The sequence below is a fragment of the Paramormyrops kingsleyae genome, chromosome 24 (assembly GCF_048594095.1).
Source record: "Paramormyrops kingsleyae isolate MSU_618 chromosome 24, PKINGS_0.4, whole genome shotgun sequence".
NCBI classification, from domain to species: domain Eukaryota; kingdom Metazoa; phylum Chordata; class Actinopteri; order Osteoglossiformes; family Mormyridae; genus Paramormyrops; species Paramormyrops kingsleyae.
Window position 1 is genome coordinate 19843738 of NC_132820.1, and position 144179 is coordinate 19987916.

Below are 144179 nucleotides of genomic sequence, written 5' to 3' on the forward strand. Positions count from 1 at the left end.
CAAGGCAGATAATCACTGACAAATCACAGGGAAGGCAGACAGGCACAGGGGCACCAAGAAAGGAAACACAGGGGAAACACCAATGGAAGGAACGAAGGGACCAGGAGTGAACAAAGGAGAAATAAAGGGATGAGGGGCAGACACAGGGGGCGCAAAAGCAGGAGGCAGAAAGTCAAAGGGTGGGAGAAAACGGGGAGCCAGTGGGAACCCCAGCGGGTGAGAGGCGAAAGCCACAGGGGCAGCCAGCAATCATGAGGGAGGAGTCGAAGGGACCCTTGGCGAGCGTGAGGGAGGCACTGGAGGGACCGTCGGAGGGGGAGAGAAGGACGGCGGAGGGAGGGGAGGAGGGAGCAGAAGCTGTGGTCTGTGGTCAGCCACAGTTGGCCAAGGCATAGGCGACCGATGAGTCAAAGCCGGGGGACCCACAGGCGGCCAACGAGGTGTTGGAGGCGGGACCACAGCAGGCCGACGAGGCACCGCAGGCAGAACCGAAGATAACCCACAAGCCGAAACCAGGGGGACCAAAGGCGACTGTCGAACTGAAGCCGGAGGACCCGCAGGCGCCCGGCAAGCCGGAGCCAGGGGAACCGAAGACGAGCCAGGGGGCAGGGCGGGTGGGACCCAACCCTGGCGCAGGTGTCCCCTCCCTTTCCGGGAGACCGAGAGGTGGGGACCCAGCCAGGGTCTGCCCTGCTGTGGTGATGGCGGAGGAGTCACTCCTCCAGAGGGGTCTATTGGGGCCATTAGGGAGATCCCAGAGGGATCCCATTCGAGCTCCTCCTCCCCCAAGGGGAAAGGAGCGGTGGTCAGGCAGTCCGGTACCTACTCGGGGATAGGGACTGGAGGGTCAGGATCAGGAGTTGGGGGAACTGGAGCCGGAGGATCAGGAGCAGGGAGAACTGGAGCCGGAGGGACAGGAGCTGGGGGGTCTGGAGTCGGAGGGTCTGGAGCCACGGGGGGGTGGAGCAGCAGGGACCTTGGAGGGCAGTGCAGCAGGAACCGGGGGGGCGGCAGAGCAGGAACCACTGGCACAGGAACCACGGGGGACGGCGGAGCAGGAACCACTGGGACAGGAACCTCAGGGGGCAGAGCAGGAACTTGTGCCTTGGCAATGGGCGCTGCCATTTTAAGGAGCTTGGGGACCCTCTGAATGCTGTCCTTAATCGACCTTGCCCCTTTAACCCTCTGGAGTCGACTGCATTGTTGGCGATGCTGCGTATCTTTCCCATGTATTTTAGTTCATAACTCGCTGAAGTCTTATTATAGAAACATGAAATGCTGATTAAATCCGTAATCTTCTTTTCAAAACGTCCATTATCAGAAGTATTAAAGTTTTTAAAATTAGGTTAAATCAGCAAAAATGTAAACTATGTCATCCTACTTTGTTTTACCTGCATCGGGGGCGTGTAATGGCGCTGTCACCCAAAGATCGCAATTCACATTCTAAATAGCCGCATTAGCACGTATTCAAATCGCATTCGCATGGTAATTTGATGAACAACGCAACGGTGAAATACGATCCAGATACATCCCCATCAGAACCATAAATGGGGGGTAGGGACGTGGCCAGGTGACAATGGCTCATGTATACCCATGAATGTTGCTACATATTCAATGAAAGGAGCCAGAAATAGTGACATGAGTTAGGTTTTTCTTATTTATTTATCCAACTGAATGTTGCACCATTTAGTCATCTTCATGTAGCCAAGACTTTGGTGATCAGATATCTCAGATCAAAACAAACTTCCACCGTTGCTTACTATGTACTTTTATAATGTTTATAATTTTGCAATCTCTATACTTTGATGTCAAATTACAAACTTCACATAAATCTGACATATTTACAAAGTACACTAAGATTAAGATGAGTTTTATGCCAAAACAAATATATAAGAAATATTTTATTTGCCATGAAATGTTTATGATAGTGAATGAAATGTGTGACCATGCCCCAGTCAGTGAAAGTGTGTTCCCTACCCCTAGACTCCTGAGGGTTAACCCCCTGGGCCCTGAGGCCTTTTTTCCACTTTCGAGGTAGTCTGACATGCCTTGACATTTTAAAATATTTCACCTATCTAAAAAACATTTATCCCAAAGTGATACATTTGCTTTTATTCAGCACAAACTCAGCACCAATAATCTGAGACCTCTTAGAATGTTATTATTCTATTTTTTGTTAAAATCAACTTTAAACATATACTTTTCAAAAACCTATTTTCAGACATGCTGAGAAATTGTAAAAAATCACATTATAGACATTTCTAGGTAAGACTTTTGAGCTCTGAAGCTTATAGACACAGGGGTTGGCTACACACAGGTAAAAGTGACATTCAGAAATTTTATATGGTTTGATTACTAAAGTGTTAGAACTTTGGAGTGACACTCTTTTTCTCAAAGTCAGTGGTCTTCACAATGAATATTGATGAGATAGGTGTCCTCACACCTGTAGTAGTTTGCATACTGTCAATGGCCCATCAGTCTGGAATGTCACTGCACCCCACACCCATCACTTTGGAAAGGCAGTTTGAAACGCAAGAAAAGTAGCAACAATAAAATCCCTTTCACAGTTTATTGATAGATGGAATGAAAAATGAAAAACTGTGACTATATAAATATAGAAAGCGATAAATATGATGCAGTGACTATTATTGACGCTCTGGGGACGAGGGCATCATCGACCGCGTATCTTTCTCGTGTATTTCAGTTTATATCTCGCTGAAATCATTATGTAGAATCATGAAAAAAACACTGACTAAATCCGTTATCTGTCTTCTTTTCAAAACTTCCACTGTCAGAAGTATTAAAGTTTTTAAAATTAGGTTAAATAGGCAAAAAAGCAAATCGTGTCACCTTTCTTGGTTTTACTTGCGTCGGGAGCGTTTAGGACCGCTCTCAGCGGAAGATCGCTATTCACGTTCTAAATACGCTGCGTTTGAATCGGCGACCACGTGATTGCAGGAACACAGGCTTAGCCCACTGAGCTATGAACACAGGTATGAGCTTCGCTGCTGAAAGTGGCAACACTGGCGCAAAGCTTCAGCGGCAGAGACGTATCCGTGTGCTATATTGTAGCCGATCAGTGTAAACACTACCCAGACATGTGCTCTTGTTTATTTCGGTCACAATGGGCGTATTTACATATTTCTTTACCCAATACTAACTGTCGGATTATCATGTTATTATCATGCGAATAGCGCGATTTGCAAGTGGGTGGGCGATCAGAGCCGCTTCGAGACGCAGACGCTTAAGTCAGTCACTCTTGTTCTTTCAATTCGTATCACGAAGCTGTAAAAATATATTTAGTTTCTACCTATATATATTTGAAAAGTAGACCGTCCAAGGTTTCTGAGAGTATTTTTAAAATGTGTATATGACAAAAACTCGCGGAGTTATTTAAACGGTTTTGCGAAATTTCTGTCAGATCCCGCCGGCGGGATCGCCGGTCCCAAGGGGTTAAGGGCCAGGCGTAATCCCAGAAAAGGGTGAGCTGCTAACGTTGGCAGCAAAGCGGCGGGCGGAGGATCATCGAGTGTCCACTCGGGCAAAGCAGCAATGGTGACATCAGACATGAACACCTCTGGGTTTAGAATCAGGAGGGGTTCATCCCGACTCGCCTCAGGGGAGGCAGCGGAAACAGAGACGGTTCCCAGGAGGACCTCCGACGTGTCCTCCCGTCTATGGCTTTTCCACTTCTTCTTCCACCTTCCTGCAGCTTGTGGTGGAGTCTGAGGCATCTCCGACAGCTCAGACAGCGGACCAAAGAGTAGTCCGCTGTCCAGGGCTACCTGCTTCATCATGGACTCCAAAGCTCCTCTTCTCAGCTGCCACACATTCACGCACACCTCTTCCACCAGGTGCGCGTCCTCAGGCAAGGACATCTCTTCAAGGATGTGCTCCGGAGACTGGGCAATACTGCTTCATTCAGCACATGAAGAATGATGATTGGTGAGCGCCGAAGAAGAGGTCATCTGTGTTGACCCTGACAGTGGCGGTTTGCAACAGGGTGCAAGCTTGCTGGTCTAGCTTTGATCGGGTTAGCGCTTTCTCACAATATGGCAATGTGTTAATTATAATATGCAGACATTGTTGCTCATCACGTGAGTTCTGACTCATTTGGCCTAGAAGTGACCAAACAAGTCGGATGCATATTGCGATGGCTTCTCCTAGTGGGCCTTGTCAAATGGGCTGAATAGGAGTGAGTAGGAGACCCAATGAGCAGTAGCGGCTTCACGTGGTCCACTGGAAACAGTGGTAGGCCCTTCAGGTGGTTGTAGCTACAGGGTAATTATGCTCTGCAAGGCTTTATCCATCAGCAAAGAAGGCATTGGAAATCAAGTGTTTTTCAGAAGGCCTTGATAGCGATGACACCTCAAATGAGACAGTTTTATGTCGTGGGAGGACAATAGTTCTTTCCGATCCATCATCTAAGACTGCTTTAACCTCCATGCTACAGCTGCCATTGTAGAGGAGGACCTTTATCACCTTCAATATGACTCTCTGGGGTCGGTTTGGATGATCAAGATAGACCTTTGTGGTTGGAAAGCTGACCATCAGGACTGCATTGGATGTGTCACTGACTGAGTCATGCAGCAGAGTGAGGTGTAGTTCCTTGCAGACCTTGCATGGTCGCTTGAAGTTGCAGCTCTCTGAGGCATGGCTAGGGCCACACCTCCAGCATCATTTACCTTCCTTTATTCATATCCTTAGCAGATCTTGTCGGCTGTACACCGAAGAGCACCGAGCCGCTGCGTCTCTGCGCGCCGCCATATTGGAATCCTGCATATCAAGACTGTACACAGCAAAATTTAAAATTTGCTTTACTGGATGGACAGTTGGATGCATTTTTTGTTTAAATTTTTGATTTATTAAGTAACCTGTCAAATAATCTCAATTCTGTAACCTGACGTTATTAACAACTATAAAATATTCGGAAGCCATTTCTTCTTCTTATGGTTCTTGTTGACACTCCAAACAGGTCAACTATTTTGGCAGCAGGTAATCCCAGAAGTATGTAGGGCTCCATTATATCCGCTGTCTAGGTCCCAATAGCTTAGCTTCACTTAGCTGCACGTGTACCTACTAAGCCCCAGATATGACATCTGGAAAATAAACAATAAATTGTGGCCAAACTATACTAACTATACTAATTTATGACAAGAATAAATAAAATGTGGCCACAGTAAATTCATTGCTATACCATGCAGCATGTGGCTCAGTGGCAGGGGCGTAGCAAGCTTTTCAAAAGTGTGGGGGATGAATGTGGTTTGTTTGTTAACAATAAAAATGATGAATACAATGACAGAAGGGTACAAAAGGTATTAACATATAAGATATAAAAAGCTTTCAATTTAAATGAGTGATAGTGATACTAGAGTGATACTAAAAACACACTCAGAACACACGTGCTAGACTTGCTAAAGATTTAGAATCAGAAATGCTTTAATAATCTCAGGGAGAAATTATTTTGTTGCTCCAAATATACAGACAACATTTCATACAAACAACATACTGTATATTCAGAACAAAAATATAAACAACTATGTACATATATAAATGCAACCAACAACAACAACAACTGACCAAATAATATATGACCAACTATATCTCTCATTTAAAAGAACCAAAAGTGCTCTTTCTGCTCTCCTTACAAGAGACAAACTGCTCAGCAACCTTTTTTCTGTTTACCCTGTCCAGCTTGTCTTTATGTACATGGCACACAGCAACACTGTTGAGGCGAGTTTGGGTCATCGTGCTGCGAAGCCATGTTTTCAGCCTCCGGAGGCTGCTGAAACTCCTTTCTGACTCTGCTGATGACACAGGCACAACTAGGAGGAGTCGGGCAACTGTTTCGACTTGGTCAAAGAGACCACGGACCTCTGGGGTCATTCCTTGAAGAACTGCAACAACTTCAGTACTAGACTGGAAGCTGTACTTCATTCTGAACAATGCAAGCTGAACTTTGAGGATGTCTGGGTTGATTTCTGGGTACTGTTGGACAACAACATGTATTTTTCCAGTTAATAGAACTTGTTCCAGGTGCCTTAACATTTGCATTCATTCCTGCTCAAATCTTTCTCTAAACTGCATGTCAGCAACATCCAGAACTTTGTAGAATTCAGTCCTGTAGTAGTCAGAAGGGGACACATGTACATGTGCAGGAGCATTACCTGTGAAGCGCTGAGGTGGGATACGGACATGAGGAGCGGCAATAGGAGTGAGTTGGAGTGTTTCACACATACACTGTAAAATTTTGTCATGTAAAATTACAGTAAATTACTGCCAGCAGTTTTGCCAGTAAAATGCTGTTTTATTACAGTATTTGTACTGTAGAAATAGACTACAGTACATTGCTGTATTTTGATATACAGTTTATTACTGTGATTTTGTACTGTTTACTGTATTTTTTTTTTAACCAAACGCAATAAAGTGCGACAGAACGGTTTTAAAATGCGTGAGTAATTGTTTTCAAAAGTGTGTTGATTATCTAATTTACATCTGAAAAAGGCGAATGCTGCATAAATAGAATGTTTACAATACCTGATGATTGTGGATTCCACAAAAAATAGATGATGAACAAAACAGCATAGCATTCCATATCCTAAGTACACTGAAAAAAATGAAACATTGGATCAACTTAAAATATTACTTCATTTTTTCACACTTAATTTTTTCAAGTCAGTTCAACTTAAAGTAATCAATCTAATACACAGGTGTCAAACTCCAGTCCTGGAGGGCCGGAGCCCTGCACATTTTTGGGTTTCCCCTCATTTAACACACCTGATTCAACTCCTTGTACTAATTACCACACAGCTCTTGAACTGAATCATTTATGGTGGAACAGGGAAGGGACTAAGCTACACAGGGCTCTGACCCTCCAGGACTGCAGTTTGACACCCTTGCCATATAGTGTTAAGACAATGTGTCTCAACCTCTTCCCAAATTGCAAGCCCAAAATGGGTGGCCCATATCTGCCCCATTTTAATGTGCACTCATTTGAACTTATTTGGGCATTCAGCTGCTGTGTTTTACTAATCCACCATAATAAGAAAGACTCAGACCAACATAGCCTTTTCTCATTTAAGCATAATAGAAAATGTGTTTTCAATCAGGTTAAGAACCAGTCATGTTCACCTGAGAACTGCATGTGGTGTAAAAGTGAGTTAAATGTATGGTACCAAGCATGGATTATAAAGCTAGACTGTGTTAGACTGCATATCATAATTATTTAGCAGTGCTGCGAAAAGGTGACAGCTTAATGGTGGAAGGAGTGTGTTTCTGCTAAAGCAGATATAATGGTTGGTGGCCTTATTGCTTTTAGACCACAACTTGGGATAGAAGAACAAATCAAATCACTTTGCTCATTTAATATTCAGAGTTTCATTTAGAAACCCACCACGATTGAGGATGGTATGGCACTGATATTAATATTTACCACCTGTTGCTCTCACTTTTTCCGGGTTGCCTGTGTTGGTGTATGTTAATTGGTCTGAGTAGTGCATTTTAGTCCTATATATGTGTATCCACAAAGAAATCTTCTCAATTGTACAGGCCTGGATGCTTTTCCTAGAGAGTCCAAGCTTGGAGAAGGAACAAAAAAACTGATTTTCCTCTCAACCAAATTCTATCCTACTTAAACCATAGAAGATAACACACAAGAACCATTTCTGTGGTGTTTGTTTTCTTGCCCTATTCATCACAATCGCGGTAGATAAAAAAAAATTAAAAATCTGTTAAGTCAAAAACAGTACTGTGTCATGCTATGCAAATATACATCAAGCACCATTGGTCTACAGGGGAGTGGGTGGTACCAGGAGCTACACAGAAAAGGGTATCACAACTGTCCTAACACCTTTCCGCATATATTAATCATCCAAGGGCAGGACTGGCAATCAAACACCACCCCCAAACAATTAAAATATATAACAATCAGGAGAGTCATCCAATATGTTTCCAAGAGTTCCTCTGCCAATTTTTTGATACCAACATGCTATAAAATCACATGGCAGCAGAAAAACCACCAAGACTACAGCTCTCTAACTACCAAGATCAGTCAGAACAGCAAAACTTCAAAATAAAATAATAAAAAGTTGTAAGGTCCTTTTTGGTCAGAGTCTTTCTCATGATGGTGAGTAAATCTGGGATGGCTCTTCTGATCCTCATAACTTCTTGTGTGCATATTACAATGGGGCAGATATGTGGAAGTGGAGACTCATTGTCTTAACACTCTATGGCAAGGGTGTCAAACTCCAGCCCTGGAGGGTCAGAGCGCTGTGTAGCTTAGTCCCTTCCCTGTTCCACCATAAATGATTCAGCTCAAGAACTGTGTGGTAATTAGCACAAGGAGTTGAATCAGGTGTGTTAAATGAGGGGAAACCCAAAAATGTGCAGGGCTCCGGTCCTCCAGGACTGGAGTTTGACACCTGTGTATTAGATTGACTACTTTAAGTTGAACTGACTTGAAAAAATTAAGTGTGAAAAAATGAAGTAATATTTTAAGTTGATCCAATGTTTCATTTTTTTCAGTGTAGAGAAAATACCAAAAGCCTTTGCGATTTACAGTTAAATACTGTATACTGTGGTGTATTAAACTGTAAATACAATATTTACAGTTACATATTGTAAATCACAGTGATGCTGTTTCTTTTACAGTAATGTGCAGTATTTCAAAAAAACAGTAGGAAACTGTAAAAAAAAATCCTGTAAATTTACATCAATTTGTTACAGTGTACTTGTTGCTTTCATGTAAAGAGCCTGAAAACTCTCTGAGTTTCTCTTTTTGCTGAAACTTTCCTTAACACAGGCAACAGCTGAAAGCATCCCATCCATGGTCTGAATTGTGCTCTGGAGGGACATATTCAAAACCTCCAACTCCTCTGTGATCTCCAAAGCACACAGAAGACCAAAGACAACATTTCCCTGCTGAAATGTGTCATAAAGCCCCTGTGCCTTACTAGCCGCATCAGACTGACTCACTGCCATTTCAGCCAAAGCCTTGATTATGCACTCGTACTGGTTTAGCACAGTGCGGATGGCACTAGTGCGAACGGTCCACCTTGTTGGACACAGAGGTCTTATAGTGTGACATGGACCCTCACCCCCCTCAGACCTTGCAATTCCCTTAAATATGTCCTTCAGTTTCCCTGACTGCCTAAACAACACACCCAACTCATTGACCCAATCCAGAGAATTACGGATAAATATTGAGGCAGTACAGGACCTCTGTGTAATTAGGTAGAACATAGGGAGCCAGAGGTTGTATTTTTCTTATTATGGCCTGTGCTCCATATTTGCGGCCCCATCGTATGCTTGGCCACGCAACCCAGTGACAGGCAAGTTTAGGCGCTGCAAAACATCCATGACTACTTTTGCTAGATTTTCTCCAGATGTCGAAGAAACTTCATAAAGACCAATAAATTCTTCATGAGGGACTAAATCCTTGTCAACATATCTCAAACACACTGCCTCTTGCTCTTTTCCAGACACATCTCGTGTCCCATCCATCATCACAGAGTACTGCAGGTCTGGAAGTGATCTGATGTTTTCAACTATTTCACGTATGATCATGCTGCTGAACAAAGATAGGATTTCATTTTGAACAATAGCTGAAGTATATACATCCTTTCTACCACATGTCAACCGCTTGGTTAGAGAGGGGTCATCCTCTGATTTGTACTTCAGAACCTGTTCAAAATTTCCTTCACCACATTCATGGCCTCTAAAAGGTAAGCCCTGCCTAGCCAACATCTGCACAGCACCAATGATTTTGAGAAGACATCCCCTTGCTTCCTCTTGCTGTTTCACACTCACACTAGATAGCTGAACCTGTACTGATCGATTTTCATAGATGTGCGTTGTCATGGCTGTCTTATGACTATCAGATCGCTCATGCACAGTAAATCGTTCAAGGGCTTTTTTCCAATTTTTAAACCCAGATGAAATGAATGCTGAATCAGCATTCTTGGCAAGAGATGATGTCCCCGAGTCAAAGGCTTTGGAGCAGTAAAAGCACAATACACCCTCAACATCAGGACTCACATGGAGCCATGGAAATTTCTGGTACCACTGAGTTTGAAAACTCAGAGAATATTTGGGCAAGGACTGTTTAGAAATTAATTTTGGATCTGGTTGATTGGGTTTACTGAACTGATGGCGAGTAACATCACGTCTGTGTTCTCTGCTCCTCTCTCTACCATTTCATCTTCATCCTTATCCTCTCTGACTTTCCCCTCACTCTGTTTTTCTTGTCTGTCTGCTTCTTGCCTGTCTGCTTCTCGCCTGTCTGCTTCTTGTCTGCCTTTTACTCCCTCTTCATCTCTGTCTTCCTCACTCCTGGCCACATCCTCACATACACCATAATCAAAACATTTAAAATGAATTTGTGAATTTGATATAAACACACCATACACACGTGTGCACCTGAGATGGAAATAAGCACCACCCATGACACAAACACACACACAGCCCCTCTTCCTTCATAAACCTCTTTTACAAACTGTAACATTCATTTAATTGCTCACCTGTGAACCTTCCTGTGCTGCCTCTGAAACCAATGCCTCCAGCAACGTCCTCTCCTAAACAAGGTTGCAGTGGTAATAGGTTCAAACAGTTACAGCTGTGGCACTAGAAAACCTCAGTGAATATTGAAAAGTAATACAATGAAATAAATGCAAACAGCATCTAATGGTAATAGGCTACTGTTGTTTAATGTCAACATTTTTCAACTTTCATCTCTCAACTTCACTTACAGGATTTCTCTTGAAAAAGGTGTCAATCTTCTCCTGCCTCTTTCTTTTCTGCATCTTAATGATACTGCGTGACAAAAGGACAGTGGTAAGCTTGATAGTGGCATGGGTCTGACAGGACTTTTATTCAACCATTATCTAAAGCCAGTCTTCAGCTGTTTTAATTTATTTAATATTGAAACTGTTTGTGATCAATATTCATTCAAACATCAGTAGTTTTACTAATGAGGTTTCTGCTGAAATACATCTGAACATACTGTACCTTATCTGAAACTAAGAAAAGTAACATTCCTACTATACTGTACTACATGAAAGACACACTGCAGACTTCAAGTATTTCTCACATCCCTATCCAGCGAATTAAATAATTTAATTTATTATCTGTAAAAACAAAAAACATCGAAAAGGCATGTGATGTTTTAAAATATACGGCTTGTTTACCTCAAGAGCTTCGTAAAAAGACATGAAAACAACAGCAAAACCGTGTACAAATCAGCGCGCGACAGGGGAAACCTACACTGTAAAAAATGTCCGTGAAATTAACTGAGAAATTCTGTAAAATAGCGACATAAAAAAACTGTAAAAGGAAAAACAATAGAGCAGCGTATATTTGACATTAAGATTTTGTAAAATACTTAACAAAAAACAACTGTTAATTTTTCAGTAAAAATATGTTTTAAAAAAAAAAATTTTTGGTAGAGTTAGCAAATTACTGTAGTTTAAACGCAAACAAACTGTAATATAAAAACCAGTACAATACAGTTAAAATTACACCATAACGGTGTGAAAATAATATTTTTTTTAATCAGGTCAACTTTGTTTATACTGAAAGAAACCGTGTTACATTTTACAAATTAATATTCTGTGCTTTACAGATGAGAAACAGTAAAACTTTAAATGATATATCAACACTTGCTTTTTGCTACGTGCGTTACGAACCAACAAGAAATAGTCCACACAACTCAGGATTTCTGGTTTGTCAGACAGCTTTTGACGGTACATTTGGGGCTACCGTCAGAACTTCGCCTCATGGCAACACCTCTGGTCCGTTGATAAGAAGGTATTTTTCCACTGAGGTGATAAAAAATACTGCAGCACTGGCGGGCCTCATGTCCCAGCATGCCCCGCGCGCATTTGTAAATAGCCCTTGTATTGTTGTTGTTATTGCTAATGGTTATATTTCCTTATTGTCGCGTGTGTTTACCTGTGTCTTATGTGTACCCTGTCCGATCCTCGTGTGTAATTGGCGTCCGTAAATCTCCCACCGTGTATGCGTCTTACAGTTGAGCGTCTGACAACCTCGTGTTTTCTGTATATAAGTGGTTCGGTGCTCTTTGGGTGCCTCGTGTAGTTCTTTTCTGGACTACTAATAAAGAGCGTGTTACCTCGGCAAGAGAGTGTTGGCAGCTGGGGTTACCAGAACAATTCCGTAAAATATACAGCAAAACAATAATTGCTTTTACCGAGTAACATGTATTTTCTACGGAAAAAAACTGGCAGCTGTGGTTACCAGAATAATTCGGTAAAATATACAACAAAACAGTAATTGCTTTTACTGAATAACATGCACATTTTACAGTTTAAACCAGCATATAACACACTGGACTTCTGCTATATTTACTGGTTTATACTGTAAAATTGACGTTATTCGGTAAAAGCAATTACTGTTTTGTTGTATATTTTACGGAATTATTCTGGTAACCCCAGCTGCCAGATTTTTTCCGTAAAAACTACGGGATTTTTTTTACAGTGTAGGGAAACTGAACGGGTGAGGGTAAAATGCGGATTCCGCCGGACGTAAACAAAAGAGAAATTCGAGGAGCTCAGCATTGCGGTGCAACTGCGCAGTCAGTACAATACGGTTGTCCGAAATCGTATTGTTCTTAATGTTAACATTAATTTCATTGTTAATTTGTTAAACATGTGAAAATGTTCTATATATTATCTGTTGAGCGTTCTCTGGTCAAGGATAATCTGCATTTTTCCCCTCTCTTGTCCCGTCAGACAGATGTGGATGTCCATGGCTACCAACGTCACTGTTCATGGATGCCTGTTCCTGACGAATAAAATAAATCATAATAAATCAATAAATAAATATGTCTTTCACCAAACATGTCAGTATTTTATTGTAATTCTGTATTTCTGTAGATCTCACATCCAAGCACTATTGAACTGTTTTGGTGTTATCTGATTAAATTTTCTCATATAAGTACAGCTATACTGTACAGCTTGAAAGCACTCCTGTGAAATATCTAACTAGAAACGTGGTTGCCACTCTACAAGCCATTTTATCAGAATTAATACACGAAATAAATAAAAGAAAAGGGATATTGCAAAGCATCTGTTATATTGAAACATGGAAGTGGCACGTAGAAATCCTGCCCTGGGACATGTGATATACTGCCGGAAAGCTGGCAATTTGTACTATACGGAAATGCATGGAAGTTCCCAGCGCAGGATTTCTAAATGTGCATTTCGCCCTGTACACTGTAACCATGTGAAAGCTGCTATCTATAATCTTAAACTAAAAGTCCACGGAAGTGGCACATAGAAGTGAGGCCCCAGCACATGTGATATACTGCCAGGAAGGTCGGAATTTGTACTTTACGAAAATTCAAGATTCAAAAGGTTTATTCGTCATGTACACAGTTGTACACATACAACATGTAGTGGAATGTAACCCTGGTCACTCTGAGCAGCTGTGCATGATAACATATATGAAGTATACTCATTTATATATGAAGTATACTCATTTATTTTGCACCTTTGGCCAGAGAAATGCATTACGCATATTACTCAATAAGACAATTGACATGGGAGCTTTAACAAACAAACTCAGAAAAGTAAATCCAAGCTAGAATAAAAACTTGATTTTTATTACTGTGTCCCCTGTAACACTGTTTTCAAATAAATATATTGGCTCAATGAAGGAGTTAAAAGTAAAAGGTCAAAAGTTGGAAAAAATGCTAAATTAACAAGCGGTTGCAGACTTTTGCATACTACTGTAGTGTGGCTGCGTTTTTATAAAGAAGACTCCTCTTCACAAGCTGTGCAATACCATTTAACATCTGTTATGTGTTTGAATTGGCTCTTGGTCATGCCAGTACAGACACGGTGTTGCCACCTCTGGCATCCATCACAGAGTATCTACAGTGGGATTAACAACATACAGTATAGGACAAGTAGCCATATTTTCCCATCTATCAAATGACTACATTAATTTCCTCTCCCAGTCACCATCTTTATTTTGAAACTGTCCACACCATTGGCAGGCCTCCTCAAGAGATACTGTAAGGAAATAAGCATGAACTTACTGGTGAGCAGGCATTCATCATTATACTTATCACCCAGTTTGCCAAGCATGTTCACACACCCTTCTGACTGACTTTGCCTGAGTCACTTGCCCTTTATTGTGCTGTTGTGGGTTTTTTTCACTGTAACACAATTCAGTCTTCAAATGACTTTTACACATACCGTGTGATGTTATCTGTCATTGCAACCACACATCCATTCCTCTCACATTGTTTTTTGCATTATCTCAAATTAGTTCTACCCCTGATTTTTCAGGCTCAGAGTCTGTGAAAACATACTGTAGCTAAAAGGCCCTTCTGTCAAAAGGGGCTGACAGACATTCGCTATAGTCATGTTAATGTAATATAATATAATAAAATATAATGTAATATGGTACAGAGTCCTGACCTGCTGAATCACAGACCTCACGCAGACCAGCTACACCAGAGGTCTCAAAGTCCAGTCCCAGAGAGCTACTATCCAGTAGGTTCTCTGTCCTACACTGTAAAACCTGACTAGTTAGTTCAACTCAAACTGTTTGAGAAAACCGATTGCCTTAAATCATTTAAGTTTATGAACTCAAACAAGTAAAGTAAAAATATTTTTTGTATTGAGTAAAAGTAACTTAATTATTCATAATTTAAGCAACTTAGTTAAATCAAGATGAGCATCAGCTACATTCATTAGTTTGATTTAAATGACTTGAGTAACAATAACTTAAATGCATCCTCCTTATGTAAATGCTACTATTTAAGTTTTATTTACTCAGTTTTCTTCCTTTAAGATTTATTATTACATTCTAGTTAACCTAGTTGTGGCTACTCAGTTCATTTAAAGAAACTCATTGCCTTGAACCTTACACAGCAAATGTGCCAGTGTTAAATTAACACTGCATGGTGTTTAAATGGGTCCACATTGAGTGTGAAATTCAACACTTTACAGTGTGCAGTGAGTTTTGTTTTTACAGTGTTAATCTTTATTAACTCCAATAGTGTTCAATTTACACCATAGGGTGTTGTCAATGAGTCTCCATCTCTACATATCTGCCCCATTTTAATATGCGCAAAAGAAGTCATGAGGATCAGAAGACCCATCCCAGATTTACCCACCGTCATGAGAAAGACTCTGACCAAAAAGGACCTTACAGCTTTTTATTATTTTATTTTGAAGCTTTGTTGATTAAGTTCTAAGTGATGTTGAAGATTTGAGCGCAGTGTACTTGGTGTTGTTTTTCCTGGTATGTGAATTTATAGGATGCTGACGTCAAGTTAGAAGAAAACCTCTTGGAGATTTATGGGACTCATCCCCTGAGTGGTTTATGTGTTAATGGTGTTGGGCTGTGTTTGATTGCCAGTCCTGTCCTGGGATGATTAACATAAGTCTGTAAAAGTGTTATAGTTGTCATACCCTTTTCTGTGCAGCTCCAGGTACTGCCGACTCCCCTGTTGACCAATGGTGCTGGATGTATATTTGCATAGCATGACACAGTACAGTTTTTGACTTAATAGTTTTTGTTTTTTAATCCACCGCATTTGTGATGATTGGCTTTTGCATGCTAGCCAGTGACTATGCATAATGGTTTATTCTCTAAGGCTTAACTAGAGAAGGTGTTAGCTTTTTCTCAGTGTGCCCTCTCTAGCAAAAACATCCAGACCATATGTACTTCTACAACTGCGATTTCTTCGGGAATGCACATATACAAGAACTACACTACTCAGACCAAACACCATACATAAACCTAGAAAGACTAAAACGTGGTACAGACTAATATCAGTGTCATAACAGCCTCACTCGTGGTGGGTTTCAAAAATTAAGCTTAATAAAAATCTGAATATTAAATAAGCAAGGTGATTTGATTTGTTCTTCTATCCCAAGTTGTGGTCTAAAAGCAATAAGGCCACCACCCATTATATCTGCTTTAGCGGAAGTACACTCCTTCAACCAGTAAGATAGCTCTCATTTGGTGACAAGTGCCATATTCTTCACTCACTTCAATACCACGGGCGGTTCTCAGGAGAGCTTTACTGGTTCTTTCTTACTCCGCTTGAAGATAACTATCGCTTTCACGCTTAAATAAATACATTCATAACAGCAGCATTTCAATACGCTCTAAGTTACATACTGTAAGCACAGTTCTGTGGTTATCAAGACCAAAACTAAAAACTTGCATAAAAAGAGAAAAGGCTATATTGGTCTGAAACTTTCTTATTATGGTGGGTTAGTAAAACACAGCAGCTGAATGCCCAAATGAGATCAACTGAGAGTACATTAAAATAGGGAAGATATGGGCCACCCTTTTTGTACTTGTGTGCCACCCATATCGGCTTGCAACACTATATGTTGTAAATTGAACACTATAAGAGTTAATAAATACTGTAAATATATACTGTAAAAACAACACTCACTGCACACTGTAAAGTGTTAAAGGTATCACTGAATGGTGTGGACCATATAGACACCATGCAGTGTTAACTTAACACTGGCACATTTGCTGTGTAGAACGTGCACCTTATATTTTGAATGTGCCCCAGTAAAATGGGTCTGGCCACGCCGATGATCCAGCATGAATTCACATCAGACGAAATACGTGTGTCTGATTTTTTGCACAATTTTTCACAACATTGCAGTTTGTTTTCCACACGCAGACTCCGCCCACATCATGCAACGTCCACGCTGACTGTATGTTGATTAATTATGTGTGGGTTGAGTAATCAGTAAAATGATTACAGACAAGACTATTAGATTCATATAATTTTAAAGAAACATAATTATTTGGACTGATTCATTGTTTTAGTAGTGATCATAAAGTTAACTCAGAGGAAATGAATTACTGCAACAAACTGGAATTATATCACCCCAACTTAAAAATCTAAGTACACTCAAAAGAACAGAGTCACTACTCCAACAATTAATTTTTTGGTAAAATCAAATTGAGTGAATCAAACTTTTAGGCAAAATTGAGTTGTATTAACTTACTTCTATCATTAAGAAGTACTATTAGGTTTTACAGTGTACCTGGCTTCTGATGAGCCACAACTGTTCTCAGGTAAATTCCTCCAAACCTGTTATACCTGAAATACCTGTTCGTGGTATTTACCTGAGAACAGGTGTGGCTCATCAGAAGCCAGGCAGGATAGAGAACCTACTGGATAGTAGCTCTCCAGCACAGGAGCTGGAACCCTTAGGGTAGAGGCTGGAACCCGGGTTCTTCGGCATGCTAGCTGTTATCGCCAACTTTTATTATTATTATTATTATTATTAATTATATTTAAAATTTTGGTCTTGTGTGCACAAAAGATAATTTACTATAAATTCATATGCATCTCTTACGACTTCAGATACATATACAGAGACCATATAATAGGTAGAATACATTTTGTGCACAGCATGGATATCAGCACCTTGCATTTCGTGTACAGAAGAAAGTCATTTCATTCACAAAATGCACTTTATCATCTAACTAAATTCATTTTGTGTACAAAATGCATTTCCTGAGTGAAAGTAAGTCATTTTGTGGACGAAATACACTTTGTGAACTACGTAAATTAATTTTGCTTACAAAATGCATTTCCTGAGTGAACGGAAATCATTTTGGTGACATGGATGTCATGAATGTTCGTGGACGAAATTGATTCTGTGGAATCACGCAATGTTTTTGACATCAGATTGACATATAGCTGATATGTTTTTTAATCGCATGGATGGAACTAACTAATGCGAAAGTAGGCTTAAAGTAAGAATTGGCAATTGTGGTGAAAGCCTGTTATCAAAATTGGTGAATATCTCCGTTCGCGTGGATGTTATGTGCAATGAGATGCGGGCAATATTTTTGTACGTCTGCGTAAAATTCTAATTTTGGGTTCAGTGTCACCAACTTGGCAGTAAATATTATCTAAGCTCATTTCCAGCCTGTTTGTGTCTTCCAGTTCATTTATCTGGTTAGCATGCAAACGTTACTTAAAGTTGCTCAAACTTAGTAGGCCCAGTTGATGGGACCCTGTTTTTGGATAAATCAGCAAACATCGTTTAGTTAAATGTTTGCATAACGTTTATTGCTAGTGTTAGCATAAAATCTTTTTCAGATTTAATTTTGATAGTGTTTGAACAAATGTTTATTTAGATTTGAAGTGTATTTTATCTATTAGATGAAACATTAAGTGTATTTTTCCTCCTTTTTTCAGTTTCTTACTTGTTCATTTCAAATTCAGATTCTCATTTTTGCAGCAGTGTTAGAGTTTTTTTTGAGTAGCTAAATATCTCCTATTTCTTTGAACTGTGCTCCATAGGTTTTGTTCCATTCCATCTGCTGATGCTAGTCAAGTTGAGGTCAAGCTGCCCATCATCTCTTGCAGGTAACCAGCTATATCACATACATACAGTCACATTTTGAGACACATAATGTCATGACACGGAGAACACGGACCAGGGAAACAGGTGGACGAAATCAGGAATGGGGATAAATAAAAGGGTTTAATGGGAAAACGTAAGGGCATAGGGAGAAAACAACAAAACGGAGCTACAAGACGGTACAACCAAGCATAACATTACAATGACAGAACTAGGGAAACAAACACTGACGTGGACTTAAATACATCGAACTAATACAGACAATTGAAAACAGCCGTGAAACACTGGGAATCGACATGAGGTTAACGAGGGGGGCGTGGCACAGAAGGATCAGCACGATCGGGGCGTGACAGAACCCCCCCCCAAAGGCGTGCACACCGGGCGCGCCCCAGGGAGGCGGACAAACGGGACCGGGGACACAGGACCTGGAAAACAAAAGCAAAAAAATCAACCAGACACAGGGCACAAGACAGACACACAGAACAGACACAAAGACAGGAGCTCAGACAACAAACGACAAACCACAGGAAACGCCAACAAGCACAGGGGCAACAACACAGGAGACACAGGGGGAACACCCACGGGAGGAACAAAGGGGCCAGGGGCAAACAAAGGAGAAACAGGAGGACAAGAAGCAGACACAGGGGACATAAAAGGACCAAAAGGCACAGAGGGACCCGGGACAAACACAGGAGGCACAAAGGCAGGGGGCACAGAGGAGAAGGGCAGGGGGAAACGGGGAGCCGCAGGGAACCCAGGCAGGCGACGGGCGGAAGCCGCAGGGGCAGCAGGCGACCGCGAGGCCGAAGTCGAAGGGACCCTAGGCGAGCGCGAGGGGGGAGCCGGAGGAAACCACACAGGGACCGAGGGAACGGGACGAGGGAGAGACGGAGGGGACATGGAAGGAGCAGGAGGGAACGCCAGCGAAGGCGGGCAGGAGGGGGAAGCCGCGGCAGGCGACGGCGCAGCCGGGGCCGGCGAAGGCGCCATCCGACGCCCTGTCGAAGCAGGGGGGCCCGGAGGCGACCGACACGGAGCCGGAGGCGACGCCGAGGACCGGCACCGAGGCACCGGGGGGGGGCCCGGAGGGGACCGCCGACCCGGAGATGGGGGACCCGCAGGCGACCGACGAAGCGCCGGAGGCGACCGCCGAGCAGAAGCCAGGGGGGCCACAGGCGACAGTCGAGCGGGAGCAGGAGGACCCGCAGGCGACCGCCGAGCCACAACCAGGGGGACCAAAGGTGAGCCAGGGGGCAGGGCGGGCGGGACCCGACCACGGCGCCGGTGTCCCCTCCCTTTTCGGGAGACGGAAAGGCGGGGACCCGGCCGGAATTTACTGTTCTGGGGCAAGGGTGGAGGGGTCACCAGGGAGGGTAAGGGGGAAGTCACTGGGGAAAGCACGGCAGGAGTCACAGGGAAAATCAAGGGGGGAGTCAAGAAAATCCCAGAGGGATCCCACTCTAGGTCCTCCTCTATCTCCACTATGGAGAGAGGAGCAGTAGTCTGGCAGGCCAGGGCCTCGGGCGGCACCGCAGCAGGGGCCTTGGACGGCGCAGCAGCAGGGGGTGCCGCAGCAGAGGCCGCCAACTCTGGGCCAGCAGGGGGCGCCGCAGCAGGGACCGCGGGGGGCTGAGCTGGGATCTCAGGCACTGGAGTCACGGGGAGATCCGGAGTCACGGGGAGATCCGGAGTCACGGGGAGATCCGGAGTCTGGCCGGGCGGCGCAGCAGCAGCCGACTCCGGGCCAGCAGGGGATGACACGGGGATCTCGTGCGCACGGCCAGCAGGGGGCACCTCGGCTGGCACCTCGGGCGCGCGGCCAGCAGGGGGCACCTCGGCTGGCACCTCGGGCGCGCGGCCAGCAGGGGGCGCCACGGCAGGCGGAGCTGCAGGTACAGGAGTCACTGGGGAAGCAGCTGTAGGCACAGGAACCATGGGAGGCGTTGCCCGCTTCCGAAATCGCGGAACCCGCGGTATAGCGTCCCAAATGGACCTGGCCCCTTTAAGGGCCAGGCGAGTCCCGGAGAAGGGGCGCGCTGCTGGTGAGGGCAGCGAAGCGGCGGGCGGTTGCTGTGAGGCTAGGGTGACGGTGATCTCCGCCGGGTTGAGAGTCGGGAGCGGGTCCTCCGGACACGCAGCAGAGCAGGACGTAGAAAGCGAAATAGCCCCCAGGAAAACCTCTGTAGCATCTTCCTTTTTCCGGCTCCTCCGTTTTTTCTTCCTGCTTGCTGCCGCGGGTTGCGGAGTCGGGGGCACCTCAGGAAGCGGGGACAGGAGACCGAAAGGCATGCCGCAGTCGGTGGCCACTTGCCTCATGTTCGCTTCTGCAACCCCACGTCTCAGCTGGCGTCTGCGAGGTGCGTGTCTCCGGGCAGGGAGAGCTCCTCGAGGGTATCCCTCGCCCGGATAGCAAGGGCTTGTAGCACGGGGTCCTCCCTTACCTCCGGCCGCTCAAGCCAATGCAAAGTCTCATTGACCAGACCGAGGTATTCCTCCTCGGTTAAGGTCGTCGTTTTCTTCGGGAGTTCTGTCATTCTGTCATGACACGGAGAACACGGACCAGGGAAACAGGTGGACGAAATCAGGAACGGGGATAAATAAAAGGGTTTAATGGGAAAACATAAGGGCATAGGGAGAAAACAACAAAACGGAGCTACAAGACGGTACAACCAAGCATAACATTACAATGACAGAACTAGGGAAACAAACACTGACGTGGACTTAAATACATCGAACTAATACAGACAATTGAAAACAGCCGTGAAACACTGGGAATCGACATGAGGTTAACGAGGGGGGCGTGGCACAGAAGGATCAGCACGATCGGGGCGTGACACATAATGCACCTGTACCCTGATTTTGAAACTTGTTGCTTGATCTTTATTTCCACCTAATGCCCTGTCGAATAACACATTAAGATTTAGAAATGACACTCTATAGGCACCACCAAAATCATCCAGCACAAATGTTGAATTCCTTTCCTCCTGAATAAAGTCTGAAAACTGTATTCCCAGTTTACTTTCAGACGTGCTACTTCCTACTCTTCAGTGACAGACCAAGTAAGATACCACCACACACACACAAACACAGATCAATGTATATTCAGAGATTAGTAAAATAAATGTACTTTTTTTATGTTCAGACCTGTACCCGGTTCCACTGGCTCCAACTTTTGCTGATCACCTGTTTTCCTTTAACCATCCAATCTATCATGTAAGTTGACTGTTATTTTCAATGTCTTGCTACAGTATTTGACACTTGGTCTCCGCACACACGTAAATTCGTTGTTATTTTTTTTAAATTATTGCATGATGCATTATTTTTTTTATAAATACAATTGATATTGAATTGAACAATTTATTCCACGCAAGCTTGTCACAATGTTTTTGAATATATTTTTTACATTTTTCATATGACTGGAGTTTTTGAAATGACAAAAAATGTTATGTGTTCTCTGGATGAGATTGAGATTCAGAAATGTAAAATAAATAAAAATAAACTGTTTTGAAGATGAGAAATGCGTGGGGATTTATTTGGGCCAAGTTTGGCCCAGGTGTAGCTGAAAAAATTAATCACCAATCACAGACCAGGGCCAAATGAGCCCCAGATGTAAAGTTTGAGTCACGGATCTGAGCCAGATCCACACCAAATATCATAGCATTAATAACTGTATCGGGCCAGTACTGGCCAAGGTCTGTTCCTGATCCCCAATCTAAATCCGTGCCGGTATTGGGCCGTTGGAAAGAAAGACCCCGGCGCAAACCCGTTTTGCGGATCTGCACCAAATCCTATCCAATGTCTGGCCCAGATCTGCCACAGTTACCTTTTGCTGTCTGGGCCGGCAGCCAGTGAAAAGGGGGGGCGCTGTGTTAAACACTCGGGCTTCCTATTCCGTACTGCCCTCCCCCCCCCCGCATCTGTCTCTGTGTCCTTTAAGCGACATTCCTGCGACATTACTCCGCCCCTCCAGGTGCAGCCAGTCAGTTACCGGAGGGCAGGTTCTCCCCCCCCCCAACAGGACGAACATTAATCTGTAAATGAAAGTGAAAGATTTAAAGCCAGAGTCGCCACGTCAGTAAGGAACACGAATAAGACGCTGTAAAAGTATATTTTGTATTGCAAGGTAAGATTATAGTCAGCAGATACAATTAATAATAAAATAAGCGTGTTTAACTTGCGGCGTCGGCAGAAAATTTAGATTGGGGGGGTTGTTGCGGGGGGCAGTTATATTTATGGGGGAGGGTACACCGCACCGTGTCTGTTCTGTGAATCTGCTTAGAAAATAAAATAATCCAAATTTTGTTTTTTATTATTTTTATGTGTGGTGGCCGCCCCTTAAATCTGCCCCTGTTTAACACACATGCTGGGATTTAATAATTAGACGTTTAATGTAATTCGATACACTGTAAATAATCGCCTGGAGTAAACATTATGGAATAATTCGCTTAACATTCCACAAAGTAACACGTTTATATAGAATGTTTTAATGACTTGAGTTCACCTGAAATGCAGCGCTGCCGAACATGGAGCGTGTGACACTACGGGAATAAAGTAGATAAAGTTCTGCGGCTGTATGGCGTTTTCTTAAGAAAAAAAACTGGCGATAACTGTTAGCGTGACATTGTTGTTCCAGTAACGTCCAGTTCAACGTAAAAGTGTTGATTGTTAGATATTGTATTTGTATGTGTCTGTTTACCCTTCATGTTCACAGAGACCCCTTTAGGAATCATCTGCTGTGGATCAGCACCGAAATGGAGGAACCTGCTTCTGAAATGACCCCCCCTGTGGAGTATAAGGAGAGAGGAGCTGCGTCTGAAATGACCCCCCCTGTGGGGTATAAGGAGAGAGGAGCTGTGTCTGCAATGACCCCCCCTGTGGGGTGTAAATCAAAGGGGCCTGAGAGGTAACAGTGTTACAGCCCACTAGCATGCATGTCTCTGTGGGTCTATAGTTAGGCCATAAGGTAAAAGTAAACAGGGTTCCTAGCTAAGGCTGGGGGGCACATTAATATTTGTAGTTTAATAATAAAATGCCTCAGCATTTCCTTTCCTCTGTCCTCCAAAATCAGCCAGTTCTTCTATTTTAGATGGAACCATCATATCATCCATCCTACCCTAAATGACCACATACCGTAACGCTGTATAGAACAAATAAATATACAAACAAACTGGGAAAGAGGAACAGCAGCCAAGTCTAGTGACATAGGCTGTATCAGTGATAACTAAACCTTTCAAACAGGAATATTAACTTTATATGAGACAGTTTATTTCACATTAAAGCTAAAAGTCTGTTTGCATGAAGAGCTTCACGGCTGGTTAAGCAGAACTGAAGGTTTAATGTGATGCTGCTCACATTGTATGAATTATATTTATATAATGAGGGTTTGTTTCCTCTCGCTGTCCACAGTGTCCTGATGGAGAGAGCAGACTCACCTGTACCCAGCTGTGTTTCCATGAAGAGTGACATGTCAATGCACCACCCAATCCACTTCAGAGATCAACCTTTTCATACAGACCAGAGGTAAATGTGTAAAAAAATCACAGTCAGTCAAAAGGCATACAGGCACACAGGCAATGAAGAAAATAGCTTTTTAAAGAATGCACCTTTTTTAACTTTCAGAAATCCCATCTTTTGAAAATTTAAACAGAAGTTTTGTCTTTATTTGATATAAACTTCATCTGAGGTAAAAGGATGAGGATTACTGCTAATAATGGAATTGGAAGTTAGTTAATTGAAAATTGCATTTCATATATCAATTCTCAGCATACAGCTGGAAAAGCAGGCTGACCTGTACACAGCTGGTGTCCATTAAAAATGACTGAACAATAAATTGTCTTCTGGGACAGATGTTTCTGTTTCAATAAGAAATTAAATGCATTCTCATGGACTCAGATCACGCTCACAATACAGCCTCAGTTTTAACATGTTTAATGGACCAGTACCTGTTTACATTTACAGCATTTTGCAGACACTTGTCTCCAGAGCTATTTCCATTTATTCTAAATTCAGGGACAGTCTCCTTGGAGCAAGTTGGGGTTAAGGGTCTTGCTCAGGGACCCAAGTCCAGTGGTGGCAGTGCCAGAAGTGGGCCTCAAACCCATGATCTCTTGATCAAGAAACAAGCATCCTAACCACTAGACCAACAACACTAATAACAGCCAGATAATAGCCAGCTGGGTTGTCCTGTTACTTTATCAGAAACAAAAAAATCAAACAATTGCTTCCTTACAAAATCCACACAGTATGATCGAGGTAAATCTTGTCATGCACATGTGTGTGCAGCCTGGATTTTGGGTCTATTGTACTTTTTGTGAGTCTGGACATGTCGACTGTGCATGTACAATTGTTCCTCAATTCTGGTGGAATATCATTGCTGTATTCATGCACCAACCATGACTGCCTGTGTAGACTGAGAAATACAGTATACAGTATTTGCAGACTTCTTAGCACACCATCAGTGAAAGTGCTCTAAGATAGCGCCCCCTGCCTCCAGTGGGTCCAGGGTCAATCCTGTGATGGAGATGGCCCTCCTGATGGGTTTGTTCAGGGTCAGTCCTGTGATGGAGCTGGTCTTCCTGATAATTTTGTTCAGGGTCAGTCCTGTGATGGAGCTGGCCTTCCTGATGGGTTTGTTCAGGGTCAGTCCTGTGATGGAGCTGGTCTGCCTGATGATTTTGTTCAGGGTCAGTCCTGTGATGGAGCTGTCCTTCCTGATTTGTTCAGGGTCAGTCCTGTGATGGAGCGGGCCTTCCTGATGGGTTTGTTAAGGGTCAGTCCTGTGTTGGAGCTGGCCTTCCTGATGAGTTTGTTCAGGGTCAGTCCTGTGACGGAGCTGGCCTTCCTGGTGAGTTTGTTCAGGGTCAGTCCTGTGACAGAGCTCCCCCTCCTGATGGGTTTGTTCAGGGTCAGTCCTGTGACGGAGCTCACCTTCCTGATGAATTTGTTCAGGGTCAGTCCTGTGATGGAGCTGGCCTTCCTGATGGGTTTGTTCAGGGTCAGTCCTGTGATGCAGCTGGCCTTCCTGGTGAGTTTGTTCAGGGTCAGTCCTGTGTTGGAGCTGGCCTTCCTGATGGGTTTGTTCAGGGTCAGTCCTGTGATGGAGCTGGCCTTCCTGGTGAGTTTGTTCAGGGTCAGTCCTGTGATGGAGCTGGCCTTCCTGGTGAGTTTGTTCAGGGTCAGTCCTGTGATGGATCTGGCCTTCCTGATGGTTTTGTTCAGGGTCAGTCCTGTGATGGAGCTGGCCTTCCTGGTGGACCCCCAGGTACTTCAGGTAACACTGCCCCACCCCCACGCCCTCCCTCTGAATGGTGACTGGCCTCACGGGCTTCTTAACCTGCTAGAAATCCACCATCAGCTCCTCTATATGGCTCCCTGTGCTTCGACTCTTCTCCATTCCTTATCTATCCTACAATGGAGGAGGCATCTGACAGCTTCTGTAGATGCCAAGAGCTGGTGCTGTTCTGGGAGTCCGATGGGTAGATGGTAAACAGGAAGGGGGGAGACAGGACGGTTCCCTCAGGTGCCCAGTGTTGCCTCTTAAACTGTCAGCTGTTGGTCAGATAGTCCATGATCCAAATGACTTTGGGGGCATCAAGCTGCTTTGTCTCGAGCTTGTGCCTCCATCTGAGAGGCTGGATGGTGTTAAGGGCACTGGAGTCCAAGAACCTGATGCTGACTGTGGTGCTGGCTTTGTGTAGGCTGGAGTAGCTCTGTGGAGCATGTGGGTCAGAGCATCATCCACACCTGTGTGTCCCTGGTAGGCAAAACTGCAAGAGATCCAGCTGGTCTGTTACCAGGGGTCAGAGCTGTTTCAGAACCAGTCTCTTAAAGTTCATCATGACAACAAAAGTGAGAGTGACCAGTCTGTAGTCCTTAAGGGAGCTGGAGCGCCTTTTCTTTGGAGCAGGGACCACACACACTGTAAAAAAAAAAAACATAAAAAAACGGTAATTTTCTGGCAGCAGGGGCGCCAGATTATGTCTGTTAAAAAACGGAAAAATACTGTCAGGAAAAAAACCCAGCAAAAAACAGTTAAAAAATGGTAATTTCTTATCCTATAATTACGGTTTATTACTGTTATTCTACTGTTATATCCTTATAAAATCATGAAATCTTTTAATTTTAACATAAATTAATTGTTAAAATACAGTCATACACCTCTAAAACACAGAAAATCGTCTTTAAAAAAAAGTTTTAAGTACAGATAACATATATTATAATAATAACATTATATTACATATATTACATAATATATAACATATATTATTCATTATTTATTACTGTTATTCTACACAAAAATATCCTTATAATACCATGAAATCTTTTAATTTTAACATACATTGTTAAAATAACATTGTTAAAATGTATGTTAACATACATTAAAATATTCAAACACAAAAAAATTATTTAAAGAATGATAAAAAAAGTAAGTACAGATAATATATATAGATATACACACACACAGTTTTTATAACAATTCTTAAACTTTTTTTTGCAGTTTAAACTGCAAAAATAACTAAGATTTGCTTTAATAATAAAACACACAACAGTAATCTTAATTCTGTTTTATTTGTTATCTGCAAATACAGGCTGTGATCAACATTTAACAAAGCATTTTTTTATGAAACTTGTTCTCCCCACTGGTTAAAACTACTGGTCTTTACTAGGGCTGGGCGATATCAAATCGCAATTAAATCGCGCATGCGCAATAATCACTAGGGCTTCAGATGACAGGCGCAACATTTGGTGGTGCGCCAGCTTTTCTGTGCTATACGGACATTTATTTACGCCCACAATATAAGCAGCTTAGTATGGCTAAATTATTAATGAGGCTTTGTATCAGAGCATGTGAGCGGAGTGGAGCTCACGAGGCTGTTGGCTCCGCCCGCTTCTCCGTTCTAATTCCCACTAAGCCGCTCCGCTCAACACCGCTCCTCACTCCACTAAAACTTCCTCCCGCTCCAGTCATATCGCTTCACGCTCGCTCCAATTTAAAAGAGGGACAAATATTCTGCATGCCTAACAAATGTCACCTTAAACCGAAGCCTTATATCATAAAGAAATATGAGCAATGGTAACATTGCCACTCAGAAAATATTTATTTTTAAGCAACATATAGGCAACAACGGACAGGTTTGGCAATGGCATTCCACACAAAAATAGGCTTAACAATAAAGGAATCAGTGGGCTTAATAGCCTAAAGAATATACAGGCTAAGCATCCACGTTTTAAATTCCTCATTTTTTTTCTGTTGATGCTGCTGCTGCGTCTCTACAAAATAAAATTTCACTGACAGCGTTACGTGAAATTAAAAAAATTCTATTAGACCTACTTTGAATGACAAAACGAATTTATTTGATTAGCAATATTTACTTTATTGGCTTTTATACTTTAATTTACTTTATAGACTTGATATGCTACAACCATATAAAACTTGCTCAGGTTTTGCTTGCTTCCGCCTGTTCGCGTACACTGTAAAAAAATCTATTGTTAAATGTCAGTCAAAAGTCTGGCAGGCCCTGAAGACCAATAGTGCTGATGTATATTTTGTATGATGTATATTGGTCTTTAGGACCTGCCAGACTTTTGACTGACATTATAAAAAAACAGGGAAAACACTGTCAAATTCATTGGCAAAAACTGTAAAAAAATATATTTTTTTTACAGTGCACGGCAAAATCAGCGATAGATACCAAAGCGCTTATCCATGAAATTACTCAGACCATCAGTGAGATGATGGAAGACAAAACAAGGGAGGGACAAAAAAAAGGGACAAAAATATATATCATTGACATCTATGTTTTAAAACTGTTTTTGTGCTTTTAACTCATGACTATGCCATAAATAAGCTGTTTAAAATATTTCAGAAACGTAAGGCCTGGCCACTGGCAGTGGATGTTATGACCAGTGATGTTGCTGCGATGGGCACCATCTCCTTTACTGTCCTCAGTGCTCATTCACCCCAGCGGAGGTGGGGGGGGGGGGGGGGGCTGCTGAGCATCTATTTAGTAGTAGACAGAGTGGTAGTAGCCTGTCGCTCATTGACGTGGTGGGACATCTATTTGCGGCAGGATGGAGAGAGCAAATAAGTTATCAGTTGCTCAAGGCAGAAAGAGAATAAAGAAAAGGAGAAGGTGTGTGAGGGGATGCGGCAAAAAATGCTGATGTGGGTGAAAGACAGCAACAGGTATGAACTATGATGGAAACAAATGTCACTTATGTGGAAGCTTGTGCCCAGCATCAGGGATCAGGCTCTGAACTTCACAGAAACCTGGGCTAGATAGTGTTGCTGCTGGCTGGCGTACTTGGGTTAGGCAAGCTGACGCAAAGCGATTTCTTGCTGATGCACACAGGCTATAGGCAAGGATTTAGAAGCCGTTTGTCAAACTGATTGAAATGTGGTGCGTGCATCGTGAATGAGAAGTTAACGTCGGTCGGACTAGCACCTGATCATGTAATTACCGTTCATGGACAGCTAGCTAAAGTCGGATGAAAGTAATACGACGACACCGTGAAGTAATGTACATTGCAACTAGGCCTATATGTATATATGTATAAAGCAACCATATTTAATGCTCTATTAATTTCATTCAGGTGTGAGGATGGAGACAATGAGACAGGATCAGGAAATGAAAGGGAAAGCAGCAGGTAGGTCGCTATTCTGTTCTTACCGTAACACAAACTCAGATAACTGATGTATTATGATTACTTGTAAGACTGCATCAGATAGATGTGTAATTCATGTGCAATATGTCTGCAAAGTCACTAAATGGGGGGGGGGGGCGCACCAAAATTGTTGTTGCATACCCCCCAAAAAGTGAGTAGTTGCACCCCTGGGAGTAGCTATATTAATCCATAAACACTGGTTTTTACAGTCGATAAAGTCCTGTCAGATGAAGAGGGGAGATGTTTTTGTATCCGGCTACCCATGCATGGGGAGTCCGTTCTGTTGGCATCAGTGTATGCTCCTAATACCTACGAACCCTCTTTCTATTCTAAACTCTTAGCAGATATTTCCTCCTTTTCCACATCCCTTACAATTATAGGAGGGGACTTCAACTGTGCTTTGGATCCCGTAATAGATTTCAACCCCCCCTAAACACCACTACCCATCCAAAATGTCTAGATCGACAAAGGAGCTTTGCTCCGAGCTTGGGCTGTTTGATGCCTGGAGGATTGCAAACCCAAGAGTTAAAGACTTCACATTCTGTTCAAATCCTCACAATAGCCATCCCAGGATTGATTACATTTTTATCTCCAGAAAGACCCTTGACCGGGCCAGGGTTAGCACTATTAATCCTTGCGTGCTATCTGACCATATCTGGATCCGCTGTCTAGATATTGGCGCTTTAATCCCACCTTTCTCAGCGATCCATTTTTTGTGAAATATTTAGAACAGTGGAACTTTTACATCTCGGAGAATTCCACTGCTTATATTTCAGCATCGACACTTTGAGAAGCAGGAAACGCATACATATGGGGAGCTATTATCTCATACACTTCTGCTAAGAGAAAAAAAAATATTAACAACTCAACTCGAATTGGCAAAAGAAATTTAAATTTTGGAAACAGAGTTTAAATCTTCACGCAATTGTAACACAAGACATAAACTAGAGGCCGCTCGCTCCTCTCTTGATCAACTTCTCACGCAAAAAGCTCTATTTTCAACGCAACACACAGGTTATTCGAACATGGAAATAAGCTGGGCAGATTATTAGCTCACCTAGTGAGGGAAAAAAAGAATCTGGAATAATAGCTACACTCTTAGATGAAAAAGGGATGGAACACTGTAAAAAATGTCCGTAGATTTAACAGTAAAATACCGTATAAATGCTACCGGATAAAACCATATTCCACAAAACATGCGATAACCTTAGAATTTACAGTGAAAAACCGTAATTAGTTTTACAGAGTAAGACCTTACATTTCACAGTTAAAAACATATGAAAATATGGTTTATTGCAGTAAAATTAACAATATACTGCACTGTAATCCCGAATAAGTTGGCAAAACTCAAAAAATTTGAGGTAATCAGTTACATCAAATTTTTTAAGTTATGAAATTTCCAGTTTTAAGTAAACAGAAAAATCTAGTTTTGAGTTTGTTGTACTCATGCAAAATAATTTGTTCTTGCTTAAAATACCCAAGTTACCCTGTTTATACATTTTGAGATCAATTAACATTTTTTTTAATATCTCCCAACATTCACTTGTTCACTTTTTTTAAGTGTACTTATATATTTAAGTTAACTCAACATGAAAATGTAACTTAAAGCTGTTTAACAATGTTCTTATATTTGACTGCAAGTCCCCATGGGGAAACTGCCTTTTATGTCTCCCTCAACTTGCTCTTTGTAAGTAAGTTGTCCATGAAGGGCAGCCACTCATGGCTGTGCCCAGGAAGCTGGGGGTTAAGGGCCTTGCTCAAGGACCCACAGACATGCTGAAACTGGATTTGAACCGGTGACCTTGTGATTATTGGCACACAGGCTTAGCCCACTGAGCCATACAGAACACATGGACCCTGTTGCTTGAGTACAAGAACTTTTATAAATAAATTACAAATATCAACTCTAAACACAGAAAGCATACAATAGGTATTTTAGACATCCAGAAATTGTGCAAATGTTGCAAAAGTAGTCAAGTAGAAAACAATTTGAATAGTGGAATATAATCGTGTGCATTATATGTGTGTATGATCAGCAGGGTTTAAATATGAGTACAGTCAGTCAATTTCAATACATCTATATTGTACAGCACGATACTATATACAGTACTATATGCTATATACAATATCTATACAGTATCTAAGTAGTATTGCATTTGTAAAATGCAACTAGAAAACCGCTTGTCTCATGCTGTCTTGCCATGCTTCCCCAAAGATAATACTTGTTACAGTTCGCATCAGTTAGCATAGCACTGCGCTAGCAGACCATAGCTGCTCTGGGTAAAATTGTTCTAAAATACGTTACATTAACACTGCATACTGTTTATATTGGCCCACAGCATTCAGTGTTACCTATAATACTTTACAGTGTGCAGTAAGTTTTGTTTTTACAGTGTTAATATTTATTAATTCATATAGTGTTCAATTGACAACCTAGACTGTTAAGTCATCAGCTCCACATATTAGCCCCATTTCAATATGCACACAAGAAGTCATAAGGATCAGAAGAGCCACCCCAGATTCACCCACCATAATGAGAAAGACTCTGACCAAAAAAGACCAGCTTTTTCTTGTCTTATGTTAAAGTGTTGTTGGCTATGTAGGAATTAATAGCTCAAATAAATTTTAATATTCTCCACCAATATGTTTGAATTAATTAAAGTTTAATTAATTATTATTTAATGCTGATTATTAATCAATTGTTATGCCGAATGGTCGGCTCCTCCAAACTCAATTGCGGTATCCCTGTGAGTCTGTTAATGTGAGACTTAAATGGGATTCACTAATTACCAGTATCGCTTAGTAACCTGGGTTAGAAGGCTCGTCCAGCGAGCTGCATCACCAGGTAATGTACACGATTGGTAGCGAAGCTCCCCTCACGGCCAATGAGAGAGAGTCTCGCAATGTTTCAGGCGAGTTTGAGGTTCAGAGCATGTAGCAAGATCGCACAGAGGCAGGAACTTAGTGTGAGTACTCAATAACGGAGGCTGAAGTTGTGTAAAAGACATGCATTTATTCCTAACTAACACTACAACTAACATAAGACAGACATTACACCTAACACAAACAACAAACACGAAATAACGGAATAAAACAAACAATGTAATTATGAAAATGCAATGACCGGATTTAAATGAGTAACCTGAAATGGGAAATACTGTTCTGCAAAGCAAGCATAGTTTGTGGAAACACGACCCTAAAGTCTTATAGCAGGTTAAACAGAACAGCTTAAGTGGTTAGAATGAAAGGAAGTTGGTTTACTTGGTTGAAGGGGGGGGGGGGTCTTGGCAGTTGATGGCAGAGTTGCTGAGCTGATGGCACTCAGGAAGGCGTGGCGTTTGGAGCAGTGGAGTGGAGTCCCTTTTGATTCTCTTTCCTGGTGAAGCTTTGTCTTGGGTGCTGTTCTCTGTTCAGCTGGGCCTTCACCGGAGGGCTTCTTGTGGGCTTCTCTCCTCCCGGGCTGATGTTCTCCTTCGGGCTGGCGGTTATTCTCTGCGCTGCTGCTGGTTGTTCTCTGCGCTGGTTGGCGGTTGTTCTGCTCGCCTTTGTTCTGAGGTGCCAGATTTTTATGGTCTAAAGTTCATGAATAGGGATGACCAGGAATTCGACTCCTGGCCCAATGGCTGGCCATCCATTTGGCGGGCTTTCGGAAGGGGGTCTGTATCAGTCCTTTTGAGATTTATGGCCCGCCTGATTCTACCTTTACTGATGATTTTCATTAAGCTGTTATAACTTTTGATACATCCACTTTTATGGTAATCACTGACCAGATTTGGAATCAGGGGTGATTAACAATCAGTTTGATACCAAACATGCCATACCAGCTTCACAGGTACATACCTCATACCATCTGCATTAATTGATTAAACAATTAATTATTGTATCTATGTGACTGATTCACATCAGTATAGGATACAGGGGTTTTGGGTTGCACCTCAACAGATGTTACACTTTGTGCGGATATTACATCGAATATTCCTATTACAAACAGCACATCTTATCCATAGATAGGCGTGGCCGTTAGTTTGTGGTAATATCAATATAAGTTGCACATCTGGAAACAACATATTTTGTTTTGTGTGGCTTGTGCCAATTCATCTTCTCCAGAATGGATAAGATACACCTTAATTCAGTTCTTTTAACATAGCATGGTAGAAACAAAGAAACTTGGTGACTGTCCACCAAGATCAGATAAGGACCACAAAGGAATGTTGGAAGAGAAGGGGGGGTTTTTAACACAGAAGACTCTCTAAAAGTTAGGACACATACAAACATAACGTATCTGTATATTGAGACTAGTAGTCGTGAGTAAATCAATATACAGGGTATACAAAAGCCAAACTTAAATGAAACTTCCTTTAGGGTGTTTGTCTGTTGGGTGAGTGAAATGTAAGGCAGAGTGTATGTGGAGGGGGTTGGGTGCCAAGTCGAGGGACCCCTGTCCGTGAAGTCCACTCTGCTTGTCTGTAGGTCCCTAAATCTTTGGGCAATAAAAGTTGGAGTGCTAGCCTCCCTGGTTATCTGTGTGTGTGTGTTTGTGTGTGTAACCCCCCTTTGGTGCCTCTCGTACCAGGCTCGGCCTTGTCTCAGGCCACCTGGAATTTAGGCCCTGTGATATGTGCATGTGTGATCCTACATATCCCCCCTTTCGGCTGATGATGGCATTGCCATCATTCAGGCGACGGAAGTTGAAACAGGATCACCACCATGCAACGAGGCATTGTTGACATCCCATTGTTTGGCACTCTGGGTGGCACAGTGACAGGATGGGCAGGGAGGAGGCGCAGGGGCTGGCGCCTGGCTTCTGGGACCGCGAGGAGTGGTGAATCCTATGTCGAACAGGTTGCCAACGGCTGCTGCAGCTCCCAGCAGGGTGCTCAGGAGCCTCTTGGGCCATCGATTGGACTCAGCTTGGGTCACGGTCGTTGGGTTACTGCTCCAACCTGTGGGTAGTGTCAGCGGCAGCATGATGCAGGGCCTCCTGAGTCCATCTGACACCTGTCCCACTAGTTTGGGGTCTCTCGGGCAGGTAATGGCTCAGTTGACATCGTCCGACGAATACTCTTTCTGTGTGGGTACAACAGTTAGTAATCAAGAGACCGGGCTGTCCCCGGACGATGGTGCTAGGCGGAGGCCCAGGGAACGCCGTGTCAGACTGGAGCCTCAGCCTCCTAGCCAGAGTAACGCTAGTAGCGGGGGCAGCATCATCCTAGTAATAGGGGGTAGAAAATAAAGACCAGATTAGGATTGAGGGGGTGAGTCGAGACTCTGAATGTTGTGCACACCGGTGCAAAAGGAACAGGAGAAAGAAATAGTGGGCAACAATTCTCGGCCAGAGAACAATTGCAAAGAAACAAACAGGACAAAGAAAATTGCAAAACCGGATCCTCTTCAGTAATTTCCCGGGCACGCGTGAGCCACCCCAGGTCCTTACCAAAAACAACAACCAAAATAAAATGAAAAGCTATCAAAAGAAAGAAACAGATAAGTACGGCAAAACTGAAAAGGTCACCCAGATATCAGTAGTCAGGCCCACCACCTTAATCTACCCTATCTGTGACCATCCTTCCTCCCCTTTCTCTTTGGTCTTTCTTGTTGAGGTTTTGGAGGAGATTTCGGCTGGAAAAGTTGTCTTTCTTTTGGTTGGAATGTGGTTTATTCCAAGCTGCTGGCTTCGTCTTGAGAAGGCTGGTTGGTGGGTGTTTCAGGCTTTCTTTGGGCTTGGTATTTCTTGATTTGATTCTGATGAACCCACTTGAGGCATGTTTCGTGGGTGCCTTTGTTGGTTCGGATTCGGTAAGCCACAGGTGACCGTTTGTCCACGATCTCATGTGGTCCTGACCAGCGTGGTAGAAGCTTCCTGGAAAGTCTTTGTGCTGAGTTTGGTTGCACAAACCTATAGTACCAGATTTTGTCTCCCACTTGGAGTTCATCTTGTGAGGTTTTCTGGTCATAGTAGGCTTTCTTGCCCTCTGCGGTTCTTTGCAGGTTTTGTTGGGCGAATGCAAAGGAAGCTCTCAAATGCTGGTGCAGGCTGTCCAGATATTGTTGTGTGGTGTAGGCTGTGATGAGATTGTTGTCACCAGGTTGGTAGAGCAGGTGGAGAGGGAGTGTCATTTGTCGTCCTGTCATCAGTTCGAAGGGGGACACTCCTGTGGACTTGTGGGGTGTGGCTCTGATTGCCATGAGCACCAGAGGCAATTTCACATCCCAATCTTTCTGATTGGATGCCACATATTTCTTGAGCATACCGACGACGGTTCGGTTGGTCCGTTCTACTTGGCCGGATGCCATAGGATGGTGGCTGATGTGGAACTGGGCTTTGATCCCCAACAGTTTCCAAATGTCCTGCATCACTTCGGCTGTGAAGTGGGTGCCTCGGTCTGAGTTGACTTTCAGTGGGAGGCCAAACCTGGAAAACACATGGTTCGTGAGCAGATATGCCGTTGTTCGGGCTGTGTCGTTGGGTGCCGGGAGGCATTCTACCCACTTAGTGAACTGACAGGTGACTGTGAGGAAGTATTTGTTTCCGCGAGCTGATCTCGTCAGGGGTCCTACCCAGTCAATCTGTAGATCTGACCATGGGAAATTGATACCCCGTCGCTGCAGAGGTGCCTTGTAGGTTGTTTTGGCATTGCGGTGTCCTGCACAGGGTGCGTCGTGGGCGTACAGTAGCATGACCCCCCTTTGTGCCTGAGGGACCACGAGCTGTGGTGAAGTGTGGGCATCAGGGACACCAAGAGGTACGCCCTCGGCAAAATGAAGAAAAGGTAAAGCCATGATCAGGTGATGGATGTCAGGAAGGGATGCCTGATCAGTTGTGGAGATCGAGTTAGCAGAGAGGTCGCGGAGGTGATCACAGACCTTGCCGAGCACAGCATCAGTGGGCTGGAGGGAGACGATGTCAGAGTTGGAGACCTGAGGGGAAAGTTCCAGCAGTGAGGCCTCTGGCATCGAGGTAGGTGCTCGGCTGTGGCTGCAGGTGACGACCTGGACGACATGGGTGGGTGGGAGGGAGCAAAACTCCCACGAGTCACCGTGCAGTGGTCCTGCTTTGGTGAGTGCATCCGTGTGGTCATCGTATGTATTGTCCAGTCCTGGGAGTCTGGAATGACAGCTGACCTTCTTCCAATAGATCTGCGTGTTTCGTGCGGTAATCAGAGCATCGCACGTGTGCAGGAGGTCTTGGTGTTTGACTGGCTTGTTCCCTGATGTCTTGAAGCCATTCTGTGTCCAGTGAGGGAGATGGCACATGAAGTTGAGACGTGCATAGCTGAAGTCTTTGCAGATCAGCAGGTCCTTTACTTCACGTTCGGAGGCCATGTCCAGGGTGATTAAGATTGCTGCCAGCTCTGCGTACTGTGACGTGTGAGGACCAAGCTTGAGCTGTTGTGGTGGGACAGGGTCGTCATTGAGCCACAGAATGCCAGCTCCAGCTTTCAGGGTCCCCTGATGTTTGAATGAGCACCCATCTACATAAACGGTGATCATGTCTTGACAGACATTTTCATCAAAGTAGTGGTATTGCAACGGTTCCATTGGTGTGGGCGTGTCCACAATGTTGGGTGCTGCTGGTCCCTCCTGAGAACAGCTATGGCAGCTGGGTGACTGTACTGCGTCAGGCTGGGCAGTTATGGCATGGATTGTCAGGTGTTGGTCGTCAGCAAGCTCCATGTGACATACAGTTCCTTTTGTCAATGGTGACTCTTCTACCTCCATGGTCATGACCACATCTGTGACTTCCATGCCTTGGAGCCACATGCATTTCCCGATCTTGGGGCAGACGAATCTCAGGGTAGGGTCCTGCCTGCACAGGAAGGAGTCATGATGCTGGTATGGGTCTCTTGTGTCAAGACACTGATCTCCAGCTGCGTTCTCTCCATGGTGTGGAGTGAGGTCTGAGGAGACAGCCAGGGTTTGACATTCCCATGTGGCTGTGTTAGGTGTCCACAGTGGCAGCGGTTCTCTAACTTGAGCCCAAATTTTCTGACGTTGGAAATCTAACAATGGCTCGAACCGGTTCAGCAAGTCCTTCCCAATGAGGAATGGAATGGACTCAAGTTGGGAAATGTATACAGGGTGCATTACATTCATGGGGCCGATGGACAAATTGAGGGGGATCATGTGATCCATCATGGTGCCCACTGGTGAATATGCCTGCACGTCCAAAGAGCACTTCCTCGGCTGGAGGGTTTTGTTCTTCTGGGCGGCTAGGTGCTGCACCTGGTAGAAGAGACTGGCTGACATGAGGGTGATGTCTGCTGCAGTGTCTATGAGGGTCTCGAGGGTGAGAACATCTTCCAGGGTGATGGAGAGGTAGAATTTCTTGGCTACCCCCCTTTCCATCAGGTCACCCAGAAGCTGTGGCACAGGGGCCTGGCCAGGAATTGGTGAGGCGTCGCCACAGTCGGATTGGTGCTCTGAGTCAAGGCACACAACCAGGACAGTGCTGCCGGGCACCGGCTCATCCCCTTCATCAAGCTCTGTGTTGATGACGGCAACATCAGGTGCTCTTACTGGGCATGAGTCAGTAGCACTTTGTAATTGAGGTGGGACTTCTTCAGTTGTTCCAATATCTCTGGTAGGGAAGGCCGATGACTGTTGAGTGTCATTTGGGGCTGACCTCTGGGGGAGTTTGTAGGCATTGTCTGGTGTGGGTTCAGGTGAGGGTTGTGGGGTCCTGCGTGATTTGTGCTTCCGTCCTAGTCATTTTGGATCTTTCTTCCGAAAGTCCTCTTGACTCTTGAGGGGATGCTGAGTAAAGAAATCACGCAGCAACTGTAGTAGATTAGCCTCTTCTTCTTCTTTGGTTCGTCCAGGCCTCGAGTCTGGATCATAACCTCTTCTTCTGTCTTGCCAGTTCTGTGGTGGATTCCGTCGGGAACTTGGGGGAGAGCTTGGCTTAGGAAACTGGTTTCCCTGTCGGTCTCTCCACTTGTTCCATGGCTCCATTGGTCTTAGCTTACCCTTGTTAAGATAGCGCCGTGTCTCCCACCAGTCTGGCTGAGTCTTTGACTGCTGTGGGGGTGCACCAGGGTAACGCTCACTGTGGCTTGCTGCTCTCCAACCTCGGTCATGGATTGGTGTTTGATGAGGAGGGTGGCCACCTTCCAACGCTAGGTTGGGATCTGTAGTGCTAAGGTTCAGCACTGCCGGAGCCTTGGTTGCCTTCTCAGCTGCTGCTCTTTGTTTGTGGTACGCCTTGATCGCCAGGTCTCGCAGTTGTTGACTTGTCATGGTGCGGGGACAAGCCATGAGCCCCAGGTAGTGGTTAATGGTTGGGTGGAGGTTCCGAAGGAAGAGAGCCTTGAAGTTCGCATCTTCTTCCATGTCTGGCTCATTTCTGGACCCAAAATATGCCCGACGAAGGCGATTGTAGTAGGCTTGGGGAGCTTCTTGTCTGCTCTGTTTAACATCGAAGGCGACGGCGATACCTTGTTCTGACTCAGGATCAGCAAACTCCCGAGCCAGTGCTTCGTGTAGCAGCATGGCGTTGGCTTTGATTCGACTAGGTTGTCGATCCAAGAAGCTGCGGACCTCCAGGCTAGATGTGATCCTGATGAGGTAGACTCTGTCCTCATTGGTCACATTGTCCAGTCTTTGGAGGTGGAAGTCGATGTCCTGGAGGTAGGCGTGAATGTCGTGGCCTCCTCCGGGATTCGGGGTAAACGTGTTGATATTCCGAGCTACTTTATCAAGCTCCTTTGTGGTAACCTGGTGCTGGTGTAACGTTTGCTTTGGTAGGCCTGTTCCATCTGGGGTGTCTTCTCTGAGAGAGACCTTCCAGGCGATTGGTTCCTCAAGGTCCGGTGTTGGGCAAGGCGGTATCTTGTCCCAATGAGAGGTCCCTTGAGCGCGGTCTGAGTGCCTTGGGGGAGACAGCATTGTTGGAGAGGAAGTCGGTGCCATCACTGAATCGTAGGATGTTCCAAATTCTGACTTCACCTCATATGCTTGCTTCAGTCCCCGTCTCAGCTGGTCAATCTCTTCTGCATCAGCCCGATGTTTCGTTCTGGCCTCGGTGAGCTGTTCTTGGGAGCTGATCAGTTGGTGATTCAGCTTGTGCAGGCGTCTCTGTGCCTTGGCCAGATGGTTTTCCAGGGCCTGGATCCGACCATCCTTTTTCTTGAGCTCCGCGTGGGCTCTGTCCAGCAGGGTGTCGGCCTGGTCCAGTCTGGCTTCAAGGTTTTTTCTGGTGGCTCTGGCTTGCTGTTTTTGCTGGTCAGCTTCAGCTCTGAGCTCTTCCAGGGCGTGTTGAAGCTTTTTGCTGGTGTGAGGCATTTCACCTTCTTCTGTCTCCTCCTCGTCATGGGGTGGAGAGCTTCTCTTTTGGAGTTCTTGCTCCAGATTCCCAATGTGATGCTGGGCCTGGGCGGCATCTCTCTGTGTCTCTGCCAGTAGTCGTTGGGTGTTTTCCTCCTGCTGTTGGAGTGCTTGCACCCTTTGCTGGAGACGGGACGTTCCCTCTTCATTCATCTTCAGCCTGGCTAGTAGTTTGTGTGCGAGGGAGCCGAGTATTTTGGTTAGCTCTTTACTCCCGCATTTCTGAGTGGGTGGCATGTCCATAAGTTCGGCAATGTCGTCCTCAATTTGGTCAGCTTCTTTGGACCATGTGAGATTGACATGACCAGGCGGCAAGTTGGGAGTCACATCTTCAGGCCAGATACCAAAATCTTTCCACTGGTCCAGTGGGCCTTCCATGTGGATCATTGTGACTCGGTCAACAGGAGGGTGGCCGCAGAAATCTGTTACTCAGGCTGGGTGTTGCCTAGGTGGGAGGCCTAACACCTAAATCTGGGCGAACAAATTAAACCAACAAAATAAAATAAAGTAGAACTGGGGCCTGTCAATGGGTAACTGGAAGGGTGTAGTGAACCACGGGAATAGTTACCCACGACAAAATAAACAAACCAAAATTGTTCCCTGGGAGAAGTTGTTGCAAGTTAGAACAGTGTGAGTTACTCTAGGGCCTGAGAGATGCCCTAGTGAGGGGGAAAGGATAAAGCCTTATTCTGGAAATTGCAGATCTGTGGCTATTGACAGTGTCAGAAGACCACAGGAGAAGTTGGGAACAGGAAATGAGAAATAACAGCTTCAAACCAATGGGACTGCATTCAAACGTAGCTTGCTGTTGCAGATCAGATTACCCCTGGGTTGGGCTCTGTTGTACAACTCCGCTTTGACCAGAAGGGGGACCACTAGCAGGTTCTGCTTTATTTGTCCCTATATGAGGTGTTGCGGTGTTAAGCTAGTCATGCAGTTAGAGAGGCTTGAACGCTGTCAGGTGTCCCTCCTGAGTAGGGCACGTCCCACAAGCTCAATCCCAGCCAAGCAGGCCCAAGTCCAGCTCCCACTCCCCCAATCCCCAGCACTGTCAACTTGGAAGGGGGTGTTCTGTACGCACAACTGAAACAACCCAGGTGGGGCTCAGCTTATCGGGCGCACTTTTGGCCCTGACTCGAACAAGAGACGGCGCAACGGCACTCGGGTGTCACCCAACCGATTGAGAGTCCAAGCTAGGGCTGTTCTCCTGAACTTCGCCCTAGACGAGGTCCTGCTCAAACTTGTAATGACCTCCCGAGATACCTGCCAACCTTGCCCTTAATGAGTCAGCGGGTGCAGCCCAGCTGGCGCGCTTTTGGGCGTCCAATTGCTGAGAACTTCCCTTCGGTTCTGACAAACTGTACGATCGTAAGCAGTGACAGCAGAGCTACAGGTAAGCTCAACCAACAGAGAGCGAATGGTAAGCACTCAGCACAGGAAAAGCTCAACCGATCATGTCCAAAACCTCAATGCCTCCCTGATGTGTAACTGGTTTACTGTTATTAATAATGGTTGAACTTCTATGCAAGTCTCCTTGTTGGGGGAGAGAGAGTGAATGAAAGCATAAATTGAAATAAAACCTAAAATAAATCAAAAAGGTAAAACAGAAATCAAACCAAATTAATTGTTTCTTATTGTTTAATTGTAAACATCAATTAGTTATGCAGCAATAACCTAATTAGATGTTAATGTGTTGTGATCTAATCGATTTGGTCTGTGAAGTTGATTCCTGCTTTCAGGCAAGAACCTGTGTGTCCAATTATGTGTGTTGGTATTACCGGTGTTGACCACTAGAGACCCAACTCAGATGTTGTTACACTATTATGGCTGACCACTAGAGGCGCAATTTCGAAATGGAGTGGTAGTTCTATGCCTGACCACTAGAGGCGCACTTTTGAAATGGAGTGGTAGTTCTATGCCTGACCACTAGAGGCGCAATTTCGAAATGGAGTGGTAGTCCAATGCCTGACCACTAGAGGCGCAATTTCGAAATGGAGTGGTAGTTCTATGCCTGACCACTAGAGGCTCAATTTCGAAATGGAGTGGTAGTCCAATGCCTGACCACTAGAGGCGCAATTTCGAAATGGAGTGGTAGTTCTATGACTGACCACTAGAGGCTCAATGGGACGTTGCTCCCTTTGTGGGGGGGGTCCCAGGTACGTGGGTGGGGTCACTGGTGACCCAGGAGAAAAAAACAAATGGCGTCAGGCAGGCCTTCAGGGCTCTGACCTTTAAGTGGTTAGAGTGGCGTTCGCTGACTGCACTCGTAACCAAGACGGTTGCTAGGCGATTGCCGACGCTAGATGAGTGACATACACTTTTAACGTATGCACACGCCGCTTGCGGCTAACTTCTGTGTCTTGCGCAGTTTAAAACCCCTTAAAACAATTGCTGAAGCGAGACAGCGCTCGCGTTACGGTGACAGATCTAAATAGCGAGTGCACTATATCTCGTCGCAAATGGTGCTTAACCACGGCGGGTCTCAAGCACTGGAGACTCCCAAATTCTAAATAACACACACACTTGGCTCACAGCGCAAAGCGGTGTTAAACTTGCTTTGTCTAAAGCAGGCACACACATACGAGAAAGATCCTGATAGGTAGCTAAGCTATCGGTCTTATCTCAGGGAGTACAAACGCAACAGAATTCAGGTTAGATCCTCTTAACAAGAATTCCTGTTCGCTAATAGAAAGAGAGATCTCTGCCAGGATTTATAGAAACGGAGAAACTCGTCCGAATCGTCCTGGAAACAACGCGCTATACCTGAGAATCTCGTCAGATATAGGGTTTAAATTTACTGCAGTTTAAAATGAATGAAACCTAAAATAAAATAACCGAAAATAAAACAAAAGAAAATAACTACTAATAATAGAAATAAAAATAATAAGCCCGTATAATCCCGCTTAAATGCCTTCGGACTGCCGTGAGTGCAATTAATCCTCAACTTTGCAACCTGTTCACAGTAGCGCTTATTCAACTGCACGTTCGGTCATAAAAAGTTTAAATTGTGTGCTCACAAAAAGTTTGAACCTTGTGCCCGCGTTCTTCCACCATTAATGTAGGAATTAATAGCTCAAATAAATTTTAATATTCTCCACCAATATGTTTGAATTAATTAAAGTTTAATTAATTATTATTTAATGCTGATTATTAATCAATTGTTATGCCGAATGGTCGGCTCCTCCAAACTCAATTGCGGTATCCCTGTGAGTCTGTTAATGTGAGACTTAAATGGGATTCACTAATTACCAGTATCGCTTAGTAACCTGGGTTAGAAGGCTCGTCCAGCGAGCTGCATCACCAGGTAATGTACACGATTGGTAGCGAAGCTCCCCTCACGGCCAATGAGAGAGAGTCTCGCAATGTTTCAGGTGAGTTTGAGGTTCAGAGCATGTAGCAAGATCGCACAGAGGCAGGAACTTAGTGTGAGTACTCAATAACGGAGGCTGAAGTTGTGTAAAAGACATGCATTTATTCCTAACTAACACTACAACTAACATAAGACAGACATTACACCTAACACAAACAACAAACACGAAATAACGGAATAAAACAAACAATGTAATTATGAAAATGCAATGACCGGATTTAAATGAGTAACCTGAAATGGGAAATACTGTTCTGCAAAGCAAGCATAGTTTGTGGAAACACGACCCTAAAGTCTTATAGCAGGTTAAACAGAACAGCTTAAGTGGTTAGAATGAAAGGAAGTTGGTTTACTTGCCCCTCAGCTGGGCCTTCACCGGAGGGCTTCTTGTGGGCTTCTCTCCTCCCGGGCTGATGTTCTCCTTCGGGCTGGCGGTTATTCTCTGCGCTGCTGCTGGTTGTTCTCTGCGCTGGTTGGCGGTTGTTCCGCTCGCCTTTGTTCTGAGGTGCCAGATTTTTATGGTCTAAAGTTCATGAATAGGGATGACCAGGAATTCGACTCCTGGCCCAATGGCTGGCCATCCATTTGGCGGGCTTTCGGAAGGGGGTCTGTATCAGTCCTTTTGAGATTTATGGCCCGCCTGATTCTACCTTTACTGATGATTTTCATTAAGCTGTTATAACTTTTGATACATCCACTTTTATGGTAATCACTGACCAGATTTGGAATCAGGGGTGATTAACAATCAGTTTGATACCAAACATGCCATACCAGCTTCACAGGTACATACCTCATACCATCTGCATTAATTGATTAAACAATTAATTATTGTATCTATGTGACTGATTCACATCAGTATAGGATACAGGGGTTTTGGGTTGCACCTCAACAGATGTTACACTTTGTGCGGATATTACATCGAATATTCCTATTACAAACAGCACATCTTATCCATAGATAGGCGTGGCCGTTAGTTTGTGGTAATATCAATATAAGTTGCACATCTGGAAACAACATATTTTGTTTTGTGTGGCTTGTGCCAATTCATCTTCTCCAGAATGGATAAGATACACCTTAATTCAGTTCTTTTAACATAGCATGGTAGAAACAAAGAAACTTGGTGACTGTCCACCAAGATCAGATAAGGACCACAAAGGAATGTTGGAAGAGAAGGGGGGGGTTTTAACACAGAAGACTCTCTAAAAGTTAGGACACATACAAACATAACGTATCTGTATATTGAGACTAGTAGTCGTGAGTAAATCAATATACAGGGTATACAAAAGCCAAACTTAAATGAAACTTCCTTTAGGGTGTTTGTCTGTTGGGTGAGTGAAATGTAAGGCAGAGTGTATGTGGAGGGGGTTGGGTGCCAAGTCGAGGGACCCCTGTCCGTGAAGTCCACTCTGCTTGTCTGTAGGTCCCTAAATCTTTGGGCAATAAAAGTTGGAGTGCTAGCCTCCCTGGTTATCTGTGTGTGTGTGTTTGTGTGTGTAACCCCCCTTTGGTGCCTCTCGTACCAGGCTCGGCCTTGTCTCAGGCCACCTGGAATTTAGGCCCTGTGATATGTGCATGTGTGATCCTACAGCTAAGTTCTGTCTGATCTTGAAGATTAAAGAGCTGTGGTTCTGGTGGTTTTCTACTGATTTGTGGTTTTATATATGTTGGTGTCTGGTCAAAGAAAGTTTTGTGGAGACGTACAGGACATGTCTCTAGAGTGATATGTATTTTAATGGGGTGGGGGTGCATTTGATTGCTAGTCTGGCCCTTGGATGATTAATATATGCGGAAAGGTGTTAGGACAGTTGTGATACCCTTTTCTTTGCAGCTCCTGGTACCGCCCACTCCACTGTAGACCAATGGTACTGGATGTATATTTGCATAGCATGACACGGTACTGTTTTTGACTTAATAGATTTTTTTTTTCAATCCACCGCGATTGTGATGAATAGGGCAAGAGAATAAAAACCACAGAAATGCCACTTGCGTGCTTGCCAATGACTAAATGAGATTAATTAGCCTATATGGTTTGACTAAAGGCAGCACTAGGTGGGAAAGAAAAGGCTATGGAAAATCAATATATTTTTTTTTTCTCCTTTTCTAAGCCTGGGCTCTCTAGGTAAAGTATCCAGATCACATGCACCACTACATTTAAGATTGCAGCACCAATACACCGCTCAGACCAACTAGCATACACAAGTAGCAAAATGTGGTGAAGACTAATATCAGTGCCATACCATCCTCAGTCGTGGTGGGTTTCAAAAATTAAGCTTAATTAAAATCTGAATATTAAATGAGCAAAATGATTTTATTTGTTCTTCCATCACAAGTTGTGGTCTAAAAGCAATAAGGCCACCACCCATTCTGGCTGCTTTAGCTGAAACACACTCCAACCATTACCAGAGCTCTCACCTTTTCACAGCCCTGTTAAATAATTGTTATGCAGTTGAACACAGGCAAGTTTTGTAATCTGTGTTTGGTGGCTGGTGTTATACATTTCACACACATTAATACCACAAGCAGTTCATAGATGAACTTAACTGGTTCTTTCTTATACAAATACAAAAAACCTATTAGTCATGCTTTAATGAGAAAAGGCAATGTTGGTCTAAGTCTTTCTTATTATGGGGGGTTAGTAAAACACAGCAGCTGAATGCCCAAATGAGTTCAAATGAGTGCATATTAAAATGGGGCAGACATGGGCCACCCATTTTGTACTTGTGTGCCACCCATATTGGCTTGCAATCCAGGAAGAGGTGGCGACTTACTGACTTAACAGTCTATGTTGTCAACTGAACACTATAAGAGTTTTAAGAAATATTAACACTGTAAAAACAACACTCACTGCACACTGTAAAGTATTATAGGTAACACTGAATGCTGTGGGCCAATATAAACAGTATGCAGTGTTAATTTAACACTGGCACATTTGCTGTGTAACGTATTTTAGAACAATTTTACCCAGAGCAGCTATGGTCTGCTAGCGCAGTGCTATGCTAACTGATGCGAACTGTAACAAGTATTATCTTTGGGGAAGCATGGCAAGACAGCATGAGACAAGCGGTTTTCTAGTTGCATTTTACAAATGGAATACTACTTAGATACTGTATAGATATTGTATATAGCATATAGTACTGTACTGTATATAGTATTGTGCTGTACAATATAGATGTATTGAAATAGATTGACTGTACTCATATTTAAACCCTGCTGATCATACACACATATAATGCACACGATTATATTCCACTATTCAAATTGTTTTCTACTTGACTACTTTTGCAACATTTGCACAATTTCTGGATGTCTAAAATACCTATTGTATGCTTTCTGTGTTTAGAGTTGATATTTGTAATTTATTTATAAAAGTTCTTGTACTCAAGCAACAGGGTCCATGTGTTCTGTGTGGCTCAGTGGGTTAAGCCTGTGTGCCAATAATCACAAGGTCACTGGTTCAAATCCAGTCTCAGCATGTCTGTGGGTCCTTGAGCAAGGCCCTTAACCCCCAGCTTCCTGGGCACAGCCATGAGTGGCTGCCCTTCATGGACAACTTACTTACAAAGAGCAAGTTGAGGGAGACATAAAAGGCAGAATATTACAATGTAAACCCTGGAATTTGACAGGTATAAACTGTTTTTATAGCAACATAAATATGTTAATTAGACAGTTATAAACCGTAAAAAAAACAATTAAAATCCGTAAAATATACAGTACAGTGGGTGCAGTCCTGTAAAACCAATAACGTTGCTACCGTATTTTTGACGGTAAAGTTCTGGCAACCACAGCTGCCAGTTTTTTACCGTAAAATTTACGGTTTATTTTTTACAGTTGTAGGAATCGAACAGCTCAAATGGGGATGGTTTTCCACCAATGTTCAGGGGAATTGATTATGAATTAATTAATGATTAATTCATCCACAATTAAATAGGGAATATTAGGTTTGAGTTGTTGTTCCGATATCACAGTCTTTATATTAGTCCCACTTGGTAAAGAGCTGGATGATTTAAGTCCAGAATGTGAATGGAATTCATTCGTTGGTATCACTACTCAGTCTAAGATAGCTGCCCGTCCACCGGGTTAGCTTCTCTCTGTAACCTAGCGACTCTGCTCTTGGCCAAAGAGAGAGTCTCGCGATACTTGAGGACGCGAGTGGGACTTCAAAGCTCAGTAACGGGATTCAGACCAATAAAGTGACTTATTGTAAGCACAGAGAGGGAGATTTAAAATGTGAACAGCATGCGTTTATTCTAATACTACACTAAACAGGACAAACATTAAACATAACATAATACATACAAACACAATAACGAAATTACGGAAAATGGATTTACAGTAGGAAACAGTGATCAGCTTTGATTAAATACTGTTCTGCAAAGGCAAGCCTAGGATCTAAACAGGCAACCCAGATTTCAGTGTAAATCAGCCGGTACTAGCTGCCTATGAGAGAGTTGACGGTGAGTTTACGTGATTGCAGCGGGGATCAGCTTTATCTTTTGTTGAAACTCGCGGCGGAGAGGCTTCGTAGTTTCGATGGTAGATTTAATCTTCTCCGCGCGTAGTTTCTCCCGCAGTCTTGGATTGGAGGCTTTACGTTTTCTTCTCCTTTTTCGATGACTCTTTTTCGATGACTTTTTTTCTCTCCTCCGGGTGTGAGGTTTTTATGCCCCGTGGGCTCCATGAATATTCATGACCCAGGGTCCAACTCATACCCAATGGGAATTGGTACCTGGATCCGAAGGGCCGGTTGCAGGCTCCCCGAATGGCACCATAGATTTATGGTGGTCTTTAGCCAAATTTTGTGCTGATTTTAATTAAGTAATTTAGCTTTGGATAGGTTCAATTGTGTAATAATCCGTCCCCGGATTCACATTCGGACATAATTTAGGATGACATTGATACCAAACATGATATTCCACCTTTGATCCAAACCTTTGCTAATTTTCATTGATTAATTTATAATTCCTCTTATGAGGTGCATGCTTATTATTGCCATCAATGTACAGAATACATGGCTAGGTGGCATACCTCACAGCTGTGACAAGTTCAGGTATATTTTACTGAAGCTGTACCCCATTGCATACAGTGTGTCCTAATTAAGGATGGCTTGGGTAACTTTCTTTACTTCAGTAAAAGAACAGTGTTGATTATACATTGCAAAATTATAAAATGTAGCAAATTGGGCTACTAAAAGGGGTTCAGTACACAAGTTTTACACACATTGCATAGTCTCTTTCAGACAAAGGGAGGCAGGAAAAGAGCGCGAATCTCTGATTTACGACTGTAAGGCATAGATAAGCAACCGCATTTCTACCCCTTCCCCCCCCCCCTTTTTGGTGAGGGGTGGGGGCCTTCCTTAGTTCGATTAACTAAATAACTATGTGCTCAAACATTTCTACCTACTTGGTTACACCACTTAAACTCATTTCCCCTATTCTCTGAGAGAGGTGTGAGCACGTGGTTGGATAACCCCAGTGTTTACCTATCTGTGCATATTAATATATATATATATGTATATATATATATATATATATGTATATAATTGTCCAAGTGGTGAAGATACAACGGGACATTCATAAGAGGAATAGAAGACAATGGTGACTGACACATACACATCCACCAAGTTTACAGTAATGATGCCAAATAATAGTGAGGATAACACACAATCAAATACACAATAGATGGCATATGATTTTAGCTTTGTCCCACTCCAGAGAGATGCAGGATCTCCCCCCCTTTCCACTATCTGGGTCCTCCGTTTGAGGGCCATAAACATTGGAATGCGGGCTTCGGCTTCCTGGAGAGGGGCCCTGGGTCAAAGAGGTACGGAGGGAGATCTTGGCATGGCCGACTCACTCCCTCAGCGGCCATAAAATGTTGTCTGTGGGGCCTGCGTGATCCTACACAGTGTACGAAACTAGGAATATTACTCAACTAATGAAAAGGTTTTATGAGAAATCATATTCGTCTGGAAACCAGGATACACTGTCACAGAGGGAAAGATTTTTCAAACAGATTCAACTGCCTACTACACTGTAAAAAAAAAAAATGTTCAGCCAACTCAAAAATTCAAGGCAAAATGCTGCGATAACATTTTTGAGTTAAGTCAACTCAGTTACAAAAGTTCAACAAATTACCTATAGACAGAGGTTCAGCTAACTTTGACTTAAGAGTTAAGGCAACACTAATACAAGTTAGATTAACCTACACTGTAAAAAAAATGTTCAGTCAACTCAAAAATTCAAGGCAACATGTTGCGATAACATTTTTGAGTTAAGCTAGCCAACTCAATTACAAAAGTTCAACAAACCTATAGACAGAGGTTCAGCTAACTTTGACTTAAGACTTAAGGCAACACTAATACAAGTTAGATTAACCTAGGTACAAAGTTTCAATAACCTTAGATTGTTAAATTGTCAACACTATTTTGCAAGTTCTATTAACATAGGTTCAGAGGTTTATTCAACTTTGTTTGAGGAGTCAAGTTAAATTTAAATAAACCTGCCTTGTTTAGGTGACATTTTAAGAGTTACTGTTTTCATTAACTTTTTTAAATAGCAAGATTCAACTGTAATATTTCTAGTTGCCTTGTTTAGAGTACTAAAAAACATATTACTATTAGAACCTACAGGCTAAAAAGGAAACATTGGATCAACTTAAAATATTACTTAATTTTTTCAAACTTTTTTCAAGTTTGGTTAATATAATTTTTTCAAGTCAGTTCAACAAAGTAGTCAAGCTAATACATTATATTTTTGCACTTAAAACCAATAAAACTGCTCATTCTCAACTAATAAATATAATTTGAAAGAACTAAATAACCCAAAAGCCAGTTTACTGCAACAGTCCACTTTATTACAACACATTGTTGCATCCTTGCATAAATAGCTATAAACAAGATACAGTGGCCAGAAACAGTACCTTTTGTCTTTAGACCACAACTTGGATTGAAAACCAATGAAATCATTCTGCTCATTTAATATTCAGATTTTCATTAAGCTTAATTTTTAGAAACCCACCACAATTGAGGATGGTATGGCACTGATATTAGTCTTTGCCACATTTAATAGCTTCTGCTTTTGGTTTGATGTATATTAATTGGTCTAAGTGCTGTTATTCTTATGTGTATGCATCCCCCAGGAAATCTTGTTGCACTGTAAAAAAAAAATGTTCAGCCAACTCAAAAATTCAAGGCAACATGCTGCGATACATTTTTGAGTTAAGCTAGTCAACTCAATTGCAAAAGTTTAACAAACCTATAGACAGAGGTTCAGCTAACGTTGACTTCAGAGTTAAGGCAACACTGTAATACGAGTTAGATTAACTTAGGTACAAAGTTTCAATAAACTTGGATTGTTAAATTGTCAACACTATTTTGCAAGTTCAATTAACATAGAGGGGCGGCATGGTGGTGCAGTGGTTAGTACTGTTACCTCACACCTCTGGGACCCAGGTTCAAGTCTCCACCTGGGTCATGTGTGTGGAGTTTGCATGTTCTCCCCGTGTCGTCGTGGGGTTTCCTCCAGGTACTCCGGTTTCCCCCCCACAGTCCAAAGACATGCCTAGGCTGATTGGAGTTCCTAAATTGCCCATATGTGTGAATGTGTGAGTGTGCCCTGCAATGGGCTGGTGCCCTGCAATGGGCTGGCCCCCTGTCCTGGGTTGTTCCCTGCCTCATGCCCATTGCTTCCAGGATAGGCTCCAGACCCCCCACAACCCAGTAGGATAAGCAGGTTGGAAAATGGATGGATGGATTAAAATAGGTACAGAGGTTTAGTCAACTTTGTTTGAGCAGTCAAATTAAATTTAAATAAACCTGCCTTATTTAAGTGACATTTTAAGAGTTAATGTTTTTATTAACTTTTTTAAATAGCAAGATTCAACTGTAATATTTCAAGTTGCCTTGTTTAGAGTAATAAAAAACTTATATTACCATTAGAACCCACTGAAAAAAGTGTCACAAGGGTGTAGCTGGTCTGACCTAAAAATTTCACATAGGATTGATGTATAATTTTCTGTAATGTGTTCAACTTCAGTTTTTTTGTTGCCCCATTTTAATATGCGCACAAGAAGTCATGAAGATCAGAAGAGCCATCCCAGATTTACCCACCGTCATGAGAAAGACTCTGACCAAAAAGGACCTTACAGCTTTTTCTTTTCTTATATTGAAGTTTTATTGGCTCAGTTCTGACTGATCTTGGAGATTAGAGAGCTGTGGTCTTGGTGATTTTATACTGTAGCATGTTGACATCAAGACAGATGAAAAGCTCTAGGAAATGTACTGGGTGTGTCTCCAGAGTGATATGTGTTTTAATGTTGTAGTGGTGTATTTGATTGCAGGTCCTGCCCTTGGATGATTAACATATGCGGAAAGGTTTCAGGACAGTTGTAATACCCTTTTCCGTGCAGCTCCAGGTACCACCCACTCCCCTTTAGACCAATGGTGCTGGATGTATATTTGCATAGCATGATACAGTACTGTCTTTGACTTAAGATTTTATTTAATCCACCATAATTGTGATGAATAGGGCAAGAGAACAAAAACCACATAAATGGCTTTTGTTTGCTTTCCAGTGACTAGTTGAGATGGAGTAGCCTCTATGGTTTAGAGAAAACATGGAAAATGAACTGAAAAATGAACTATTCTCAGCCAAGAGTCTCTAGGAAATACATCCAGACCATACATACCTCCATAACTGATAGACCTCAACAGAATGTGCTGTAACACATAATAAGATTTCTTGGGGGATGCATATACATAAGAACAACACTACTTAGACCAACTAGCAGACATCAACCCAACATATATAGCTGTTAAATGTGGCAAAGACTAATATCAGTGCCATACCATCCTCAACCGTGGTGGGTTTCTAAAAATTAAGCTTAATGAAAATCTGAGTATTAAATGAGCAAAATGATTTCATAGGTTTTCCAATCCAAGTTGTGGTTTAAAGACCAAAGGTACTGTTTCTGGCCACTGTATCTTGTTTATAGCTATTTATGCAAGGATGCAACAAATGATGTAATAAAGTGGACTTTTGCAGTAAACTGGCTTTTGGGTTATTTAGTTGTTTCAAATTATATTCATTAATTGAGCATGACCAGTTTTGTTGGTTTTAAGTGCAAAAATCTAATGTATTAGATTGACTACTTTAAGTTGAACTGACTTGAAAAAATTATATTAACCAAACTTGAAAAGAATTTGAAAAAATTATGTTGATCCAATGTTTCCTTTTTAGCCTGTAGGTTCTAATGGTAATATGTTTTTTAGTACTCTAAACAAGGCAACTTGAAATATTACAGTTGAATCTTGCTATTTAAAAAAGTTAATGAAAACATTAACTCTTAAAATGTCACCTAAACAAGGCAGGTTTATTTAAATATAATTTGACTACTCAAACAAAGTTGACTAAACCTCTGTACCTATGTTAATCGAACTTGCAAAATAGTGTTGACAATTTAACAATCTAAGTTTATTGAAACTTTGTACCTAGGTTAATCTAACTTGTATTAGTGTTGCCTTAACTCTTAAGTCAAAGTTAGCTGAACCTCTGTCTATAGGTAATTTGTTGAACTTTTGCAACTGAGTTGACCTAACTCAAAAATGTATTGCATCATGTTGCCTTGAATTTTTGAGTTGGCTGAACCTTTATTTTTTTACAGTGCAGTGGTTTCAGGCTCTTTCTCTGATGCCGCTCTGCCCGACGGAGGACCCTGATCTCCTTGTGTAGGATGTACATCAGCTGAGCCAAACCACTGCTCTCCTCTTCTTTTGCCAGTTTGTATTAGGATCTGAAGGTTTCCATCTCCTGCCTGATACTATGGATCTTTGGTTCTTTACATATGGTCCTTTGGAAGCTCTCAGCTGCTCCTCTCCAAACCACTCTGACACAATGCTGACAATGATCTCTGTCACGGTAAAACTAACTACACTGCCCGGCCAAAAAAAAAGTCGCCATTTGAATTTATATCAGCAAATACTCAAGAGCCAATGACTGGATCATTATTATAGCTCAGCAACGTTATGCAGCAATAAAGTAAAGTCAGCTGGGTACCTGAAACTACTGAATGGCCAGGTTACACCTCCATCCATCATCAATGAATTTTTTTCTTCCCTGTTGCCCTGGGAATATTCCAGGACAAGAATGCCAAGATTCATTGGGTTTGAATTGTCAAAGAGTGGTTCAGGAAGCATGAGGAATCATCTTCACGCGTGACTTGGTCACCACAGAGTTGTGACCTTAACCCCATTGAAGGTCTTTGGGATGTGCTGAAGGAGGCTTTATGGAGTGGTTCAACTCACTTGTCAATACAGGATCTCAGTGAGAAATGAATGCAAATCTGGATGGAAATAAAGGCTGAGATGTTGCATAGGCTTGTGGAAACAATGCCATGACAAATGTGTGCCATAATCAAAGCTAAAGGCGGTCCAACGAAAAATTCAAATGGCGACTTTTTTTTTTGGCCGGGCAGTGTATAAACACCTGTCTTTATTTTACAGTTTTTTTACCAAACAGTGACAACCTCCTTTAATATGAAGTGTAGGAAACAGGATAGGAAACATGGAAATATGTAAACATACCTGTAATTAATTCCCAATATGGAGCTATATTAATCAACACCAGGATACACAGCAGACTGATGACAGTACAGGTAACAGCCTCTTCTGTGGATCCTGGAAAACAGTTAACAGTAAGTTTTATTTATTTAGCAGAGTCAAGCAGGGTCATAAAATCCTGGGAGCAGTTGGGGGATAAACCCCTCTGTCATGTGTTCAAATCCTGTCTCCTCTGTTTTTGTAGATTATGTTCCCTAGTTTTTCATTTGTATCAGTTTTGTAGTTCCCGTGTTCCATGACCTATATTCTGTTTTTGTTTTTTTGCTTTGGTTCTGTTTTACCTGCCTTCAACAAAATCAATAAAATCTGTCTCTTCGTAAAGCTTCTTTAAACCATATTTAATGGGCTCACCTTCAATTACACCCCACAGGATGAATGCTGCAGAAACCATGGTTGGTGGAACTACGACATGTGAACAGTGACCCAACAGAGCCTGTCTGCTTGTATCTATAGACAGAAAGTAGAACCAAATTTAACCACATGCTATTTAACATCAGCTAACAATTCATGCAAAGTTTAATGATCTACAGCCATCCTCAGAAGGTCATTCTGCTGCATGCTCACCTACAGACACCCAGTACAGACTGTCAGTCTCACCAGATGCAGCTCCTGCATTATTTTAGTATCATTTCAATGAGGACATCAGCTTTGCTTCATTGTTTTGGTGATAAAACTTTCTGAAGTAATATATATTCACACATATGTGTTTGTTACCAGAGGCACAGGATCAAAGTATGTTAATGGAATCACAGTTAAGCCCTGCAATGGACAGACACCCTGTGTAGATACAGTCCTGCCTGATGCCCGATGTCTGCTGAGATGCCCTCTACAGGATAAGTGGCTGCAAACATGGATCCACTGATGTCATCAAAATGACTAGAAATGACAGAGCAGATGCTACACTTACCTCCCCTTATTAAATGTCTGACAGATAAAGCACCAGTAAGTAGGACTACAGGTGTAACAGCGATGCACAGCCCCAGAATCAGCCAATGCAGGGAGGAATAACCTAAAATATTCAGAATTACATCCATTAGTCATTTTCTAAAATAGGCTGTTTGTCATTCTGCAGCATAATCAACACGTCCACACCATTTAGTCTCACAAAGTGGAGCAGAAATTTATGATTGAATCTTTGTCCATAAATGTGTACATATTAACTGTTCTTATGTCTGAAAACATAAAGATTTAATATATAAGATTTTTCATATTCCCATATATGATTTGGATATATTTACACAACATGTCACAAAGGGCTGTTTAACTGTGTTACCCAGTCATACAACGTAATGTGCAGTTAAGAATAATACTGTGTTATTACTGCATTTTTCCCAGTCACAGTCTCATGGTCTCTGTAGTTCCTAAATTAATATAATTAATAAAACCATAATTACACATTACACTGCATCACTCTAAAAAATGTTATGACAGAGTTGAAAACTGCACTAAGGCTGAAGCCTAAAACAAATTTAATTCATTCATTTAATGCATTTTGTCAATTTAAAATTGAACTAAATTTGACAATTTCTACTGTTACACTGAGCAGATTACACTCTATGGCATGTGCATAAAGATCAGTCTGCAGCAGTACGACTGAGGCTTAGTGGAATGAAAATGTGATTTAATGACACAGAACTATGCTGAGCTGCATGTTAAAACCAGTCCTTCCAGTGACTCACCCAGTGCTGCTATCCTGGCAGTTGTACTGGCAGAATCAGTATCTGAGTGAACTTCACACCTGAACTCTCCTTTGTCTTCAGTCCTGACTTTCCTCAGTTTCACCGAGAAGTTTCCTTTGGGAATTTCCTCAGTGTAGAATTCAGCTCTTCCAGAGTATCTCCCATCCTGAGAATCTGGTTTGTTCTCTCCATCAGCATACAGAAGCACCATGATGTCACCATCATCATCTGTCTTTTTCCATTCCACCTGAAGCTCTGTCACATTAACATGGGTGTCCACAGAGCAGCTGAGAGTCACATCCTCTCCAGCATGTGCATAGACAGGCTCATCTGCACCCGTCACCACCAGCCCCTCTGGAACAAGAACAGGAAGATTTATACAATCTGGCAACCTGACATCTGTGTGTTTTCCCCTCGTATTTAAAGGGGAAATGTATATATCCTCCTGAGACCCCACCCATTAATTTATGTCCATTGTAGTGGACAATTTGTTTTTGCATCTATTTTTTCACTGATGTAAGGAAACATATTTATTCCTGCACTGTAAAAAAAAAATGTTCAGCCAACTCAAAAATTCAAGGCAACATGTTGCGATAACATTTTTGAGTTAAGCTAGCCAACTCAATTACAGAAGTTTAACAAACCTATAGATAGAGGTTCAGCTAACTTTGACTTCAGAGTTAAGGCAACACTGTAATACAAGTTAGATTAACCTAGGTACAAAGTTTCAATAAACTTGGATTGTTAAATTGTCAACACTATTTTGCAAGTTCGATTAACATAGGTACAGAGGTTTAGTCAACTTTGTTTGAGGAGTCAAATTAAATACCTCCTGAGACCCAAGGAAAAAAGTGTCCTTCAATTGTAGGTTATTTGTCTTTGGAGGAAATAAGACATCTTACAATTTAGATTTTTTCAAATTTATTCTTATTTTAATTTCACAGCATGTCCTCTTTAGTGCACAACAAGAATAAATACGTTTCCCAACATCAGTGAAAAAATAAATGCAAAAATACAATGTCCACTACAATGGACATAAATGGATAGGTCGGGTCTCAGGAGGTCAAATACTGTAAACCTGCCTTGTTTAGGTGACATTTTAAGAGTTAATGTTTTCATTAACTTTTTTAAATAGCAAGATTCAACTGTAATATTTCAACTTGCCTTGATTAGCGTAATAAAAAACTTATATTACCATTAGAACTCACTGAAAAAAGTGTCACAAGTTTCACGTAGGATTGATGTATAATTTTCTTTAATGTGTTCAACTTTAATTTTTTAGCTGCCCCATTTTAATATGCGCACAAGAAGTCATGAGGATCAGAAGAGCCATCCCAGATTTACCCACCATCATGAGAAAGACTCTGACCAAAAAGGACCTTGCAGCTTTTTTTTTTTTTGTCTTATATTGAAGTTTTGCTGGCCTCAGTTCTGACTGATCTTAGAGGTTAGAGAGCTGTGGTCTTGGTGCTTTTATAGCATGTTGATATCAAGACAGATGAAAAACTCTAGGAAACATACTGAGTGTGTCTCCCGAGTGATATGTATTTGATTGCAGGTCCCGCCCTTCGATGATTAACTTATTTGGAAAGGTTTCAGGACAGTTTCTGTGCAGCTCCTGGAACCACCCACTCCCCTTTAGACCAATGGTGCTGGATGTATATTTGCATAGTATGATACAGTACTGTCTTTGATTTAAGATTTTTTTAATCCACCATGATTGTGATGAATAGGGCAAGAGAACAAAAACCACATAAATGGCTTTAGTCTGCTTGCCAGTGAGTAGTTCAGATGGAGTATCCTCTATGGCTCAGAGAAAATGATATGGAAAATGATTTGCTTCGCTTTGATTCACAGCCAAGACCCTCTAGGAAATGCATCCAGACCATACAGTATGTACCTCTATAATTGATATACTTTGAAAGAATGTGTTGCAAAGCACATCAAGATTTCTTGGGGGATGCATATACATAAGAATAACAGCACTTAGACCAATTAATATACATCAAACCAAAAGCAGAAGCTATTAAATGTGGCAAAGACTAATATCAGTGCCATACCATCCTCAATTGTGGTGGGTTTCTAAAAATTAAGCTTAATGAAAATCTGAATATTAAATGAGCAGAATGATTTCATTGGTTTTCAATCCAAGTTGTGGTCTAAAGACAAAAGGTACTGTTTCTGGCCACTGTATCTTGTTTATAGCTATTTATGCAAGGATGCAACAATGTGTTGTAATAAAGTGGACTGTTGCAGTAAACTGGCTTTTGGGTTATTTAGTTCTTTCAAATTATATTTATTAGTTGAGAATGAGCAGTTTTATTGGTTTTAAGTGCAAAAATATAATGTATTAGCTTGACTACTTTGTTGAACTGACTTGAAAAAATTATATTAACCAAACTTGAAAAAAGTTTGAAAAAATTAAGTAATATTTTAAGTTGATCCAATGTTTCCTTTTTAGCCTGTAGGTTCTAATAGTAATATGTTTTTTAGTACTCTAAACAAGGCAACTAGAGATATTACAGTTGAATCTTGCTATTTAAAAAAGTTAATGAAAACAGTAACTCTTAAAATGTCACCTAAACAAGGCAGGTTTATTTAAATTTAACTTGACTCCTCAAACAAAGTTGAATAAACCTCTGAACCTATGTTAATAGAACTTGCAAAATAGTGTTGACAATTTAACAATCTAAGTTTATTGAAACTTTGTACCTAGGTTAATCTAACTTGTATTAGTGTTGCCTTAAGTCTTAAGTCAAAGTTAGCTGAACCTCTGTCTATAGGTAATTTGTTGAACTTTTGTAACTGAGTTGACTTAACTCAAAAATGTTATCGCAGCATTTTGCCTTGAATTTTTGAGTTGGCTGAACATTTTTTTTTTTTACAGTGTGTGTCGAGCTTACGCAGAGCTTACGGTGTAGCCCACGCTGTAGTGAGCATTTATTCTTGTGCGCTGGTGTGTCGAGCTTACGCAGAGCTTACGGTGTAGCCCACGCTGTAGTGAGCATTTATTCTTGTGCGCTGGTGTGTCGAGCTTATGCAGAGCTTACGGTGTAGCCCACGCTGTAGTGAGCATTTATTCTTGTGCGCTGGTGTGTCGAGCTTACGCAGAGCTTACGGTGTAGCCCACGCTGTAGTGAGCATTTATTATTGTGCGCTGGTGTGTCGAGCTTACGCAGAGCTTACGGTGTAGCCCACGCTGTAGTGAGCATTTATTCTTGTGCGCTGGTGTGTCGAGCTTACGCAGAGCTTACGGTGTACCCCACGCTGTAGTGAGAATTTATTCTTGTGCGCTGGTGTGTCGAGCTTACGCAGAGCTTACGGTGTAGCCTACGCTGTAGTGAGCATTTATACTCCATTTTTATTGAAAAATAGTCTTAAATTGACCATGTTTAGTCAGACGTAACATGATGAATTATTCATACAGAAAAATGAACTTAACTTCTCCCAAGACATCTTCGAATTCACATCAAACCAAGCTTATAGATTAAACAAACAAATGCGATCACATTAAAACAAAAACCACAGTGCATTCATGTTTAGAATATGGTGAGCATATGGTGTAGCCCTGTCTCACTGTCCTCTGCGGGCCTTGAGTACTGACTATATTATTTCTTTTGGGTTCACACAAAACAGGCTAATTTGCCAATTGTGAAGTTGGACAGTATAGTTAATTTTGTATTAACTGTGCAGTTAATTTTACATCCATTAACTGTTGTTGGCTGTATTAGTTGATTTTACTTGTAGCCATTTGATTCTGTCAATCCAAACGTACAGCATTTCTTTCTAATTTAGATGTGATTACTACAATTAGTCATTAAAATGTTGGTCAAACCCAAAAATGGTGTTGTAATCAGGTCGTTTTTAATTGAATGTAGGAAGTATTTTTTTTTACAGTATTTCGACAATTTAAGCATGGACAGAAAATAAACACTATTTTATATCATTTTAAGGTATATTATTGCTGCTCTTATACTCCAGGCTAGTGTATACCTCACTGTCAAAATGTGTTTGTGTTTGTGAAAATGCTGATATTGAGCTTCCTGTCAAAGACCATCCTAAATTCTCAGGCTATTTACTCAGTTTGCTGCCTGAGGCTGGTGAATGAAATGTTGTTAGTTAGCTCTGCTAATTAAGCTGAAATCTGTTTGAAATCAAGTTAAGCTCTCTAAAAGCCATTGGGTACAAAGGGCTACATATCAAACTGTCTGTCCTGCCTGCTGTGTCTCTGTGTGGTGGAGCAGGATGTCACTGGTTCCCTTCTGCTGTTATGAGAAGATTGATGTTATGAAGCCGCCCTAATGAATAAAGCTTAAAATGGCATCTTACACCTTTACACATTAAAATACACCACTAGATTATTCTGTGTCAGCAGCAAGAGAACTTTTAATGGGACCATTATATACTTTCTGTTACACTTGTTTAGATGATTTGAGGTCTTCATATATCTGCCTTATTCACAGAGACCAAATGGAAGAATGCAATTCAGATCTACAGGAGAAACCGGGTTTATCTTCCATATTGAAGGTTTGTATTTATTGCTGATATATATTTTCTGAAGTGTTGTGGGAATTAGCTGTATTTTATACAGCTGTACAATAAGAAACTAATCATGATAAAGTAAAGATATTCAACCCTATGAGTCAATAAATAAAACTATGAAATTGTTTAGTTCAAATAGCAATAATGAACTGTGACGGTGTATTTTAGTCATTAGAGGAAAATGCTGTAAGGTTCCTGAAGGACGAGCTGAAGAAGATCACGAGGTACCTAGACCAGAATTACCCAGAATGCTCTGAGCCTCAGCCGGAGGAGGACAATGACCTGGACAGTGATGGTCAGATGCAGAAGACCTGTGGTAGAGAAGGAGCTCTGAAGATCACACTGTACATCCTGAGGACCATGGAGCAAAATGATCTCGCTGACATGCTGGAGAAGAGTAAGAGCTGAATATCATTATCTGTGTGTTTGTTTGGTCTCAGAAAAACAGTGTAGGGGAACCGTCCACTGGCCCAATGGCGGAATCCAATTGGACAGCCGAAGGCTTGAAATGCGTGTGGATCCTTCCGAGCGCTTCTGTAAAGTTACTTACCCGTTGTAGGTAAAGACCGAATTATATCTGACTCCAATTTAATTAAAGATCTTTATTGGCAATTTTAGTCATGACATTTCTGTTATTTAGATTACTTCTGGGCTGTGGCTTCTATTGCTGAACTCCCACTAATCCCGGACGATGGGGCACATCGGATTCGCCTCGGCCGATAGGGCGATCCAGGGATCTGCTATGTAGGTTTAGAAGTTGGGCAACCACTACAATGTAATTCAGTGCCAGCCTAGATACCCGCCATGACCCGGTGGCCCATAACGCCCCAGAGGCTCAGCTGACCATTGTCGAATCTGAGCTAGTGAGGGCCACAGAGGTTAAGCCGATGTCTGCCGTAACTCAGCGTGTGCACGCCTCAGAGGCTGGGCCGGATTTGGTGCCGTAACTCAGCGTGTGCACGCCTCCGAGGCTGGGCCGGTCTATTACCGTAACCCAGCGTGTGCGCACCTCAGAGGCTGAGCCGGACTTTGTGTCGTAACTCAGCGTGTGCACGCCTCAGAGGCTGGGCCGGTCTATTACCGTAACCCAGCGTGTGCGCACCTCAGAGGCTGAGCCGGACTTTGTGCCATAACTCAGCATGTGCACGCCTCAGAGGCTGGGCTGGATATTACCGTAACCCAGCATGTGCGTACCTCAGAGGCTGAGCCGGACTTTGTGCCGTAACTCAGCTTGTGCGTACCTCAGAGGCTGAGCCGGACTTTGTGCCGTAACTCAGCGTGTGCGCGCCTCAGAGACTGGGCCGGACCTGCCGTAACCCAGCGTGTGCGTGCCTCAGAGGCTGAGCCGGTCTTTTACCGTAACCCAGCGTGTGCGCACCTCAGAGGCTGAGCCGGCATTCACCGTAACTCAACTTGGGCAGCCGCATCGGGTCTCGGAGAAATGGGGTCGAGTCAGAGGCTGCAAGAGAGTGTTAGAATAACCCCAGTCTCTGAGGAACATGCAGAGGTTCAGCAAAGTCAGACAGCCAAGAAGTAATCAGAACAGAGGTTACTCACAATTAATATTACATTACAATTTAACCAAATATAGCATTCCAATAATTTTAACATGTGGCCACAATTCCTAAACTATATAATCCAATTAAAAGTATACAACAATTCCATACCTCAGCTGAGTGGACACATAGTAACTGCAGAAAATATCTGATTACAGATGAAGATTCATACAGCACTATGTGGGAGCTCTGATTACAGAGTGACTCCCCATGCTACTCTGGAGCTCTTCCTTAAGTATTCCAAACCAGGTGACAGGCTGTATCAAAGGTTGTGATTGATTATTTTAGGGTCTGCTCTGATCTTGTGTGTGTGTCCTGGAGAACTGTTGATCTTATCGATTCTTAGACCCTCAGCCAATCAAATTGCTTTAGGAGGAATGTGCCAATTCCTTTGTTCTACCAGGTGATAAGATCCTCCACTTTGGTGGGTTTAGTCTTACTTTCTATATTTCTCTTATGTGAAAACGTGCCGCTTTAAGGTTGAGAGTATTGTGCCCGTCGTACTGTGACCATTCAAACGAGACCCAACATGGGTGTATGTGTCCCTAATGTATACCTCCTGTGTTAGTGTGAGTTAGTGAATGTAGGATGCATCTGTGTCTTGACGCAGCCAGGCCTTATCACTGGAATTTGACTGCGGGGTTCTGGCCGCCCAGTGGGGGTGAGGTGTCCCTTTTGATGTGGTGATCAGGTGATTTGGGTCCAGTCTTGTCGGAGCCGGTGGACCTTTGCTTCAGGACACTGGGTGGAGCATTGCAGGCTTGCCAGAGCTCAGACCGACGGGGTCTGCAAGGCCTCCAGCCTTACAACAGTACATAAAAAAAAAAAAAACGTATTACGGTTCAGTTTATCATTTAATTTAATTGGATTTAGGTTTGCTTGTTTGAGTTAAAAAATGTGTTTTTTGAAATGTCTGTGCATTTACCTCTCTTTTCATTTCAGGGCATCTTCTGTCACAATGTCAGCGCAGAATCAAATGTACCCTGAAACAGAAATTTGAGTGTGTATTTGAAGGCAAAGCTAAGGAAGGACAGCCAACACTTCTCAATGAGATTTACACAGAACTCTACATAACTGAAGGTGGGACTGGAGCAGTCAATGATGAACATGAAGTGAGACAGATTGAAACAGCATCCAAGAAAAGGAGAACAGAAGATACTACAGTCAAGTGCAATGATATATTTAAACCCTTATATGAGACACCTATCAGAACTGTACTGACTAAAGGGGTGGCAGGTATCGGGAAAACAGTCTCTGTGCAGAAGTTTATTCTCGACTGGGCAGAAGGAAAAGCAAACCAGGATGTTCACTTCATATTTGCTCTTTCTTTCCGGGATCTGAATTTCATTAAGGATGAATACAGTCTGATTGAACTGCTTCACCGCTTTGTCGCTGATCTCAAATCAGTTGAATCCACTGAGCTTTTTAGGTTCAAAGTCTTGTTCATCTTTGATGGTCTGGATGAGTGTCGCCTTCCTCTAGATTTTCAGAACAATCACAGCTGGTTTGATGTAACAAAGAAAACATCACTGGATGTGCTGTTGACTAACCTCATTAAGGGGAATCTGCTTCCATCCGCTCTCCTCTGGATAACCTCCCGACCAGCAGCAGCCAATCAGATACCTCCTGAGTGTGTCCACCGGGTGACAGAAATACGAGGGTTCAGTGATGCCCAGAAGGAGGAATATTTCAGGAGGAGATTCAGTGATCAGAGCCTGGCCAGCAGGATTATCACACATGTGAAATCATCAAGGAGCCTCTTCATCATGTGCCACATACCTGTGTTCTGCTGGATTTCAGCCACTGTTCTTGTGAGGCTTTTTAGTGAAACTGACAGTGGAAAAATTCCAAGGACTCTGACTGAAATGTACACACACTTCCTGATCTTTCAGACAAGTTTAAAAAATGACAAGTATATGAAAAACTGTGAAACCAAGCTTAAGAAATACAGCAAGAAATTCCTTTTAAAACTGGGGAAACTGGCTTTTGACAACCTTGAGAAAGGCAATCTCATATTTTATGAGCAAGATCTGACAGAGAATGACATTAATGTCAGTGAAGCTTCAATTTACTCTGGAGTGTGTACAGAAGTCTTTAAAGAGGAATATGGGTATCAGGAGAAGGTGTACTGCTTTGTGCATCTGAGCATCCAGGAGTATCTCGCTGCTTTATATGTGTTTCTGTCAAACTCATCAGCTGACCTGCTGAAGATTGCAGTGAATCAGGCATTAGAGAGCAAGAATGGACACTTGGACCTCTACCTCCGCTTCCTCCTGGGCCTCTCAACAGACTCCAGTAAGACTCTGTTACAAAGGCTACTGGGCCTCTCAACAGACTCCAGTAAGACTCTGTTACAAAGGCTACTGGGAAAGACAAGAACCAGCTCACATAACATTAAAGAAACAGCCCAATACATCAAGGAGAAAATACAGGAGAATTTATCTCCAGAAAGGACCATCAACCTGTTCCACTGTCTGAATGAGCTGGGTGACAATTCTCTAGTAGAGGAAGTACAAGGATACCTGAATTCAGGACGTCTTTCAGCAGAAGACCTCTCACCTGCACAGTACTCAGCTCTGGCCTTTGTGTTACTGATGTCAGATGAGGAGCTGGATGTGTTTGATCTGAAGAAATTCATCAGATCAGATAAGGAGAATTGGAGGCTGCTGCCTGTGGTCAAGACATCTAGGACAGCTCTGTAAGTGTGGATGTGAAAACATATCTTGTCTGGCAGTAACATATTAACATTGTTTAAAATATGTAAAATATACATTTTTATTTCTCCTTGTGGATTAATACCTGGGCTAGATTTTTTTTTTTTTGACAATCTGGGACCCAGATTTTATAATGACTGAGGGTAGTGATGTAGTTAAAAAAACAAAAAGTTACATTTCCATTACCATCCAGTGTGCATCCTAAGCTGCTATAGAAATAAAGGGGGCTCTTTATCTGTAGGGATTATAAATGAAATGATCCTTCATTTTCACAAGTACAGATACAATGGAATGGTTTCTCTTCTCACTCTCCATGAGAGACACAGACACATTTACAGGTGACACCAGGCTTAGGGTCACAGCACAGGGTCAGCTGACATCCAGCAGCCCTGGAGCTGGGGGTTAAGGGCCTCGATCAAGGGCCCACAGACATGTGACTGTTCTGCTGAGTGTCTGACCAGCGATCCTCCAACCACAGGCACAGAGGCTGAGCCTGCTGAGCCACACACCAGCCCCACAGACATGGTATGTGAGTGTTACTGTCAGCAGGTGTGTCCATGTGATGGAGCCCAGAGCTGGGAGCTTCCAGAAGACTGCTGTCTCTGACTGCTCACTGGCGCCCTCTGCTGGCCTCAGCTGCTCCTGGCATGTGTCAGCACATCTAGTCAGGCCATAACAGATACATTTTTTTAAAAAAATATATAATTAATCTGTATAAATATATAATTTACTTCTGGAAGAAGTATTTCTGTAAACTCCCAAACTTCCTCTCATTCGTTTATATTTCTGTGTGTCTCACGGAGAGCCAGATGGGATTAGCAAAAAGACAGTTTCCCCCACAGGCATGGATGAAGTATCACTATTTATAATTTTTTTTAAAACAAATACGTCTTTTAAAGCCATATCTGTAAGAACTGGTAGTTCTGGGATTAGTGTGCAGGTGATTTGACAAGTTCCCCAATATAACAATAGAGAAAAAAGGATTTCATTCATGGGATCAGGAATTCAAGTGTCATTAAAAAAAATCATGCTCCACTGAACATCGTTCAAATCCCACATAAACACACACATACACACACATACACTCACCTAAAGGATTATTAGGAACACCATACTAATACGGTGTTTGACCCCCTTTCGCCTTCAGAACTGCCTTAATTCTACGTGGCATTGATTTAACAAGGTGCTGAAAGCATTCTTTAGAAATGTTGGCCCATATTGATAGGATAGCATCTTGCAGTTGATGGAGATTTGTGGGGTGCACATCCAGGGCACGAAGCTCCCGTTCCACCACATCCCAAAGATGCTCTATTGGGTTGAGATCTGGTGACTGTGGGGGGCATTTTAGTACAGTGAACTCATTGTCATGTTCAAGAAACCAATTTGAAATGATTCAAGCTTTGTGACATGGTGCATTATCCTGCTGGAAGTAGCCATCAGAGGATGGGTACATGGTGGTCATAAAGGGATGGACATGGTCAGAAACAATGCTCAGGTAGGCCGTGGCATTTAAACGATGCCCAATTGGCACTAAGGGGCCTAAAGTGTGCCAAGAAAACATCGCCCACACCATTACACCACCACCACCAGCCTGCACAGTGGTAACAAGGCATGATGGATCCATGTTCTCATTCTGTTTACGCCAAATTCTGACTCTACCATTTGAATGTCTCAACAGAAATCGAGACTCATCAGACCAGGCAACATTTTTCCAGTCTTCAACTGTCCAATTTTGCTGAGCTCGTGCAAATTGTAGCCTCTTTTTCCTATTTGTAGTGGAGATGAGTGGTACCCAGTGGGGTCTTCTGCTGTTGTAGCCCATCCGCCTCAAGGTTGTGCGTGTTGTGGCTTCACAAATGCTTTGCTGCATACCTCGGTTGTAACGAGTGGTTATTTCAGTCAAAGTTGCTCTTCTATCAGCTTGAATCAGTCGGCCCATTCTCCTCTGACCTCTAGCATCAACAAAGCATTTTCGCCCACAGGACTGCCGCATACTGGATGTTTTTCCCTTTGCACACCATTCTTTGTAAACCCTAGAAATGGTTGTGCGTGAAAATCCCAGTAACTGAGCAGATTGTGAAATACTCAGACCGGCCCGTCTGGCACCAACAACCATGCCACGCTCAAAATTGCTTAAATCACCTTTCTTTCCCATTCTGACATTCAGTTTGGAGTTCAGGAGATTGTCTTGACCAGGACCACACCCCTAAATGCATTGAAGCAACTGCCATGTGATTGGTTGATTAGATAATTGCATTAATGAGAAATTGAACAGGTGTTCCTAATAATCCTTTAGGTGAGTGTATATATCCCAGGCAGGAATCGAACCTGAAACCCTAGATCAGGGGTGCCCATATCCAGTCCTGGGGGGGCGGAGCGCAGTGTAGCTTAGTTCTTTCCCTGTTCCACCATAAATGATTCAGCTCAAGAGCTGTGTGGTAATTAGCACAAGGAGTTGAATCAGGTGTGTTAAATGAGGGGAAACCCAAAAATGTGCAGGGCTCTGTCCCTCCAGGACTGGAGTTGGGCACCCCTGGTCTAGATGGTCAGCTGTAGTGCTGATCACTGAGCCACAGCACTGCCCAGAGCTTTATGAAAATACTTATGCAGATATTAATGACCCTCAGGGTAACTGGCCCTTTAAGATGATTAAAAAGCAGTTTGGAGTTGGCTACAGTGTTTCAGAAATAATGATCTGTCTTGGACATTGAAACAACAAAATTGCTGTTATTTTTTAAATAATCTGTCATTGAATAAATTGTAGAGCATATTCACTCTCATGGCCTCATCTAACAGAGCTATATTTAACAATAACACGTACAGAACATTATTAGTGAATATGGTCTATTTGATATGTAACTTTAATAGCCATAAACCACATTATATTCTAATATCTCAGATACATATCAGATGTTCTGATGGCTATATCTGGGTTATCAGAATATGCTACCTATGGTTTATACATACATGCACACACACACACACACACGCACACACACACACAATATTATGCAAAAATGTAACATTAGTCTTCATTTGTTTGTTCTATCACAGTAATAACTAACAGTAATTTCTTCTGTTCTCCAAAAAGTTGCTGAGATGTTGCTGGATGGCTAGATGACCATCGCTTCAGTTCCCAAACCTCTCCTCAGGGGCACCTTACCCATTCCATGTATTTGTAAAGTTTCACCACCAGCTCACTTAATTCACTAATTTAACTGGTTAAGAAAAGTCAATGAGGTATTCAGTAGCTATAGATGTGTTACTGGTCAATTAAAAAAAATACATGGGTGTATTGGATGGCTACTGCAAATACTGTGGTGACTATAGGAGAGGTTCTGAAATGACTAAGCTTGCAAGCTTTGATGGACATAATATACTTCTACATCAACATGATCATTTGAACATCATTTTCCTTGACGGCCCAAGACTTTTGCACAGTACTGTGTGTATATTATACAAGTCTGTGTGGATTTCAGGAGAGTAAAACAAACTGCAGCAGAAACATTTACACAGTTGTTCACTGAAAAATGAACGAGTGATTTAAAGGGCCGTGCATTGTGTTAGAACTGACCCATGTGGATAATGACCTCACTGTCTTGAGAAACAATATTTAAATATCTAAATTAAATACTAAGTTAATACAAGTCTGCTCTAATCTGTATTTTTCCTTAATATGCAATGAAATGTGAGAAATGTCTGCATACTCAGATATTGAAATGCTGGCAAATCAATATTCACTTTCCAGCTCACTGGAGTCTGCCCTTACCTTGACATTCCAGTAGTTCACGTGCCACTTCAAGTGGTGCAGACCTCACAGCTTCCTCAGTCGTTTGCACCTCAGAAACGTTCCCTCTCAGTAGGTACTCCACAGCAAACTGCAAATATTAATATAAGTTCAATTCATGTTCATGCATTTCATTTAACACACAAAACATGATTACCTGCAATATCAGAACTGCACAGCTGCTGGTATCAAGCTGCTTTTGGTGTCGCAAGGTCTGTACATGCCTCTCTCCTCTGTGGTCATAAAATCCTCCCATCTTCAAAAAGTTCCTAACAAGTAGTAAAACATCCAAGAATGACAGTCCAAGATTGTTTTTAACAAAGATCGCATAATTAAGAATTTAGAATTAACATTGTACTTCCAGTTCTGCAGAACTTTCCTTTCATAACAGCCTTCATTGCCATAAGGGTCAATCAGCAGAATGTTTTTTTGGGATATTCTTACAACCTACAAAAGAGAAATTTTTAGCAGCTTGATTGAACAACACTTTGTATTTGAATAAATAATATGCATGACTATATTTTAACAATCATACAAACTTCCTCATATTAGTTTAGCAATTAAGGACACACACCACAAGAATCAAATGCGCTGCAAAATTCACAGGGCATAAGCAGATGTCCTGATCAGGCCATTTCATCTGCATAACAAGTGAAATAGTGAGTTATGGTTCTAAATCACAATAATCCATAAATCTTGGTTAAAAATAGAAGCCTTCAACTACATTACCTTTTTGAGACTAAGGTACTGGCCAGCAAACAATGACGATGCAATCACTGCACAAAGCTGATGTACAGGCGTCTAGGGGAAAAATGTTCTTGATAGTATAAAATATTTCATTACAAAACAAAGTTTGAAATATGCAATTACCTGTACTTTTTTCCAAGAAGTGGCATAGATATGCATCAATAACCTGTTTGAATGTTCACATCAAACACCAGATTAGGGATTTTCATGCACAGCAGTCTCTAGTGTTTTCTCAGAACGGCTGTGGAAAACAAAATATTGAGTGAGTGACAGTTCTGCAGACAAAAAAAGACCTTGCTGGTGAGAGGGCAGAGAAAAATTGCTGCAAGGGGAAAAAAAATTTGCCTGGTCTAACAAATCTCAATTTCAGTTGAGACACTCTAGGATCAGCATCAATCCATCGTTTTCCGCGCACTTAGTGTCTCTTAATGCCAATCACTACTTGAGTGCCACAGCCTATTTGAATATTAACCATGAGCATCCCTTCATAGCATCATACTGTCATAATGAAATTGACTGCTTGTGATATGTATAACACACTTACTTCATCAGCCAGCCACTCAGTGCCTTGCAGGGTTCGAAATGAGGTATGAAGTAGCTTAAATGGACCAACATCTGCTTCAACTCGCCCATCATCCACTGCAGCCCAAAGCTTCTTTACTGTAAAAAAGTAAAGTCAGTTTTTAAACAATTTGTTCCTGATGTGACAGAATTTACCAAGCTGTTTGCTATCCAACAAGCCTACATTGAACAGACAGTATGAAATTAACGGAATGTCAGTGATGCCACTACAGTGACGAAAGCAGGGTTTGTCCTGGCTCAGGATAACTAAACATGACAGTAAGCATGGCTGGTCCACATACGTCTGTGTCACCTAATTGGACAGGTAGAAGATTATGTTCTGCTTGTTCAACAGTTGTTTGATAAATATCTAATAAATTCTAGAAGATTTGAATTGTCAAAGTATTATTCTTCTCAGTTATAAATTTGGCACTAGTGATTTTCCTTTGGCTGATTAAGTTAAAACTTTGGAGGTGGGGGATGGGGGCAGCAGGAGGACAACCCCTGAAAATGGCATCAATGAATAGGTAGGCCAGGTTAAACATGCAAAAAAGAGCAACTAACTGGTCAACCAAAAAGCATCAACCAGAAAATACAGGAAGGTATCGATGAACAAACAGGGCAGGTCAAACCTGCAACAAATGGGTAAATGGCCAAGAACACTGATAGCTTAACAGGAAAAGTGGCGCTTGTGCCACAGCAACCGCCAACTTCTGAGGGAACACTGCTATTTAGTTTAATTCATTTAGCTGATTAGCTCCATTGTTTGCCATCTATTCTGTCAAATAGAGTAGTATAAAATTTCATAGCAGGAAAAAAATCAGTAATTCATGCATTTTCATTAAGACAAGGTACATGTACAATTAACAGTGTGAATCCTTGGGCAAAAACTCATACAAACCTCAACTGATGGCCTCAACCAATATGGCATGATGTCAACTCCTCTTTCCCTATTGTAATGCCACCACTGGATGAACAGGTGGGGCAGGCTGAACTTGGAACAAATGACCAACCGGTCAAAAAAACAACAGTTTCTAGGGCACCTTTAGCTACTAAGCTTCTGTTTTGAACAGATGGACACTCCAATGCAGGACTTTCTGGTGAACTGACTGTTTCTACCTCCTCCACGACCTCAACTGCTTTTGGAGCAAAAAAAATTACTGATGGTCTCTGCACTGCTCCTTTCTGCTGGGTGATAAGGGACGGGGTTGAAGTGTGAAGTGGGATCATGACGGGATCATCTGGCTGATTGGGGACTATGTTAGTTTTCTGAACATCTGTGTGGCATCTCCTGTAAGGCTTGATATGGCTGATACTGTATTTATTTTTTAAAGTAGACCCCTCGAGATTTCCTAATGTAACAAGCTTGCCAGAAATTTCATAAATGATGTAGGGTCCAGAGAAGTCAGGTTCTATCCTTCCTCCTTCCCTTGTCTGCTTTCTCATGTTCAGCAAAAGAACCTGGTCTCCTTTCTTATAATCGACATTTCTATGTTCTTCCTGCACCCTTTGGCATATGCCGCCTCCTGCTTCGCCTGAGACTCTGCAATGGATTCTGCAGCTGTTTTTTAAGAGCCTCCATCACTTTTTCTTTTGAACCCAGAAACTGTATATAACTAGATTCCTCAGGGAGAATGATGTTGGACAGCTGCAGTTAGAGAAACAAATAAGACATTGCAATTTGAAGCAAATGAATATGAAAAATAGAATATCCTGTCATAGAACTGTAGGAATTAATAGCTCAAATAAATTTTAATATTCTCCACCAATATGTTTGAATTAATTAAAGTTTAATTAATTATTATTTAATGCCGATTATTAATCAATTGTTATGCCGAATGGTCGGCTCCTCCAAACTCGATTGCGGTATCCCCGTGAGTCTGTTAATGTGAGACTTAAATGGGATTCACTAATTACCAGTATCACTTAGTAACCTGGGTTAGAAGGCTCGTCCACCGAGCTGCGTCACCAGGTAATGTACACGATTGGTAGCGAAGCTCCCCTCATGGCCGATGAGAGAGAGTCTCGTGATGTTTCAGGCGAGTTTGAGGTTCAGAGCGTGTAGCAAGATCGCACAGAGGCAGGGACTTTATTGTGAGACACTCAATGATGGAGGCTGAAGTTGTGTAAAAGACATGCATTTATTCCTAGCTAACACTACAACTAACATAAGACAGACATTACACCTAACACAAACAACAAACACGAAATAACGGAATAAAACAAACGATGTAATTATGAAAATGCAATGACCGGATTTAAATGAGTAACCTTAAATGGGAAATACTGTTCTGCAAAGCAAGCACAGTTTGTGGAAACACGACCCTAAAGTCTTATAGCAGGTTAACAGAACAGCTTAAGTTGTTAGAATGAAAGGAAGTTGGTTTACTTGGTTGAAGAGTGGGGGGGGGGTCTTGGCAGTTGATGGCAGAGCTGCTGAGCCGATGGCACTCAGGAAGGTGCGGCGTTTGAAGCAGTGGAGTGGAGCCCCTTTGGATTCTCTCTCCTGGTGAAGCTTTGTCTTGGGTGCTGTTCTCTGTTCAGCTGGGCCTTCACCGGAGGGTTTCTGGTGGGCTTCTCGTCTCCCGGGATGATGGTCTTTTCTGTACGGCTGCTGGGTGTTCTCTGCTCTGCTGCTGGTTGTTCTCTGCGCACCTTTGTTCTGAGGTGCTAGATTTTTATGGTCTAAAGTTCATGAATAGGGATGACCAGGAATTCGACTCCTGGCCCAATGGCTGGCCATCCATTTGGCGGGCTTTCGGAAGGGGGTCTGTATCAGTCCTTTTGGGATTTATGGCCCGCCTGATTCTACCTTTACTGATGATTTTCATTAAGCTGTTATAACTTTTGATACATCCACTTTTATGGTAATCACTGACCAGATTCGGAATCAGGGGTGATTAACAATCAGTTTGATACCAAACATGCCATACCAGCTTCACAGGTACATACCTCATACCATCTGCATTAATTGATTAAACAATTAATTATTTTATCTATGTGACTCATTCACATCAGTATGGGATACAGGTGTTTTGGGTTGCACCTCAACAGATGTTACACTTTGTGCAGATATTACATCAAATATTCATATTACAAACAGCACATCTTATCCATAGATAGGCGTGGCCGTTAGTTTGTGGTAATAACAATATAAGTTGCACATCTGGAAACAACATATTTTGTTTGGTGTGGCTTATGCCAATTCGTCTTCTCCAGAATGGATAAAATACACCTTAATTCAGTTCTTTTAACATAGCATGGTAGAAACAAAGAAACTTGGTGACTGTCCACCAAGATCAGATAAGGACCACAAAGGAATGTTGGAAGAGAAGGGGGGGTTTTAACAAAGAAGACTCTAGTTAGGACACATTAGTTACATTCACTTTCCAGATTCTTCTGGTATACCATGAGAACATATATACAATGGTAGCTATACCAATCTATTTATTTAAATTTATATGTGTTCAAGTGCAAAGGGGTAAAATAGGTGATACTCCGTGAACATGGTTATAAGGGTGGCACACAAAACACTAAGATTGTCTAAGGACACATACAAACATAACCTATCTGTATATTGAGACTAGTAGTCGTGAGTAAATCAATATACAGGGCATACAAAAGCCAAACTTAAATGAAATTTCCTTTAGGGTGTTTGTCTGTTGGGTGAGTGAAATGTAAGGCAGAATGTATGGGGAGGGGGTTGTGTGCCAAGCCGAGGGACCCCTGTCCGTGAAGTCCACTCTGCTTGTCTGTAGGTCCCTAAATCTTTGGGCAATAAAAGTTGGAGTGCTAGCCTCCCTGGTTATCTGTGTGTGTGTGTTTGTGTGTGTAACCCCCCTTTGGTGCCTCTCGTACCAGGCTCGGCCTTGTCTCAGGCCACCTGGAATTTAGGCCCTGTGATATGCGCATGTGTGATCCTACAGAACATAATTTAATGAAACAAATAACTAAAGTGATTAACAGCACACAAAATCAGGGCATAAAAATTCTACTATACTATACCAAAGGCCCATTGTATTACTAAGTACAAGGCATTTTATTACCAAATATAATTTGACAGGTCACAAATAGCTAAGTTCACTTCTGCCAAACCAGTACAATAGATCATCGCATTAACCTGTGTTTAATGAACTTAATGTACTGTAACCCCCCACAATAATAATAATAATAATAATATTGACATTTATACATTTTTCCATCATAGTTGCAAATAATATGTTCAAAAATGAAATGTTATGAAGCAATTTATAAGCATGTATTAAAATGCAAAATTAACTAATTTCGAGAAATTATAGAAATTACTCACTGGCAATTCAGGCGGGACTTCTGAAGGGAACACAGCTTCCCTTCCATACATCAGGCGGCATGGTGAGAGCTTTGTGGTGGTGTGGATCTTGGACCTCAGTGAAAATAGAGTAGCCTTCAGATAGATGTCCCAGTCATTCTGCTGCTCATTTACAATTTTCTTGAGAGCTCTAAAATGTAAAATATATATACATTTTCGGTGCTTTTGTGTAATACTGTTTTTTTTAAGGAATTACAAACAAGGAACTTTGTGAAACTGATATTGCAGATAGCTTACGCACCAACAAGAACTGTGCTACAAGACGTCACTTTCACATCTCATATCAGACGCAGGGTTAGTTTCTCTGATCAATTTATCAGCTGGAGTTCCTGAAGGGACTAAAAAGGTTCAGTTCTTCTGGTGCGCCCACAACATTTGACATGTAATATATTTGAAAAGCCCACTTTGAAAAGTAGTCTGTTGCTGTTAATATGTACTGGAATCCATCTGTTGTTTTTGGAAGCGGTCCAGTTATATCGATCCCAGTAAGTTCCCAGACCTCAGACACCTGTCAAAGCAATAGCATGCATCAATGGATATAGTTCATACATTACCTGACTGCTATTGATCTGATGTTCTGGAAGTGTTTAACTCAATACTCTGCAGTGGTTGCACATCAGCCAGAGGTTTTCCAACTTTTTGGCAACTATCACATTCCAAAACCTTCAAACAAAATATGCATTTAAACATGATTATGATACATTGCTCATGTAATTATTTTCAGGGACAAATACATACACAGTTTTCTACTGACATGCCTTGCCAGTAAAACCAGGAACATATGGCCATTCTTGTCTTTATTATCCCAGTATGTCCCCCAACTGGGGACGAATGAAACTCCTCAAACAGCCTTTCTTGCTTCCTGTTTCTCCTAAACCACCTGTCTCTTACCAAAGAGGAGTTCTCCATCTACATAAAAAGATATACAAAACCATTAAATGTCAGTATTAATAGAAAAAAAACATAACACTAACTTTGATGTGGCCATAGAATATTCGGGCATAAATGAGGCCGCAGGTACAGGGGCGCCTATAGTCATAAAATGTAGTCATACTGTCTACAAAAACGTCACAAAATGCGGCTAAATGGTCGCAGTCTGGAAACATGTGAAGCCACACTTTTGATTCTTAGGCTTTTTACACTATTTGAAAAACAACAACAACAACAACACACAAACACACACACACACGTGAACCGGTTCCCAGGTTTGTCTCTGGACGTACTTTTCTCTATAACGTGTTTATGTGACATCACATTAGACAGCCAATCGGTATCAGAATTTCGCACCGAAAAAGAATACATTTTTTGATCCTCGATAGGATCGGCGCATTTTGGTCGGTACCACCAAATTAGCTAAGTTTGATACCCAGCCCTACTTTGGGGAAACCTGGCAGAAAGATAGCTGACGACTGCAGTGGAATCTGTTCCATTGGTCTGAATATGTTACAGGAGGATTCACATGTAATTTTCACATAGTAGTTTCTCATGCTTTGAACCCTCACCTGGACTCCTTGGGGATGATTATCTGGAACCAACTGGGACTTTTAAATTATATGGACTTGAACTCAAATCCAATTTAATACTGAACCAACTTTAGCTTCATGTTACTAGGTGTATCTAAGCAGGCGGTCGAAGCAACGACACCTGACGACTATTTTTAAATCGTAACTTCTTTAAAATGATAAATTAATCATTAATCTTATGCTAATGTTAATGTGAATACATTTTCATGCACCCCATTCGCCCAGAGGAGGATGGGGTCCCCTTCCGAGTCTTGGTTCCTCTCATGGTTTCTTCCTGCTAGAGGGAGTTTTTCCTTGCCACTGTCGCCTCAGGCTTGCTTGGTGGGGGTTCGGGCCGGTTATATGTAAAGTGCTTTGTGACAATGACTGTTGTTAGAAGTGCTATATAAATAAAATTGAATTGAAATCTAATATTACACAATACCATTAGCAATGTATAGGTTGTGTATATGGTTGTGTCTTAAAATGTTTTCTTTTCCAGGTTGGACAGCTGTAATCTCACAGAGAAATGCTGTGAGACGCTGGCTTCAGCTCTCAGATCAAACTCCTCTCCCCTGAGAGAGCTGGACCTGAGTGACAATGACCTGCAGGATTCAGGGGTGATGCTGCTCTCTGCTGGACTGGGGGATTCCCAGTGTAAGCTGGGGATACTGAGGTCAGTATTACTGGGTATACCACACTGTAAACTGGAGATGCTGAGGTCAGTATTACTGGGTATACCACACTGTAAACTGGGGATACTGTGGTCAGTATTACTGGGTATTCCACACTGTAAATTGGGTATACTGAGGTCAGTATTACTGGGTATTTCACACTGTAAACTGGGGATACTGAGGTCAGTATTACTGGGTTTCCACACTGTAAACTGGATATACTGAGGTTAGTATTACTGGGTATTCTACATTGTAAACTAGAGATACTGACGTCAGTCCTATTTGACAGTTCAAGTACTAAACTGGTATTGACAGCTGCAAGGCAAGTCAGACAAGCGAACTGCTGCACTCACACCATTTCATTCCCACTAGGCATGTATAGATTTCAGCATTTATTTGGTGTCACGCTATGGCAAGCAGGCGAATGGGGAAGCAGCAGAGTAAGCTGGGAATACTCGAAAGGGGTTTAATTCGGGGCTGACAACAGGTAAAAAAGACACAGCATGACACCACAATGACAGATCTGGGGGATAATGATTGAGACACGGACTAAATACACAAGACTAGGCAAAAGGAACAGGCAACAGGTGAGTACAATCAGGGATTAACACAAGGAAACGAGGTGGGCGTGGCACACACGAGGATCGGACGAAGCTGGGCGTGACATTTGGTTTTTATGTTTTTTATTTTTCAGAAAAGTGAATATTATGCTCTGGTGCCAGTTTTATTTTTAAATTGTTATACTTCGTTAATTTTGTTCTGCTGTGTACTAGAGTCAATACATGAGCTGGAATTTTCACAGCAGAGGAACCTAAGTGACGTTTCCTCAGGTGGAATTACACCCAATAAAATACACTTTTATCTTGGGTACCTGCTGCATGGGCCCCTTCCTGTGTCACATCAGCCGCCTGTCAGCTATGAGAGAGGAATCACTCCTGTAATCAGCTCTCACTGTACTGTACAGATCTGTGTGGACCACAGCGTTTAAAATGTTCATGTGCTAAGGTCTCAAACAGAATTACTATAAGTTGTGTTGCATCCATATATTTTGTTCCAGCTGACATTTAACTTAAGAATTTCTTCAGTTTTAATACAAAACAAGCCAGGCATCAGCAGGGTGGAATGAGAACTATCACAGCCTGACAGGCCTGCATTAGCTGCTGGGGATGTTCACATCTCCTCCTTCCAGAGTTACTAGTCAGTTTGGGGAAACCAGTCAGTAATATGGCTAACGACTGCAGTGGAAACTGTTTCATTGGTCTGAATATGTTACAGGAGATTTCACATGTAATAATCACATTGCTTAAAATGATAAATCTGCGTTTATTGAAATGTAACTTTCTATTTATGTCAAGGCTGAAATGAAAACATACAAGGTCAGCTATATTTGTCTGGAGAAGAAGGGGAACTTTTTCTAGAAAATTACTTGAAAAGCTTTAGCTCAGCCACAGTTGCAGTGGGGGTGTCTAAGCTTTTGACAGCAACTGTGCACATACTGTATTCACCTGCTGCCAGTGATTTCACAGCTAGACCATGGCAGACCCTGTACCGCCCCTCTCCTTGGGGGGATCGTCAGTGACTCTCCTAGACAGTCAGATGGGGGTGATTCCCAGCTCTGTTCTGATCATGGTTCAGGATGTGAAGGTTAATCTTCCCAACGTTAGTCCCTACTGGTGGGTAAGGAGGCAGGAGACACAGGGTTGCAGTGGACACCCGCAAAGGGGCAGTGTTTATTTTAGGGGTGAAGGGGGTACATTTAGAAGAGGCAGCTTAAGGCCAGCCAGAGTGTGGAGGCTATAGCTCCTTTCTCACACGGCTGGGCCCGGCTCCTTGGCTGCTGGCTGAGCTGGTGGGAGGCGGCAGTCCCTTCCGGGTGGTCATCCTGCAGGCAGTCTGTGTTCAGAGAGAGACGACAAGCAAGCTGCTCACCTGAAATTTTGTGATTTCCTGTCTATAGGCTGTCAGGCTGTAGAGTCACAGAAGAAGGCTGTTCTTCCCTGGCTTCAGCTCTGAGGTCAAACCCCTCACACCTGAGAGAGCTGGACCTGAGCTACAATCACCCAGGAGACTCAGGAGTGAAGCTGCTCTCTGCTGTACTGGAGGATCCCCAATGTAAAGTGGGGATACTGAGGTCAGTATTACTGGGTATTCCACACTGTAAACTGGGGATACTGAGGTCAGTATTACTGGGTATACCACACTGTAAACTGGAGTATTGCTGGGTATTCCACACTATAAACTGGAGATACTCAGGTCAGTATTACTGGGTATTCCACACTGTAAACTGGAGATACTGAGGTCAGTATTACTGGGTATTCCACATTGTAAACGAGAGATACTGAGGTCAGTCCTATTTAACAGTTCAAATACTAAACTGGTACTTTAATACAAAGTATGACAGGTGCAAGGCAAGTCAGACAAGCGAACTGCTGCATTCACACCATTTCATTCCCACTAGGCCTGTATAGATTTCAGCTTTTATTTGGTTTTTATGTTTTTTATTTTTCAGAAAAGTGGATATTATGCTCTGGTGCCAGTTTTATTTTTAAATTGTTATACTCCGTTAATTTTGTTCTGCTGTGTACTAGAGTCAATACATGGGCTGGAATTTTCACAGCAGAGGAACCTAAGTGACATTTCCTCAGGTGGAATTACACCCAATAAAATACACTTTTATCTTGGGTACCTGCTGCATGGGCCCCTTCCTGTGTCACATCAGCCGCCTCTCAGCTATGAGAGAGGAATCACTCCTGTAATCAGCTCTCACTGTACTGTACAGATCTGTGTGGACCACAGCGTTTAAAATGTTCATGTGCTGACGTCTCAAACAGAATTACTCTAAGTTGTGTTGCATCCATATATTTTGTTCCAATTGACATTTAACTTAATAATTTCTTAAGTTTTAATACAAATCAACCCAGACTTCAGCAGGGTGGAATGACAACTATCACAGCCTGACAGGCCTGCATTAGCTGCTGGGGATGTTCACATCTCCTCCTTTCAGAGTTACTAGTCAGTTTGGGGAAACCTGGCAGAAAGATGGCTGACGACTGCAGTGGAAACTGTTTCATTGGTCTGAATATGTTACAGGAGGATTCACATGTAATAATCACATTGCTTAAAATCATAAATTTATTGAAATGTAACCTTCTATTTATGTAAAGGCTGAAATGAAAACATACAATGTCAGTTATATTTGACTGGAGAAGAAGGGGAACTTTTTCTAGAAAAATACTTGAAAAGCTTTAGGTCAGCTACAGCTGCAGTGGGAGTGTCTAAGCTTTTGACAGCCACTGTGCACATACTGTATTCACCTGCTGCCAGTGATTTCACAGCTAGAACATGGCAGACCCTGTACCGCCCCTCTCCTTGGGGGGATCGTCAGTGACTCTCCTAGACAGTCAGATGGGGGTGATTCCCAGCTCTGGTCTGATCATGGTTCAGGATGTGAAGGTTAATCTTCTCAAGGTTAGTCCCCTCTGGTGGGTAAGGAGGCAGGAGACACAGGGTTGCAGTGGACACCCCCAGAGGGGCAGTGTTTATTTTAGGGGTGAAGGGGGTACATTTAGAAGAGGCAGCTTAAGGCCAGCCAGAGTGTGGAGGCTAGAGCTCCTTGCTCATGCGGCAGGGCCCGGCTCCTTGGCCACTGGCTGAGCAGGTGGGAGGCGGCAGTCCCTTCCGGGTGGTCATCCTGCAGGCAGTCTGTGTTCAGAGAGAGACGACAAGCAGGCTGCTCACCTGAAATTTTGTGATTTCCTGTCTATAGGCTGTCAGGCTGTAGAGTCACAGAAGATGGCTGTTCTTCCCTGGCTTCAGCTCTGAGGTCAAACCCCTCTCACCTGAGAGAGCTGAACCTGAGCTACAATCACCCAGGAGACTCAGGAGTGAAGCTGCTCTCTGCTCTACTGGAGGATCCCAGCTGTAAACTGAAGAAAGTGAAGTGAGCACAGAATATGCTTTTTATATCCATCCATATATCCATCTTCCAGCTGCTTATTCTGGACAGGGAGCCTGGATCCTATCCCATACAGTGTAGGGTGGAAGGGAGGGTGACACCCCGGGTGGGATGCTGGTCTGTCACAGAACACACACTGACACACAGCACAGGTAATTTAGAGACACCAGTTAGCCAAACTACATGTCTGTGTGAGGAAACTGTTGCACACAGAGAAAACACATGAATCATGGAGAAAACTCCCCTCACAGCAGAGAAGCAGGAGGATTCGAACCCCAAACCCAGGAGGTGCTGCCCACTGACTCACTGTGCTGTGTTTGCAGGGACCATATTATTTTAAATATCTGTTACTTTAGGCCAGTTAGGCTTAATCCCTGCCAGTAATGGGGTGTTAAAGCTTTTTTCCTGGTAATCACTTGTTTGATTTCATAATTAGTACAATTTTTACATAAAACAAGCCATGCATTAGATACGCTGGACCGAGAAGCAACACAGCCTAACCAGCCTGCATTAGCTGAGTTACTAGTCAGTTTGGGGAAACCTGCCAGTAAGATGGCTGACGACTGCAGTGGAAACTGTTTCATTGGTCTGAATATTGTCAAGGGAAGATGTACATATAACGTTTACATACTATTTTCACAAACATTGTTAATAATCCAGAGTACCACTAACGATGTACAGGCTGTGTATTTGGTTGTGTCTTAAAATGTTTTCTTTTCCAGGCTGGACAGCTGTAATCTCACAGATAAATGCTGTGAGTTGCTGGCTTCAGCTCTTAGAACAAACTCCTCACATCTGAGAGAGCTGGACCTGAGTGACAATGACCTACAGGATTCAGGAGTGAAGCTGCTCTCTGCTGGACTGGGGGATTCCCAGTGTAAACTGGGGATACTGAGGTCAGTATTACTGGGTTTTCCACACTGTAAACTGGAGATACTGAGGTCAGTATTACTGGGTATTCCACACTGTAAACTGGAGATACCGATGTCAGTACTACTGGGTATTTTATGTTGTAAACTGTAATTTAGGGCTGTCAAGATATCAGATTTTCACCACACAATTATAGTGGCCAAAAGAAGTGATGACATTATTGTGTTATCTGTAGAAACTTTGAACAAAACAATTATAATGATGCAAAAACCAGTCAGATTCATCTTTAAATTTGTTTATTTTGTGTCTTCTCTCTTTTTTTGGCAAATGAGATACATTCGAAATACGAGTGTAGTGAGCTGGAGAGTCTGTAACCATGACTGTATAAAAGCACATGTAAAGAACAATTATACCCCCTAGTGGATGGTGGAGGGATAACCAGGGATAAAACCCCCTTTTGCTCTTACTATTGATTGGCACATCCTGCAAACTGGGGTTTATAAGACCTCGTCTTTTTCACAAAATCCTGTAGTGACACCATTCATTTTTATTTTAACGACATCAGGTTCATTTTAAATGTTATTTACTTTTTCCATTTTATATCTGACCCCACTGATCTGGAGTGAAATTAATATGGCTACAACAAATGCAAAATACGCCAAACTTCATGTATCTGTTCAGAGTGAACCAAAGCTATAAGTGACTAAAATACCACGTCGCTGGATTGCAGCAGTTTATGCTAATAGAAATATAAGCTAATATTTAAGATACAGGATATTTAGGTAATAATGTTGATCAAAAAACTGGAAATAGACGACCAGAGCGAACACTTAAAATAACAAGCAGTGGAGATCATGTGATTTCCGGTCCCACAGAGGATGTTTTGGAAACATCGTAACACTTAATGGCAGAATCAGAATGGCATGTAGTGGAAACCTTTTAATATAATGACCAAAATAGACACCATTATAACTGAAGATTTACTTACATTTATTTGCTAGTTGTAAGGGCAAGGAGAGAAAACTGCTAAAGCGGACCTTTCTTCTGATGGCATATATATACGTAAAGCATGCGGGAGCAGCAGAGAGACAGAAAATGAAACACCCCCTTTTTAACGGGCTCCTACATCAAATAAAGTCAATGTAAGCAATAATAATAATTGATAATTAATTAATAGAAATTGTCTTTTACACCTCCCTCAACTTGCTCTTTGTGGAGTAAGTTGTCCATGAAGGGCAGCCTCCTGTAGCGGCACCCAGGGAGCTGGGGGTTAAGGGCCCGCAGACGTGCTGAGGCCTTTATCTCTTTATAAAATATGTCATGTTGATTCAACTTTTCACAACATGGCAGAGACTGTTACAGTGAAATATGGTTACAAAATCACATCATCCAGTTAATTTATTGTCTCTGCACCACTTGTGACCTTCATCTTTATTTATTTGTTTGTTTGTGTTTAAGGTGAGGAAACACACAACAAGTTAACACTAAGTCACTAATCTGATTCATCTTTAAAGTAACAGAAAAACAGCAGGAAGGAAGAAGGAGAGAGAAAGAAAAAATCAACAGGAAAAACTGCAGTGACAGAAGCACTAGGTGTTATTATGCAGTATACTGTATATGTGAGGACTGTGAGGGTGTGTACTGTACTTTACCCTTAACGAGGGGCGTATGTGTCTGTGTCTGTGTCTGTGTGTGTCACTGTGTGTTGGGGAAAGTGAAAGCGATACTTTGGGTGGCAGAGATGAAAGTGATGAGAAGGATCAAAGGGAAGACTGATGGGGGGGGGGGGTATTTGGCCAGAATACCTCTGTATCCAGCCAAGGCCTGATGAATCGCCCCGTGTTCCCCATGGGCCCTGACATGAAGGTGGTTCTGGTTTGTTGCATTAAAAGAAGCGGAAACTGCAGGGTGGCCCAGCCCAAGGCGGGAGAGACCAGTGGGCGGGAGGGCAGCCCCTGGAGAGTGGCCCCTGGAGGGCGGCCCCTGGAGAATGGTCCCTGAGGGCCCCCACCCCCGGCAGCTCAGTGACCCACCCCCGGTGCACCAGGTGACCTGCCTCACCCAGAGGCAGAGGGGAAAAGGACCACTCCCCCAAACTAGGGGCTAGTGGAAGTGGTGGGACTGGGGGGGCGAGTGAAGTCAATGTTTAATGTGAGGAGTTGTACAGGGGTGAGGAAAAGAAAGGGAGAAAGGGAGAAAGAAATAAAAAAGAAAAAAATAGCATAGAAGGAAAAAAACAGACAGGATTGTATTTATATGTGATGGTTATGGATGATAAGAGGCATAATTGTCAAAAAGAAAAAAGTAAATAAAAAATACGTAATTCCACATATATAGTAATACATACGCATAGCATATGTATACACACACACTGTCATACGTATATTGAAACATACAATACAAGAATCAAACAGTAGTAATAATAATAATAATAATATCCTGCGTTGAGGAGCTTTTATCCACAAAATATTTTGCTGCAAACATCAGTAAAGTTAAATATAAACAAAAATACTGATATAGAGAGAAATGAGAGGAATGGAGGGCAAAGAAAAGTAATTAAGCTGCAGCTTGGTAATTAAATACAGTAATGGAAGGGCTGAACATAAAGGTACAAAAAAAGAGTGATAGAGGAGTGAGTGTTAAGGTTTGTTTGAGTGTGTGTGTGTGTGTGTGTGTGTGTGTGTGTGTGTGTGAGAGGGTGAGCGTGCACACGTGTGGGTGTGTAGGGACTGTGTGTCACGTCGCGTGCAGCATGGATCGGGGAATCAGGCGAACGGAAGCCAGGGATCGGGGAATACGGAGTTTAATGCCAAAAACACAAAGCACACCACATAACAACGTCAATGACCGAACTGGGGATACAAACGGAAACGCGGACTAAATACACTGAACTAATGACAACAATCCAAAACAGCTGTAAAACATTGGGATTCCACATGAGGTTAACGAGGGGGCGTGGCACACATTAGGATCGGACGGAGCGGGGTGTGACAGAACCCCCCCCCCAAAGGCGCGCACACCGGGCGCGCCCGAGAGAAGGCGACGGACGAGACGAGACCGGGGAACAGGACCTGAAAGACAAACCAAAAACATCAACGAGAAACAGGAAACAAGACAGAGACACAGAACAGGAACAAGAACAGGAACCAAGACAAAACCCAACAAAGGACAGGGAACGCAGACAGACAGACAAAGAAGGGAGACACAGAGGGCACAGAAGGAACACCGAACGGCGACACAAAGGGGCCAGGAGTGAACACAGGAACCACAGGAGGAACAGAGGGACAAGGAGCAAAAACAGGCGGGACGGAGGGAAAGGGAGGAGTCAGGGGAGCCCGAGAGAGCCCAGGCGGGCGACGGGCAGTGGCCGGAGGGACCGCAGGCGACAGGGAGGAGGGAGCAGGAGGGAACCACACAGGGGCCGAGGGAACGGGACGAGGGAGAGACGGAGGGGACACGGAGGGAGCAGGAGGGAACACCAGCGGAGGCAGGTAGGAGGGGGAAGCCGCGGCAGGCGACGGCGCAGCCGGAGCCGGCGAAGGCGCCGTCCGACGCCCCGCCGAAGCAGGGGGGCCCGGAGGCGACTGACATGGAGCCGGAGACGACGCCGAGGACCGGCACCGAGGCACCGGGGGGGGACCCGGAGGGGGCCACCGACCCAGAGCCGCAGGACCCGCAGGCAGCCACCGAGCAACAGCTAGGGGCCGAACGGGCGAGCCAGGGAGCAGGGCGGGCGGGACCCGGGCCTGACGCAGGTGTCCCCGCCCTTTCCGGGAGACTGATAGGCGGGGACCTGGCCGGGGTCTGTCACACTGGAGTGACGGTGGAGGAGTCACAGGGGAAGTCAAGGGGGCAGTCACAGGGGAAGCCACGGGGGTAGCCAAGGCAATCCCCGAGGGGTCCCACTCAAGCTCCCCCTCCGACTCCACTATGGAGGGAGGAGCATCAGGGCAGCAGTCCGGGACCTCCTCGGGGACAGGAACATAGGGAGTTGTGGGGGGCTGATCTGAGAGCTCAGGGGCCGCGGGGAGCTCAGGCGGGGCCGCGGGGAGCTCAGGCGGGGCCGCGGGGAGCTCAGGCGGGGCCGCGGGGAGAGCGGTGGCCTCAGGCGGGGCCGCGGGCAGAGCGGCGGCCTCCGGTGGGGCCGCGGACGTGCGGCCAGCTGCAGGCACGGGAGTCACTGGGGGCGCAGCCGCAGGCACCTCGGGCGTGCAGCCAGCAGGGGGCGCCGCAGGGGCAGGAGACGACACGGGCGCCTCTGGGGGCGCCGCAGGGGCAGGAGACTGAGCTGGGAGCTCAGGCACTGGAGTCACGGGGAGCACTGGAGTCACGGGGAGCACTGGAGTCACGGGGAGCACTGGAGTCTGGACAGGCGGTACAGGAACCACTGGAACCTCGGGGGACGCTGCCGGCACCACAGGAACCTCGGGGGGCGCTGCCGGCGCAGCCGACTCCGAGCCAACAGGGGGTGCTGCAGGCAGAACAGGCGGTGCCGCGGGCAGCGCGGCGGCAGTAGCAGCTGGTGATGACGCGGGCAGAGCGGCAGCAGCAGCAGCAGGCGGTGCTGAGGGCAGGTCCGGAATCGGCACCAGGATGGGCGTGGGGCGAGCAGGCGTTGTCCCTTTAAGGGCTTTAGGGACCCGGGGTATAGTGTCTCTTACGGCGTATGCCGCCGTGCCCCAGATACTCCGGCCAATAAAAATAAGCCTCTAATGGAGGCGGCTGCTCAGCCACTGCGACGGGGGCTTTGGGTACCTGTGGGGGCATCGCTGCGAGGGTGTCCATGGTGCTCAGGGATTCCCCCTGATCACCAACAAGGAGAGAAGCTGGGGAGAGAGAAGCGGCTCCCAGGCGGATGGTTGGGGCTTCCTCGGGTGCGTCTCCCTGTCCGCGTTTCTTCCGCTTCTTCTTTGGCCGCCTACCTGTCGTGGGCAATAGCGGCGTTTGGGACACCTCCGGCAGCTCGGAAAACGGACCAAAAGGCAGTCCGCTGGCGAGGGCTGCCTTCCGCATATTGGTTTCTGCCACCCCGCGTCTCAGCTGCCTTAAGTAATCGCGCACCTTTCCTGCGAGGTGCGCGTCTCCGGGGAGAGATGTCTCCAACACGTCCCTGCTCCGGCTGGCCGTAGCCAGACGCAGGGGATCATCCCGGACTTCGGGCTGCTGAAGCCAATACAGAACCTCGTCCACGAGGGCGAGGTATTCAGCCTCGTCCGGCTCCGGCTTTTTGTTTGGGAGTTCGGTCATTCTGTCACGTCGCGTGCAGCACGGATCGGGGAATCAGGCGAACGGAAGCCAGGGATCGGGGAATACGGAGTTTAATGCCAAAAACACAAAGCACATAACAACGTCAATGACCGAACTGGGGATACAAACGGAAACGCGGACTAAATACACTGAACTAATGACAACAATCCAAAACAGCTGTAAAACACTGGGATTCCACATGAGGTTAACGAGGGGGCGTGGCACACATTAGGATCGGATGGAGCGGGGTGTGACACTGTGATTATACGCTTTACAGAAATGTATGTGGCATTAGCCTGCCTGTTTGTTCAGGGTTAGATGCTGTAAGGATGGTTCCCAGTTTTCCCCAAACAGCAGGATGTTCATTTTATCTAAGGCTGTAATTTTTTCCATGGATATGTATTCTATCATTACATTAGTCCAATGATTACAGTTTTTGGATTTCCAGTTTTGAAGAATTGCTTTTTTGGCAATAGATGGAGACATATGTATATTATTATTGTATATGTTAAGTAAGTCTAACTGTGCAAAATCTCCAAGCAAACAAAGTTGGGGAGAAGGGGGGATTCTGCAGTTTAGGGTGGAGGTGAGTTTTTCAGTGATTGCTACCCAGTGTGAGCAGGTATACTGGCCCACAGAGCATGCAGATAATTATCTTTGACACCCAAAAATTGCCTATTCTCAACTCTGTATTTATGTATTGAGTCTTCAAATGTCATGAAATGACTGTTATTGAAAAGGAGGTGGAGATGTTTAATCCCTTTCTGTTCCCGTGAGTGATAGTGAATAGTGATATTGTGAAGTTGGAAGTCCGGATTATTCCAGATTGTGGTGTATTTACAGGGTCTGTGTTGTAACGCGAGTCCGGCAAGCAGGCAATAGAGCCGTGAATACAGTTAAACGGGATTTATTCAGGGAAATAAGGCAGACAGGGGAGCTCACAGCAAACAACGTCAATGACAGACCTGGGGAAACAGACTTGAACGCGGACTAAATACAGGACGTGATCTCAGAATAAACGCAAGAAAGCTGATACGATGGGAATTGACACGGGGTTAACGAGGAGGGCGTGGCACACACGAGGACTGGACATGCAGGTCATGAAAGTCTGAGAGTGCAGTTTGTGATTTTAATGGCTTTCCACTGGGCTGTCAGCGTTCTGAAAATGGCAGAATTGTTAAAGCAGATTTATTTCTTTAATGAAATATTGAGTAAGGGTCAGTCTGCACGTCAGATTTTTACAGTACAGCTGCTCCTGCTGCAACCATGAGCTGCTGTTACTACTGTAGTGTGACCATTAGGTTAAGTATTACAGTTGATTTGCTAAGTAATAATGAAGAAAAATGTCAACTTGTACTTCATCTTGAGATTTATTTTTCTATAATGTGGAATGTTTGATTTTTGCGTTTTTGTTTTCCAGTAAAAATGTGACATTAAAGAATTTTTCAGAAATTATTCTGGAGGAGAATATTTATTTTGATTGTTGAAATAGGTCCTATTGGTGTGAGTGGGAGATTCATCTATTTTTTTGAGTAAGGGGGTGTAGTTGAGGGTAAACAAGTCTGACAGCCTGGGGGAGATGTTGATACCCAAGTACCGGATATTTCCAGTGTGAAATGGACCATCCTGATCAGATGAATCCCAGGTATCTTTAGACAGTGAGAATATTGTGGGTTTTTTCCAGTTTATTGTGTATTTTGATAGTAGAGAGAGATGGAGAATACCGCTTTTGTCAAAATGACAGGTTCGGTCAAAGGTCAAAAGGTCACATAAATCAAAAATGACAGGTCTTTGAAGTGAGCCATGTGACGCAACTAGTGTTAATTAAAGGTAACATAAATCAAAAAAAATGAGAGGTCTGGGCTGTAAGCCAGGTGACGCAACGACTAGTGACGTTGGGAGAGGTTTAATTATTAATTAATATGTTTTTATTGTTTATTAATTATTTATTATTATAATATGTATTATTATTTATTTATTATTTTATTATTAATTTTTTATTTATTATTTTTTATTATTTATTTATTATTGTTGTATTTTGAGGAGAGTGAATTGTGTGCTTATGAGTGGGGTTTTTTGTGGGAATAGCCCCGTGCTACGAGGGTGCCGAGGACGGAGCTGAGCACGGGGGCTGAGTGGGTCGGTTACCTGATGGAGTGTGAGCGTACGGTGCCTGTGGAGCGGTACCTTGGGAAGGTCCCGGGCTTTGGAGAATCCGCAAAGGTCTCGGAGGGAGCGATGCTGGAGAGCTGTGAGCTGAGAGTCGTGCTGCGCGAGACTGAAAGAAACCCTGTGAGAATGAGAAAGTTGGAGCTAAGAATGAGAGGAGGAGGAGGGTCTGGGTCTGACGCTATCCTCCTCCAATGAACGCTTAGCGGCAGTTTGGGGGTGTGTGTTGACACCCCCTGCAGCAGCAGCAACAGTTTGGCCTTGTGTGGTAGCGGTTTTCAAGTTTGTGTTTTTCATCATGCAGCCGTTGTATTACATCAGCGTTGGTCAAATCCCGGTCAAAGTGTAATTTGGGCCATACATCAAATTGGACATTTTGTCTTTCAGTAAATTTTGTTTGAAGTTTTGTTTTTTCCCATGCACCTGTTATGTACATCCCCATAGGTCATCCGTAATAATTTGGGCCACACATCAAATTGGACATTTTGTCTTACAGTAAATTTTGTTTGAAGTTTTGTTTTTTCCCCGACTCGCCCGTTATGTACATCGTCTGCGCAGTTAAAAGAAAAAACGTACATCGAAATAGACTTAAGAAAATCAGATAAAACTTGACAGGCCGTATATTTCTCCTTAAAGAATCCTAAGAAGTAACCAACCGCAGATATTTTTAGTATGCCGAGCAGGGTTTCCCTCCTTTGGTAAAGAGACGCAAGTACCCCACTGGAAAGAGAAAACTACACGGGACATGCATAGAGTGAGTATATTATTTCTTTTATACATATGATAAACGCTATACATTAAACACCATACATTATAACTTATTCTAATATTAGGTATTCCCTGTTTTCTATGTACAAGAGAGACGGCGCGGACCGGTCAAGAGAAAATCTACGCAAGACCTGAATCAGCAGGTATGGACGGAGCAACACCCCCCTCCTATACCCAAAGCGCTATTAAATGAAATAGACAACATCAACAACGCTAATAATGATGAAAATGATGCGGTTTACTTTGCTCAACACGACTCGCCACCCGCAGCGTCTGGTGAAGCGACGGCCCAAGAGCCCTGTTTGCTACCATCCTTAGAGACATTATTAACCTTCCTGTGCTGTTAGGGTCGGCACCGACCCGTTTTTAAGTTTAACATGCATAAAAGCACCACATATATTTGTGCATACTCTTAAAACGAAAGGCTCCATATTGAACCTTTTAGCTTGGTACATACAGTATATGACACTCCTTGGACATTCTCAATTAAAAGAAATGGCACCTTTTTGAAGGCAATGGTTATATTTCCTCTGGTTAGAACCCCTATAGTTCTATATAGCACACCCAAGAACCTTTTTATCTAAATATATACTGCATCAAAGCTTTTTGACTTTGTCAGGAATCTCTATTTAAACTAAATAAATTAAAACAAAATCGAGGTAAGGCATCCCTACACATGTAAGGTAAGATAAGACCAGTTCAGTTTATTTATATAATTCTCTAGAGGTCTATCTTATCATTATTTTTTATTGAAAACGAGAGGAATGCTGTCAAAAGAAAGGTCCAGAAAGCCACACCAAAAATATTAAAACCAATCTTTTCATGGATAAGGAAGCCTAACAAGGTAACCAAGAAGTAAGAAACAAATTGGATGATAAATAATTGTTTTGAGGGTATCTTATGGCTGATGTAAGACACGTGCTGCTTGACACCGACCCGTGTAACATAAGAGACAGGAACAGAAAGCTAACATAGGCCGAAGGTTAAGCGTGTTAAATGAAAGGCAGCGGGATAATTCCCCATAATGCCGCACTATAACAAAATCAAACGCGACGTGAAAACGTTTAATAGACCTCAATAAAAATGTCAGGGACGTCTACGACAAACGCAGATTGTTGCCTAGTGGGGAAACTGCCTTTTGGATACCGAAATGTAAAAGTAGCAGCATCGCAAAAGGGTGTTGTAAGTCTTTAAAAATATTTCATCGAATGAATTTGTTAATGTAACATGAAAGTTTTTTCAAAGTAAGATGTACAGATGTTTTAAAATGTAACATATGAAAGTTTTTTCAAAGCAAGATGTACAGATGTTTTAAAATGTTCGGGTGTTTTATTTTCTAGACGCGTTGTACAAAAACGTTTTGTTACGTGTATGCAGCGCAAGCGTGTTTGTACAAAGTTATATGCATTCATTTTGCGAATCGGTTTTGAAATCTAATATATGAACGTGGCTTTTATTTTACAAAAACAAAGTTGCAAAAAATTTGTAGGCTCTTTATCAAAAGCAGATTTTGTTAATATAACATGAAGTTTTTTTTATTTTCAAAGTTGCACAATGGTTTTAAAATGTAACATGTATACGTGTGTTTTATTTTTCAAACTTGTACAAAAATGTTTGTGTACATTTATCAAATGAGTTTTAAAATGTAACATGTACAGGTGTTTCATTATTCAAAATAAAAGTTGTACATACATTTTGTTATATGTATGCAGCACGGTCATGTTTTTAAAATGTGCTAATATTTGCGGGATGGTGGGAATAAAGCGTATTTAAAGGGGTACCTCTCGTGGAATCTACCAATCTTTAGCAGCTTTTGAACCCTGAGCCACACGGGGACTGGGGTTTTTAACCGTGAGACTCGACACCTAGCTACGCATTAGATCCTTACTTCAGCAATGGTCCCCATGTACCCAGTGTAGGGTCAGGTCCATCGCAAGAGAATGTCTCCGCCGTGAAAGAACGATCCACCAGCATTTTGTATATCAACGAATCTGTAATCATTCTTTCCATTCATTATATGCTGAGTTTTCCAAAATTGTTTTTTAGCTGAAGCATCAAAAGCTGTAACTTCGAGTGCACCTGGTTTAATAGCATTTTATTTATAACAGTAGGAGCTTGTAAACTGCATTTAGCAGTCGCATTAATACACATTAAAAACTTTAAAGAATAAAGCCTTAGTTATTTTTAATGAAGACGCCTTTTCAGTAAATGGTTTTCCTACAAGGTGACCCCGCGGCCTATACTTAAGACATCCGGGCGCCTGATTTGAGATGTTTACTGAGGACGGTATGTTAAGTTAACAGTGGTGACTGAGCTGCACCGTGTTTGACTCTTAATGAAACTTAGACCTAATTCAACAGAACCAGTCGTCATCCACTTTGCAGTGAGATTTCTGAGCGAAATGTGAACAGAGATTCATTTTCTTACTTTACCACTTATCGGATAACAAGGGAAATGGCAGCGGCAATAACCTACACAGTTATTTGTTCCTTCCATATGTATATATATAGCACCGCAGAACGTTTTGCACTTTTTTGCACTATTTGTTTATTGTTTGTTGTGTGTTCTACATGCATGTTTGCACTGGAGGATCTGCTTTTTATTGTCATTGTACATGTGTATAGTGACAATAAAAAGGAATTTCATTCATTCATAATATGTCGGACACAATGGCTCTGAGCACGAGGGAGTCCGCGGTGAGGCGCACGAGCTGCTAGCTGATGTAATGCTGCGAACGGTCGGGGCTCTGACATTCTTAAGGTGCGGCTATCTATCCCCGAGACACTTTAGCCAGGATCGTGTATATTTGCGCTTATTAATGCTGCAATGTCAGGGTTTTGCTGACTCTTATAGGAAGCTGGCTAGCAATAACATTTTTTAGCTGGTCTTTTTCATTTAGTACATACACGGTTTAGAAGAAAACCTAATCACCGTTAAAAAAAATAAATAAATAAACGTACAAAACTATTGAAATCCCCCAGAAGCATGTGCATATTTTTCTGGTTTGCATGTTGTGTGTGGGTGTGTGTGTGTGTGTGTGTAGTTACCTAAGCACAGTCGGCCTAGTGTTTGATAGGTGATGGAGAAGCGTACGGTCGTGGGGACAATAAACTACATGCGCCTATGCCAACATGTGTTTAAGTATAGCGACAAACATGGACACTTTCTTTAACGTAAAACAGTTAAAGGCTCATTCGGTTTTGTTTACATTTTTTTTTTTTTTTAATTTCAAGTAGCCTCTAATCACCTTACATTAGTTCTGATTTACTGTAGTCACCAATCAGAGTATTTTAAAACAATTGCACTGAAATGTCACCACATGTTAAAGCTAACAAGGTAACATGATTATATCAGCGGACCAAACCAGTCGCCGGTACGTATAGACAGATCATGTGTTGCTCAACAATCGACAGCATTTTGAAATCTATTTGCATTTAGACAAATATATTGGGAATAAAGCGTTGTGTTTTAAAAGGCAGACATTGAGGTCGAATTTACTGTAAATTGGTCACACATTTTTTTTCCGCAGCTAGGAGTGTCGGCTGAGGCTGATTTTAATTGGCATGTCAGTTTAGGATTCTTGCAGTAGAAGTTATGTAGTGAATTGCGGTACTCTGAAATTAAGTGATATGTGTATTAGAATCGTGAAGCGTCATCTTCCTTTGTTTTAGGTTCACCCCGGGCATTTTATGAATTGTAATGTAATATCAGACAGTGTGTGATGAATTTCTGAAGGCCTGTTATATATGACCATTTCGTGGAAACGTCTCATGGAAAAATGTAGTTGCAGTTTGTCAGGACTAAAGACTGGCTAATATGACATGGTGAACAAGTCCTGTGGTTAAAGAATGCCTGCCTGTTGCTTAAAACATTGTGTTGTATGCCGAATGTTTCTTGCCCATAGACTACATGTTGCTATACTGTTCCTTTATAATATTCAAGTATTATTTTTTAAATCATTTAATGAAATAGGTAAATACCTCATCATTGATGACTATGGTCCACCTGAGTGACAAGTAACCCGTCCTGGACAAAGGTTTCTTCAAGGCCTGTTGTGGGAACCCCATGGTGTAGGATTAAGAGAAAGAATACAGGGAGTGGTACAAATGAGCAGTTGTCCTGCCCCCTTTTACTCATTTTGGATGCTTAAATTACTAAATTGTGATTTTAATACTAATCTGTATGATTCTATGGTCTGAGCGAGTCTCCAGTACTACATGAATGGTAAACTTAAAAACTCTACTTCTCTTAGCTTAATGATATTTTCTTTTACTGTGTACGATTGGTAGAAATGAAAATCGTGATTTGCCTCTCAGCTTGTGTGTGTGTGTGTGCGTGCGGTGTGTCAACAATGGCAATTAATCACTAAATTCTAAACAAACCCACATATAAAACCCCCTCCCCACCCTCCCCAGACACCTATGAAACACAGCATTCTTGCTCTCACCCCCCACTCATTTTGTGAAAAAGCATGTCTGTTGCCAAGACTACAGCTCGTGTCTTGAGTCGTACATACTATGACCCCAGCCACCTGGGGTCATACGGAGGGGCCAAATGACTGCAGAGAGCTGTGCAGGAAGATACGGGGAAAAAAGTGGCTACTGATGATATCAGAGAGTGGCTGTCTATGCAAGACAGTTATACTTTACATAAGCCGGCTAAAAAGAATTTCCCCAGGAACAGAGTGTTTAATACCGAGAGCCATGTATCAGCGGCAGGCCGGTTTATGCAACATGCAAGGGCTGGCGATGTACAACGACAGGTTAAAGTATCTCCTTACGGTGATTGATGTTTTTTCCTAAAAGGCCTACTTGCGTGTGTTAAGAAACAAGACAGGGGTGGTTGTAACGGAGGCCTTTGATTTTATTTTAACCGAGGGGGCGTGTCCCTCAAGTTACACATGGATGCGGGTAATGAGTTTACAGAATGAACTTTTCAGAAACTTTTAAAAAGTCATAAAATCACCCATTTCACCATTTAACCGAACGTTAAAAGAGAGGATGTCCAAGTCAAATTGTATTTTCTTACAGCTTGAAAACTGGTCACATCTTTTCATTGTGCCACACATACAATGTGTAGTGTACACATTCAAATGTAACGCTTTTTAATAAAGTAAAAACATTTTGCCCGCAAATAATTCTATTAAACAGTAATATCAGCGACTGCTCTCCCTTAACTACAAGAGTAGCAGGACTGCACACATTAATTTAACATGGGAGTGTGTGGTGTGTCGAGGGACTCATGCAAGAATGCTGTGTTTTATAGGTGTCTGGGGAGGGTGGGCTGGGGGTTTTATATGTGGGTTTGTTTAGAATTTAGTGATTAATTGCCATTGTTGACACACCGCACGCACACACACACACAAGCTGAGAGGCAAATCATGATTTTCATTTCTACCAATCGTACACAGTAAAAGAAAATATCATTAAGCTAAGAGAAGTAGAGTTTTTAAGTTTACCATTCATGTAGTACTGGAGACTCGCTCAGACCATAGAATCATACAGATTAGCATTAAAATCACAATTTAGTAATTCAAGCATCCAAAATGAGTAAAAGGGGGCAGGACAACTGCTCATTTGTACCACTCCCTGTATTCTTTCTCTTAATCCTACACCATGGGGTTCCCACAACAGGTCTTGAAGAAACCTCTGTCCAGGACGGGTTACTTGTCACTCAGGTGGACCATAGTTTATCAATGATGAGGTATTTACCTATTTCATTAAATGATTTAAAAAATAATACTTGAATATTATAAAGGAACAGTATAGCAACATGTAGTCTATGGGCAAGAAACATTCAGCATACAACACAATGTTTTAAGCAACAGGCAGGCATTCTTTAACCACAGGACTTGTTCACCATGTCATATTAGCCAGTCTTTAGTCCTGACAAACTGCAACTACATTTTTCCATGAGACGTTTCCACGAAATTGTCATATATAACAGGCCTTCAGAAATTCATCACACACTGTCTGATATTACATTACAATTCATAAAATGCCCGGGGTGAACCTAAAACAAAGGAAGATGACGCTTCACGATTCTAATACACATATCACTTAATTTCAGAGTACCGCAATTCACTACATAACTTCTACTGCAAGAATCCTAAACTGACATGCCAATTAAAATCAGCCTCAGCCGACACTCCTAGCTGCGGAAAAAAAATGTGTGACCAATTTAAATTCGACCTCAATGTCTGCCTTTTAAAACACAACGCTTTATTCCCAATATATTTGTCTAAATGCAAATAGATTTCAAAATGCTGTCGATTGTTGAGCAACACATGATCTGTCTATACGTACCGGCGACTGGTTTGGTCCGCTGATATAATCATGTTACCTTGTTAGCTTTAACATGTGGTGACATTTCAGTGCAATTGTTTTAAAATACTCTGATTGGTGACTACAGTAAATCAGAACTAATGTAAGGTGATTAGAGGCTACTTGAAATAAAAAAAAAATAAAAATGTAAACAAAACCGAATGAGCCTTTAACTGTTTTACGTTAAAGAAAGCGTCCATGTTTGTCGCTATACTTAAACACATGTTGGCATAGGCGCATGTAGTTTATTGTCCCCACGACCGTACGCTTCTCCATCACCTATCAGACACTAGGCCGACTGTGCTTAGGTAACCACACACACACACACACACACACCCACACACAACATGCAAACCAGAAAAATATGCACATGCTTCTGGGGGATTTCAATAGTTTTGTACGTTTATTTATTTATTTTTTTTAACGGTGATTAGGTTTTCTTCTAAACCGTGTATGTACTAAATGAAAAAGACCAGCTAAAAAATGTTATTGCTAGCCAGCTTCCTATAAGAGTCAGCAAAACCCTGACATTGCAGCATTAATAAGCGCAAATATACACGATCCTGGCTAAAGTGTCTCGGGGATAGATAGCCGCACCTTAAGAATGTCAGAGCCCCGACCGTTCGCAGCATTACATCAGCTAGCAGCTCGTGCGCCTCACCGCGGACTCCCTCGTGCTCAGAGCCATTGTGTCCGACATATTATGAATGAATGAAATTCCTTTTTATTGTCACTATACACATGTACAATGACAATAAAAAGCAGATCCTCCAGTGCAAACATGCATGTAGAACACACAACAAACAATAAACAAATAGTGCAAAAAAGTGCAAAACGTTCTGCGGTGCTATATATATACATATGGAAGGAACAAATAACTGTGTAGGTTATTGCCGCTGCCATTTCCCTTGTTATCCGATAAGTGGTAAAGTAAGAAAATGAATCTCTGTTCACATTTCGCTCAGAAATCTCACTGCAAAGTGGATGACGACTGGTTCTGTTGAATTAGGTCTAAGTTTCATTAAGAGTCAAACACGGTGCAGCTCAGTCACCACTGTTAACTTAACATACCGTCCTCAGTAAACATCTCAAATCAGGCGCCCGGATGTCTTAAGTATAGGCCGCGGGGTCACCTTGTAGGAAAACCATTTACTGAAAAGGCGTCTTCATTAAAAATAACTAAGGCTTTATTCTTTAAAGTTTTTAATGTGTATTAATGCGACTGCTAAATGCAGTTTACAAGCTCCTACTGTTATAAATAAAATGCTATTAAACCAGGTGCACTCGAAGTTACAGCTTTTGATGCTTCAGCTAAAAAACAATTTTGGAAAACTCAGCATATAATGAATGGAAAGAATGATTACAGATTCGTTGATATACAAAATGCTGGTGGATCGTTCTTTCACGGCGGAGACATTCTCTTGCGATGGACCTGACCCTACACTGGGTACATGGGGACCATTGCTGAAGTAAGGATCTAATGCGTAGCTAGGTGTCGAGTCTCACGGTTAAAAACCCCAGTCCCCGTGTGGCTCAGGGTTCAAAAGCTGCTAAAGATTGGTAGATTCCACGAGAGGTACCCCTTTAAATACGCTTTATTCCCACCATCCCGCAAATATTAGCACATTTTAAAAACATGACCGTGCTGCATACATATAACAAAATGTATGTACAACTTTTATTTTGAATAATGAAACACCTGTACATGTTACATTTTAAAACTCATTTGATAAATGTACACAAACATTTTTGTACAAGTTTGAAAAATAAAACACACGTATACATGTTACATTTTAAAACCATTGTGCAACTTTGAAAATAAAAAAAACTTCATGTTATATTAACAAAATCTGCTTTTGATAAAGAGCCTACAAATTTTTTGCAACTTTGTTTTTGTAAAATAAAAGCCACGTTCATATATTAGATTTCAAAACCGATTCGCAAAATGAATGCATATAACTTTGTACAAACACGCTTGCGCTGCATACACGTAACAAAACGTTTTTGTACAACGCGTCTAGAAAATAAAACACCCGAACATTTTAAAACATCTGTACATCTTGCTTTGAAAAAACTTTCATATGTTACATTTTAAAACATCTGTACATCTTACTTTGAAAAAACTTTCATGTTACATTAACAAATTCATTCGATGAAATATTTTTAAAGACTTACAACACCCTTTTGCGATGCTGCTACTTTTACATTTCGGTATCCAAAAGGCAGTTTCCCCACTAGGCAACAATCTGCGTTTGTCGTAGACGTCCCTGACATTTTTATTGAGGTCTATTAAACGTTTTCACGTCGCGTTTGATTTTGTTATAGTGCGGCATTATGGGGAATTATCCCGCTGCCTTTCATTTAACACGCTTAACCTTCGGCCTATGTTAGCTTTCTGTTCCTGTCTCTTATGTTACACGGGTCGGTGTCAAGCAGCACGTGTCTTACATCAGCCATAAGATACCCTCAAAACAATTATTTATCATCCAATTTGTTTCTTACTTCTTGGTTACCTTGTTAGGCTTCCTTATCCATGAAAAGATTGGTTTTAATATTTTTGGTGTGGCTTTCTGGACCTTTCTTTTGACAGCATTCCTCTCGTTTTCAATAAAAAATAATGATAAGATAGACCTCTAGAGAATTATATAAATAAACTGAACTGGTCTTATCTTACCTTACATGTGTAGGGATGCCTTACCTCGATTTTGTTTTAATTTATTTAGTTTAAATAGAGATTCCTGACAAAGTCAAAAAGCTTTGATGCAGTATATATTTAGATAAAAAGGTTCTTGGGTGTGCTATATAGAACTATAGGGGTTCTAACCAGAGGAAATATAACCATTGCCTTCAAAAAGGTGCCATTTCTTTTAATTGAGAATGTCCAAGGAGTGTCATATACTGTATGTACCAAGCTAAAAGGTTCAATATGGAGCCTTTCGTTTTAAGAGTATGCACAAATATATGTGGTGCTTTTATGCATGTTAAACTTAAAAACGGGTCGGTGCCGACCCTAACAGCACAGGAAGGTTAATAATGTCTCTAAGGATGGTAGCAAACAGGGCTCTTGGGCCGTCGCTTCACCAGACGCTGCGGGTGGCGAGTCGTGTTGAGCAAAGTAAACCGCATCATTTTCATCATTATTAGCGTTGTTGATGTTGTCTATTTCATTTAATAGCGCTTTGGGTATAGGAGGGGGGTGTTGCTCCGTCCATACCTGCTGATTCAGGTCTTGCGTAGATTTTCTCTTGACCGGTCCGCGCCGTCTCTCTTGTACATAGAAAACAGGGAATACCTAATATTAGAATAAGTTATAATGTATGGTGTTTAATGTATAGCGTTTATCATATGTATAAAAGAAATAATATACTCACTCTATGCATGTCCCGTGTAGTTTTCTCTTTCCAGTGGGGTACTTGCGTCTCTTTACCAAAGGAGGGAAACCCTGCTCGGCATACTAAAAATATCTGCGGTTGGTTACTTCTTAGGATTCTTTAAGGAGAAATATACGGCCTGTCAAGTTTTATCTGATTTTCTTAAGTCTATTTCGATGTACGTTTTTTCTTTTAACTGCGCAGACGATGTACATAACGGGCGAGTCGGGGAAAAAACAAAACTTCAAACAAAATTTACTGTAAGACAAAATGTCCAATTTGATGTGTGGCCCAAATTATTACGGATGACCTATGGGGATGTACATAACAGGTGCATGGGAAAAAACAAAACTTCAAACAAAATTTACTGAAAGACAAAATGTCCAATTTGATGTGTGGCCCAAATTACACTTTGACCGGGATTTGACCAACGCTGATGTAATACAACGGCTGCATGATGAAAAACACAAACTTGAAAACCGCTACCACACAAGGCCAAACTGTTGCTGCTGCTGCAGGGGGTGTCAACACACACCCCCAAACTGCCGCTAAGCGTTCATTGGAGGAGGATAGCGTCAGACCCAGACCCTCCTCCTCCTCTCATTCTTAGCTCCAACTTTCTCATTCTCACAGGGTTTCTTTCAGTCTCGCGCAGCACGACTCTCAGCTCACAGCTCTCCAGCATCGCTCCCTCCGAGACCTTTGCGGATTCTCCAAAGCCCGGGACCTTCCCAAGGTACCGCTCCACAGGCACCGTACGCTCACACTCCATCAGGTAACCGACCCACTCAGCCCCCGTGCTCAGCTCCGTCCTCGGCACCCTCGTAGCACGGGGCTATTCCCACAAAAAACCCCACTCATAAGCACACAATTCACTCTCCTCAAAATACAATAATAATAAAGAAATAATAATAAATATTATAATAATAAATAATTAATAAACAATAAAGAAATATTAATTCATAATTAAACCTCTCCCAACGTCACTAGTCGTTGCGTCACCTGGCTTACAGCCCAGACCTGTCATTTTTTTTGATTTATGTTACCTTTAATTAACACTAGTTGTGTCACATGGCTCACTTCAAAGACCTGTCATTTTTGATTTATGTGACCTTTTTGACCTTTGACCGAACCTGTCATTTTGACAAAAGCGGTATTCTCCATCTCTCTGATAGTTTTGAAAAGCTATTAATAAAATTTAAATTTCATATATCGAGGGTTGAGGGTTTTATAAAAACAGCAAGATATCATCTGCATAGAGACTAATTTTGTGTTGAGTTATTGGTATGAATTCCATTTATTTCAATGTTCTGTCGTATTGCTGCTGCAAGTGGTTCTATGAAGATGGCAAACAATGAAGGAGAGAGTGGGCAGGCAGGCTGTCTTCCCCGTCGGAGTGTGAATGCAGGTGATGTGATCCCATCTGTGACCACTGTAGCTTTGGGTGAGGTGTACAGTATTTTAACCCAGTGGGTGAACGACTCTCCGAAGCCAAATCTATGGAATGTATTAAAGAGAAATGTCCAACTGCTGTCAGATGCCTTTTCTGCATCCAATGGTGTAATTATGGTTTTAGTATGGGTATGCTGAGCAATATTGACTAGATTAAATAATCTCCAGATGTTGTCCGAGGCATGTCTTGTCTTGATGAAGTCTGTCTGATCAGGATGGATTATAGTAGGAATGACTACAATGACAATGGCTTTTGTAATGATTTTCAAGTCTGTATTCATCAGTGAGAGTGGCCAGTAACTGGAGGGTTGTGTTCGGTCTTTATCAGGTTTCAATAACACTGTAATGGCCGGTAACTGGAGGGCTGTGTTGGGTCTTTATCAGGTTTCAATAACACTGTAATGGAATTTGTGATGTATGTTTAATTTCTCTACCTGTCTATTGAAGACTGGAGATAATACATCCCAAACATGTTTATAGATTTCTGCAGGGTAACCATCCAGTCTGGGCAATTTGTTGTTAGGCATTTGGTTGGGGACCTTATGAAGTTCTTCTGATGTTAATGGTGCATCAAGGGTATCTGCTATTTCATTGGTTAATATTGGTAAATCTAGAATATTTAAAAATGATTCTATATCAACTGGATCTGGTTCTTGTTCTGAGGAGTATAGGTTCTTATAAAATGTTTGGAAGGTGTTGTTACTTTCGTGTGAATATTGAAATATTGATTAGAGGAGTCACATTTACTTAAAAGTAATACTTGTAATCGTGAGATGATCTTATTTATTGGGGAGTTTTTGCCTGTCTCTCTGCAGGCTGTCAGGCTGTAGAGTCACAGAAGAAGGCTGTTCTTCCCTGGCTTCAGCTCTGAGGTCAAACCCCTCACACCTGAGAGAGCTGGATCTGAGCTACAATCACCCAGGAGACTCAGGAGTGAAGCTGCTCTCTGCTGTACTGGAAGATCCCAGCTGTAAACTGGAGAAGCTGAAGTGAGTACAGAGTGTGTGTCTGACACGCTACAGATACTTATGCATGTATGTGAAGAAGAGGCACCAATAAATAAATGGATACAGCAGCACTATGTCATTCTGCTTCTCCTATAGTGTGGACCACAGTGGAGAGTGCAGGACCAGACCAGGCTTACAGAAATGTAAGTGTGTTTGCAGGTTTTTATTAATAATACCATCAATACTATGTTATGGTTGTATTCACACAGTAGTTGTGATGAGTGTGTTTTCTGCACTTTATGTAGATGGATTTCCATGTTTGTGTATAGGTGAGTTTCTGTGTGTGTCATTTTAGACAACATCCAAATGAGAAAAACAAAACATCAAAATCATCACCAAAAACATTATTAATTCATTTATACTTTTAAAAAAAAATGTATTTTTTACAAATACTTTATAACTGTTCATATCATCTTTGTGTTTGTGAGGGAGCGTAATATGGTTAAAATATATTCTGATGTAGTTGTACATCTTTAATTTCACAAAAAAAGAATCCTTTGCATTTGTTCTTTTTGCACATGCTGTGAGTGTATGTGTTTCCAGTGTGAGATTCGTTAGTATTGTCCTAAGACGGCACCCAAAGGCAGTGATACCGGACTCTCTCCTCCAGTGTGAGATGCGAATTTGCATTTTTACAGGGTGGTTCTGGAACACTCCTTAATATTCATGGGAGAATATTCCTGATTGGTCACTGAATGCCTTAGACCACATATCGATGTTAACTGACCAATCAGATAGTGCTCCTCTCATAAATATTAATGAGCCAGCCAATCATGTAAGGCTTCTCTCATGAATTTCCCGAACCACGGTGCTAAAAGAAATTTGCACCCGGGACACACTGGATGTGCGGCGAAAAATATAATTTCTTTTCGGCGCCGACGTTAACAGATTAGAGTGGCCACGTGCCTGGGCAAAATTTCGGGGCTCACGCCTCGCAGCACCGGCGCCGCATCTAGAGTCACGCGCACGGTAAGCGGTTCTCCACGGAAGCGTATTGCATTCATCTGAAAAACAATCAATTCTGTTTTTTCCGAATTAATGAGATAATAATCCCGTTTTTCTGAGTAATATTTTTCTGTTTTTCATGATGCACGATCTGTGCAGTTTAATCCGCTTTTATTGATGGTTTGTAGACGGTATTATCCTTATTTTGCCGACTTTGCGCGGCACCTATTCCGCCCCGCTTGACACCGCAGTGTTTCTCCCGGATCAGTAGATACAGTATGACACGCTTCACGGAAATAAGCCGATGCATGTGAAATGCATTCAGAGCGGCTTTGCTGTGACTAAAGACCATGTCAGACAATCGCTGCAAATACTGGATCCTCATGGAGCGCAACTCCGCCCAGATAGCAAAATCTTTCTGGCCCGGATGTGGCCCACATCACGCATGATCATCTGGCCCACATACCGCATGGAATGACGGCGATTGAGCGGACCGCTCTCGGTTGCCGCATCAGGTTAACATCTGGGCCAGAGTTGGGCCTTATATTAGCCACAAGTGACCAGGCTCTGTCTGAGATCTGGCTCGGATCTGGCCCACACTATGTGCTTACACCCGGCCCACATACCGCAATGAATGACGGCCCCTTGCTGGCCCAGATCTGGTTTGCCAGAGGTGGCCCACACATGGGCCAGCACAAAGCCAGATGTAGACATGTTGGTGGCCCTGTTCTGGCGCAGAACAGTTTCAGCTCGGGCACCAAATGTCAGCCTATGTGTACCTTAATCAAGTCATGTAATGCCTACTTAATATTAATTTAATATTCATTGAAATATTAAGTTACCTCATCATTCAAATAAAGTTGATCTACCTTAATTTTTTTGTTTTCTACTCAGAAATGCCCATGCAAATAGTTAAAACACTTTCTTTAGTACCTTGTTTTATTTATGTCAGGGGAAATAAAAAGCAACCGCATTTCACAATTCAACATTTTAATAAATGTTAAATAATAATAAAAATCATCACTTCATTAATCCCCATGGGGAAATTGCCTTTTATGTCTCCCTCAACTTGCTCTTTGTAAGTAAGTTGTCTGTGAAGGACAGTCACTCATGACTGTCCCCAGGGAGCTGGGGGTTAAGGACCTTGCTCAAGGACCCACAGAGGCTGGGTTTGAACTGGTGACCTTGTGATTACAGACACACAGGATTAGCCCACTGAGCCACACAGAACACATGATCCCAGTTGTTTGAGTACAAGAATTTTTATAAATAAATTACAAATATCAACACTAAACAAAAAAGCATACAATAGGTATTTTAGACATCCAGAAATTGTGCAAATGTTGCTAAACCAGTCAAGTAGAAAACAATTTGAACAGTGGAATGTAATCGATTGCATTATATGTGTGTATGATCAGCAAGGTTTAAATATGAGTACAGTCAATCTATTTCAATACATCTATATTGTACAGCACAATACTATATACAGTACTATATGCTATATAAAATATCTATACAGTATCTAAGTAATATTGCATTTGTAAAATGCAACTAGAAAACCCCTTGTCTCATGCTGTCTTGCCATGCTTTCCCGAAGGTAATACTTGTCAAATTGGAACATGTGTCTTCTGTTCAAGTAATTTAGCTGTGGAGCTTAATGAAAAATGGCGGGACCACAATTCGCATCAGTTAGCATAGCACCGCGCTAGCAGACCGTAGCTGCTCTGGGTAAAATTGTTCTAAAACATGTTACACAGCAAATGTGCCAGTGAAAAATTAACACTGCATGGTGTTTAATGGGCCCACATCATTCAGTGTTACCTATAATACTTTACAGTGTGCAGTGAGTGTTGTTTTTACAGTGTTAATATTTATTAACTCATATAGTGTTCAATTGACAAACTAGACTGTTAAGTCAGTAAGTCGCCACCTCTTCCTAGATTGCAAGCCCATATGGGTGGCACACAAGTACAAAATGGGTGGCCCATGTCTGCCCCATTTTAATATGCACTCATTTGGGCATTCAGCTGCTGTGTTTTACTAACCCTCCATAATAAGAAAGACTTAGACCAACATTGCCTTTTCTCATTTAAGCATGTCTATGATAGTTTTTTTTTTTATCTGAATGAGAAAGAACCACTTAAGTTCATCTGTGAACCGTCTGTGATATAAATGTGAATGAAAAGTATGGGCACCTGCCGCCCAACACAGATTATGAAGCTCGCCTGTGTCAGACAGCCTAACGTAATTAGAAGTAAATTCACTGACTTTTAGTATTAATATCTGGTGCCGTTTTGTGGTAAATATGCTTGTGATGAATGTGTCTGATGAGTGTCGCTGCTTTGTAATTTTATTTACCCGTAATTACGCTGTTAGTTTAGCTCGCGCCGCATTTTGGTGGCTCTTCCCTTCCAGCTCATTTCCTGAGCTATTTCATAAACTTCAGTTCCGGTTTCGTTCGGGGAAGCTGTGCTGTTTTTATATTGTACAGAAACATAAAGTACAGACTGCCTGATGGTATTAATAATTCTCCCTCCTGCCTACAGACTCCTGCCAGCTGACGCTGGACCCCAACACAGCAAACAGACGCCTGTCTCTGTCAGGGGGGAACAGGAAGGTGACATGGGGGGCAGAGCAGCCATATCCTGATCATCCAGAGAGATTTGACCTCCAGCCCCAAGTTCTGTGCAGAGAGAGTCTGACTGGCCGCTGTTACTGGGAGGCTGAGTGGGATGGATGTGGAGCCCGGATAGGAGTGACGTATAAAGGGATCAGGAGGAAAGGAGGGAGGGACTGTCTGCTTGGATACAATAACAAGTCATGGTGTCTGTACTGTATTCCTGCCAGTTACTCTGTCTGTCACAATAATAAAGGGACTCTCATACCCATAAAGCCCTCAGGCTCCCGCAGAGTAGGAGTGTATCTGGACTGGGGGGCTGGTGCTCTGTCCTTCTACAGAGTCTCCTCTGATGGACTGACCCCCCTGTACAGATTCACCTCCTCATTCACTGAGCCCCTCTATCCAGGTATTTATGTTGATATAAACTCCTCAGTGTCGCTGTGACGTGTTGCTGGTTCTCCTGGCAAAAAGGTAAAATCTCTGCTTTATAACCTTTATAATCCTTTTTACTCTGAAATGAACATTTGACAAAAATAAGTTTTTCTCCCTGAATAAAATGTAACTAAATATAATCCTGATGAGTGGGGGGGGGGGGGGGGGGCTTTCCCCCTCCCCTGTATATGTACATTTTATATATTTATGTCTATTTACTGTATTTCCTCCCTGTTCAATGACAATAAAGGCTTTCTGTTCTGTCCTATTAATGTCCTGCTTCAGCGTCACCCAAAGTATAACTGAGTAACATAATGAAACCACAGTCTGGTGGATTAAATTAAATAAATTCACTTTACTACTAACACAATGAGAGTAAATCAGTGTAAATAATGATCATTTAACTGGAGACATAAAAGAAACATATAATTATATCCTGTTACTGCTCTTGTTCAGTGGATTAAAGTAAACAAAATGATTAATTTATGTGATTAAATAATAAAATGTCTTTTATTAGATAAATACGCCCCCACCACCCCACTGTAAAAGATATGGTTATGTCCCCGTCAGACGGATAGGTCAGGCACCCCCCCACTGTAGAAGGTCTAGCATCGCCCCCGTCGGACAGAAGGGGCAGGTGCCCAGGCATGCTCCCCCCCCACTGTAAAAGGTCTGGCATCGCCCCCGTCGGACAGAAGGGGCAGGTGCCCAGGAACCCCCCCACTGTAGAAGGTCTGGCATCGCCCCCGTCGGACAGAAGGGGCAGGTGCCCAGGCAACCCCCCACTGTAGAAGGTCTGGCTTCCTTATTTTGAATGTTGCAGTAGTCTATTACGCCAATTAGTCTCCTCATGTTGTTAGTGGACTGTCTGCCTTTAATGAAACCCGTTTGATCTGGATGTATTATATAAGGTGTCACTTTTTCAATTCTACTAGCCAGTGCCTTGCTGATGATTTTAAGGTCCGCATTTATAAGTGATATTGGTCAATAGCTAGAGGGGAGAGCAGGGTCTTTGTCAGGTTTGAGGAGCAGGTTAATGTCTGCACAATTCATATTTGGGGGGATGCTGCCAGTTTCTTTAATTTCTATAACCATTCTATGGAATAGTGGTGCTAGCAGAGGCCAAAATGTTTTGTAGAATTCTACTGGACATCCATCTGGACCTGGGGCTTTCCCGTAAGGCATACATTGTAGTGCATCATGAAGTTCCACTATTGAGAGAGGTAACTATAATGCCGTTATTTGTTCATTATTTAATTTTGGTAGGTCGATGTTGTTTAAGAACTCTTCTATTCTTACGTAGTGTTGCTGGCAGGGATTTGCTGGTCCTGCATGAGAGCCAAGGGCAGGATCGGCTTGAAGAGGGCGCTCACTTTGCTCTGTGGGTGGGAGAGAGGGGGGGGGGCTCATGGGAAGAGGGCCAAAGCCTAACAGCTGGGTAGCTTTCCTCTGCACAAGTCGCCCATGTGCCAAGTGCTAACAGACTCTGCTGGACGCACCTTGTAATTTACCTTTTACTGTGAGCTGACTGTGCTTTTTGTTTAATTGTGCAAAATGCGGTAGGAGTGGAACGAGACTTCACGAGACTTTCGGCAGTATCCAACATGGCGGCGCGCTTCTAAAACAAACTAACAACAAGTAATTAGGTATCTTCGCCAACTTAGAATAACCTAAAATTAAGTGAGTAAATAAGTAAAAAGTATATAATTAATTGCGGTTCATTTAAAATCTTCACTCTGGAGGAGTCTGCGGACGGATTGGATAACCTATTTACTTTCATCGACGAGTGTTTTGACCGGATTATAATGGGGAAACCAAAGCCTCTCACCGAGACTCCGACCACCAGCAAAACCACTTCATCCACCAAGAGGAGCAGACCCGAGGATTCACCCGAGGCGGCCTCCCCACCTAGGGAATACCTGGCGAACATTCTGGACTCCATTGATAAGAGGCTATCGAGCTTCGACGCACGTATGTCCCTATTAGAAATTCTCCATAGGGAATTCCAGGCGATGCGTGAGTCTCTGGAGTTCAGCCAGAAACAGGTGGAGATGCTCGCTAAGGAGAACGCGGCTCTCAGAGAGTCCGTGAAATCCCTCACAGAGGGCCTGGGCCAGCTCTCGTTAGAAAACAAGAAAATCAAAGAAGCGGTTTTGGATCTCCAGGCGAGAAGCATGAGGGACAACCTCGTTTTTGCAGGCATCCCAGAAGCAGCGGACGAAAATCCCGAAACCACGGTGTAGAACTTCATCCATAATCAGCTCAAACTTCCAGCGGAGACCACAAGTAACATCACCTTCCATCGTGTGCACCGCCTTGGAGGTAAAAGACCCGACGGCCACAGACCACGACCCATCGTGGCAAAATTCGAGCACTACAAGCAAAAGGAGCTGGTTAAAAGCCGAGGCAGGGAACTGAAGGGGACGAACTTTAGTGTCAACGACCAGTTCCCTAAGGAGACCCTGGAGCGACGCCGGGTCCTGTTTCCCGTGAGGAAGCGTCTCATAGACGGAGGTTCGCGAGCGGTCATCACCGTGGACAGGTTGTATGTCAACGGACAACTTTACCGCGACCGGGATACTACCCCCTGGCTATACTAGAGTAAAATAATCCGGGGGAAAAAAAAAAAAAAAAAAAAACCCGCTAACTTTTCCAAGGTATGTCTCCGTTAATATAATAACTGCTGGTCTCAAAGCATAGCCTGAGGTAAGATGTGCCCACGTCTTAATAGTGACTGCACCCCGCTTTTTCTCTCTCTCTTCTTTAATTCAGCTGTTATTTTCTCTCCTCTTTTCTTCTTCTCTCTTCTCCTATATATAACGTATAACACCATGATTATGCATAAATGCATCGCACATAACGTACGCACACAAGCAGCACATAAACAGACCATACATATAGACACATCACACACATATGTACTTCACACGCACACAGAGGTACATAGGCACTTATGCGCACATATAAGTACAGGTGAGCATAGGCACGCACATGCACACGCACAGACACACACACCTAGCAAGCTCCGCACACCCGGCGAGTTAGTTTAAACATGAGCACAATAAGGTTTGTCACATGGAATGTACGTGGTGTCGGCTCCAGAGTAAAGAGGCTAAAAGTTTTTAATCACCTGAAAGATTTACAAGCAGACATTGTCCTCCTACAAGAGACACATCTGTCCAAAACAGCTGCAGATGCACTCACCTCACCACAGTTCCCTCATGTATATTCAGCTGGATACAACTCAAAACAGAGAGGAGTGGCCATACTGATTAATAAAAAAATACACTTTACTACCATTAACACTATTACAGACCCAGAAGGTAGATTCATTATAGTTAACTTATCTATCCAAAACATGAAGATATGTATCGCTAGTATATATGGCCCAAATGTTGACGACCCCTCCTTTTTTCACACTCTTTTCACCTCACTTTCTGATCATTCTGACACCACACTTCTTATAGGAGGGGACTTCAACCTGATTTTTAACCCTGAAATTGATAGGTTTAGTAATGCAGGTAGCTATAGGAACTGGCAATCCCCAGAAATCCTGAAACAATATATGAGGGACCTTGGTCTATGTGATGTTTGGCGTTCTCATCATCCCACTCTTAGAGAATATACTTTTTTCTCGTCTGTACCCTGATCATACTCCCTCCTAGACCACTTTCTAATCAGTAGCTCCAAAATGAGGGACACTTCAGCGGTTCAGATCCACCCTATCACTATCAGCGACCACGCCCCAGTCTCCCTCACTCTGACTAACACAAAGGTCACTCCGCCAATCAAACATTGGAGATTTAATACATCATTGCTTAAAGATCAAAATTTTATAAATTATTTCAACCAGGAGTGGGCACTATACCTGGAGGACAATGACACACCAGGAATCTCAGCTTGTGTTCTTTGGGAGGCAGGGAAAGCAGTCATGCGAGGTAAGATAATCTCTTATTCCTCACATAAGAAAAGAGTAGAAAATTCACTAATATTAGAACTAGAGCAAAAGATTAAAACTTTAGAAAGTGAATATGTAGCCGCAACCCAGGAATGCATTCTGGATGAATTAAGGAAAACAAAACTTAAATTAAACGAGATTAATGAGAAAAAAACACAGTTCTTGGTACAAAGGCTTAGACTGGAAAATTTCGAACAAATCAACAGATCAGGTAGATTTTTAGCCAACCAATTAAAGCTTAACAAGGAAAAAATAACAATCTCTTCCGTAAAAGACCTATTAGGTAACATTACACATGACCCAGATGAAATAAACAATACCTTTAGAAATTTCTATGAAAATTTATATAAGTCACAGATTGATCCACCACAAGCTGATATTGATGAATTCCTTAACAATATAAATCTTCCAAAATTACAGGAAGATCAGGTAATGGCACTGGAGGCACCCATTTCAGTGGCAGAACTCCATGATGCCCTTCAGCATATGGCCAACAATAAGGCTCCGGGACCAGATGGTTTTCCAGCAGAATTCTATAAAGAATTTTGGACTACGTTAGAGCCCACTTTCCATAGAATGGTATGTCATATTAAAGAAAGCGGCAAATTACCTTTAACTATGAACTCGGCCAATATTAGTTTACTCCTAAAACCAGGTAAGGACCCCACGCTCCCATCTAGTTATCGTCCCATATCACTAATAAACACAGATCTTAAATTAATATGTAAAGCTTTAGCAAAAAAACTGGAGAAAGTCACCCCTTTCATAATACACCCAGATCAAACAGGCTTCATCAAAGGTAGACAGTCGGCAGCCAACACACGCAGGTTAATTAACTTAATGGATTACTCTACCATCAACAAACTAGACACTACAATTATTTCTTTAGATGCAGAAAAGGCATTCGACAGGGTAAATTGGAAATTTCTTATAGCAGCACTAAATAAATTTGGGTTTGGATCATCTTTTATTACCTGGATTAAAATTCTATACAGCTCTCCTAATGCATCAGTCAGGACAAACGACCAAACTTCACCAAGCTTTCTTCTCCAGAGGAGTACTAGACAAGGCTGCCCACTCTCCCCCTCTCTCTTCGCTATTTTTATTGAACTTCTAGCAGCCATGATAAGACAGAATAGAGATATTGCAGGTATTCAAATTAAAAATGAGCTTCATAAGATAAGTCTTTATGCAGATGATGTATTAATTTTCCTTCCAAACTCTCAATCCTCCCTATCGCACACAATTTCAGTCATAGAAAGATTTTCATCAATCTCTGAGTATTCCATCAACTGGTCAAAATCCACAGTCCTGCCTATAATCTGCGATTTTCAAAATGCGCCAACTACTACATTACAATCAGGAAATATCAAATATTTAGGTATAAATATTTCCCCCAGGTTGTCAGACCTGCAAAAATTAGACTTTACTCCACTTCTTAAAACAATAGAAGACGATCTTATACGGTGGAAAACCCAGCCCATGTCACTCATGGGGAGGGTGACCTCTATTAAAATGATGGTTCTACCCAAAATTAACTATTTGTTCTCAATGATCCCCTATAAACCCTCTTCTGCCTGGTTCAATTCATTAAATTCACACATTTCCAAATTTCTATGGCGGGATAAACCACCAAGAATTAGTTTAAAAACCTTACAAAAGACTAAACAATGCGGACGTTTAGATTTGCCAAATTTTTACTACTACTTTCTTGCCAATAGATTACAATATGTTTTGAGATGGATTAATCCAAGCCCGCTAGACAGACTATGGTTAAATGTAGAACAGGAGTTCTGTGATAATTTAGATATCTCCGATCTGCCATTTATCAGCTCTAGTATCAAACACCATAAATGTTTCCTAAGTATTAATATTAGAACATCTCTGACAGCCTGGTGGGACTTTCTTAAATTAAACAAATCCTCGCTAACCCCATGCCAACGAACGCCCATCTGGAACAATCCAGACATCCTACTGAACAAGAAAGTGTTAAATTTCACTGTATGGAGGGATAAAGGCATACGGTATCTAGAGCATATTATCCAAAATGGACAATTTATTTAATTTGAAGAACTTGTTTCACAATACAATATTCAGAGAAGCAAGTTTCTAGAGTACCACCAACTTAAATATATAATGCGGGTTAAATACGGACATGATGAATTAAATCTACAATTACCTACAAAGGTAACCCAACTACTGCCAATTTCAACTCTCTCTGGTCCCCAATAATTGACTCCATCACTTAGTGGGTGTGTGGGGTCATGGCTTTGCTGTTCCTTGTGTCCCTTGGATGGTGGGGGGGCTCTGGGGGGTGTGGGTGCCGGTGGCTCCGTGGGGCTGGGGGCCTTCGGTTCCTAGGCTGGGGGTTGTGGGTCGCCCCTGGGCTGGCGGGGTGGGGGGGCTGGGGGCGTCTACCCGGTGGGCGCGGGGGGGGCCTGGCGGCCTGGGCGGGGGGCGCCGGCTGGGCGCCCCTTCCCATGTGGGACTGACTAGGGTGTCGCTCTGGGAGCCTCTGGGCATGCTGGCCTCTGGGGGGAGGGCACCGGGGCAGGGTACAGAGGATACAGGTCCCAGGTCAGTCTGTCTGGTGAGTGTAGGTGTTTGTGTGAGAGCGGCTCGTCAGCGAGGCCTTCGCAGATGAGGCTCCGGATACCCCCCTCGGGTTGGGGCGGGGGTGCTTCGGCGGGGGGGGGTAGCGCCCCCGTGGGCGTTGGCGCCGCGCATCCGGGCGCGTCGTGCTGGATGCCCGCTGCCCTGCTGCATTACCACCTATTCCCCCACAGCCCCCTACAGCCCACACCCACCTACACCACACTCCATATAGGTACTGGGGGGTGATCAGCTAGTCACCCCCCATCTCTTTTAATTCCACTTTAGACACCACACCCACAACACCACACTGCATCACACAGAGGGAAGGGGGGGGTGACTAGCCACTCACCCCCCTCTGTATTATTTTAATTGCACTTTAGACATACATTCATGTCACACCACTTTTTCACATAGGGCATTGGAGGGTGGGGGGAGCTGTGCAGGTCCTGGGTCGGCTGCTTCGGCAGCCCACAGCTGGACAGCGCGGCTCCCTTCCCCTCTATTTTAACTCCACTTTAGACATTGAGGGCCTGTGGGGGCTGGGGGGGGAGGACCGCAGCTCTGGCTGGGGTATCCATCCCCCACTTGTGTCCCCCCACATTTTAACTGCACCCTAGCTCCACACATACGCCCATTCCCACTGATCAAGGGGGGTGGTGGGCGGACCGGGGGAGTTGGGGGATGGCGGGGGTGGCGGGTGTTTTTGCCGGACGGGCCTGGGTGCGGGGCGGCGGCGTCCGCGGGGGGCTGCCGGCCTTCGGCGGGGGGCCACTAGCCTGCGACCTGGGGGGTGGGGGAACAGCCTCTGGAGCCGTCCACTGGACAATTCCAGGGCATCTGCTGTTGGGCCTCGAGATGAGTGTGTGCGTGTGGGCGTGCGTGTCTGTGTGTGTGTATCTGGTGAGTGTGTGCGTGTGGGCGTGCGTGTCTGTGTGTGTATCTGGTGAGGGTGTGTGTGTTGGGTGTGCGTGTCTGTATGTGTGTATCCGGTGAGTATGCATGCTCTGTTTGTCTGCATGTATGGCCTGGGACGGGGGAGCACGTCGGTGTTGGGGTGGTGCGGGTGTGGTGGGGTGCGAGTGTTTGGTGAATGTGGGTATCTGGGTATGAACGGCTCGTCGGCGATGCCGGCGCAGATAAGGCCCCAGACACCTCCTTGGGTTGGGGCGGGGGGGCGCTGCGGCGGGGGGCGGGGGTGTCCCCCTGGGTGTTGGCGCCGTGCGTCCGGGCGTGCCTTGCCTGGCGCCCGCTGCCCTGCGGCACTGTCGACTATCGCCCCACGCCCCCCCTGCCGGCCCGCATCCACCTACACCACACATAGGTAATGGGGGGTGATCAGCTATTCACCCCCCATCTTACACATTAGGCGCCACATCTAGACATCACACCGCACCACACAGAGGGAAGGGGGGGCGCAGCTGAACTGCGCAGCTCCCTTCCCCTCTATTTTAACTCCACTTTAGACACTTAGGGCTTGGGGGGGCCGGTGGGTGTCTTTTACCCATATGCTCCCCCATATCTCAACGACACCTTAGCTCACACACATGTACACCATCAATGATCAAGGTGGAACGCACACACACACACACACACACACACACACACACACACACACAGGAGAGCCTAGGGCTCTCATCCCCTATTTTACCCCTGTTTCTCCTTGTATGGGTGTGTGTGTGAGAGTGTGTGTGAAAGTTGGTGTGTGGCTTCCACTCCCTCCTCTTAGATGCAGATACGGGTACGACGATATTTAGACAGTGTTCCTGGTGGTATATATATATATGTGTGTGTATATGTATTTTTTATTTTTATTTTTTTATTTTTTTTTCCGCTGGTATTAACGTATTTAATTCCAGGAGCAGATACTGACACAAGCACATTCCCATGTCATAATAGTACCACTGGTTTCTTTGTGTGTATACTGTTTGTGTGTGTCCCTGGATCTTATCTTTCAGATACAGCAGCTGGTGTGATGATACGGTGTAAAGCAGCAAGATGCAGAAGCTGTCCTCTTATTACTCTTTCTTTTTTGTTCTACTGTTTATGTATTATTTCTCTTTCCCTGTCTCTCTCTCTGACCTCCCTCCTTATTTTATTTTTATTTTTATTATGCATCTATTTATTTTTCTACTTCCTCTGTCTCTCACCCCTTTCTCTCCTTTCTCACTTTCTCTCTCTATCTCTTTCCCACTAACCCCCCCTGTCAGCTCCGGCTTTGTGGCGCATTGACATATAACTGATTAATAAAGAGTATACCTCAAGTAACAAGAGGAGCTTAAATCCGAAGCTCCACTTGGCAAAATAAAAGTGTCGGCACAATAAAGCTCCCAGACTAACATCCTGCTTGCTAAACTACCGGACACGACAGGGGTAAAAAAAAAAAAAAAAGAACTCTTCTATTTCAGAATTGGTTGGATTAATATTAGGTGAGTATAATTTATTATAGAAGTCCCTAAATATCCTATTTATCGCTCCTAGGCTATGAGTTGCCTTCCCATTGGGGTCTGTAACTGAAGAGATTGCTACTTTCTCTTTATTCTGTTTTTGTTGGTTTGCTAAAAATTTACTTGATTTATTACTATGTTCAAAATTGTCCAAGCGTAATCTCTGTATGTAAAACTTGTTTTTTTGTCTCTTAATTCTTCATTTTACTTTTTCTCAGCTCATTGAGAAGGTGTTTTTCTTGGGAGGCAGCATGTGCTGATTCCAAAGTTTTAATTTTCTGTTCTAGTTCTGTTTCGAGTGCTTTTTCCTTCTTCTTTTTATGTACTGAATATTGAGGGAATAATTAATAAAATAAAGGGAATGATTCTATAAGGCTGTAACTAATCAAAACAAGAACTGACTGGCGCGCCGGCAAGGCAAGGCTACCTAATCGGAACAGATAGGGAGGGCGACAGAGAATATCAGCGGCCCCTACTTATCTTTTAGCCTTCCAGAAGGACAACTACAGTACGAGCCGGATGGAATCACACATGTGGTTGTCACGTACACGGAAGGTACCGAGAAAGGGGGGGGGGGGGGGGATGCCCGAAGGGCTTTAAAAGGGATACAGCTGATACATATGGCAGAGCCTCCTCCTGTACATGCTGAATGTATGTCAGACGGCCGCTCCCGGATTGCAATCTGTCAGACAATAAACCGGTGATTTGCAACTTCTCCCCGTGTCAGCTGTGAATCTCTTCTCATCCACGGACCCGGTGGAGACGTCGTGCTCCAACAATTTGGGGGCTCGTCCGGGATCCCCAGGAGATTCGCAGGATTCGGCTATGGGGTGACGCGGCCCACTTAGACACAGAAAACTGCGAGGCGCCGACTAGAAGAGGTGAGCAGAGCCTGTTATATCAAAATCTGCACATTGGATATGTCAAATTGAGCAGTTTAAAGTGTCCAGTGGCCCGTCTGTAAATTAGCACAAAGAGGAGGCTGCGGGTACCAGGTGTATATGGGGTTTATGTACTGTGTTGTGTGATGTGTATGCATTGTGCTTTGGGAAAGTATGCAGCGAGAGAGTGTGTGAGAAAATAGGATTTTAAGGAACGGAGGGTACGGGACCCTGCCGTAAAATGGGATTTTAAGGAACGGAGGGTACGGGACCCTGCCGTAAAATGGGATTTTAAGGAACGGAGGGTACGGGACCCTGCCGTAAAATGGGATTTTAAGGAACGGAGGGTATGGGACCCTGCCGTAAAATGGGATTTTAAGGAACGGAGGGTATGGGACCCTGCCGTAAAATGGGATTTTAAGGAACGGAGGGTATGGGACCCTGCCGTAAAATGGGATTTTAAGGAACGGAGGGTACGGGACCCTGCCGTAAAATGGGATTTTAAGGAACGGAGGGTATGGGACCCTGCCGTAAAATGGGATTTTAAGGAACGGAGGGTATGGGACCCTGCCGTAAAATGGGATTTTAAGGAACGGAGGGTATGGGACCCTGCCGTAGAGTAGGACCTTCAGGAGCGGAGGGTACGGGACCCCCGCGTGTCCTAGGTGTGGCGACCCCCCCTACTTGTTGACGAGCGATAGGGAAGCTGGGTGTGAAACCCGGGGAATTAGGGACCCCCCGAACTCAAGATAGGCAAGAGGGAAAAGGTCCTCGCTCTAAAAAATATGTGAGAGAATGAGAAGGATGAATTAAAGCTATTTGCGCTGTTGTGCTGATTTGTGTGTGAGCAACGCTGTGGGCTCTTCCTGTCTTGGGTGCTTATCACTCGCTCCCAGCTGGTTTGGCTGGGATTGAGCTTGTGAGGTGCGCCCTATTCAGGGGGGAGACACAGCAGTAAGCTACGTGTGAATGCAGGCTCAGTGTGTGTGAAATTGTTGTTTCATGTATTGGTGGTGTTTAATAGTAGGATATTCCACTACAATATAAAGGTGTACTAAGTGTGGTTGGGTGAACCCACGGCCAGAGGCAAAAACGCTCTGATAATAAAAATAAATAAAATAATAGATAGGAAAGAAAATAAATTAATATAAAAAGTAATATACCGTAATAAATAACTACTAAGAATAATAATAAAATAATACTAACCTAGCTGGTCCAATCACAATGGATCACGAGTTTGATCGAGAGTTAGATGATGGAGGATGGGGACCTCCTAATAATATAGTGTGGAAGCCCCTAGCACGGCAGATTCAGGTGGTGAAGGACACAGTGAAAGGGGCAAGTAGGGAAAAGTATGAGAAGGAAAGGTGGGAGTGGTCCAGGTTGGCGTTATTATGGCAGGGGACAGATCACCTCCACAGAGATAAGTCACCCTCTCCCGCAAAAACACACCCAGACTTGCGGTGAGGATCCTCCTCCGGCATATGCAGGCCGGAGGGTGTTTCCGACACCCCCCACAGCCCATATGTGCCCAGTGATTAATGTCACAGGAGGAACCCTCCACATCCGCGGGCAGGGGAAAGAGGAAGTCACAGCCTGCGCGCAGTCTGAAAAAATGTCGGAGGGGGGCTCAGACGTCGAGCCTGAGTCCTATAGTCGAGATAAAAAAGACAGGTCAGAATTACGGGACTTTACACGGGCACTAGAGCAGTCCGCGTTCTTTGACAGAGTATTGAGGGAACAAGCACAGGTGGACCTACTGTTAGAGGAATTTGACGACGAACACTTAAAGGAGCGACTGATACAAGGACTGAGTAATAACTACACAGAGGGGGTGCAGGGCCCGTCTAAAAATAGATACGGCCTGCACTCCAAAAGGCCGAAGCAGCTCCCCTTATTACAGGGAGCACGGGATGGAAAGGAGAGATACAAACCTTTTTCTATAAGAGATGTGCAGGCGTTAGCAGATAAAATGCCTCCCCCGGCTGAGGGAGGAGGACAGTGGATGGATAAGTTAGACCAATTCACTCAGGGCACGAAGCTTGCCCTGGGAGATTTCCGGGCGGTGGCAGCCCGTTGCATGACTAAACATTCCTTACAGGATATAGAAGACAGAGCAGGGACTATTACATATGCAGACAGTGCGAGTCTGAGGACGGTGGTGATGGATTTGGGTGACGCCATGCGGGAGATGTTCCCCGCCCCTGGTGGGGCAGCCGTTCCAAAGTTTACATGGGACCCTAAACTTCACCCTAGAGATTATTTGGATGAATGTAAAGAGGATTGGACCCGTTGCACCGGGTGCCATCCAGGGAAGGATGGGGTGCAGCGGGAATGGTTTAGACAGGCAGTGATGGAGGGAGCCCCAGAGGGAGTGAGGGCAGCTATATTGGACGACCCAGATCTCCCAGGAGCGGACTCACAGGTGTGGGACCGGCACGTAGTGCACCATTTGCAGAGGGCAAAGGAGGAAACACAGAAAGAAGAGGGCGACCTTAAGGAACTGCAGTCGCAGCTGCTGAAGCTGCAGGTGGGTGAAGCAAGAAAAAAGGCTAATGAAAATAAAAAGACAGGGCAGGGAAAGCAGATGGTGGCAGGAGTCTCCCCAGAGGGACCACCACCTCAGCCAGCTGGTCCCTGGAATGGGACACCCACCTACCAACAGGGAGGGTGGGGCCAACAGTGGGGAAGGGGCCGAGGCGGTTGGGGTCGGGGATACAGGGGCCGGGGCTGGGGAAGGGGCGGCCCGCAAAGGGGACCGCCGTCAGGTGCCTGTTACAGGTGCGGGGCAGAAGACCACTGGGCAAGGGATTGTCCAGCACCTGCGCCTAGCAGTGTACGCGGCAGGGGAGGACCTCCTAGAGTCCAAGTGCAGGCACCCAACCCACAGGTGATGGCACCACACCCACAGGCGGTTCCCCCGGCAGGACACTACCCGGTGATGGACGGGGGGAGTGGGACTGGTCTCCCTCTCCCCAGTGACGGTGCCCACGAGCGGCCCGGGAGGCAGACCCCATGCTCTCCCTCACGGTCATGGATAAGTTCCAGTGAATCTCCAGGGCAGGGACATGCTGGACAAGTTGGGGGCCTCAATTTTGTGCAGTGCAGATGGACTGGTGGTTACCCTGCCGGAAGGCACTCGCCTGCGTTGTGACGCCCGGACCATGGGCTCAGGACAGTGGCTGGTGTAGCCAGTCCAGAGTCAGGCCCTGGCAGACATCTATTGGGGCCTGCTGGAACCTGGCCTGACTGGCATCCTGGCGGCCTACTCAGCGTGGCGGCCCTGGATCTCGCTCCTAGAGCCCTACAGTATGTGCCCCCACCTGACCTGCCTCATGTGACCCTTTTCTATGATAGGGAAAGGACTGAATGGTATGAGGAACTGTTTGCTGAGCAACTAGAAGGCCGACAGTGGCAAGTTGCCTCTGAGAATATATATGTGGGTCCTGAAGGAGTAGACTCGGCCACACCGCTGACCCCAGAACAGCTGCCCTGGTACATGATGGGACAGGAAGCCGTCCCACATGTCTCTCTAGCCCTCCATCCCAAGCACCAGCCCAAGGATTTGGACCCGATGGTTAAACGGGCCAGAGAGACCAAGGACTGGGTACAGACCCAGATCCCACAGATCTCTTATTCACACTCCTGCAGTACTTATTGCATACAGGTCGCAGCACAGGACACAGCCCTCTTGCAACATGAGCAGATAGCTAGAGATCCTGGGCGTGAAAAGATGGACCACCCAAAAGCAGCGGCCCTCTTGGCATCTTTACCACACTCATTGTGGTCCACCAGCCCCATAGCTGTGGGCCTAATATCTTGTGCACCAGTGCAGTTCCAACTTCAGCCAGGGGAAGGCCCCCTCTGGCTCAGACAGTATCCCCATAAGCAGGCAGCAGAGGACGGGATAGCCGAGACAATAGACGGCCTCTTACAGGCAGGGGTGTTGGAGCCTTCCACGTCTTTGTGGAACACCCCTATCCTCCCGGTGGAAAAAGCTGGAATAGGGAAGTATCGGATGGCCCATGATTTGTGTGCCATAAATAACCTCCTGCTGACCCCCACTGTTCCAGTCCCGAACCCATATGTTGCCCTTACTAATCTGACCCCACAATAGAAATGGTTCACATGCATTGATTTGGCAAATGTTTTTTCTGTCTGCCCCTGGCAGAGCAGTGTAGGGACATATTCTCCTTCACTTATAAAGGTTGTCAGCTGAGCTACACTCGCCTGCCCCAAGGATTCGCCCTTTCTCCAGGTATCTTTAATCAGGCCCTAAAGCAGGCTTTGCAGGGATGTCCTCTCCCGGACGGTGTCACCCTCGTCCAATACGTGGATGATCTCCTGATTGCTGCCCCAACATCGGAGGTGGCCCTACAGGCTACTCAGTCAGTATTGCTCCGACTGTCAGAAAAAGGGTTCAAGGTCAGTAAAGATAAATTGCAGGTTGCGCGGACAGTGGTGTCCTTTTTAGGTCGAGTGTTGTCCAGCGCAGGCACAGGACTCTCCCCAGCTCATCGTTCAGCTATCCTGCATCACCCAAAACCCACTACGGTAAAAGACATGTTGTCCTTCTTAGGCCTCACAGGGTACAGTCGCACTTACATTCCAGATTACACGGGGCTCACACAGCCCCTGAGGGCTCTGGTCCGAGAGCACGGCCTACGTCGCCTCAGTGCATCCCTTAATTGTGATCAGGCCTCAGAGGAGGCTTTTATAACCTTAAAGCAGAGACTAGCCCAGGCGGCAGACCTAGCCCTCCCAGATTACTTGCACCCGCTCCATTTGGATGTTTCTGAAACGAGTGACGTTGTGAACGCCATCCTGTTTCAGAAAAAAGGGGGAGAAAGGAGAGTGCTGATGTACGTCAGTGTAAAACTTGACACTGCAGAAAAAAGACACCCTGCATGCACAAGGTATGCAGCAGGAGTGGCCAATATTATTCAGAAAACAGCACACATAGTAATGGGACACGCGCTGTATATTTTGACCTCGCACAGCGTGGTGGCCTATGTAAACTCACAAACGTTTACCATGACATCACTCAGGCAGCAGAGACTTAGTAAAATACTAGAAGCACCTAATTTGAATTTTTCCCATGAAGGAATTAACATGGTCGACCGGATGAGCGGGGGAGAACCACATGTGTGTGAGTACCGAGTTCAAAAAGAGGAGGAAGTGAAGCTGAGCAATAGACTAACCCTAGAGGAAGTTATGCAAGAACAGGCCAAAGCCTCTCCAGAGGAAGAAAAAAAAAAAAAAAAAAAAAAACTATGTGGATGAGGAAAGGGGGATCCAGGGAAGGGGGGCTGTGGCAGAATAAGGAAGGAAAACCAGCCCTTCCCCCTGGGATTTGCCAGACAATTTTAGCAGAGGCTCACGGGGTTGGTCATGTAGGGGTGAGACAGATGTTAGAGAATTTGACTGCGTGGTGGCACCCGTTTATGAAGAAATGGTGCAGGGACACGTTCAGGAGTGTGTGACCTGTACCTTTCATAATTCAAGACCCACAGTGAAGCCGGAGAAAGGCCAATTTCCAACATGCACCAGGTCAGGGGAAGAAATCATCATAGATTACACAGATATGATTATTCCAGTGAAAGGGTTTAGGTATGTGCTGATGTGTGTGGATGCATTCTCAGGGTGGCCAGAAGCATGGCCCACAAAAAAGGAGGATGGCACATCCGTGATAAAGTTTCTGATCAATCAGTATATACCGAGACATGGGTTTCCCAACAGGATTCGGTCAGACAATGGGACCCATTTTAAGAACGAAGACCTCCAGACAGTGGAGAAAGCGTTGGGATTGAGACATGCGTTCGGAACTGTCTATCACCCGCAGTCCCAGGGAAAAGTGGAGCGAATTAACTAAACAATAAAACAAAAATTGGCAAAAATCTGTGCACAGACTAAAATGAATTGGGTTGATGCTTTACCGCTGGCACTGATGTCAGTACGGTGTTCTATAAATAGGGGGACTGGGTTTACTCCCTTTGAGCTCCAGACAGGCAGGCAGTTCCCAGGACCCCAGAGAGGGTTATCCTGGACCCCTGATGAAAAGGGGAAGCGAAATCCGAGGTCATATTATGATGGTTGGCAAGTTCTCGTTGCAGATTTCTCCAAACAGATCCAGGAAACGAGACCTGGGAAGCAGCCACCCGACCCACACACGGCAGAGTGGGTCCTCCTGAAAGTCATCAAACGGAAGTGGTCAGAACCCAGGTGGACCGGCCCCTTCCGAGTTACTGAGAGGACGTCACACGCAGTTAGTCTAAAAGGCAAAGGTGACACGTGGTTCCATTGGAGCCAGTGTGCAGCTGCAGAGGAGCCAGGCAGGACAACCGCAGAGATACAGAAGGACCTCGGAGAAGACACACAGAGCGTCAGTTCGGCTGAACCAGACACGACTCAGGTCTCAACAGAAGGGCAGAATAATCCCTTGACCTGAGCAGATCAGCAGGGTAGTCTACCTCTGACTGATTAAAGAAGTCAACACATCATCCGTCGCAGATCATCAGGACCAGGATGCAGAGATTCAAGATAAAAAGGGGACTTGTGGGGGGAACCAATGTATTGTGTGTAATGCTTAAATTGCTGATGATTATATTGCTTTCCATTGTCCAGACTGGAGAAGCCGCTCAGTTCGAGTGCGTGGGATCAGGGGGAGAGGTCCCTCTGAAGATTCAGTACATAAGAGGCACCCCCACCACTTTCGTGTTCGACTTATGTGACGTGATAAATTGCCAGGAACAGAACGCATCATACCAGAGTTATGCGGTGTGGCTTTGCTGGGATTATTACTCAGACGTGGGACCCTTACTTTTGATCCCACGGTAGATTTCCCAACATACATAGACGCCATAGAAATACCGAGAGGAGTGCCAGATGAGTTTAAATTGGCCGACCAGGTATTTGAGAACCTTCCCATTATTGCAGCTTTGTTCCCCATCACCCCCAATAAAAATGTGGATCGGATTAATTATGTTCATTACAACGTTTTGCGCCTCTCAAATTTAACTAGAGACGCAGTGGCGGGCCTGGCAGAACAATTAGGTCCAACTTCCCTCATGGCGGTGCAAAATAGGATGGCACTAGATATGTTACTAGCTGAAAAGGGGGGAGTGTGTGCTATGTAAGGGGAAGTATGCTGCACTGGAAGCAAATTTTCACTAATCATTGCCTATAATCAAGGTGATCTCCTAGCGGAGATCAAAAGGGGGAATTGAGGGGTTAATCATATCATAATTTACTTACTAATTCTAATAATATGTCTAACATAATGTAGACATCAGATTTGGGAACTGATATTAGCCCGGTAGGACGGGGTGATCTCACCCCACCCAGTTTGGAGAAATTGGGAACTGACGGTACGCCAGCAGGTCAGGACGACCTGGCACGAGACACGAGGAAAACAGGAACCCACCATAGAACGGATACTTATTTTTGCTTATGCTTAACAAAAGAAGGAAACACGTACTTACTGATCAATTAGGAACATGTACTCACTGGCTAACTAGAGCGAATGTCAAGATGTGTTGTCGTCACGCGAAGGGAAAATTACCGAGAAGGGGGGGGGGGGGGGGCGACACCCCAGAAGGCCTATAAAGGGACAGCCCCGATATTTATGGATTGAGCTTCTTCCTGTACATGCTGAATGTATGTCAGATGGTTGCTCCCAGATTGCAATCTGTCAGAGAATAAACTGGTGACTTGCAACTACTCCTCGACTGTGCAATGAATCTCTTCTTATCAACGGACCCGGCGGAGTTCTGACTCCAACAATTTGGATAAATAAATAAGAAAAACCTAACTCATGTAACTATTTCTGGCTCCTTTCATTGAATATGTAGCAACTTTAATGTGTATGAATGAACCATTGTCACCTGGCCACGTCCCTACCCCCCTTTTATGGCGCTGATGGGGACGTACAGTATCTGGATCGCGTTTCACCATTGCGCTGTTAATCAAATTACCATGCGAATGCGATTTGAATACGCGCTACACGCCCCCGATGCAGGTAAAACAAAGTAAGGTGACATGGTTTACTTTTTTGCCGATTCAACCTAATTTAAAAAACTTTAATACTTCCGTCAATGGATGTTTTGAAAAGAAGACAGATTACGGATTTTTCATGGTTCTACATTAAGATTTGTGGGATTCAATAGAATTATAAAGAACATACAATGAATAGAGGAAAAGGAGAATATAGCTTAAAGCAGGGCATGATGAAAGGAGGGGGTTGATTCTAAAATAATACAACTAACAGAAATCAGGAACTGACAGTGTGCGAGCAGGGCAGGGTGACCTCGTCCCAGACAGTTGGAAAAGAGGAACAGATGCTTATTTTAACTTTTGCTTAACAAAAGGGGGCTGCAAAAATGCTGACACAATAAGATGCTGGGAGGGGGGACATGTGCTAACTGACAAACAGAAGCAAATGTAAAAACATGTTGATGTCACGTAGCTGGGAAAATACCAAAAGAGGGGGGAACACGTACCCGGAGGGCTATAAAAAGACAGCCGATAACTATTGTTCGAGCTTCTTACTGTACATGCTGAATGTATGTCAGATAGTCGCTCCCTGATTGTAATCAGTCAGAGAATAAACTGGTGACTTGCAACTACTCCTCGTCTCAGCTGTGAATCTCTTCTCATCCACGGACCCGGTGGAGACTACTTACTCCAACAGATTTCAGCGAGATATAAACTGAAATAGACGCGAAAAGTACGTTGCATCGCCGACGATGCACTCGACCCCAGAGGGTAAAACAGCAGGGATAGTTCGGGGTTTAATCATCAGATGCATGCGTTTATTACAATTGCACTACTACAACCCACACACCGGCACTGCTCACCGTGCACGTCGCCCCGTTTACTCCTCATACACACGGTGGGCGCACGCACACATACACACACACTACACACAACAATAAACATTAACCACTATACATGACATAACACACAGCACATTTATAATCACACAAGCGATTACTTATAACTATTTATAAGCTATCATCAGTCCAAGGAGTGACGCCGATGTTTCCGTTCTGCCTTATTTGCTGTAACTGTAGTTCCGCTTTTTGCCAGCAGGCTGCGCACAGACAGCGTTTCTGTGGGCTGCACATGGTATGTAGTTAGATTAGTATTTCATAACTGCACTGCAGGACATTGCGTAAAATCATTTTCTGCAGTAAGTATTGGAGTGTTTATAAAGGATCTTTTAAAAAAAAAAAAATAATAATAATAAATCAGTTTCTCACAAACACCTCCATTCACGACTGACTGAAATATCAAGGATGAAAGTGATTAGGATCAGCTCAGAGAGCCCATGCCGAGCTGTTGCTAAAGTAGCAGCAGTCAACTTTAAACCAATGTTAAACAAATACTAGTCTGAAAACAATCAGTCATTAAAATTAATCAGCTTGCTAAGTTGTGTTTCCTTTAATAATATAAATGTTATAGAAAAATGGAAACCCCACGCTCTCCGCGAATATTAATCACCAAGATTTATAAAAACCGCAACTGTACTGAAAAATAACGTTGCTTATGAATGTTGGCAAGTAAAAAGTATTTGTACTTTGTGATCAAGTGCCATTCTTGGCACATCACACAACGACGAAATGTGTCCTCTGCATTTTAACCCATATGTGACATATTAGTGGGCGGCTATATTATTTAGCTTCATTCTTAAAATAATAATACTAATACCAATAATAATAATAACAAAACCAAATATCCTGTAAATTTTAGAATGTGAAATGGTCGGCTAAGTTGACCTCGAACGGTTCTGCGTACTCATTGTTTTTTTTTTTTTTTTTTTTCGTTTCTTGTTTTAAGAAACTGAAGCCACCCAATCAGCGTGCCAATGGAGTGACGTCAAGCGAAGGTTCAGAGAGATTCTAGAATTTATAGTTATTGCTACGTATATCTGGAAGCAGAAGCTGTATTTTTTTTTATTTCTCTCAGTCTTGATTTGGGCTTGGTTGGTGATTACTGTTCCTGTTCAATTCCTTTAAATAACTTCGGCAATGGCTCCTTTCAGTCGCTTACGTAGTTTTCTACGCACTTGTCTGAGAAGCTTGAAGCGTTCCAACTTTCGTGTGGGCAAATCCACTGCACCATGCTCAAGTGTTGCAACGGGGGTTGCTATAAATGGCAACGCCCCTGCAACGGTCGGGAGTGGCATCCACCTCCCCAGTGGACACGGGGATCACGGGGATCAGTGGGCGGCAGTCTGGGAGAAAATTACAGCCCTCGAAGACGAGGTGGGCCGTTTACGGTCCGAGATCTCCCAGCTTGCCGGTGCCCTGACTCACCCAAATATGCCCCGGAGCAGTTCGGAGACCACTCTTATAGTCCCCACTTCAGCTCCAAGCTGTTTCCCGCCCCCTCCTCCTCCTCCACCGCCTCCTCCTCCACCGCCGCCTCCTCCTCCTCCGCCTGCTAATATCCAGGGCCCGAAGCAGAAGAGGAGTCATCCTCAGGGAAGTGGCACAGGACCCACTAATGGCCCCAGCATGGTGGATGTTCTGGCGGAGCTGCCGCACATTAAACTGCGCCCAGTGCAGAGGTCGCCAGTTGGGACGCCAGTGACCAGGAGGGGACCGACGCAGGGGACGCCCATGCCCTCAGAGGACTTTGCTGCCATTTTAGCAGAAGCACTGAAGAAAAAGTTTAAGCATCAGAACCACTCTGATGAGTAAGAGCAGCAGTCCTCTGAGGCCTTTAACACTAGGTTTGCTAAACCTACGCAAATCTACGTAAAATCCCCTCGGCCCGACCGGAATGGAACTCCGTAACCGATTCATGCTGCAAAAGGCAATGGAAGCAGAGAGGGAAGCTTTTGCAGCTGCTGCATCATTTGCTGCTGCTGTGCCAGGAACTGTTCAGACAACTCAGTGCCAGGTACAAGAGAGCTGCAACAGGAATCGCAGCAGATATCTCTGCGCAAAGTGTTGCAAATTCACCTGCGCCAAATGCAGGCACAGAGGTTACTGGGTCTGCAAACGCTGCAAACACTGACTATGAAACCACTGAGATGATGAAGAGGAACTGAGGGACTGAGAATTTTTTTTTACTTCTTTTATTATTATTATTATTATTATTGATTCTGTTTTCAGTCTATTTTTGACAAATAAAACACTTGTGTTTCTATATTTTGTGAAATTGTGTCTTTCATATTTGTGGGTCAGTCAGAGTGTGGGATATTTTGTATAGATATGGCAAGCTTGCCAGCAGCAGTGGCGGTAAAGAAATGCAAATGTGGCAGGGTTCACAGGTAACTAGTGTTTTTGCACAACAAAAGCAGGAGGACAATGGAGCTAATGGCCTCTCCACCCGAGGTCGGGCCGAGGGAATTCTCACCAGAAAATAAAAAGCTCAGTAAACCTAGTGTTAAACCTTTTTTACTTAAACTTTTTTTACTTAAATTTTTTATACTTATAACATTTTTATACTTATAACATTTTTATACTTATATCATTTTTATACTTAAGATTTTTATACTTATATACTTTATATACTTAAACTTTATATACTTATACTTTGTGTACTGATTCTATATACTTATTAATAAATAATATATTTATATCACTATTATTTTTAAAAGAGTTGCTGATTTTGTAATACTGCTGCAGCATTCTCCACATGCTAATCACTGCCCCACATCGAATTGGCACTTTGATCAGCCACGAATCACTTCACTACCCCCTGTTGAATGTTGCATCGTATGTTGTTAGATATTTCGTAGTAGTAAGTACTTCATTATTAGGCTGCACAATATTGGAAAAGATGTATTTCTGCAATGAGTATTGCAGTATTTATTTAAATTGAAAATGCTTAAAACAAACCAATTTCTCACAAACACATCTATTCATGAGTGATTTAAACGGCAAGGATGAAAATGATTAGGATTACCTCTTATGATTAGCTCTTGCCAAAATAGGGCTTGTAAACTTTTGTGGTACTCAGAATTAACCCAAACAACTATGACTCTATAATCCTCTATAATCACTCTCACTCTGTCACACTTGAATCAAACTCCAGACCTCACATGTAATGAGCAAAGTTTTCTTCTTTATTCAGCAATCCAGCATAGTGTTCCAGCCACACTCGGGGACAATGCGCAATGCACCCCGCACCCAGAAATCAGCAGGTTAATATACTATAAGACGAATTCCTCTATATGGACTTCTAAGTCCTGATTGGTTACCAAACATCTGCAAACCAGGTTTCGAACATACAACAAACATAATACGCCACCTCTATTGGTCTACTTCAAGGATGTTCAACTTCCAATCCTCGTTAGGCCTAGGCCTCCTATGAGTCCCACACATAAGCCTGTCTTTCCAGCCTAGGAAGGAGGGCAAAAACCCTAAACATTAGGGAAATTCCACTCCCAACCCAGCAAAAAGGTGCAACCCCCCCTTCGGTGTCCATGGCTGGCATGGCTCACAACGCTATCAGTAAGGGAAACCCCAACCCTATATTACCTAAATAAAGACTTCAGCGTAAACATATACAACCCTTATGGACACATAACTTGCTTGTGTGTTCAAATGCTACCATACAACAAACTGCGTCTAGCATAGTACAGCAGCTACATTTCAAGGCCTCCTGCAGGTCCCCTTTCTCCCCCCGGCGATGTTCCCTTCAGCCCAGTTCTACAAGGTCTGTGGCCTGCAAAGCTGGTTCCGTGCAGGTGGCTGCGAGGCAAGGACACACGGCACCATCCCCAAAACAACAAAACCTGAGACACAAGAACAATCCTACAATGCCTCCCAACCCTGGCCTACCATCACTTTAAATTTCCCTTCCACACTTTGAACTAATGTTAAACATATACTACATAATCCTGAAAAGGAGTGGTCACTAAAATTAAACAGCGAAGAGAAAGCGAAGAACAGTGAGAGGACACCACTGTTTATGGTGTCCTCATCGACCCTTCGCTTGACCCTCTATAGCACAGGTGTCAAACTCCAGTCCTGGAGGGCCGGAGCCCTGCACATTTTTGGGTTTCCCCTCATTAAACACACCTGATTCAACTCCTTGTGCTAATTACCACACAGCTCTTGAGCTGAATCATTTGTGGTGGAACAGGGAAAGAACTAAGCTACACAGGGCTCTGGCCCCCCAGGACTGGAGTTTGACACCCCTGCTCTATAGTCTGCCTACAGAACCAACAGACCTGTGGACGATGCAGTTAACACTGGACTCCATTTCTTACTCCGACACTTGGAGTGCCCTGAGACATATGTTAGGATTCTGTTTGTGGACTTTAGCTTTGCATTTAATACTATTCTATCGGAGCTAATGCGGACTGAACTCTCACAACTGTCTGTGCCTGATCCAAAATAACATATTATAACCACGATGGCCCAGTTTTACGCTACAATCATTGAGTCCATCCTCACCTGCTCCATCACAGCCTGGTTTGGATCAGCCACTGAATGAGACAAGGCCAGACTGCAACACATCATCCACTCAGCAGAGCGAATAATCGGCAGTAACCTGCCTACCCTCCAGACACTTTACATCACCAGAACCAGGAAACGGGCATACAAAATCTTTGAGGACCCATCTCACCCTGCTCACCACATCTTTCAAGCCTTACCCTCCATGAGAAGACTCATGGCAATCAGAACCAAGACCACAAGACACGCCAAGAGCTTCTCCCCTCAGGTAGTCTCTCTCATTAACCAAACCAGTCTCTGAATGGACGTTCAATTAATCGTCAGCTGCAGTGAAATGTCCACCAGCATAACCAGTGAACAACTGATAAACTTCCTCTATGATTATATTCTGCACTCTTGCACATTATGCACACATACTGCAAACTCTGTATACATATTGCACTCTTGCACATATAGTTGACTTGGCTGCTAATTAATAACGGCACCATTTAAGAGCCCTTTAAATTATTATGCCATTTATGTAGTTTATATTCATACTACAATTATTACTATGTACACACATATATAAATATCATAATACCATCATCACTGCCATTTATAAAATTAATTATCATGTAATTATCATATTACCTAATTGCCAATCTATTGTTTATTACCTTTCTGCATATGTCTTTGCTAAACGTGGTATGTTCTTTGTAATGTCATGTAAAAGCACCACCAAGGCAAATTCCTTGTATGGAAACATATCTGGATTCCGATTCTACATCCTTCATCAGGACTAGAAAACTTCCATCCAGCGTTGCATTTCACTTTGACGCTGTCGCTTTTGAAACACTTTTCTGTGATCTAGCTCTTGTTTTGGTCGCCGGCTATCATCCAACAAAAGGTTCATTTCAGCTCTCCTAATCTGACATAAACCACACTCACAAACACTTTCGGGTTACTGTGCCACCGGGAAGGGATGGACTCCGGTCGGGATGGGTTTCCAGCATTTCCTATCCTGGCTGTTCTCTTTAGGGACAAACACAAGAATGGAGTCTACCCAGCTGGAAATTGTACGTTCCCTGTACGTTCAGAGAACGTACCCATTGGTGTAAAGGACGTCGCTGTGTAACCTTCCCAGAATGTTCCCGGGATGTCACGATGTGGAGTTCTTTAGACGTTCGGGGAACATCATTTTGGGAAAATTCGGGGAACTTTCACGACGTGTTGGTAACGTTTTGGGTCCTATGTGGTCTTTTCATCACTTTCCCAGGATTTTTATAGATCTTGAGTGACAATTACAGTAACCTTTAGGGGACCTACCTGGAATGTTATTTTTTAGTCCTTGCACCACCTTCTCAAAGCTAGGGCTATACGATCACATCACCATATGTGATCTTTCCACGAGTAATACTGAGATTTTTATGCAACAGAAAAGGAGAGATTACCCAAAATAACCTGTAATGAAATAGGACTTGTTATTATCTACCAATTAACATAGTGTGACAAATAGGTTAGTGGTGTTACCCCGAGCTGCAACAACAGACACAAAACAGTACCTAATCCAATGAGTAATATTGTGCATGCGCACATCACAATGATGCGGAGGTGGATTTTTCGTACAGCACAACTCAGATCGTTTGCAGAACTTTAGTAACATTACAGGGACTTTTGCACAACATTTAGGTGACTTAAAGTTTAATATATGCAATACCAAAACGTGTTTACACTATAAAACAATTATATCCAATGCATTTCAGTTCTTATTATTTCTTTTATTGTTCATAATTCGAGTGAGAGAGAGAGAGAGAGAGAGAGAGAGATGTTTTGGTTTTGGACCAAAAATGACTCAGATTATGTAAAACAATTATTTAAACAAATTATTTACATGAAACAATTACTTCAGTCACTGTAGTAACATCTAAAATGTTCTTTTCTCAAACTGAGCTGAAACCATCCAAAAACACTATCAATAAAAAAGAAAGAAACGTTTGAGAGAAAACTCCGTCACTGTCTTCAATTTGATATCGTGTAGATGGCCCAGGTTCTTCTTCCGCTGCCTGAAAATCATAAATAACAATATTTCCCAGTCACTTCATTTACTTTTTAATTGCTTTTGATTACCCTTAGGTGTACAGGCTATGAGGTAACTTAGCATATTAACCAAATGTGTTTGCCATGTAAAGTGTGGAAATATAAGACAAAACTGAGATTATTAGTGGTTAGACTATGAGTAGGTGTCCATGAATTTGAGACAGAAACAAAGGTTTAATAGAGAGACAAGGTGAAGGGTAATTAAAGTAACCAGTTACACTAATATCTTGGATGTCCTCCTGTGTTGCCATAAAATGTTACAGCACCTTTGTCACGACCGGGTGACGGGCGAGCGAGTGGGATGCGGAAAAAAAACGGGGTTTATTATGGAGAACAAGCAGACAGGGGAGCACTCGGTTAACAACGTCAATGACAGACCTGGGGAAACAGACTCGAACGCGGACTGAAACACACAAGACAAGCCGAAATAACAGGAAATAGGTGATCACAATCAGGGTAGTGCACGTGAGTAATGAGGGGACGTGGCACACACGAGGATCGGACGAGCTGGGCGTGACGACCTTGGCTTGTCCGATTTAAGTGAACAGGTACTACGAATTTAAAAATGGCATCAATGTGCAGTGCAGTTTTAAGTGTTAACTGCTCCGAAGAAAAACAAAAAAAACTTACAGGTATTGGGTGGATCTTTGCACGGTGAGGTGCGTGTTTTAGGGTATCCCCTATATAATTTTCAATGTCCTTCTCGCTAACCCTCGGAAATTGTGCAGCACAAGCTCCTAGAAAAAATGCAGTATTTAATAAATATTAAACAATGGGTCTATGCAATGTAATGGACATTTTGTGAAATCTAACCGTTTAACATACTAGGTAATTTAAAACAACATGGTGGAGTGCTGTTCCCAAGAAGGACAGCTTTCCTTTTCGGCCTTTCAGGCTGTAACTGTGACCAGACCTCGTTTGTAGCCATCTTTCTGAGGGTTCTCCTCACAACGTCCCCAATGCTGCAGCCTCCCATCAGACTAAAAAAACGGATCTATACAACATATGAAGATAAATACTTAAAAACAATTCTTAGTGTTGCAATTAGACAAACCCTTTTAAACAGCAATATAGCATATCAACATTCCATCTTTTGTTTTTGTTCTGGGCCCTCCAACTGCAATTTGAATCCCTCAAGCTCTTGCACTGTCCTGCAGGGCTTCTCAAAACACATGTTCTCCATGGACGCCGGGCCAGGGGGATTTTTTTGAATGGTCTGGACCAGGTGTTCAATACTGTTTCCAGTGTCTGCCTGCATCCTTTCAATGGCCATCATGATTTTTTCATGGATGGGGTCTAGGGGGCTTAACAGGGTTGCCAACTAACGCATCTGGCGTGACACTTAAGGCCAATTGATGCTTCACTTTTCCGTGTTCGTTTTCAGATGCGGACAAGGGGACGTCACGTAAATTTCACAATTTCTCGCGTTCGATTTTTACAATCTTATCCTAATTTTATCATATCCTATGTTATCTAATGTTATACAACCTATCCTATCCTTATTATATATTATTTTATGCTTATCGTAAGCTATCCTAATTTTATCGTATCCTATGTTATGTTATATAATGTTATCTTAACCTTATCTCTACTTATCATTATCTTAATCTTATCCTTTATCTTATACAATCTTATCTTAAACTTCTTCTTTTAACCTATCCTATCTTGATTTTATGGTATCCTATGTTATGCAATTGTTTCTTTTTTTTGTCAATGTATTTTTTATTGGTTTTTCCAGACATACAAAAACCCCCCACAGGTACAAGCATTAAGACAAATAAACATAACACCACAAGACAAAAAAAAATAAAAAATGTAGTCACTCAGTTACTTTGTACACATCACACATTATCGAGAGTCAAGGTGCATTGTCAGCTGTTCTATATGAGAAATAAAAGGATGTCATACCATATCAAACTTCCCACTGATCCATGCAATGCATATCTAATCTTTTCAATCTTAAGGAAAAACATGACATCACATATCCATCTAACAAAGGAGGGGGGGTTTCTCATTTTTCCAATTTAAAAGAATGAGTCGCCGAGCCAAAAGGGAGGAGTAGGCTATACAATTTAATTGTGTCTTTCGTAATGGGAGATCATTCAATGGTACGCCAAAAAGTCCGATAAAAGGACAAAGGTCAAAGGTTACCCCCGAAATCACAGAATACACCTCAAATATTGAAGACCAGAATGCAGTCATACTTGGACATGACCAAAAAGTGTGAAAGAGAGTAGCAGGTGCTTGTCTACATCTGTCACAAATAGGATTAACCCCCGGGTAAATCTTGGATAACTTAACCCCAGACATGTGAAGTCTATGTACAATCTTGAACTGAATGAGGCAGTGCCTCGCACAAATAGAGGAGGAGTGGATTCTTTGAAGTATGTTAGACCATTGACCATCATTAATAGTTGTACCCATATCCTTCTTTTACTATTGTCAGTGAAGAACCTTCCATGTCAAATATATTTGTGTACAGCTTTGAGACGGTTCCCCTAAGCTCTGGCTGACTTTCTATGATTGAATCAAGAAATGATGTCTGAGGTAGTGAAGGAAAATGACTGACGTTATTCTGTGTGAAATGTCTAACTTGTAGGTATCTGAAAAAGTGATTTGCTGGCAGAGCAAACTCCTGTCTAACCTGATCAAATGACATGAAGACGCCATCCTTATATAACATCTTAATATTCAACGCTCCATTTTTAAACCATTGTCTGAATGCATTATCTAATAGAGAAGCTGGAAATAGCAGGTTGGCCATGACAGGGGCGTAAACAGACATGGAGGCTAGGCCATAATGTTTACGAAACTGAGACCAGATCCTTAGTGCAGGGCTTAAAGTATTCCGGCACCTTGCCGGATCTCCGGCGTGCGGCCGTGAGGGAAAAAAATAATAATATTTTAGAGCCTGCGCATGCGGTTTAATATTTTCGAGCCAATTTATTTCACCTACCAATCATATGAGAGGAACACAGCTTTAACTAACGTTACAAGCCTATCAGAAGCAGAGAAGGGCGGGTCCTTGCAACACGGTATGATTGACACCCATACGTCAATGTCACGTTAGCGTTGTCGGAGAAAAAAAAATGGAGCGCAAGTTTATGAAGCCTGGGGATGATGTCCTAGCAATAGATAAAGGACTCAAAAATAAATGGTGCTGGGTGTGGATTGAAGAAAGTAGAAATGGCGAGCCTTTTGGCAGTTGGTGCAAGAAACTGAGAGAGCCCGGGGCTTGTTTCTGCACGATTTGCTCGAGGAAGCTACTGTATGCCAGCAGCGGTAAGAAAGTGCTTGCTTGTCATGATTTAGACTCCGGTCATAGAGCCACTGCCCGTGCACTCAAACTTACCACGACGTTGCCGGGAGCAACTGTTACAGCTGACACACCGTTGTCTATGACTGACCGTGTCTGCGATTTAAAAATACGTTTGTGCACATTTATAGCAGAACATGATTTGGCATTCAGAATTTCGCATCCACTGGTCACCCTGTGTAAAAAACTGGCAGAAGACAAAAAAGCGTTAACTAGCCTGTCGGTTTCAAATCAACATGCGAGTTACATGAACACTCATGGAATTCCATTACAGTTCAAAAAATGTTTGTCTGAGAAGCTAAAAAAATGCATGTTCTCACTCAATGTTGATGAAGCAACAACCTTGAATATGGATAAAACACTCAATGTGCTTGTTCGCTTTTTTGATAATGAAAGCAACAGAGTAATAACACAACATCTGGCAAGCAGAAAAGTCAACATTGCAAATGCCCCAAACCTTATGCTGGAACTTAAAGATGTCATGCAGACTTATGGTCTTGAGTGGAGACAAGTTACCAGCATCCTCCTTGACAACTGTGCAGTCATGAGAGGAAAAAAGTCAGGCCTTGAAACTCAAGCAAGGAAGGCGAACCCATACCTCCTTGACGTATCTGGAGACACCGTGCACATGGTTTCCAATGCTGCCAAGGCCCTCATGAGTCCGTTCAGCACAGAAGTGGAAAATTTCTGCTCCGATGTCTATTATGATATTGAGAAGTCACCAAAACAGAAGGAGATTTTCTCAGACTTTCAGAGTCTGCTCCATCTTCCTTCCAAGAGCTTGATAAGACCTATTAGCAACAGATTTCTTCAGATGCTGGAGGTGTGCACCAGGCTGAATGAACTCATGGATGTACTGGTGGTGCATTATTACTATGTGCTGGATTGATTGATTGATTGATTGATTCCCTTTATTGCTGTTGCAATTCACCATGTCACTAGTCACAAGTACCAGCGAAAAGCAGGCCATCAACCCGACCATACATACACAAACATTATAGGGGGGCAGACAGGTCAGGAAGACAGGGGACTGTAGGAAAACTCAGAGAAACAGATTACGTGAGGAGAGTGGAGGTGAATAAAAAAAACAGCCCCCAGACTGTACTCCAGTAGGAAGTACAATATAGGAACAGAAAAAAAAACACCTCAGCAATAAGCACATAGTCACCACATCTCACAACACTAAAGTCGAGACTTGCAACAGGGTAGGGAAGGGAATCCAAATGAAGAACACAAATACAGGTAATGCTAATCATTTTGTAGTATAAATTAAGTATTTTTTAATGTGCTGTCTCTGCAGTTAACCATTTTTATTGTATTATATTGCATGTAGAGTGATGTGCTAGTTTAGAGTGTTGTTAGGTTTTATGTAGGAATAAGCAATGAAAATAGCCACAGTGGTGTGTGTGTGTGTGTTTGTGTGATACAGAAGGCTTCTTAATGAATTGCTGACGAGATATGCACTAACAGTTGAGGAAAAGACCAGAGTAGAAATTCTTCAACAAGAACAAGCCACAACATCCCGAATGGGAACACAAGCCAACCTTGACCGGAAGGCACGAATCTCTGTGCTCTTTACAGAGTTTGACCGATTCAAAGTCATGGTCGACATGTTCAGAGGTATCTTGTAGCAGGCTAACTTGTGTAGGCAAAAACTTTAGGCTAAATGTAATGAAAGTTAATAACAGTTGTTGTTTTTTACAAAGGGAACAGCCAGGTCTCTACTACAGCAATCAAGATTCAAGATTCAAGATTCTTTATTTGTCACATGTAGTTATAGCTGGTACAACATACAGTGAAATGTGTTTTCCTGGCTGAACTCCGACTGTGCTAGACGTAGGATAAGTGTATAAGTACTAACAGAGGATAAGTATAAAAAGAGGAAAAATGAATTTATGTACATCTATATACAGAAGTAAATATGCATTTACCATGTAATAAATAAAGTGCCATAGGTGCAGACAAGGTAAGGTGCAGATGTGCCATGAGGTACAGATGTTTTTATAATTTACAGATGGAAGAAATTAAGTTGTGTGTGTAGTTGTCCATTGTGTTGCCCCGTTATGTGCTGTGGTTTAGGAGTCTCACTGCTTGTGGGTAAAAACTCCTCCTAAACCGTTCCGTTCTTGTTTTCAGGCTACAGAGGCGTTTCCCAGACCTCAGTGGCCTGAACAGTTTATGGGTGGGATGGCCGGAGTCACTGGTGATCCTGATGGCCCGGGATCTGCACCTTTCAGTGTAGATGTCCTGCAGTGCTGGTAGAGGGGTTCTCATGGTGCGTTCTGCTGTGCGCACTACCCTCTGCAGGGCCTTCCGTTGCTGAACAGTGCAGTTCCCGTACCACACCGTGATGTTGTTGCACAGGATGCTCTCAATTACTCCAGTGTAGAATCTCCTCTGGATGTTTCCGGAGATCTTAAACCTCTTTAGACGCCTCAGGTAATAGAGGCGCTGTCTGCCTTTGCTGATGAGGAAGTCCGTGTGTGTATTCCAGGTGAGGTCCTCAGTAATGTGGACGCCGAGGTATTTGTAGTGGGAGACTCTCTCCACAGGGGTTCCGTTGATCTGGAGGTGGGTGTGAGTTTGCTCATCTCTCTGTCTCCTGAAGTCAATCACCATCTCCTTTGTTTTACTGATGTTCATGGAGAGGTGATTTGCCTTACACCACTTTGCTAGACCGTCCACCTCACACCGGTAGGCCCTCTCGTCATTCCTGGAGATGAGTCCTACCACCACTGTGTCGTCAGCAAACTTCACAATGGAGTTAGTGGGGTGCCTGGCCTTGCAGTCCGCGGTGTAGAGGGAGTAGAGAAGGGGGCTCAGCACACATCCCTGGGGGGCCCCTATGTTCAGTGTGAGTGTATGGGAGTACACATCCCCTATTCTCACTGACTGTGGTCTTGCGGTCAGGAAGCTGTGTATCCACCTGCACAAGGACGTACTGAAACCCAAGTCCTGGAGCTTTTCCGAGAGGGTGTGGGGGACTATGGTGTTGAATGCTGAGCTGTAGTCTATGAACAGCATTCTCACATAGTTACCACATCCCTCATCAAGGTGGCTCAGTGTGGAGTGCAGGACCTGTGCAACAGCGTCTCCGGTGGATCTGTTTGTCCGGTATGCAAACTGCAATGAATCAAAGTCAGAGGGAAGGAAGCAGCTGATGAAGGGTTTCATGAGCCTCTCGAAGGACTTCATCACTATAGATGTCAGGGCTACTGGGCGGTAATCATTGAGGCTGGCTGGGCGGGGGTTCTTCGGGATTGGAACAATCACTGATGTTTTAAAGCAGGTGGGGACTACCTGTTGGGCTAAGGAGGCATTGAAGATGCTGGTGAATACCGTGGTCAGCTGATCTGCACATACTCTTAGCACACGTCCCGGTATGCCATCTGGTCCCGCTGCCTTCCTGCAGTTGGTTGCCCTCAGAGCTCTCCTCACATCATGTTCAGACAGTATCAGAGGTGCTGGTTCAGCAGCAGGGGCGGGTGCAGCGCTCTGATTTGCCACCACAGCAGACACTTCGAAACGCGCGAAAAAAGCATTGAGGTCGTCAGCTAATTCCGGTTTCGTGCATCTCTCAGTGCTGGGTTTATAGTCTGTGATTGTTCGTAGCCCGTCCCATATACGTCGGGAGTCGCCGTGTTGGAAATGCGACTCCACATTGTCCTTGTAGCGCCTCTTAGCCGCTTTCACAGCCTTCCTTAGTCCATAAGAAGAGGCCTTGTAGCTGGTCATATCGCCCGAAGTGAGTGCATTATTGTAGGCAGTGGTTCGTGCCTTGAGAGCTTCCCGGACAGTAGAGTCTACCCAAGGTTTCTGATTAGGAAAAGTCCGGATTGTAGCCTTTGGGATGACAGTGTCCACTAGCATGCCAATGAAGCTAATCGCTGTGTCCGCGAACTCGTCAATGTTTGCGGAAGTATCCTGGAATACGTTCCAGTCTACGTCACTGAGTGCGTCCTGCAGCGTCGCCTCTGAGTGGGCAGTCCAGCGTCTGACCTCTCGCGTCACCGGAGCTTCCTGGTGTAGCCTTTGTTTGTATTCCGGTGCGAGTAAGATGGCGGCATGGTCCGATTTCCCAAAAGCCGGTAGAGAGATGGCTTTGTAGCCACCCTTGAACGGACTGTAACAGTGATCTAATGTGTTGTTACCTCTGGTGGGACAGGTGACATGCTGGTGGAAGTTAGGCATGATCTGTTTTAATCTGGCTTTATTAAAATCCCCTGCTACGATGAGGGCGGCGTCTGGATGTTTAGCCTGGTGGCCACTCAGCACATCATGGAGGTCCGATAGCGCCTTATTGTTGTCCGCTTGTGGCGGGATATACACTGCAGAGATAATCACAGCAGTAAACTCCCGAGGGAGGTAGAATGGGCGACAGAGAATGGTGAGAAGCTCCAGGTGGGGTGAGCATGACCGGGAAAGGACAGTGATATTCCCAGGGTTACACCATCTGTTATTGACCATAAAACAAACCCCACCGCCTCGCAATTTACCGGACTCTGCTGTTCTGTCCGAGCGGAAAACAGAGAACGATTCTGCCGGGGTTATCGCGTGGTCCGCCACAGAGCTGGTCAGCCAGGTTTCGGTCAGGCAGAAGATGTTGCAGTCTCTGATGTCGCGCTGGTACCTAGTTCTTGCCCTGATGTCATCCAGCTTGTTCTCAAGTGACTGGACGTTGGCTAGCAGTATGCTAGGCAGTGGAGGACGGTGTGCTCTGGTGCGCAGCCTGTTCCGGACCCCTGCTCTTCGACCTCGGTATCGCCGTCTCCTTTGTCCCCGGCGACCTCTGGGGTCTTTGTTTCCGTCCCGGAGGATCTCTTTCGGCCACGACGTTGTGTCGAGTAAACCGGTAGCAGAGGTGAGTGAAAAGTGTTGTCCTATGTCCAAAAGTGAGCCAAAGTCATATTGAGTCAGACCTTGTGCAGCATGAGCAAAAAAAACGATGAAAAAAATAAATAAAACAAGAAAAAAGCACAGTCGTGCCGGAGCTGCCAGGATGGCGGCCGAACACACCAGCGCCATTTTAGAGTCATATAACCAGCTTTAGAAGTTATGCAGAGTTATATAGAAGTGTTCAAATAAACAGCAGTTTATTGTTAAAAAAAAGTGAATAAAGTGAAATTATTTTTAATCAGTATGTTATTTCCATATTTCAAATGTAATGGAAAGATTAGACATTCAATTCCAAGGCAAAAAATGTAAAATACTTTATTAAGTGTGCATTTTTTTTACAGGAAATGAAGAGAAGGAATATTTATCTTAAGAAAAAAATATAGCAGTGTTGTGAATTTTTTCTTTTCTCTTCAGCCACAAACATTGACATACACTTAAAACATTTTAAAGATTTAACTGATGATAACATCTGATTATGATCTGATTAACATCTGACAAAAACAATGATTATGCACCAAAATATTACTTCAGTAATTTAAAGTTAAGTTAAATCTTGAAAAATGTCTTAAGTTTATGTCAAGTGTTTGAAAAATCTCAACATTTCAATTTTTTTATTTTTTTTTGGGAACAGATTCATATTCCGTTTCCTTTGCTTCCAGTAAAAAAAACTGCAGACCTGGTCAAATTCGTTAATAATTTGATTTGGAGTAATTTTTCCATTACATCTGATATATGGAAATAAAAGCTATTAAAAGTATTTATACTTTATTCACTTTTTTAAAATGCACTGCTATTTATTTGAACTGTATGCAACTTGTCTTTAATTCTGTTTTCTTGTTGGGTTTTTTTTACGCATGTGAAAATGTCAAATAAAAATAATTTTTTTTTTAATGTTTGCAGGCATACTTTCAACATTTCAGGGATTTTTGAAAAAAATGCAACATGAAAAACCAATGGCGCACTTGCTGCACGTGGAGATGGTGGCCCTAGTTCGAGAGCTCCTCAGCAAATTTATGAAGCTGGAAGCCATCCCACTGAGTGCAAAGGATATCATCAAGGTTGATGTCCGGAGTAAAGATTTGCAACTTTAAGACAAAAGGTTGTCTGTTGGAAGATACTGCTACTCTGCACTAAACAAGGCCCGTGTGGAGAGGCTGATATGGGTGAGAAACATTTACAACTCTCTCAGAGAAGGGTACATGAAGTCATCAGAGTTCCTTCTCAAAGACCTTCCTCTGGACAACAAGATAATCACCTCACTTTCTGCACTCACTCCCTCTCTGATTCAAGATGACTCCATCTGTGGGGCTTTTATCACATTAGGAGAGGCCTTGCCTAATGTGGTCGCACCAGAAGAGATTGGTCAGGTGGAGGAAGAGATACGGGCGTACCAAATAGAGGTGGACCTGGTAACGTGTGCCCAGAACTACATTGAAGAGGAAGGCCGAGTTCATGTAGATTGGTGGAGCAGAGTTGTATCCATGAAAAATCCAGAGAGAGGTGTGAGATTTCCCATTCTGGGTCAGCTGGTCAAAGCACTACTTAGCATTTTCACAGGCCCCCTGGTTGAGGGATCATTTAATCTCATGGGTGATATTCTTGAAGCAGACAGATGCTCCATGAATGTGGAAACTTATGAGAGCCTTGCAATTGTAAAATCCACGATTAAAGCAAGGGAGTGGACAGCATCGACAATGACAATAGACCAGCCATTAAGGTGGTCTTGCCTGTCATCGTATCAAACATATCAAAAACATCTGCAGAAAAAGAAAGAGGCACAACAGGCACAAAAGAAGAAAAGGGTGAATGAGGCAGCAAGGATTCGGCCATCACAGATGGCAAACAAACTCATACGGCAGGCCAGGAATATCGCTGGATCAGCCAAAGCCTCCTCTAGACGAGTCAAACACTCATCCTCGTCCACTGGACCATCCAGACCTTTTTCAACCTCCTCTGGACCAGCCAGACCCTCACCAACCTCCACTGGACCATCCAGACCCTCACCAACCTCCACTGGACCATCCAGACCTTTTTCAACCTCCTCTGGACCAGCCAGACCCTCAGCCTCCTCCTCTGGACCATTCAGACCATTTTCAACTTCCAATGGACCAGCCAAACTCTTTCTCTCTCCCTCTGGACCAGCCAAAGCCTCATCTTCATCCTCTGGACCAGCCAAAGCCTCATCTTTATCCTCAGGACCAGCCAAAGCCTCATCTTCATCCTCAGGACCAGCCAAAGCATCATCTTCATCCTCTGGACCAGCCAAAGCCTCATCCTTATCTTCTGGACCAGACTCTTCTGGACTAGCCAAACTCTTTCTCCCTCCCTCTGGACCAGCCAAAGCCTCATCCTCATCATCTGGACCAGCCAAAGCCTCATCCTCCTCCACTGTACCAGCTCCATCTTCTGGTCCAAATGTCTTAAAAAGAAAGAGTTTGCAGGACTTTGCTTACAACCCAGAAAAAAAGAAAAAATAAGTGATAATGGCCTTGATTTCACTTCTAATCTTCAGTTTAGCAGTTCAGTTCTTTAGCACTTTGAGCACTTGTTATTTATGCACTTTAAGCACTTGCTATTGTTTAGCAGTTTTTTTTGTACTTTATTTTTGTTATTATTGTCAATATTTGAAGTAAGTCCTTCAAATAAAAAAGTCCCCCCCAAAAAAAAGTTCAACTGTAATGAAAAATAACGTTGCTTATGAATGTTGGCAAGTAAAAAAGTATTTGTACTTTGTGATCAAGTGCCATTCTTGGCACATCACACAACGACGAAATGCGTCCTCTGCATTTTAACCCATATGTGATATATTAGCTATATTATTTAGCTTCATTCTTAAAATAATAATACTAATACCAATAATAATAATAACAAAACCAAATGTAGCCAGGTCTATAAAGCTACCATAAGGCTTTGAAGCTATTATAGAGCGTAATTTGTAAAGAGGGAGACATGAACCTTAGAATAAGTTGTGTATACCAAAGTGGGCAGCTGTCTCTTTAAGACGTTCCTGAGTGCCGAAAGGTAGGGTGGGAGTTTTTTTTTTCCGGCGGGTTTTTCTAGACGGAGTGTTAGAGTGGAAAATGTATTACTTTTATCATATTAAGTATGTGTGTTAGCAATATGTAATATATATGTATCAGCCCCTGCGTCTAGAGACAGGGCAGAACGAAGTGGTCCCTAGACGCCAAAGGATGAGAGAACAGGAACTATAACTCTGGGTGGGGAATAGGCTTGTCAACATGGCCAAGGAGGCCTACCCTGGGTTGTGTAGCGTTTCCTGATAAACCTTTGTCTGTAAAGGTACTAGCAGTATTAACAGTTTAAACTACGCCCCATGTAAGCCCCTCCCGCCAAGTATAAATAAAGAAGCCAAGGGACTGCCCGGTGTGACACTGAACTGAGGCGCAGATACTGTCTGTTGCATCTAAGTGAGTGGGCACCCTTGCGCAAGTAAAAGATAAGAAGTGTGCTGTCTCTTTAAGTCCTGAGTCCAAGAAGTGCATGTGTGGAGTGGCAAGCGACAGCGCTTCCTCCACACAGGTAACGGTGAGAGGAGGAAAGCTCAAAGCTACGGCGCTTTCCTCCTGCTCCCCAACATAAAACTTGGTCCTTCGAGCCGGATCCGAGAGGAAACCAGAAGACGCCGACCAGTCCGCCGACGAACAACACCGAAAACTGTCGACAGTCTCGCTCTAGAGAGTGAGTGAAAGACCTGTGACGTGAATTCGTCTACAGGCCGGTGGTTAGGACCGTTCCCGACGGCTGGGGCGACGTCTGATGGGCCTCCGGACAAGAACTAGAAGCACTTCGCGAAAGGATCAGGTGAGAAGCACGACGCTGCAGCGTGAATAGAAAACAGACGTGTATTAAGAGACCAGTAGAAGGTCTGCACGTCTGGCCTGGGTGCAACAACATACTGGTGACCAAGGGAGAAAGGACGGGTTTCATCCCTGAAAACTGATACCGCTGTCTCCATAGGAGACAGTAGAAGGCCGTGTCAGTGTCCTCCTGAGGTCTCATGCCAGGGACTTGCACCTAGGGGTTGTTGTTTTTTGTAGAAAAATGGGACAGAGTCAGAGCAAAGTAGAATTGGCGGGAGATGAGAAATTTATGGAAACATACAAGAAAGGAGCAGGAGTTGTGAGTAATCGGAAATGGCAGAAAAGATATAAATTTCCTGGAAATCTGAATACAGGGGACATTTTAAAACTGCAGACCGAGTTAAAATTAGATATATTGGCCTGTTGCCGTTCAGAGAAAGATAAAATACAGAAAAAGAGAGAATACATGCTGTCTGAAGCGTGGTTAGAGCAAAGCAAACTCCGAGATAAAGCGAGGAAGGAGAAACAGAAAAATAAAAAAGAGAAGTTACAAGCAGCATTGGTTAAAATAGATGAGGAGACATCGCCCACTGCTCCCCCGCATGTGCCCGCGGCTGCGCCACTAGGGCCACAGCCACCACCCTATCATAATCAAAACGAGCCTGCACCTTTGCAAGCGGCTCAGGGAGCGGAGGGAGAGAGACCAAGGTTACATGGAACCAGGGCGACAGATCCACAACTGCAAAAACGCATAAACCCTGAAAGTCGGAGAGTTCAGTGGCATGCAATAGAATCAGATGAGGAAGATGAGCTTCTCGCCCCGATGGTGGAAGTGGCTAATCCAAGGGTAGCCCTGGGTGAAGATGGCTTAGCCCCACCAGCCACCATATTAGTTTACCGCCCATGGACAGCAGAAGATAGGGCAGCCGCCCTGAAAGGCATCCCTGCCGTAGAGGACGGTGTGCCTGAGTTCTGGACAGCTATGACGGAACTACAGGCCAGCTCTCACCTTAATGGGAGAGAATTATTCCGCTGTTTTAGACAGGTCCTAAATCACAAATGGGAAGACTTGGGACAGTTTGTGAGCTGCGCATCACACCCAAAACTTAAATATACGACGCAGCCAGGGACAGAATGGAGTTATAATAAGGGGAAAAATATTTGGCGATTTCCCCTAGGGTGGAGAGTACCCATAACACCCACTGCCCACATGGAGGACCCAGCTTGATTAATAGCAGCAACTCCAACGGTAGAAAACGAAGAATTAGCGGAAATACCGAAAGAGTTGTGGTCCTCCTCCCCCACGGACGTAGGGATAGTGAAAGGATTCCCTCCACATAAGGTAAAACTGAAAGCTCAACAAGAACCTATAGTTAGGCAATACCCGTTGAAGCCTGAAGCCGAGGCAGGGATAGCGCCAGTCATACAAGATATGCTAAAGTCAGGAATTCTAAGAGAAGCACCCGAGGCCACCTGCAACACCCCCATCTTTCCAGTACAAAAAGGCCAGACGGGGAGGTGGAGGATGGTGCAGGACTTAAGGCCCATAAACAATATAGTGCAGCACGCGGCACCAGATGTTCCCAATCCGCATTTATTACTGCTTAACTCCCTCACGGGAGATAAGAAGTGGTTCTCAGTGATAGATTTGAGTAATGCCTTTTTCTCAGTGCCACTACATGAGGACTCGCAACATTTATTCGGGTTCACCTACAAAGGGAAGAAATATACTTACACTAGATTACCGCAAGGTTTTTCTGAAAGCCCACATGTGTACACAATGGCCCTCCGCTTCTCTATGCAAACGTGCCCAGTGCTGGAACACAGCCAAGTATTGTTGTACGTGGATGATATCCTAGTCGCAGCCGATACTAAGGAACATTGCCGGCAGATGACCTTGGCTGTGCTCCAACATTTGTACAAGACAGGACATAAGGCCTCGAAAGAAAAGCTACAATATTGCCAGAAGAAGGTCATATATTTAGGTCATTATCTTACGGGGGAAGGGAAGGCGCTCCTAGAGACTCGCAAACAAGCGATTAGAGAAGCGCCTAAACCAAGGACAAAGCAACAGATGATGTCCTTCCTCGGGCTGTGCAATTACTGTAGGGAATGGTTACCAGACTATGCCACCTTAGCACAGCCTTTGCAGGAGTTAATA

General features: G+C 43.3%; 1 protein-coding gene across 1 annotated transcript; it reads left to right on the top strand.

The window, feature by feature from the left end:
- The first annotated feature begins 22393 nt into the window (after window positions 1-22393).
- Window positions 22394-104878, top strand: LOC111840963 (uncharacterized). The gene is made up of 14 exons (XM_072706303.1): window positions 22394-22503; window positions 23092-23283; window positions 23787-23900; window positions 28974-29027; window positions 59493-59556; window positions 59740-59968; window positions 62070-63825; window positions 75289-75462; window positions 77418-77591; window positions 79227-79400; window positions 80138-80311; window positions 100431-100604; window positions 100719-100765; window positions 104114-104878. Exons 2-14 carry the CDS (start codon window positions 23132-23134, stop codon window positions 104629-104631), a joined length of 3804 nt encoding a protein of 1267 aa, XP_072562404.1. The 5' UTR covers window positions 22394-22503; window positions 23092-23131; the 3' UTR covers window positions 104632-104878.
- Window positions 104879-144179: the final 39301 nt, after the last annotated feature.

Bases quoted from the DNA above. Each gene is read 5' to 3' on its own strand.
- LOC111840963 (XM_072706303.1), top strand. From the start codon at position 23,132: ATGGAGGAACCTGCTTCTGAAATGACCCCCCCTGTGGAGTATAAGGAG. The intron at 63,826-75,288 runs GTAAGTGTGGAT...TTTCTTTTCCAG, and splicing joins AAGACATCTAGGACAGCTCT to GTTGGACAGCTGTAATCTCA. The intron at 79,401-80,137 runs GTGAGCACAGAA...TTTCTTTTCCAG, and splicing joins TGTAAACTGAAGAAAGTGAA to GCTGGACAGCTGTAATCTCA.